General features: G+C 41.4%; 1 pseudogene; it reads left to right on the top strand.

Moving 5' to 3' along the window:
- Window positions 1-22,450: 22,450 nt before the first annotated feature.
- On the top strand, window positions 22,451-123,462 carry LOC118620720 (annotated as a pseudogene).
- Window positions 123,463-126,864: the final 3,402 nt, after the last annotated feature.

Here is a 126,864-nt window from a genome sequence, read left to right as displayed (position 1 = left end):
ACCTACTGGACTAAAAATGTGTCTCAGCTCACAGACTGCTGCTTGCCAGCGCCTTTGACTCCTCAGGGGTGGAGCAAACCATTTCCTTCCTGGACTGGGACAATCTGTGGTCAGTGCACTCGAGTTGCTGTAGCAACCCTGCAGCTGTGCTCTGCCTAGCAGAAACTGCAGGATATCGATTGTGTTCGCTTAAGTGGAAAACAGGTTTGCTTGTTTTTTATTTATCAGAATTGAGATAGTATAACTGGAACTTTCTAGCCAAGACAGGTCTCAACTTTGATGAAACTGTGAAACTAGAAGGTTCCAGGTGTTTAAACAGCAGGTGGAATGAGCATTCTAATCCTGGAAATAGGAGTTGGAATCTTGGATGTGTTTGGGTCATTGGCATCCCAGCCAATTTTATTAGGTTGTAGCTAAAGTTGGGAGAGTTGAAGGGAAATGCTCAGTTTTCAGCAGAGTAAGATTAAAGGAGGAAATAATATAGTGAGCTAGCTGGCTGGGATGGGGTAGTTCAAAATTATTTTTGAGCTTTTTGTATAACTTTTAGAAATACAATTTAAACTGTAAAGTATCCTATTTTTTATAAGACATGAAAAATTAAATACATTTGATTTGTGAGAAATCAAACTAAGAAGAAAAGGTTGATTGGTCATGCACCATGGAAGGAGTGTGCGCCATGGCCCAAACGCACCAGCTGCCATGGTTGGTGTAGAGTAAATAGTGAAACTCCTAATGGGTTTTCCTGGAACTCTGCTCAGGTGTAACTGACACTGTACCTACTGTGAACATATAACTATATATGAGGTTTAGATAAGTACAACTGACCCCCAGATGTACAACAAGACAAGCCTCTCTAAGACATAATAGCATCTGTGAGATTAAAAAAAAAACTCTTTATGGGTGCCATGGTACCTTTTAATTAAAGCAAAGTGAGGCTAAATAAAAATAATATTGACTGTCACTGATCTGAAAATAAATGTACTTCTTGGTAATTAAATAGGCCTTGCCCATGCCTCAGCGATTATCTTAGTAACCTATATACCTATTTTCGTGTACCTTTCCTCCTTTAATTTCTTTCTTGAGCTTTTTCTCTTTATGTAAAGTGAATTAAACATAAAATTATAAAGTTAGTTTTAAAATATTGTCTAGGCCAGAGGTTATTTCTATTATACCTATAAATTGTTTACTTAAAGAATTAGGTGGCCCTGGCCAGTGTTGCTCAGTGATTACAGTGTCAGCCCACACACTGGAGGGTCTTGGGTTTGATTCTCAGTCAAGGGCACATACCTGGCTTGCAGATTCGAACCTCCACCCTGTCAGGGCTCATGCAGGAGGCAACCAATTGATGGCTCTCTCACATTGATGTTTCTCTCTCTCTTCCTCTTTTTCTTTTCCTCTCAAAATCAATGGAAAATCTTTGGATGAGAATGAACAAAAATAAAAAATAAAAGAATTGGGTGGATTTTGTTTTCCTGGTGGGGTTTTAGGAGTGTTCTCCTTATCGGTATGGAGCCATTGAATTTTTATTTGGTGAAAGATCCTACTAGATGTCATAGGCAATCAGAATTATAAATGCACATACTCCCCCAACTGAAGAGGCTTATTTTTTACAATATGTGTATATTCCATTATATACCCATGTGTTGAGCAGTTTTAGTAGAAACCAGTAGAAAATCACATTTATCTCTTGTTACTTTATGCTCTGAGGCAGTTTTCTGACAACATAAGATTTGTTAAGACCAGTTCAACAGTATATAATGTTGGGAGGCTAGGTCTAGGGGTTGGCAGTTGGAGGAGGGATGTTAGACCTTACGAATTATCAAAGGAAGGTAAAAAGTTATATGAGTAATATAATCAGTTTGCTAGAATTATTTAAAATAAGGGTGAAGTTATGGATTATATTCTCTGCCTAGATTTTTTTCCCCTAGATTTTGCTCATCCAGCTTTTCCTCATTATTTAGATCTCCATGAGTTGCTTCCTCTAAGAAGCCCTCTTTAAGCCTCCCCTTCACAACCTTGCCTTCTCCCAAATCTGACTTAGCCGCTGCTTCTAAGTATTGCTACCGTCTTTGTTTAACAAGCTTTCTTGTTATTGTTTGTCTTCCCCATAGACTGACAGCTCCCTAAGAACAAGATTCTTTCTTGCTCACCACTGTAGCCCAGCACCTTGCACAATACCTGGCCCATAAGTAGCCTCGCCATAAGAATTTGGTAGTTTATTTAATGAAAATGTATTAACCTTATTTTGTGGTCTCCTCTAAGCGAGCATATTGGATCAGGTAGTGCTGTTTCAGGCACCAGTTCAACTACTGTTTCACCTTTCAAGGATATGTGGTCATATTTTACATAGCTCCTGGTTAAGATTGTGCCAGTATTTTACTGTTTGTTTATTTGGGGCACAAACAATGGGCACTCAAATGATGCTTTCTTTGATATCATCAAGAGGAAGAGGTTTGAAAGCCAAGGGAGTTATTAGTGATTTCTTTTTTTTTATCTTCACCCGAGGACATTTTTCGATATTTTGTTCAGATAGAGTGGGAGGGAGAGAGAGAGAAATATCGACGTGAAAGGGACACATTGAGTGGTTGCCACCCGCATGACCCAACCAGGGCTGGGGACAAACTGCAGCTGAGGTACATGCCCTTAGCGGGAACCGAACCCGGGTCTCTCCAGACCACAGGCCAACGTTCTAACCACTGAGCCAAATTGGCCAGGGCCCAAGGGAGTTATTTGTATGTTGGTGTGTTTGACTTGTTCATTCAACAAGTATTTGTCCATTGCTGATCAACTATTTGTTGTGCTAGATGCTACAGGAGATTCAAAGACAGATTATGCATGGATTCGGTCTTCCAGTTGCTTGTAATTTGATAGAGGAGATAAGACATATTTAAATATATACAAGGAAGAAAATATGTGACAGAGGTATAATGACTACTAGCATAGAGTATGTGCTCAACAAACATTTGCCTACTAAATCTTTGTTCTTACCTGTTGGTGAAGTTGGCTTGGTGGTATTTCTTCATTCTCTTTCTTGATATATACATATGTAACTTTCATCTGCTTTTTCAACTGGTGGCAATATTGATCTAGGATTCTTAATCTTCTGTAGGCTTGTTGATTGACAGACCCTATGTATCTGAGTATCAACCGTTAACAGCACTAAAAAAAACTAAAAACCTGATATACCACCAATGTGGCACCTTTTAAAAACATGTCATTTTATTGAGCAAGAGACCTGCTAGAACATTTTTTTAAATGAGTGAGCAAAGTATGTAAATATCTCACCTGAAAAACAGCTTCACTAAATAAAGTAACTACTAATTTAGAGGCTATATTTCTGCGACTTTTGATATCTTGTTCAACATTTTTTTTTATCCTCACCCAAGGTCATTTTTCCATTTTTTGTTCAGATAGAGTGGGAGGGAGAGAAAGAGAGAGACATTGACGTGAAAGGGACACATCGAGTGTTGCCACCCGCACAACCAACCAGGGCCGGGGACAAACTGCAACCGAGGCGGGAACATGCCACCAGCGGGAACCGAACCCGGGTCTCTCTGGACCGCAGGCCGACACTCTAACTCCTGAGCCAAACCGGCCAGGACTGTCAACATTTTTTGTGTGTTTGTATTATCTCTGAACTATGGTTAGAACAGAGGAAGAAATGCCATTAGAATGATGGTAATAATGGGCTTCTAACCACTTGTAGAAGTTTTCACCATTACAAATGATTAAAGTTACTTAATAGTTAAAGAAAGAGATTTCAGTCTCTACAAAAAGGATTGTTGAGTGAGTCAGACCTTCTAGTCATAGCTAAAATAACACACTTTTGAACTAATTCCACCTAATTGGATTAAGCCAATTTTGGGATAGCTTCTGAAAAACTTCGTAAGGTATTTTTTGGTTAGTTTTTCTTAAAATTAAATATACATTGACTTGTAGGGTATTTCTTAGAAAAATCTATTACTGAGCTAGCACAGAATGTGAAACGTTTCTTGCCTAAAATATAAGATTAATGTTTACAGGGCAGTTGTCCAGAATTTTCTTGCTGAATTTGAAAGCATTTCATTTCTCATCACTGTAGGGCCATTTTACTTTATAAAGGTGTTATTTAAAACATAAATCATATTGGTACACAGGAAACCCATTTAAAATTAAATTTAAAGACACTCTTGAGAATTCCATGAAACATTAATGATTTTATAGTTTATAGTTTCTAGCAAAAAAGTACCTTTAGTACCTTAAAAATATTTTTTAGGAGATAGCTAAATCCAAAATATGCAATACATTTGAAAGAATGCACTCTTAATATCTTAAATATTGAATGCTTGAACACAACATAAAGAGCATTATTACCTTCATTTTTCCAAAAACAAGCTATAAATTTAAAGCTGGGAAATTCAGTACCAGAGTTAAAAGAATTTAGTCCTAGGATATGAATTTCTACTTTTCTTTTAATCTCAAAAATAAGTGATCTTTTAACAACTTATTCTATGATTTTATGTATGTAACTTCTCTGTTTGATAAAGTTGAAATAATTTATATCAGTATTACGTACTCTCTCTCTCTTGCAGTATGGTTTAAATATTGAGCACCTAAGTTAAAATTTGGTTGAAGGTTTTTTTTACTCTTTACTCTTTTACAGTATAACTCTGAAGAAGAAGGAGGCGTGTGCCTTTGGTATTTAGGTAGGATATTTGCCTTTGATTTCTAATTTTCAGAGCTACTTCTGAGCATTCCTATGGATATGTAGAGTTTGATTCTTTCTCTCTTTTTTTTTTATCCTCACCTGAGGACATCTTTCTATTTTTTGTTCAGACAGAGTGGGAGGAAGAGTGAAACATCGACATAAAAGGGACACATTGAGTGGCTGCCTCCTGCACGACACAACCAGGGCCAGGGACAAATTGTGACCAAGGTACGTGCCCTTAGCGGGAACCGAACCCGGGTCTCTCTGGACCACAGACTGACGCTCTAACCACTGAGCAAAACCGGCCAGGGCAAGTTGATTTTCTTAACCAGTCTGCTAAAATGCTCTTGATTCAAACAACCACCTGCTGAAATAAAAAATAAACCACTCAGAGACTAAAGCATTTAGAAAAGAAAAGGTGTTTATATGCAAAGGAGATTTGCAAGAGAGTCCAAGCTTTAGAAGGACAGCCTTATCAAATTAAAAATAAAAAGTTTTTAAAGGGGAAAAAAAACCTACAAAATTACCAAAGTTGCCAACTTTAGAGTTAATCTCCTCAAGGTAGAAAATAGTAGTTTTCTCACATAATTGTCATATCCAAAAAGGTCATTACATAGCTTCAGACATTAGCTTTTTCAAAATCAGGAAAGTGTGTGTGTGTTTTAGAGAATAATTTACAAGAAAGACTCAAGGTTTCATTTACGTTAGGGAACAAGACCTAGACAGGGTGACTTTTAGCTGTTGTTACTTTATCTCAAGGTTGGAAAGTGTGTTTTCAGAGGTCCCCAAAGACCACTTTGGGTTCACAGATTCACTAAAATGACACATGGAACTCAGAGAAGCTGTTGTACGCAAGGTTATGGTTTATTACAGTCAAAGGATACAGATGTAAATCAGCAGCTGGAAAAGGGACATAGAGCAAAATTCAGGGAACACTCGGCATGAGGTTCCAATGGTCCTCTTCCAGTGAAGTCATGCAGACAGCATTTAATTTTCCCTGCGCTGACATGTGATGGTGTGCGAGGAGTACTGCCAACCAGGGAAGCTCCTCCAAGCTTTGATGTCCACGTTTTTTATTGTAGGCTGGTCACACAGGCATGGCTGACTGCCCATGTGTGACTTTTCATCTCCAGCCCCTCGAGAATTCAAGCTGGTACCTCATGGCCCAAGGCCCCTCACCATAAATCATGTTGTTAGCATAGGATGTCTGGCAGGGCCTAAATTTCCCGGGTAAACAAAAATATTCTTATCAGGCAGGATATTCCAAGGGTTTGTAGTTATCTCCCAGGAGCTGAGCAAGGGCCAAACCTTTCCTGGAATTTGAAAGGTTTATACAACCTAGACAAACCGTGTTAATCCTTCACTGCCCAGTATTGTTTTATTTTGTTTTCTGACTCTGGAATATGATGTGCATCGCTTACCTGTCTGGTTAAGATGTCAATTTTGCCTCCAATTCCCTCCTAACATGTGACTTTGACCATGTAAATTTGCTTAGTGATTATCTGATGCAGTATCACTACTTTGATGTTTTGTTTTATTTGGTCAGTTTTGTGTATGAGTGTGATAAAAAGTGATGCTTAGTTCACAAAGACCCTGTAATGTGGTTCATAAAGCTAGAGTCATGTGATACTAAAATTGAAGAGTTAACTTTGGAGGCTTTGTAAAGTTCATAAGGTTGTCATTACTTTTATATGTAAGATATTGTTCTTATCAGCCCATATCCCAAGATCAGGAACCAAGAACCATCTAATTCACTTTGACCAAGTTGCTTGGACCTGGCCTAACAACAGGACCTTGCCATTCCTAATTTAACAAGATTTGAGGCATGGCTGTGGTTACAGAAGCACTTTTTTTTATCACTGCCTGGTAGAAAGGGGAACAGATTTTACTGAACCTATGCAAAATAGCTACGTGGCGGTGAAAAGTAAAGGCATTTTGTGTACTATTTGACCATTTTTTACCATTTAGAGGTACTTTAGTATTTTTTGTCATTTTCTCCAGAATTATTATTTTATGTTTTTCTGATAATATGTTACTTACTTATAGGCTATGTTAAGAATTTTCATAGAAATTTTATCTGAATTACAAAGGGTCAGTTAGAACATGACATCACTTAAAAACTGTTTCATTCCAGTTTATACAAATGTAGCCAATAGAAAGTTCAAAATAAAAAGAAAGGAATTTTTCTTATATGTCCATTGGAAATAGAGCATTAGTCATAATTAGCTCATTTAGTCCTAGGTAATTAATTCTTATTTTTCTGATTTGGGGTAATGCAACCAATTTCACAGAGTCTTCTGCTTCTAGATTTAAAGTATCCTAGAAATCTAGCTTTTGGTAATCTGACAGGTGTCTGTTTGTTATGCTGATAACAGTTTATACTGAAACATCTGTTTCCATGAGTCTACTCCCTATAAAGTCAGCAGTTATGAGTACAGTAAAAATCTTAGCTGAGGCTTTCATTCTTTTCATGTTTCTTCCAGAAGACTTAGTTTCTGGTCTGTAGCTGATAGTAGGGACTTCAGGCAAATGTAAGATAAAAAGCAAAAACAGTCTGGATGAAAAGGTTCAATGGCTCAAGTTAATTTGTAAGAGCCAACGATACTAGAATAGTGGAAAGTGGAATCCTTTTTTTCTGAAATAGCACATATCATTTTATAAGGACTTAGTCAATAGTGACCCAGAGAGGAAAAACAAGTCTCCAGATTCTTTTAATTATCCCACAAAACATTTTGGGATTGTCAGCTGGAAACAAAATATTCCTTTAAAAATTAAAAATTTTAAAATAATTATTGTGCCAGTCTCTATAGATGGGGAGTATGCTTCTGTACAACCTGAAAGTTACGCAATAGCTAAAAATGCCTTTATTTTACATTTCTACTAATACACTTTACTTAAATGTGATTAACTTAGTTTAAACTCTTAGAGATTTCAAAGTCTTTTCATATTGAGGACTTGATTAACAGTATGACTTTTACGGTATTTTTGAGCTACTAAAGAATCTGAAGTATACCAAACATATCATTATTTTTAGCATCCCGCCTTTCATAGGATAAATGAGCAAACCTTTTGTGGCTATGTAGCAGCTGATCAGGAAAACCCCCAAAATAATTTTGGCATAAAAGACATACTAAGAGTTAATTATTTTGAATTAAGGGGCTGAATTTGGGAAATGCAATCTCAAAAAAAAAAAGGAGAAAAGATATGATTCAGGGACTAAATAAAAGAGGTTACAAGAAATATTTAAAATAAACTAAGCATCAAATAATGATATTGATTAGGAACTTTTTTAAAGATAAAGAACTTTTGTTTAAAAAGTAGTTCAAGCCCTGGCCAGTTTGGCTCAGCGGTTAGAGCGTCGGCCTGCGGTCCGGAGAGACCCGGGTTCGGTTCCCGCTAAGGGCACGTACTTCGGTTGCAGTTTGTCCCCGGCCCTGGTTGGTCGTGCGGGTGGCAGCCACTCGATGTGTCCCTTCACGTTGATGTTTCTCTCTCTCTCTGTTCCTCTCTCTCCCTCCCACTCTATCTGTACAAAAAATGGAAAAATATCCTCGGGTGAGGATAAAAAAATAAAAATAAATAAAAATAAGTAGTTCAAGGGCATAATAAAAATACAAAATGTTAGCCTCTTAAGAGTGTTCGATAATATTAAAAAATCTGCTATTAGGCTCAAATACCTTTGAAATGCTTTTTTGTTCAGAGAAGACATATACTCAAAAATCAGTTTGTCAATTTAACAGAAAGAAAATCCAAACTCTATTTTTACTATTTTGCACGCCATCCATATTTTATAGAATAGGATTCACATGTCATTTTCTTATGAATAAGTACATTTGCATCAGGCTATTTTTACAAAATAAGTTAATAACATTTTTATACTTATTTCAAATTTATTATTTGTAAGTATTATAAACCAAGACAAAGTCGATTCCTCTCATACCTTCTACAACCTATGTTCACCCTCAAATCTTAAAAGCAGCAGGAGAAAACAAGACATTACTTTCTAAAAGAGCAACGGTAAAACAGATGGCTGGTTTTCTGACTGAAATTATGGAAGCCAAAAGACAATTAAAAGACCTTTAAGGTGCTGAAAGAAAAAAAACAACTCAATTTTCTACCCTACAGTTAAAATATCCTTTAGAAAGCATGGTAAAATAAAATATTTAATCACACAAATAAAAGCTGAGAGAATTTATCAGCACCAGACCCACACTATAAACTATATTAAAGGAAGTTTTGGCCCTGGCCAATTTGGTTCAGCTGTTAGAGTGTCGGCCCATGGACCAATGAGTCACGGGTTCGATTTCGGCCAAGGGCACATACCTCGGTTGCAGTGTCCCCAGCCCTGGTCGGGTCGTGCAGGAGGCAACCAATCAGTGTGGCTCTATCACATCAATGTTTCTGTCTCTCTCTCCCTCTCTCCCACTCTATCTGATGATAAATAGAAAAATATCCTCAGGTGAGGAATAAAAACAAACAACATACAAGTTCAATTCAACCCTGGCCAGTTTGGCTCAGCAATTGGAGCATCTGATTGGAGTGTCTGCCCATGGACCAATTAGTCACAGGTTCAAGGACCAATGAGTTAAAGGCTTGATTCCAGTAAAGGGTGTGCATACCTCAGTTTCAGTTTGTCTCTGGCCCTAGTCAGGGTCGTACAGGAGGCAGCCAGTTGATATGTCTCTCTCACGTCAATGTTTCTCTCTCTCGCCTTCTCTCCCTCTCTTTCCCTCCTTCCTACTCTATCTGAAGATAAATAGAAAAATATCCTCGGGTGAAGATTAAAAAAAAAGTTCAATGAAAAACTACTTAACAATCCTGTTTGTATGCAGCCAATAATATAGCTTCAAACACATAAAACTAAAATGTCAGGGCTAAATGGAAAAATAAACAAATTCATAATCATTGTTGAAAATTTTAATATACCTATCTCAATATCTCATAAAAATCAGTAAAAATATAAAATATTTGACCAACATTATGAACCAACTCCATCTAATTGACCCATATAGAACATTATTTCCAACAACAAAATATATGTTCCCTTCAAGTGTATATGGAACAGTTACCAAAATAGGTCATATGTTGGGTCATAAAGCAAGCTTAAAATATTTTTAAAAATTGAAATTATGTAGAGTATGTTTCTCAGGCCACAGTGGAATCATACTAGAAACTAAGAAATAGAATCACTTGTAAATAAAGTATTGACTAAATATAGGTCAAAGAAATAATCCCAATGGAAATTTTAAAATATTTAAATGAGAAATAATAAAAACGTGACATCCAAAATTATGATGCAGATAAAAGAATTCATAGAAGAAAATGTATAACTTCAAATGCATACATTAGAAGAGATGTTAAAAATTATTGATCCATCCTGGCTGGTGTGGCTCAGTGGTTGAGCACTGACCCATGCACCAAGAGGTCGCCAGTTCAATTTCCAGTCAGGGCACATGCCCAGGTTGTGAGCCTGATCCCCAGTGGGGGCATGCAGGAGGCGGCCAATTGATGTTTCTGTCTGTCTCTCTCTCTCTCTCTCCCTTTCACTCTTTCTAAAATCAATGAAGAAAAAAATTTTTTTTTAAATAATAAAAAAATTATTGAGAGGAGGTGGGTCAAGATGGCAGTGTAGGTAAATGCAGTATCACCTCCTCCCACAACCACATCAAAATTACAACAAAACTACAGCACAACCATCATTCAGAACCGCCTGAAATCGAGCTGAATGGAAGTCCTACAACTACGGAATTAAAGCAGCAGCCACATCAAGAACGGTAGGAGGGGCGGAGGCGGATAAAAATCAGGAGGACACCTCGGCTGGGAAGGTCCTCCCTGAGGACTGAGGGGTCCCTGTCCCACACCAGGTGCCCAGCTCAGGGTCCCAGTGCCAGTAAGAAAAGTCCCCATCACTTCTGGCTGTAAAACCAGCGGGAACTGAGGCAGAGGGAGGCTGCGGCTGCGGAAGCCCCAGCAGTTCCTCTTAAAGGGCCCGCGCATAGACTTACTCAGACCCTCTCCCTCTGAGCTCCAAGGGGAGGCAGCTTGAGGGGCACCAGGGAACAGGGAAGAACTGAGCTGTTTGGCCTCTGGACGAGGGCTGGAGAGGCAGCTTTCTCCTGGACAGATGTGCTGGCGGAGGCTGTTTTTCCTTTGGTGAGCCCTTCCCCCACAGGGCAGGCAGACAGCCACCATATCTGGGACTCCAGCAACCTGGCTCACACTGTTGGCCCCACCCTGGTGATTCCCTGAGGCCCACCCAACTTTTGGCCCCACCCAAGCTGTTTCCAAAGGCTTTACCATAGGATTGGCCTGTCTTGGATCCTGCTTCAGAGTTTCCTAAAATCTCTCAAACAAGCAGCATCTGGTACCTGAACCCACCAGTGCACCTGGCACCATCGGACCAGTGGACACCCTGTGTCAACACAGACCAGTGCACAGTAGTGGAGCTGTCAAGGTGCCGGTTGTGGACACTGCAAACATCCAGGAGCCCAGCACCATCCTCCGCAGTAGCAGCCCCATCAGAGTCGAGATATACCCCCAGCAACAGAGGATGGGGAGCAGACATCCATCCCAGGCAACAGAAGCACAGACCAGCAGCAGAAAACTATCCCCTTCAAAAAAAAAACTACAGCAAAAGCTGAGCAGGAGCTGAGCCTCACTGGGCAGCAGCACTCCCCAGCCATCAGCGGTGGGACCAGGGGCTCACAAGAGCGGTGCGGAGCCAGGGCTCAAGAGGGGCCAGTCTCGGCGAGCCCCATATCTCTCGTTAAGTGGCCCCACGCCTGGCACTAGAAGCAGCTAGCCTTGGTTCACAACTTGGCTTTTCCTGGACACCTCCAAGCCCAGCACAAGTAGCAGCCATCTGCAGTTCTCTTTGTAGCTTATGCCAGGTGGCCCTGGATAGAGCACAGGCAGTGGCTGACCTTGCCCCAGAGCCAGCACACCTGGTGGACAGCTTTAGACCACATCAAAACACCACCACCCAACCACCTCCACAAGTGACACACTCAGTGAGTGGACTCAGTGGGTACCAGAGCCCTGCTGAAATAAGTCTTGCTCTGTGTGGTGTGCCCCTACACAGCTGATCCTTTAAGGTAGTGGCCAGTGGGCACAGCCAGTCCTTGCAGCTAACCAACCTGAGTGAACCCCTCCCACTGATGTGTCAACAGCAATCAAGACTCAATTACAAGAGAAGGGTGTACAGTCCATGCTAGGGGTGCACTGTGAAGGCCCAGCTGGGGTGATTAGGGAGACTGTGCCACTGGATCCTATAGGACACCTACAACAGTAGGCCACCCTATGAAGCCTAGGAGGCATAGCATCTCTGCCTAATACATGGAAACAATCACAGGGAAGCAGCCAAAATAAGGAGACAAAGAAACATATTTCAAATTAAAGAAAAAAACAAAACTCCAGGCAAAGAACTAAACAAAATGGAGACAAGCAATCTAACAGATGCAGAGTTCAGAACACAGGTTATATAAGGTTGTTCAGGGAACTTGGTGAGACATCCAAGGGACTTAGTGAGACCTTCAAGGAACTTAAGGAGACCTTTGAGGAACTTAGTGAGAACATCAACAACATAAAAAAAGGCCAGTTGGAAATTAGGGATGCACTAACTGAAATGAATAATTTACAGGGAATCAATAGTAGAGTAAATAAAGCCAAGAAGCAAACCATTGATTTGGAATATAAGGAAGCAGAAAACACCCAACTAAAACAGCAAAAAGAAAAAAAAAAAAAGAATAAAAAAAAATGAGGATAGTGTAAGGAGCCTCTGGGACAACTTCAAGCATGCCAACATTTGTATCATAGGGATGCCTGAAGGAGAAGAGAGAGAGCAAGAAATTGAAAAACTACTTGAAACAATAATGACAGAAAACTTCCCTAACTTAGTGAAGGAAACAGACATACAAGTCCCGGAAGCACAGAGAGTCCCAAACAAGTTGAACCCAAAGAGGTCCACACCAAGACACATCATCATCAAAATGCCAAAGGTAAATACAAAGAGAGAATCTTAAAAGCAGAGAGAGAAAAGCAGTCCGTTACCTACAAAGGAGCTCCCATAAGACTGTCAGCTGATTTCTCAAAAGAAACATTGCAGGCTAGAAAGGAGTGGCAAGAGATATTTAAGGTGATGAAAAGCAGTGACCTACAACCAAGATTACTCTATCCCTCAAAGCTACCATTTAGAATCGATGGCCATATCAAGAGTTTCCCAGACAAGAAAAAGTTAAAGGAATTCATCACCACCAAACCAGTATTATATGAAATGTTGAAGGGTCTTCTTGAAGGAGAAGAACAAAACTATGAACAATAAAATAGCAATTAATACATATCTATCAACAATTGAATCCACAAACAAAATGAGCAAGCAGAACAGAAACAGACTTATAGATACAGAGAACTTTTTGTTGCTTGCCAGATGGGTAGAGACTGGGGGGATGGGTGAAAAAGATAAAGGAATTAAGAAGTACAAATTGGTTGTTAGACTGATGAACCTCAAAGGGAAAGGAGGGTGGGATGAGATAAACCAAAAAAATTTTACGTATATATGCACAACCAATGGACACCTACAATAGTGTGGGGAAGGCAGGAGAGTGCGGGAGGGGGAGGTCAATGGGGAAAAAAGGGAGAAACATCTGTAATACATTCAACAATAAAGATGAGTCAAAAAAAAATTGTTGATCCAAACTTCCTTCTTAGTAGCTGACAAAAAAGAGCAAATTAAATAAAAAATACTAAAAGGAATAATAATATAAATGACTAGTAACTAATAATAAATATGTAAATAATAAATAAATGATAAATAATAAGTGAATATTGATTCAATACAATTGGTATATTTGAATTAATTGGTATAATAAGTGAATAAGTGAGCAGAAGTCAATGAAGAGAAGGCAGACAAATTAGAGTAAATACAATAAAACTAAATGTGGATCATTTGAAAAGATTAATAAAATTGTTAAATCCCTAATAAAACTGATCAAAATAAAATAGCAAGTACACAAATTATCAATATCAAGAATGTAAAAGGAGACATCAGTACACATCCCATAGACATAAAAGATAAAAGGCTTCAAAGGACAACATCAAGAAAGTGAAAAGACCCACAGAACAGGAGAAAATATTTGCAAATCATGTCTCATAAAGGACATGTATCTAGAAAATATTTTTAAAACTCTTACAATTCATCAATTAAAAAAAAAACAATTTTAAAATGGGCAAAGAGTCTGAATGAACATTTCTCCAATGAAGATATACAAATGACTGAATAAGCACATCAAAAAAATGTTCAGTGTCATTAGCTATTAGGAAAATTTAAATCAAAACCAATACGAGATACCACTTCATATCCACTAGGATGGCTAAAATAAAGAAGAACACATAAGTGCTGACAAGGATGTGGAGAAACCGAAACCCTCATACATTGCTGGTGGGAATGTGAAATGGCACAACTGCTTTGGAAAACAGTCTGGGAAAGAATTTTATATAACTGTTCATAACAGCATTATTCATAATAGCCAAAAAGTGGAAACAACCCCAATTCTCATTAAATGATGATCCAATAAACAAAATTTTGTATAGCTAGCCATACAATGAAATATAATTTAGCCATAAAAAGCAATGGTATACTGATACATGTTAAAACATGAATGAACCTTGAAAACATGAAAATTGAAGGCAATCACAAAACACCATATATAGTATGATTCTATTTATATAAAATTTTTAGAATGGAAAAATCTATACAGATAGAAAATAGATTAGTGGTTGCCTATTGCTGAGGGTGGGTGGCTTAGAGAAAGATGGGGAGTGACTGCTAATGGATATGGGTTTTCTTTGGGGGGTGATGATAATGTCCTAAAGTGGATTGTGGCAATGGTTGTACCATTCCATGAATACACTAAAAATCATTGAATTGTACACTGTTAGTGAATTAACTGTATCTCCACCAAGTTGTTAAAATAGTAAAGAATATTGTGAATAAGACCTTATATCAAAATAATGTCTACTTAGATGAAATGTTCTTTTAAACAATTTTAATTAAATGAACACAAAAAAGAAATAGAAAATGCGAATTATCACAATCTGTTAAGGTATTGAGTATATCATTAAAACCCTCTCATAAACTAAATTTCAGGCTGAGATGTTTCACAGGTGAATTAATTAAAATATTTAAGGAAGAAATAATACCCATCTTAAACTTCTTCAGAAAACAGAGAAGGGAGTATTTCACTGATTTTTAAAGAGGGCACATAATCTTGATACTAAAACCTGACAAGAGCATTATGAGAAAATACAGGCCAATTTCTCTCATGAACATAAATGCAAAAATTCTAAACAATATAGTAGCAAATTGAGTCCACTTGTCTTTTGAAAAAGATAAATCATGACCAAGTGGGGTTTATTCCAAGAAAGCATTTTTGGATTAACAGTAAAAAAAAATTCGTTAAATTAACCACATTAACAAATAAATGAGGAAAGTCACATCTCAATAGATGCAAAAAATTGATTTGATACAGGCCAGAAAGGAATGGCATGAAGTAATCAAGGTCATGAAAAACAAGGATCTGAATCCAAGACTACTCTACCCAGCAAGGCTATCATTCAAAATAGAAGGTCAAATAAAGAGCTTCCCAGACAAAAAAAAAAAAAAGGCTAAGGGAATACATTAGCACCAAACCAGCACTACAAGAAATGTTAAAAGGACTGCTGTAATTAGTAGAAGAAACAGGAAGAAAAATATAACCAAACTAAACAAAAATGGCAATAAATAAGTACATATCAATAATTACCTTAAATGTAAATGAACTGAATGCTCCGATATAAAAACACAGAGTAGCTGATTGGATAAGAAAGCATGACTGACTCATCTATATATTGTTTACAAGAGACCCACCTCACAACAAAAGACTCACATAGGTTGAAAGTGAAGGGATGGAAAAAATTTTCCAAGCAAACAGAAAACAAACAAACAAACAAAAGCTGGGGTAGCAATACTCATATTTGATAAAATAGATTTCGAAATGAAGACCATAACTAGAGACAAAGAAGGCCACTACATAATATTGAAAGGATCTATTCAACAGGAAGATATAATCTTGATAAACATATATGCACCCAATATAGGAGCACCAAAATATATTAAACATCTTCTGGAGGACTTCAAAGGAGAAATGGACATCAATACAATCATAGCAGGGGACTTCAACAACCCGTTGACAGCACTGGATAGATCCTCTAGACAAAAAATTAGTAAGGAAACAGAGACTCTAAATGAAGCACTAGATCAAATGGATGTAATAGATATCTACAGAGAATTACACCCCAAAACTACAGAATTTACATTCTTCTCAAGTGCACATGGGACATTCTCAAAGATAGACCATATGATAGGACACAAACTAAATCTGTACAAGTTCAAGAAGATTGAAATCATATCAAGCATCTTCTCAGATCACAATGGCACAAAACTAGAAATCAATTGCAATAAGAACATGCAAAGACATTTGAACACATGGAAGCTAAATAGCATGTCATTAAACAATGAATGAATTACCGAGAAGATCAAGGAAGAAATTAAAAACTTCCTGGAAACCAATGAAAATGAACACACAACAACACAAAATCTATGGGATTCAGCAAAAGCAGTTCTGAGAGAGAAGTTCATAGTACTACAGGCCTACCTCAAGAAACAAGAAAAATTTCTAATTGACTGTTTAACCTCACAACTTAAAGAACTAGAAAGCAAACAAAAAGAAAACCCCAGAGCAAGTAGAAGGAAGGAAATAGTAAAGATCAGAGCAGAAATAAATGACATGGAGACCAAAAAACCAATTGAAAGAATCAATGAAACAAAGAGCTGGTTTTTCGAAAAGATAAACAAGATTGATGGACCCCTAGCTAGACTCACCAAGAAACAAAGAGCGAGAACTCAAATATATGAAATCAGAAATGAAAGAGGAGAAGTAACAATTGACACCACAGAAATACAAAAGATTGTTAACAGCTACTATGAACAATTATATGGCAACAAATTTGACAATCTAAGCAAAATGGTCAAATTTCTAGAAACACACAGTCTCCCAAAACTGGACTGGGAAGAGATAGAAAACTTGAACAGACCAACAACAACTAAGGAAATTGAAGAGGTAATCAAGACTCTCCCAGCAAACAAAAGCCCAGGTTCAGATGGCTTCACGGGGGAGTTTTACCGAACATTCAAAAAAGAACTAACACCCATTCGACTCAAATTATTTCAAAAAATTCAAAAAGAAGGAAGACTTCCAAACTCGTTTTATGAAGCCAGCATAATTCTAATTCCAAAACCAGAAAAAAAACACTGCAAAGAAAGAAAACTACAGGCCAATATCCCTGATGAACATAGACGCCAAAATCCTGAACAAAATATTAGCAAATCGGATCCAGAAATACATCAAAAAAATTATTCACCATGACCAAGTGGGATTCATCCCAGGGATACAAGGCTGGTACAATATTCGCAAATCAATAAACATGATACACCACGTAAACAAAATGAAGAATAAAAACCACATGATCATATCAATAGACACTGAAAAAGCATTTGACAAAATCCAGCATCCATTTCTGATAAAAACGCTCAGCATGAGAATTACACCCCAAAACTACAGAATTTACATGTGGGAATAGAGGGATCATATCTCGACATAATAAAGGCCATATATGAAAGACCTACAGCCAACATCATACTCAATGGGCAGAAACTAAAAACATTTCCCTTAAGAACAGCAACAAGAAAGGAATGTGCACTTTTGCCACTCGTATTTAACATTTTACTGGAAGTCTTAGCCACAGCAATCAGACATGAAGAAAAAATAAAAGGGATCCAAATTGGAAAGGAGGAAGTGGAACTGTCATTATTCGCAGATGGCATGATACCATACATAGAAAACCCTAAGGACTCCATCAAAAATCTACTAGAGTTAATAAATGAATTTGGCCAAGTAGCAGGATACAAAATTAATGTCAAGAAATCAACGGCATTCTTATACACCAATGATGAACTCACAGAAAGAGAAACCGAAAAAACGATCCCATTTACCATCGTGGCAAAAAAATTAAGATACCTAGGATAAACTTAACCAAAGAAGTAAAGGACCTATTTGCAGAAAACTACAGGACATTGAGAAAAGAAATAGAGGAAGATATAAAAAAAGTGGAAGCACATATCTTGTTCATGGATTGGAAGAATTAACATCATTAAAATGTCCATACTACCCAAAGCAATCTATAGATTCAATGCAATCCCCATCAAAATACCAATGACATACTTTCCAGAACTAGAACAAATACTTCAAAAGTTCATATGGAACCAAAAAAGACCCCGAATAGCCACAGCAATCTTGAAAAAGAAGGACAAAGTAGGTGGGATCACAATACCAGATATCAGGTTATACTACAAAGTGACTGTAATCAAAACAGCCTGGTACTGGCACAAGAACAGGCATATAGACCAGTGGAACAGAACAGAGAACCCAGAAATGGATCCAAGGCATTATGCTCAATTAATATTTGACAAAAGTGGCAAGAGCATACAGTGGAGTAAGGACAGCCTCTTTAATAAATGGTGTTGGAAAAACTGGACAGCTACAGGCAAAAAAAAAAAGAAACTAGACCATCAACTTACACCATACATAAAAATAAACTCAAAATGGATAAAAGACTTAAATGTGACCCATGAATCCATAAAAATTCTAGAAGAAAATGTAGGCAACAAAATTTTGGACATCATACGCACCAGAATTTTCACTGATACATCACCTAAGGCAACAGAAACATAGGAGAAAATGAACACATAGGACTACATCAAACTAAAAAGCTTCTGCACAGTCAAAGAAACAACCATCAAAATGGAAAGGCAACCCACTGGATGGGAGAACATCATTGCCAATGATAGATAAGATAAGGGGTTAATTTCCAAAATATATGGAGTACTCATACAACTCAACAAAAGGAAGACAAAGAACCCAATTGAAAAATGGGCAGAGGAGCTGAATAGATACCTCTCCAAACAGGACATACAAATGGCTAAGAGATATATGAAGAAATGCTCAACATCACTAATCATCAGAGAGATGCAAATTAAAACAACAATGAGGTATCACCTCACACCTGTCAGAATGGCCGCCATCAACAAATCATCAAACAAGTGTTGGCAATGATGTGGAGAAAAGAGGACTCTAGTACATTGCTGGTGGGAATGTAGACTGGTGCAGCCACTATGGAAAACAAAATGGTGTTACCTCAAAAAAATTAAAAATTGAACTTCCATTTGACCCAGTGATCCCGCTTCTAGAAATATACCCTAAGAAGCCTGAAACACCAATCAGAAAGCATATATGTACCCCCATATTCATAGCAGCACTATTTACAATAGCTAAGATCTGGAAACAGCCCAAGTGTCCATCAGTAGACAAATGGATAAAAAAGCAGTGGTACATATACACAATGGAGTACCATGCAGCTGTAAGAAAGAAAGATCTCTTATCCTTTGAGATGACATGGAGGGACCTGGAAAGTATTATCCTAAGTGAAATAAGCCAAGCAGAAAAAGACAAATACCACATGATCTCAGTTATATATGGAATATAATGAATATAACAATCTGAGGAATAGGGTAGATCCAGAAATATGGAAGTAGGGTACAGACTGACAACCTTCAGAAGAGGGGGTGGTGTGAGGTGGGAAGAGATAAACCACAGAACTTATATGCATGTATGCATGACCAATGGACATGGACAACAAAGCCAGGACGGGGTGGAGGCGTTGGGGAGGAGGGTGTCAATGGGGTAGAAAAGAAGAAACATCTGTAACAAAAATAAAATTAAAAAATAAAAGGATTTGACACAATTTAATACCATTCAAGAAAACTAACCAAACAATGAGGTATCACCTCACACCTGTCAGAATGGCCGCCATCAACAAATCATCAAACAAGTGTTGGCAATGATGTGGAGAAAAGAGGACTCTAGTACATTGCTGGTGGGAATGTAGACTGGTGCACCCACTATGGAAAACAATATGGTGTTATCTCAAAAAATTAAAAATTGAACTTCCATTTGACCCAGTGACCTCACATCTAGGAATATACCCTAAGAAGCCTGAAACACCAATCAGAAAGAATATATGTACCCCCAGGTTCATAGCAGCACTATTTACAATAGCTAAGATCTGGAAACAGCCCAAGTGTCCATCAGTAGACGAATGGATAACAAAGCTGTGGTACATATACACAATGGAGTACTATGCAGCTGTAAGAAAGAAAGATCTCTTATCCTTTGAGACGACATGAAAAGACCTGGAAAGTATTATCCTAAGCGAAACAAGCCAAGCAGAGAAAGACAAGTATCATATGATTTCACTTATTTATGGAATATAATGAACATAGTAGTCTGAAGAACAGGGTAGTACCAGAGACGTGGAAGTAGGGTACAGACTGCCAATCCCCAGAAGAGGAGGTGGTGGGGGAGAGATAAACCACAGAACTTATATGCATGTATGCATAACTGACGGACATGGACAACAAAGCTGGGGACTGGGTGGGGAGGGAGGGGGAGGAAGGTGTCAATGGGGGGAAAAGGAGAAACATCTGTAACAAAAAATAAGTTAATAAAATAAAAATAAAAAAAATAAGAAAATAAACCAAAACTCTCAGTAAACTAGAAGTACAATCAGGTTATTGAATTCAGGCCATCAAATCTGTGTCATGTGTCCCCTCGCTCAACCAAAGGTCATGTTCCATAGCCACTCTGGAGAAAACACTGTGTTTGGCGGAACAATGCCTAGGGGATGGTGGGTTGATTTGGAAGGAACCCGGCTCTTTGAATGCCCAAGACGAGCAGAGCTGCTCTGCTCCCTGGGACCATTCACATCAGCATCATTACTTCAGACACAGTTAAACATTTTGTTCTTTAAGCCTCTGATGACTGTGCCTTTTTGTTAAAACAGCTTATCCTTACTCCTACTGATCCAGAAAACGGCATGTGATGTACAGTAGGAGAAATTTCATTTGTACACAGAAAGAACATTTGATGATCAAAGGTGACCAAGCATGAAACATGTTTACCCAGGAAGGTCATAGAGTATCTGTCCATGCAGATCTTCGGGAAGAAAATTGGTGATGTGGGCCCAGCTCGCTCATCAGTTTAAATTCTGGCATTTGCTAGAGTTCATTGTTTTATTTTGGTACACATCACATTACCAAATTTTAGGGGCTTTAAAAATGCTTGAAGCAGTGTTGATTTATGTTTTTGATAGATGGGCCTAATCTATTTACATTTATTACAATTACTTATATATTTGAACTTATTTCTACCATACTTCTTTTTGTTTGTGTTTTCTCTCTTTTCCGGCTTTCTGTTGGATTTAAAAGATGAATTCCTACCTCTTAATCCCACCTATCTGGAAAGTTCGAGGTTCGTTTCTATTCTTCTAGTAGTCACTTTGAAGTTTTTGACATGCATTATACATTTTTTTAGCTGAGTCTAAAGTTACTCAGTAAGTATTTCTCTCCTAAATATTCCTGCTTTAACCCCATCAAAACCCATTTTCACCACCCAATGAACACTCTCAACCGCTGCTCAAGCTAATCATACTATCTTTCTTTTAGAGCTTAGATTTTACCACTTTTTAAACACATAAAAAGGTGTTTTGTTTGTTTGCAATCAATATTTATTAAAAGTACTTATTTATTAAAAATACTATTAAGCAATTTTTGAGAATCTCTTTTCAAAGACTTTAAATGCCTGACAGAGTAGGTGCTCAATAAATGGAACCTACCCTACCCTCCCTTTCCAAAATAAACAATTGTTTGTCTCTTTAATGGGAGACAAGAGTGCCCAGCAGGCATGGATTTCTCTGGGTTGGATCCATTTCATGCACAGCTGTCAAAGACTGACCTGTCCGAATGTTAATTTTGTGAATACTGTGCTCACTGTGTAGCAAAGTAAATGGTGCAGGAGTCAATGTTCTCATTTCTGAGCTGTGAAGTGTTGAAACTGATCAGGAAATGAAGGTAGAACGTCCATCCTTTGGGAGAAGAGTCAGCCAGTCTACGTTGCTGCTGCTCTTGGCTGCCGGTTGGATTGCAGCTGTTAAGGCAGCTGTTCAACTGTTTGCCCAACTTGAAAGGACACTGCCAAGTAGCAAATATTTTTCATAACAACATTTCACTTTTGCTGAGAACAACAACCGTGCACTTTCCTGAGCTCCAGCAGTGTGCCAAGCACGACAGATTTATTACTCAGCAGGTTCACAACCTGTGCTGAACGTGGACGCTCATTTCCATGTGTAATATTTATTGCAAGAACGAACAGGCTCCCGAAGGAAGCCTCTACCAAAACATCTCCACAGCTCAATTTGTTGAAATAGCAGCAGATTAACTTGAGAAAATGAAATATCTCTGAAAGGAAACCAAAAATCCTAGAAATGTCAAAGGGGAAAAAGGAGGTTTAAATATTTTAAAGCTCTTGAACGTGGCCTGAGCGTGACTTCACCCCTGCTTGCCCAGGACAGGGTGGGGGGCAGCAGTAGCACGGAAAACACGCCGCCTACTGAGTCCCCTGCAATTCCGGGTCTCATTCTGGGTCATGCAGTTCATCTGCTGTTAATTAGAATGTTGACACTAGTACTTAGTGAACGATTATGTTGAATTTAACAGGCTGTGAAACTGGGTGGGGAGGGAGGTTCTCAACTATTTCACTTAATGGCAAAAGCGGTATGACGAATGTAAGCATTCACAAACATTCAAATGCATTTAAGTATGATTTTCTCCCAAACGCTAAAGCGCCTGGGTCATGATTGTGTTAGATAGCTCTCCACCCTCAGTATTCTCTCCCTAGTCCGAAGTTCATCCCTTCAGAAAGGCTTCTGGAGAGAAGCTCTAGGCATGTAGAGGGATCCCGTGTCCGCCTATGTACTGTTCCTGTGGAAGTGATATTAGAAGTCAGCAGTAACCGCCATGCGTAGCACTTAGTGTGTAATCCCCACTGCCTTTGTGAAGACTACAGGGGTTGGACCAGGGCATGCATTTTCATTTAATAAAACCCCACAGTGAAAGCTGGAGCAGAGAGGTTTCTGCAGGTAAACTGGGCTCAACAAAGCTATGGTCAATGGAGAGTCTAACCTACATTTTCACCACTGCTTACTAAATAGTAATTAAATTGTAAACAACAGTTCAGTCCAGCTATTGCTTCAAATTTCAAAAGCAAACATTTCCCTCGAGATTTCTTAGAGGTTGTGAAAGTCCCACACACTGGGTAATGGTCATGGAGGGAGGGAGCCGCAAGCCTTGTGCTCTTCTTTTTCAGGGATACAGAAGAACAGCAGGTGCAAAGCATGGATGCCATTTATAAGATCGCTTCCACGGGAAGGATCCAAGCACCGGAGACAGAACTGGCTGTGCAACTGACCGAACTGAAGTCTGAGACAGAAGAACAGGGACTCTACTGGAAACAGCCCCTCGAGCTGGCCGGTTCACAGTGCAGCAGGAAGTCATGGTGTTCAGGGCTTTAACCCCCACTATCACCTCACAATCTCCATTAGCCCCCCACTTTACCTGGACAATTGGCATTGTCTCAAGCTCAGACTTGCCTGCTGTCCTTAGGGTTTTCCTATATACTAGAATTGTCAAGGCGCTGAGAGGCAGCGTCCTACCAAAGAAAGTGGGAAAGTGCTCCTACGGTTTACAAATACTATTGTCTTAAAGTCCCAGGAGCTATTATGCAAATCATACTCTATGAAAAGAGGTCTCCTTTTCTCCAATGATATTTTCATTGAATTCGAACTTGATTTTAATGAGAAAGTTCAAAATTGAAATAATCTAAGTATTTAGTAATGAATTCTGCAAAATGATGTTCTATTATGAACTATTCTATAGGTAAGTGCTGCCAATAACAGCAATTTAATTCTTTTAGTTTAATTCTTTTAGAGAAACCAGGCAGCCAGATCAGCCCTTGAGTGGCAAGTCCCAGGGGCCCAGGACCTTCATATCCTTTTGCTTCTGTTGCTGCCACAATAGATCAAGAGGAACAATGAGAAGGACTCTGTTAGGCTGAATAGCTGAGTAACCACAACGTGGATGATTAAGGTTTGGGAGGGAAGATCAGGAGAAGAACCAATAAGTAGGTGCATTAGTATCTCATTCCAGAGATGATACTGAAGAACTGGTACTTAGTATGTTTTATACTTTGGTAGTTAAAGCCCTTGGTGTGGGAAGCAGATCAAGGATTGTGTGATGAAGTGGAAAGGTAATAAAACCATGGAAGTCATCATTTCTCTCAATTTTGGTTCCTTTATTTGAAAAAATGACGTTAAAATATGTACCTTGCCTACCTTATAAAGATCCATTGAGATAATGTGTGTTAAAGCATTTTGAAAATGAGAAAACACCACGCAAAGATCAAGTATTGATGTTGTTACAACTTAAATGTCAGAGGGTCAGGCAAGTGGCTCCCTGCTGTGCGTTGTGCTAGGAAAGGCTTCCTGAACAGTGGGGAACCTATGAACAGCTGTATTTCTCTCCAAATGATGCACCTAAAAGAATCTAACTGTTAATCCAGCAAATACCATCAAGTACCTTTTGTTTGCCAGTTGTCCTGCTAGGTTCTGGAGTAAAAAGAAAATGGAAAATGTGCGCTCCTGATAACCACTTAGCATGCTCTTTCCCATTAGACTGAAAAATTCATTGAAAACTGGAGGATAATTATATCTTAGACGTCTTTCTTCTGTTTTGGGGTGTGTGTGTGTGTTTCTATTCCTCATTTTAGCCCTCAACGCCCAGGCCATGGTAGTTGTTAAGTGCTTCACAGATGCGTGCTGAATGAATGAACGAATGAACGAATGTTGTAACAATGCTTGATGAACAAATGAATGAATCCCTTTGTGGTTTGGTGTACAGAGCACTTATGTTCACCAGTCTCCTTTAGGTCATTCACAGACACTTTAAAAGTAAGAGGAAACACATAATCTGGATAAAAAAGGGTTGGTGCAGCTAAACCCAGGATCCCACCCAATCTCTCAGTGTGTCCAAGAATAGAGGACAAGAGGGCAGGGAAGGGTGGATTTCTTCTGTTTCCCTCCTGGCCTGTTTAGTAGCTGGTCCCTGTCCTAGTTGGTTACTGCTTCTCCACCTCCATGAGGCTGCAGAGGATTCAGGTAGCCAGTAATCACAGAAATTAGATCTTTGACTTACTAATGCTTTTACTTCAAGGCCTTTTACAGCTTGACTTATTTTTTCATCAAAGCCAAGAGGTGAGGAGATAAGGGAAGCATTATGTTCCATTCAGCTGGAAATTCAACACCAACAGCTCAGTGGGTTGCTGAGGCTCACGTGGCTGAGGGGCCTCCTGACCATCAGCCTGGGGCTCTTTCCCAGGCCCACTGCCTCCCCTGGGGGAACTGCCGGCGGGTGCAGACTAACAGTTCCCGTCCATCTTCCTTAAGACGCTTCTGCGGGGACGGATGGATCGCATGCACAGCATCGCATGCACAGCATCGACCCAAACTGCACTGCCTCCACCCCTCAGGCCTCCAGGTGGTTCCCCACACGTGTTCTGGAACCACCTGTTGTGGCCGCCTTGCCAGTGGTGCAAAGTCCCATCCTAAGAAAGTGACAATGCGCCAGGGTTGCTGTCCCCTGATGTTCCCAAGGCCACCAAGCCTTGGGGTGAAATAGTGAGAGCCCCCCCGCCCCTGCCTCACTGCCCACTCCCCACTCCCACGGTGCAGTGCGGCTTGTGCCAGAGCCCACGGTGCAAACAGCCCCCTCGTGACCCGGCTTGGACAGCGTTCCCCAAGGCTGCTGAAGTAGGTGCTTCTGCTGCGTTTTTCATAGGGATAAATAATTTTTCTGAAGAAGAAAATTTGGTTAAAATAATTTCCAAAGTATTTCATGTTTGATACTTAAGGGCCATTTTCACTTCCAGATATTTGAGCAAGAATCTAAAGTTAAGAACATTTTGCCTGGCCAGTGTGGCTCAGTGGGTTGAGCATTGTCCCATGGACTGAGAGGACCCAGTCTGACTCCCAGTCAGGGCACCTGCCCGGGTTGCAGGCTCGAGCCCCAGTGGGGGGCATGCAGGAGGCAGCCGATTGATGATGTTTCTCTCTCACATCGCTGCTTCTGTCTCTCTTTTCCTCTCTCTCTAAAAAGTCAATAAAAACATATATTTTTTAAAAAGAACATTTTGTTTAAATTATAAGATACTGGTTTGATCCGTCAACCAGAGTGAGATATAGGTCTGATAAGCACAGGAGTTGTTAGGGATTAAGTTACAGGAAGGAACACGGAGGGAGAAAGAAGACTCCCCCCTCCACCCCCCCATCATGCCTCTCTCTGTACCCTGGAGCTGGAAACAGGGCGGTAGAGCAGGGGTAGAAGGAAAGACTGTGTGGGGGAAGAAGGAGAGAAAAACTGGCCTGGAGAAAGGTTTAGCAAACACGAGGTATACACAAGAGAGATTATGACTAACGCAGAAGCCGGTGCCTTGAAACGGCCCCAATAATCCAGTATGATACGATATACTTATTGAAAAGAATTGTTCAAAGTTACAGATTAATCAAGGCCTGCCTATAGCCTAATCTATTGCAGCTTCTCTAATTACAGCTTCTGTTGTATAAACCTTTCTGCAGCTCAGTTCGAACACCAAAGGACATTTCTTGCTACAGAAGAGAGAGAGAGCAGGCCCTGCAGAGAACCTTACAGGTGAGTAGGTGAGTGCCTATTTCAATACAATGCATCCGGTTTTGCTAAATTGTTGGAAAATCTTTTCAGGAAAAGTTTAGTTTTGCAAACAAAGAGTGGATGTCAATGACAGTGGTTCCGAGAACAGAACTCACTGCTGAATCAGATCGGGCCGCTACTTTTTTGGAGACATCTGATTTTTGTGATGGTTCCTTGATTTTTTTTTATTTTTTATCCTCACCTGAGGACATTTTTCCATTTTTTGTTCAGATAGAGTGGGAGGGAGAGAGAGGAAGAGAGAGAGAGAGAGAAACATCAATGTGAAGGGACACATCGAGTGGCTGCCACCCGTAAGACCAACCAGGGCCGGGGACAAACTGCAACCGAGGTACGTGCCCCTAGCGGGAACCGAACCCGGGTCTCTCTGGACCGCAGGCCGACGCTCTAACCGCTGAGCCAAACTGGCCAGGGCGGTTCCTAGATTTTTGATGTTAAAATTTGTTATTTAGAAACTTAGGCATAAGAGCAAAATGTGTTGTGTAAACACTTTTGGAAACTGAAAGTCATTTTCTGTCATAAACACTGATAGTTTTGTTTCCTTACTTTCCTTTGTTCGCGGCTCTGTTGCCCTGGGTTCAGGTGGCCAAGTCGAAGCCTCTTGCTATGCAAGCAAATGTCATGCAGAGGGAGCTAGAGAGCTGCCTAAGAAGAGAGTACACTCCTGAAAATTTACCTTTGCTTCTCTTGCAGGTAGGAGTCATTTTTGCAATTTCAAAGGGAGGTCTGGAATTTAGCTGAAATGCACGAACCTTTGTGACTTTCTGGTATATCCATGGGCCAGAGTAGGATTTTCTCTACGTGTGTGGTTTGCAGAACTTGGCTAGTTAAATGCTCCTCTTGTTATAGACCATGCCATAGTTAAGAGTCACTCAACAATTGACTAAGTTTCTACTAAGTACTCCTTGTGCTGGTATTATGAGGCAATACAACATTGACCAAGACAGTTTCAGTCCTCAGCAAGCTGTTAGCTGACCTGGGGAAGATGTTTCTGGAACTGTCTTAGAAAAATAACTCACAATATGGGGAAAACATTTTCCATGAATATTATTGTAACATTATGCCAATTAAAGTGGGAAAATGCCAAATGTCTAACAACCGGAGAAAGAGTTAAGAAGCAGTGTGGTACTTGATAGAATATTGTTCTGCCCTGACTGGGAATCAAACCTGCAACCTTTCAGTATGCAGGACGACACCCAAGCCACTGAGCCACAGTGGCCAGGGCATGACTGTTTTTTATATTTTTAACTTTCTCTTTATATTTACATTTTTCTTGCAATCTTTGAATATACTGTGCATATTAAAAATAGCTCTTTTAAAGTACTTTTTTGCTAATTTCATCACTGGTGCCATTTCTTGGTCTGTTTCGCTCCATTAATTTTTCTCCTGCTCATGAGTCATATTTTTCTATGCTTTTGCATGTCTAGTAATTTTTCTGGACACTAGATATTGCAATCTTACACTATAGAATGCTGATTATTTTTATTCCTTTAAAGAGTGTTGGACTTTGTTCTGGCAAACAATTAAGTTGTAGATCAGCTTTATACTTTCAAGGCTTGATTTTAAGCTTTGTCAGAACAGGTTTAGAGTACCTTTACTCAAGGGATAGTTTCTCCTTTGTATTAAGCTGTGACCACTCTGACGTCTGTCGGCATTGAATGCCTCACATGTTCCGTGAGGATTCTTCACTCTGTGTGATGCACTTGAACATTTCCTAGCCCAGGATGAACTCTGAAAACAGTTCAGCTTACAATTCCCTAATCAGTTATTCTTTGCACAGCCTCATGGAGTTTCACCCTCTGTACCCACCGCTTAATAGCAGAAAGCCGAAAGGGATCTCTACGCAGATTTCTGGAGCCCTTTCTCTGCATAACTTTCTCTTCTCCAGCACTCTGCCCTGCAAACTCTAGCTGACTTAGCTTCCCAGACGTTCCTTTTTTTCTTCTTAACTCAGAGAAACCGTTGTGCTGTGCTTAGGATTCCCTTTCCTTCTCCAAGGTTCAGAAAGTGGCTTCTTCAGCAGAAAACAAGGTTATTGTCGGGCTTATCTCATTTGTTTCTCTCAAGAACCACAGCCCTGCACTGCTGAGAGCAGTTGCCCTGTGCATTGTGTCCTATTTTCTAGTTGTTTCTGATAGAAGAGTAAGTCTGGTCCTACTTATTCCATCATAGCCAGTATTGTTTTATTATCAGAAATAAAACATTAAAAAAAAAAAAAAGTTGACTTATTTAACTATTTTGAGGTATAAATAAAATTTCTGGTCTAAAGTTAAAAGCTAATATCTTACTTGTAATGTGCTTTGTATTTTAGACTCGTAACTTCAGTTTTTAAGACATTTTAAGCTCGGCTGTAGACAAATTTGCAGGCTTTTGTGTGACTGCTAATTCACTAACTGATCCATGAAGCTACATTCTCTTGGCTTGGCAACAGGTCATGTAGATTTAGAAATGCCTACTTGCTTTATTTAAATTTGAATGGTATCTTGAGCTAGGTTTTTTTTTAATTTTATGGTCTTCGTGTAAAAAATTATATCTTTCCAAAATAATTTGAGACTGATTTTCCTACTGTTAGTGTTCTTAAAGTTTAATTCAGTGTTCCTATTATAATTGTATTCTGTGTTAATTTTTGTTGTTGTTGTTAAAGCATTATACAGAGAGAATTGGCCAGCTGGCCCTGAGTAAATATTTACACACGCTTAGGTGGAAGAGACTTTGCCAACACAGTAAGATCATGGAGCAGCTTTATCCTCTTTACAAGGTAGGAAGCCCATGAATAGAATCTGTGGGCTATTTTTCATATGAAACAAAATGGCTTGTCAATGCATTACTATTAAGTATAGTCACCATACCTGTACATTCGAGCTCTATTTTTATTTACCCTCTATGACTGCACATTCGTTCCCTTTGCCCAACATTTCCCCATTCTACCCAGCCCTCAACCCCTGATCACAACTGTTCTATTCTGCTTCTATGAGTTCAACATTTTTATTCCACGTATAAGTAAGATCGGACAGTATTTGTCTTTCTCTGTCTGACTTATTTTAGTTAGCATGATGGCCTCCATTTTCATCCATGTTGTTGAAAATATTAGGATTTCCTTTCTCATGGCTGAATAATATTATATATATATTTCTTTATCCATTCATCCATCAATGGACTCTTACATTGTTTCCATATCTCGGCTATTGCAAATAATGCTACAATGAGCATGGGAATACAGATATCTCTTTGAATAACTGACTTTGCTTCTTTCAGACACATACCCATATATTTTTGATTTTTTGAGGAATCTCCATACTGTTCTCCATAATAGCTGTACCAATTTACATTCTCAGCAACAATGTAACTTGTCAGTTTTTTAAAGTCATGGCTAAAGATGGGAGAGGAACGAGTGGATGCCTGTTCTGTCAGTGGCAGAAGATAATGGCACCTGTTTTTACTAATAAAATTTGAAGGAAGCTTTGTATGACAGAAAATGAATTTTTCTTCCTAGATGTATCCTCCTCTACTATAGGTAAAAAGCTAAGAAGCCAACTCCAGTTACGAAACATCCTTATGCACTCACTTTTTGCTGGAGTCTCTCTCCTTCAAAGTCCTAAGAATGTGATCACTGCCCTTGTGAGTCAAATTGAGAATAGTAAAGAATTTTGATATTCCAAGAACCTCTTCTTTGGCCTGTTGCCCTATGTTTGGAAGCAAATGACACAAGAGAATAAGCCTTGCAAATAACCAAGCTCCGTGTCTGTGTCTCTCTCAAACAGAAACAAGTTGCCTACATTATGCAAGAGCACAGTGATGCCCTTCAGAGAGCTGATAGATTGTCTGTTGCCCAAGAAAAGTTCCTTATGGGAAAAAACAATCCTCCTACCCTAGTGACGCAGGAAGACCTGACTATTTATACAAAGTGGCTAGTGTGTCACCTACACTCACTCAAGACTATTCACCACTACCTGCAGGCATGTGAGACATAGCTACGTGAGGACGTGGGCCTTCCCAGGATGGCCAGCACTGTCTGCTCACACCTGACATCTAACTTTGGATTGTCAGTTTTTGTATTCCACCCGCCCTGCAAATGTCAGGAAAATAATGGGTCACTAGCTCTTTTCTTTGAAATCTTTTTTTTTTTTTTGATCCATTAATTAAGCTTTCTCAAAGATGTCTCTGTTATACTGTTTCCCATTCACTCTGTAAGTTCTCGTTTTCGTCGTCTTGTTCAGGATTTATGCTCTTCTTTGTAGATCCACTCTTTATTCAGCAGTATCTAATGAGAGTCTAATATATGCCAGGTACATGTCCTGGGCCATGTAGGGAACATATAGTCTTTGCTGAAAAGTAACTGGGCCCCAGGACGTTAGAAAAATGGGCAAGTAAATAGCCAATTGAAACACAATGTGATTTTTTAAAAAGGCATAGAATAAGTATGAGTACAGGGTAAAGAGAGTCACAGAGAAGGGCCCTGACTAAGGCTAGAGGCATCAAAAAGGAGTGACGCGGTCACGCCACCAAGTCCCCTATACTTTATCTCAGTGATACCACCAACCACAGATTCCCAAACCAGAAACCTGACCATCACCTCGACGTTATCCCTTCCCAATCAGTCACAGTTGGGTCTTCTTCTGAATCATCTCTCCCCAGTTACATGATACAATAATGATCTGCTCATCGGTCAGGGTCACCCACTAAACTGTGACCTCTTTGAGTCTGGTCCATGCTTTATTCATTTTTGTGTCTCTACCACCTCCCACAGTACCTTCTCCTTTATGGGTGCTTGATCAACGTAGCCCTGCCTAGAGGTTAAGGTCACTTAGAGTTGATCATAGCACGGGCCTCCCAGCTCCAGATTTTGCCTCATGATTGGGCAGGTTACTGAGGCCCAACTCTACCTCCCTTTCCCCATCAGAGCAATGTGCTGCTTCTGAACAAAATCTGGAAGCTTCTGTGAGAATTGAGTTGGCGTGCAGTCTCTTGGCTGTGCCCTTCTGTAGACCCTCCAGTATTTGCCCATCTCCAGCGTGCTGACTGTGGCTGTTGATGGAGTCTCTGAGGTTGGTCAGGAAAATGAAAAGGTCCATGTCAATGACACCAGTCCTGACATCCAGGGCTCTGCATCTCCAGGCCATGTGGATGCCAACATTTCAGGTAAGAATTCATCTTTTTTCCCTAAAGCAGCGCTTCTCAACCTGTGGGTCGTGACCCCTTTGGGGGTCGAACGACCCTTTCACAGGGGTCGCCTAAGACATAACAGTAGCAAAATTACAGTTATGAAGTAGCAGCAAAAATAATTTTATGGTTGGGGGTCACCACAACATGAGGAACTGTATTAAAGGGTCACAGCATTAGGAAGGTTGAGAACCACTGCCCTAGAGTGATGTGGAGAAAAGGAGATTGTGACTTCCCACATGGGCATTTCATGGTTTTGTCGCATGATCTTGCTTGAAATTTTTCTATGTACCCAAAAGTTATATCTTCTTAATAAATAGGTGTTAACCTGATAATTTCTGATGGAAAGAAATAACAAACACTTATCTTAGACATCCTTATCTTTATTTTATTTTTAAATATGTTTTTATTGATTTTAGAGAGAGAGGAAGAGATAGAAACATCCATTAGCTGCTTCTTGCACGCCCCCTACTGGGGATTGAGCCTGCAACCTGGGCATGTGCCTTGACTGGGAATTGAACTGGGACCTTTTGGTGCACAAGATGATGCTAAACCAACTGAGCCACACTGGCCAGGCATTATCTCTATCTTTATAACTAGCCAATTAAGGGGGGAGGGGTGCAATGAACTTGAAGTTGAGAGTACTGAGCTCCAGACCTGTTTCTGCTGTGAGTTTAGGTCATTTCATCATCTTGGCCCTCAATTTACTCATTTCCAAAAGAAACCTTTCAGATTAAGTGATCGCTAAGATTTCTTTCATTTTTAATATTACATGATTTTGAAAGACTTTCGTTATCCGAATCAGTAGTCTTCCTGCCCTTACCTTGTGTTGCAGATGACTAAGAAACCTGATCAGATCTCTCAGAGACATATTTGCTTAGAGTAGGAGGCAGCCACCCCAGTGGGAGGTCAGAGATGGCGTCTCAGAGGAGGAGAGTCCAACCTGGGTACTTGTAGAGATGAGTAGGAGTGAGCAGGCGAAAGGAGGGAAAGCCTCCCACCTTTGTCTAACTTGTTGGTAAATTGATCAAGCATACCCTTGGTTTACCATGAAGGACCATAGATAGTTCTGCTCCCACTAAGTCATTCCCCAGAGGGTCTGTTCTGTCTCTCTGGCAGACTGAAAGGTGGGGAGAGGGTCCTGGCTACCTCACCCGGAAAGTCAGAACCAAGAGTGTGTCAGGCACGCCTGGCCCAGTGTGGTGCACTCCGTGAACTGTGGCAGAGAAGGTCGTGCAAGGAGCAGAACGGCCCTCCCCATCACAGGGGGCCCTGCCTCCAGTGACCTCGAAAGGCTCTCCCATTGCCCTTCCTGTCTGATGTCTGTCTGCCTTCCCGCTCCTGATTTTGGAATTCTTTCCAGAGTCGATGAGAACTGAAGCTGCTTTCGTTCTTCCCCAACACATGACAGAAACAGAACTGAAACCTCAGCTGAGGCTCCTGCTCCTCCGTTTTACTATCCTGTATGACGTGGAGGAGCTGAGGGCCGCTGCTAAGGAAATAGAACTGTTTGCCTTGGTACCTGATGGACTCTTTCTTAATACAAAGGTAGGCGTTCATGAAAGAAAACACTAGTAATTTCCAAAAAGTTAGCTGTTTATACTGCCACAATTGTTTTTAGAGTGAGAAAATAGAACAGTAATAACAGATTTAGATTAGCAGTTCAACTTGCTCTCTATAAGAGTAATGACACCCTTGACTATCCACCCCGGGGGCTTTGTAGGATTTATTTTTCTGCAGGATTTAAAGTAAAAGCTAGGTTATAGTCCACAATAGATTATATAGATAAGGCCAAGATTTGACACATTTGCTGGTGGAGTTATCTAGTGTCTAAAAGCCCTTCAATTCTCAGGATGTGTGGCAATAACTTTCCCATTGGCAAAATGCTTTATACTCACTAGAGCATACATTGTATCCTGATTTTTAAAAAACAGAGCATGATTATATTTTGATACACAACTTTTTTTTTTATTTATTTATTTATTTATTTATTTATTTATTTATTTATTTATTTTATCCTCACCTGAGGACATTTTTGCATTTATCTTCAAATAGAGCGGGAGGGAGAGAGGGGGGAAGGGAGAGAGAGAAACATTGATGTGAGAAAGACACATCGAGTGGCTGCCACCCACACGACCCCAACAAGGCCAGGGACAAACTGCAACCAAGGTAAGTGCCCTTAGCGGAAACCGAACCCGGGACTCTCTCTGGTCTGCAGGCTGACGCTCTAACCACTGAGCAACCGGCCAAGGCTGATACACAGCTTTTGTACAACCAAAAAAATAAAACACCATGGTAAATGATAACAAAGACCATGGTATTTCATCTGTGGTGTGGACAAATAACATCTTTAGTCATAAATGAACTCTCAGAAACCAGCAACAAAGACACTAATATTCCAAAAGAAATGGAAGAAAATGAAATAATACAAATGACTATAAAAGATTAAGAATATTAGGAAGATGGCTGAGCTGAACAGTGACAGAAAAGCAATTTCTCTGCAATACCACTGTCCAAGATTAAAACACTGGTATCCGAGGTTAGTAGTTTAGTGTATAGTGATTTTTAAAGTCGTGCAGTCTGCTCTGCTGTAACAGTGTTGCCCATCATTAAAAACTCACATTATCAGAAGCCATGTTAAAATTTGTTTCAGAGGGGATCTGTAGCTGTTTTTGAAATTGCAATCTGACATTTTTGTTTGTTTTTTTGTTTTTATTCTCTGCTTAGTCCTGTTTAGGTTTCCCAGAAATTTCAAAAGATCTTCATAGAACAACAGAGAATGCAAACATTTCCAAAGTATGATGCTGGGAAAGCTGAAGTGGAGAATGTGTGTTTGGCAGGACCTGGGACAGCCCTGGAAAAGAGCAAACTGGGTTTCCTTTACAAAGGCGAGAAGACCTTGGTGGCACCTACCCGTCCGTGACATCAACAGGGTCACAAAGAATCCTCCCAGCAGGCCAGGCACCTGGCAGCACCAGGTCCCTCAGGTCCCTGTTGTCCCCTCTGCTCATTCCCTCAGCACACTGTCCCCTTAGGACACAGGGTAGGTGCTCTCCCCTCAGGAGAGCAGGTCGGAGAATCTGGCCTTGTGCCAGGCTCTCCCAGCTCCTTCCTGCCTCGGGTCTGTGAAGTCAGCCACACTGTACCCGTCTCTGTCGGGTCAGAACTCCCGTCTTGTTGTTAGTGATCACTTCACAAGCACAACGATTAACACTTGCAGGTATAACTGATTTGTATAAATCCAGCTTTTTAGACCAAAATTATTTATTGACTACATTCTGTGGGTCAGGCATGGCCCTGGGTGCTGGAGATACAATTCCCAAACAATAAACATGTTAGCAGATTAAGTGAAATAATTTTTAGGTAGTGATAAGTACAGTTGATTCTTGTTATTTGGGGTAATTATGTTCTATAAATTTGCCATAAATACTGAATTAAAACTGAACCATTGCTGGTAGGGAAATACAGGGTTAGCTTCATCAACTGATCAATACGTAACCTTGTTTTATGTGGGTTTCTGTTTAAAGACACTATTTAATATGTGTTGTTGATTCATTAATATTGAACTCGTAGCCGACAATACTATAACTCACACCCCAGAATGAAACTTACCAAAATACATGTTTCTTCTGTAAGACATGGAAATTCCTAAATTCCTGTGCTTAGGAACACCAGGCAGAACTTTGGTGCTCTGCTCGGGGGCCATTTTAAAGGGTGAAATCGCCAACAAAAAGCACAAAAGTATAAAAACGGGGCTAAATAGACCACGAAAGGATGCTTGCTTATAGTATAAGGGTTGAAATAAGAAGGCAAAATATCGCCTTGCTTGCCCTCAGCTGGGAATTTGGAGGAGGGAGACTCCGATGCTCCCCGTTCTGTGCATGTCTCTGTGGATACTACTTTGGGGTTACAAATACATTTTTGTGAGTAGGCAACTTTGCAAATACAAAAATTCATAAATAATGAGGAGTTGATCCTCATTATTCATGTATTATGTATTCATATATTATATATTTGTGCGTTATGTATTCGTGTATTTTGAAGGAAAGGAAAGTCTTATGTGATAAAGATGAATGAAAGGAAAGGAGAGAAATAATTACTCCTAAGCCTGGGGCTTGAGCGAATAGGTGGTTGGTGTAGGGAAAGCCAGACCTTCTGTTTTACATTGTTAGACTTGCCAGCTAAGTATGGGTATCAGGGAGATAGTTGGATATAACAGGCTGGAGCTTAGAACTAGATATAAATTTAGAGAGTTATCCATATATTGATTGATTTATTTAACCATAGAACTAATTTTTGAAATATAGTTCATTAGTGTAAAAGGTGAAGTTTTACATGTGGCGTCACAAGAAGTTTTTGTGAGTGAACTTCTCTTCCCCATCAGTCAAGTGCAGTGCCCAACACTGATGGATCCAGGGTCCCTTCTGTTCATGGATAGTGCTGTGTCATCCCAGATGGAGCTACTGCATCTCAGAGACCAGGCACCAACAGTCTCCTTCCAAGGATCTGTGAACCCACAGACACTTTCCAAGGCTTCACATGCTCTAGTAAATTTCCAGCACTGAAGCCCGGTTCCTTTCCAGGAGGTCCTTGAATCTCTTTGCTTGCCAACTTTTATTGACAACCATCCTGTTACATTGTAACTTTATGTTAACATGTTTATCCACTAGATTAAGCCAAAATGTGATCCTTGGCAAAAGAAGCTTTTGATCAAACTAAAAGAACGAAGAATAGATCTATGAATGCAACTCCAAGCAAAGTTGTTGAAAGTAAGAAAATAACCATTTTCCTTTGTAGATTAAATTCTTACTAAAACTGTTCTCAGAAAATTGAATTTCTTTCCGTTTCAAAAATGTTGGCCATGAATTCACTATGAAGGCTTTGTTTGGAACTCTCTAATCTAACTACTAAACTTTTATAACCCTGTTAGCTTTCAGGAGAGAGTAACAATTGTCAAAAGAGTTGGATTTTAGTCCAGCTTTAGCATTAAGTTTCTGCGTGATATTGGTCTAGTCATATAGTCATAGTTCCTTCATCTGTGAAACAAAAATATTAGACTAAACTATCTCATTTTTATTGTGGTAAAAAACACTTAACATAAAATGTATCATCTTAACCATTCTAAGTGTACAGTTCAGTAGTGTTCAGTATATTCACGTTGTTGTGAAACAGATCTCCAGAATTTTTTAATTTTGTAAAACGGTAACTCTGTACCACCTGATTAGACTAACTGGTACATACATACCATGGAATAGCAGTCAGCTATAAAAAAGAACAAACTAATGACATACCCATGAATATGGATGAATCTCTAAAGAACTATGAGTAAAAAGAGTCAATCCTATAAAGACTGTATGAGTTCATTTATACAACAGTTACATTGTAACTTTATGTTAACATGTTTATCCACTAGATTAAGCCAAGATGTGATCCTTGGCAAAAGAAGCTTTTGATCAAACTAAAAGAACGAAGAATAGATGTATTAATGCAACTCCAAGCAAAGTTGTTGAAAGTAAGAAAATAACCATTTTCCCTTGTAGATTAAAGGAGAACAGATTTATGAATTCTAGGGGTTAAGGAGAGATGGTGGGAAGGAAAAGGAGTGTAGCTTCAAAAGAGTAACAGGAGGGATTCTTGTGGTGATGGATCTGTTCTATTTTGATTGTATCAATGTCAATATCCAGGTCGTGATATTGTACTGTAGTTTTGCAAGATGTTAACATTGAGGGAAGCAAAGTGAAGGTTACATTATATTATTATATAATTTTTCTTAAATTGTGGTAAAATACACATAACATGAAATTTACCATTTTAACCATTTGTGAGTGTACAGTTCAGTGGTACTAAGTACATCCATATTGTATAACCATCACCACCATCCATCTCCAGAACTCTTCATCTGGCAAAACTGAACATTAAACAATAACTCCTTGTTCCTCCCTCCCCCTAACCCCTGGAAATCACTATTCTATTTTATGTATCTGTGAGTTTTATTACTCTAGGTACTACAAATTAGTGGAATCATACAATATTTGTCTTTTTGTTTATTGACTGTTTTATTTTACCCACCATAACGTCCTCAAGTTCATCCATGTTGTTGGATATGTCAGAATTTCCTTCACTTTTAAGGCTGAATAATATTTCCTTGTATGTATCCACCATATTTGGTTATCTATTCATTTGTTAATGACCATTTGGTTGATTCCATCTCACTGCTATTGTGAATAATGCTGCTATGAACATGGGTACATGAATATGTCTTTGAGATCCTGCTGCCAACTCCAGTGGAATTCCTGGATCATAAGGTAATTCTACTTTTGATTGTTTGAGGAAGCTTCTTGGTATTTTCCACAGCACATGCAACATTCTACAAGCTCACCAACAGTGCACAAGCATTTCAATTTTTCTGCACCCTGACCAACACACATTATTTTTTTCTTTCCTTTTTTTAGTTTAGCCATCCCAATGGGTATGAAGTGATATCTCACTGTGGTTTTGTTTTACATTTCTCTGATGATCAGTAATTTTGAGCATATTTTCATATAGTTTTTTGGACTTTGCATATTATATTTAAAGAAGTGTCTATTTAAAATCTGTTGCCCATTTTTTAATTGGGTTATTTGCTTTTTTGTTGTTGAGTTGTAGGAGTTCTTTTCATGTTCTGGATATTAACCCAAGATATATTAACCAGATATATAATTTTTAAATATGTTCTCCCATTCCATTGGTTTCCTTTTTACTCTTTTAATTGTATGCTTTGATGCACAGAAGTGTATAAGTTTGATATAGTCACATTTGGCTACTTTTGCTCTTTTGGCCTGTGCTTTTGGTATCATATCCAAGTTTAATATCATGAAGTTTTCCCCTGTTTCCTACTAAGAGATTTATAGTTTTAGGTCTGTGTTAATATCTTTAATCCATGTTGAGTTAATTTATGTATATGGTGTAAGATAAGGGTTTAACTTCATTATTTTGCATGTTGTATCCAATTTTTCCAGCACCATTTGTTGAAGACACTAGTGCTCGATGCCAAATAAGTTGGGCGATTGTTAAATATTGTGTGTTTAGACAAAAAGTGGTCCCCACAATGTTGGTTCTATTGAGAACCTTTTCTATTGAATGGTCTTAGTACCCTTGTCCTAGATCATTGACCATATACTTTAGGGTTTATTTCTAAGTTCCGTATTCTATTCCACTGGTTTTTATGTCTAAATTATTACAATACTACACCATTTTGATTATTATAGCTTTGTAGTATGTTTTAAAATCAGGAAGTGTGAGTCATTCAATTTTTTTCTTTTTTTTCAAAATTATTTTGGCTGTTTGGGGTCTCTTGAGATTTCATATGAATTTTAGGATACATTTTTCTATTCGACAAGAAAAAAATGCCATTGAGATTTTGATAGGGGTTGGAATAAATAATCACTGAGGTTCCTTGTGATATTAAAATGATTAAAATATAGTAACATGTGTATCACTGAAGTAGCAGTTCAGCTCTGGAATTATTATTCAACTTTTTACCTCCAGAAGAGGAGACGGAACATTTATTCAGCACCTGCTACATGCCAGGCATTTTTGTAGTGATCTTGGGAAAGACATCATGAGTATTCTTGTTAGGTTGACTTGTCCTTCTCTGTGTTGAAAAGCCAGCATTTCTGCAGGGTACAAGCCTAGGTCTGTGTCCTTACAAGGCCTGTGCTTTCCTCCTGCTACCCTGCTGCCTCCTCCTCTACCTCCTGGAAGCTTCCTAACTGCAGACAACTTGTACTCCAGACTGATGGGTTTCCCTGGTACCTCAACACCTGTAGGGGTTCCACCTGCTCTTGTACTTAGGGAGTTGTAACAGAATTTTAAATGTGCTCTTATCTGCATTTGAATACTTACAGTGTTGAATGGATGAACCTGATTTAAATTTTATTTTTTTAATTGAATAAAGTCCCACCTGGGGCTTCTTTCTTATTTACGTTTGCATGACCAAATTCTTGCTGAGAAGATGGGAGTAACCCTTCTCCCAATCATTCCTTCTCCTCTCTGTTCCACTCGAGATCTCCAGCCCTGAGTGAGTAACACGAGGGCTCCGTGATCACGCTGCAAAGACGGTCATGCTGGCTCCATCTCAGCCAACTTTTGGGGCTTCCTAGGATTCTCAACAGTGCAACTCTGACCAAATCTGGGAGAATATTTACAGCAACACCAACCTCCACCAGGTACCACAGGGAGAAATAACCAGTGTTTCTGTCCATTCAACTCACCACCTGTGTGCAGATCTTAGAAATTTACTTTGTTTGCCTGATCAGAGTGGCTCCGTGGACTGAGCATTGTCCCATGGACTGAGAGGTCCTGGTCTGATTCCCAGTCGGGGCACATGCCCGGGTTGCAGGCTTGATCCCCAGTGGGGGCCGTGCAGGAGGCAACCGATTGATGTTTCTTTCTCACATCAATGTTGTATTTCTCTCTCTCAAAAGAAAAAAAAAATCAATAAAAATTTTTTTAAAAAAATATTGTAAAAAAAAAAAAAAAAGGGAAAGAAAAGAAATTTTCTTTGGTAGTTTTTCAGATCCCCTCTACCTCAAAGCTCTATTACTTAACCAGGTTTGTTTTCATTATAAAAATCAACAAAGGTGTCCTGGCCAGTTTTGCTCAGCGGTTAGCACGTCGGCCTGCGGTCCAGAGGGACCCGGGTTCGGTTCCCGCTAAGGGCACATACTTCGGTTACAGTTTGTCCCCGGCCCTGGTTGGGTCATGTGGGTGGCGGCCACTTGATGTGTCCCTTTCACGTCGATGTTTCTGTCTCTCTCTCTCTCTTTCTCTCCCTCTCACTCTATCTGAACAAAAAATATGGAAAAATGTCCTCGAGTGAGGATAAAAAAAAAAATCAACAAAGGCTAATTCAAAAGAGGGCTATGAAGAGGTATAATATAAGATATTGTTGCTGCCAGGACTATACTCCACCGATAAACACCAGTGCACAGCCGCACATCCTAGTGCTCAATGCCAAATAAGTTGGGCGATTGTTAAATATTGTGTGTTTAGACAAAAAGTGGTCCCCACAAGGTTGGTTCTATTGAGAAAAACTTTTTGAAGGAGCAGACAGGAGCCGGGCTTGAAGACAGCATAGGACTAAAGGAGACAGAAGTTGGAGCACTTTCTAGGAGAAAAGCGTGAACAGCATGCAGAGGAGAGACTGTGGTGGAGTGTTCAAGTGTGGTTGAGTGGAAGGCTCATGTGGACCTAACTGAAGAGAAGCTTTTACAGGAGGAGGAGAGAGCAGTTTGCAGATGCCCATAAACTCCAGACTAAGGAATTTGTACTTTATCCTGTAAGGCAAATGTTATAGGCAAAGCTGTATTTTTAAGGAAGATTAATGTGGCAGCGGGTGTTAGTTGGAGTGAAAGAGGGAGAAATTGAAGACAAAGAAGATAGTTAGGTAGCTACTTCATGGAATAGGCATAAAATTGGCAGTGAAAGGGAGTTTCTACCCAAAGCTAGTGGACATTTGTAATGGCACTATAGCTTTTTTCAAGCTATAATCTGCTATTGTTTGTTTGTTGTTCCAAGAGAAGCATGTCGTTTCATCCGCTTATGTAAGATGAGAACACTCAGTGTGTCCTGAGGGGAAGGAGCAGTGGAGAAGAGGAGATGGAAGACATGAAAGGGTAAATGTGAGAAACAGATGACCTTGGGGAAAGAGGAGAAGATGGGGTGGAAAATTTTGAGAAAGGGAGAATGGCATCACTGTCCACGAGGTGAGTGAGGCACATAGAACTTTCAGGAGCAAAGAGATGAAACGTGGGAGCTCGTGGCTGGCCGGGCTGTCTCAGAGGAGAGGAGGAGGAAGGTGTCTGTGTTGGTGAGGTAGAGGGTGAGCGTGGTGTGTGCGCAGGTGTCCCTGGGGGAAGTGATGATGGCCCTCAGGGAGGGGAGAATACAAGGGTGATCGTGGAGCTAAGAGGGCCCAGTTGACATGCGAGGGCATGAATTTGCAGGGAGCCCACTCCACGTGATTCTATTACTTTCACCCCTAAAGACAACTGTGCAGTGAATAAAAATTACACACAAAGTTGGAAGTATGGAGAAGTTTGGTAGACTTCTAGAAAGAGAAGCACTGTCATAATCCACCATCCCAGGCTGGTTGTGGGAGAGACAACAGATTATCCAGAAGCAAACATATAGGCACATGCGTGCGCACACACACACACACACCACCACCACCACCACCACCACCACCACCACTTCCACCACACACACCACACCTTCTATAACTTTCCAATCTTTTTAGACTAGGATCTATAAAGGCTAATGAAAAATGAGATGGCCACACTGACCAGGAGCAAAAGCCGCATATCATAGGCTGGGTCTCCCTGGCCCCTGAGCCCTGAGAGTGCGTGCACCTGCACGGGTGCTCTCTCCTCAGCGAGCATCCTGCCCAACTGAGAAAACAGCCAGATTTTTCCTGTTCTATTGTCATTTCACCATTCAAGGAGACCTGATACTAACAAGAGACATGTAAAAGATTCTGGCTCTTTTTTTTTCTTTATTGATTTTAGAAAGAGAGGGAGAGCTAGAAACATCGATGAGAGAGAACATCAATTGGCCGCCTCCTGCAGGCCCCCCACTGGGGATTTGGCCCACAACCTGGGCATGTGCCCTGACCGGGAATCAAACCGGCGACCTCTTGGTGCATGGGTCAATGCTCAACCAGTGAGCCACACTGACCTGGCTAGCTCTTCTACTTCTTAAACAAAACTGAGGGGGAAGACAGGTGGGAATAGGCAACGGGGGGCTTGTGGGGAGAGCAAAAGCAGAGTCAGCCCAGGTATCTGAACAAGGCCTCTGCTCCTGGCATCCTGGACAGTCTATTTCTTGAGGCCAATATCATCTTCCTTAATCTGGGAAGCTCTGGTATCCACATCTGAGGGCCATCACCCCAAATCCGTTTCCCTCCTTGGCTGAGAGGATAGGGAGAAGTAAACTCCGGGTGGCTAAGTGGGGGTGAAGGGAGGTGACTGTGAGTGAGGGAGAGGTAGGGAGCAAAGGAACATGAGCCAGAGATGAAGAGCTTCATGTTTGAAGTCATGGGGAAGCGATGAGGTCCAGGCTGTGGTCAGACCAGCAGGGGACAGAGTTGTCACAGTGCCCAGGGATACTCAGGGGACGAGGGAGGTCCCCTCTGTGGGACCCCTGTGTCAGTGCAAAGCAGAAGGTGCACGGTGCGAGGAGGTGCTGGCTCGGTAAGCACTGGGCGGCAGAAGGCACCCAGAGCAGCCGTGTGAGGAGCCCAGCGCACGGCGGAGAGAACTGGTCTCTGCAACTCTGCCCTCCCTTCGCGCAGAAGGGAGGTCGGGTGCTGACACAGTGCAGTCCGCTGTCACCAAATCTGTTTTGAATGCAATTGCCTAAATGTTAAAAAAAAAAAAAGGAGGAAGAAAACCACTTCCTCCGGCTATTTACTGACTTGTAAATGTTGTTCTTGGAATTGACCAAAGGGAGAAAAATGTGAGCACTGTATTTTAACTTGGTTCATGGTAACCTAGACCCTAAAGAGACTTAGAATACTTACAGATTCTAGAAGTAGAGCGTGAGGGGAGACATCACACATACACACACACACCTCCCACTCACACCCATACATAGACACAGACACACACAGACACACACCCACACTCCCCCACACACACTCACACCCATACACACACACAGACACACACACACACACTCACACCCATACACAGACACACACATACACACACCCCCACCCATACCCACACACACACACTCACACCCATACACAGACACAGACACACACATACACCCACACCCATACCCCCCACACACTCACACCCATACACAGACACACACATACACACACCCACACCCATACCCCACACACACACACTCACACCCATACACAGACACACACACACACTCACACCCATACACAGACACACACACACACCCATACCTACACACAGACACACACACTCACACCCATACACAGACACACACAGACACACACCCACACACACACACACGTTACCCTACATATTAGTGTCATGCAAGTTTTCCCCAATCATTCATTCAGTGATTATTACATACTGCTGCCTTTACTCCGGGAGTTGCATTGGGCTCGGGAAACGAAACGCAATAAATGAGTGAACAAAGAAGTAAATGTACATCGGACACGTGTGGGTGCCATGAAGGGAGCCATAGGAGCAGAGGGCAATGGGCAGAGAAGAGCACCCGCAGCAGGGAGACTGGCCGACTCCCCCAGGGCCGGGGCATCGGAGCTGAAATTCGAGGATGAGGAGTCGGCCGTGCAACGGGCTGGGGAAGAGCTCCCCGAGCAGGGAACAGAAAATAGCACAGGGTTTAAGGAAGGACATTCTAACGCAGTCATCGATAGTTTTCCACTTTCCTTCCCATTTCCCTCTGGGTGTTACTTGGTGACCCCCTGAAGTATTCCTTCCGCCTTGGTGCAGTCACTGTGCGCAGAGGAGGGCACAGCGGTGGCATGCTGCCGTTCTGAGTGTTCAACGCTAATCAGATGAGGCGAGCACTCAGCGAAAGGTGGCAGCTGGGAGGAGTCACAGGAACGTGGGCATGAATTTTAAAGCTCTGTTACTGTTTTGTAAGCACATTGCAGTCAAGTATGAATTTTAGCATCTGCATGCCGGAGAGCATCCTGACTCTGAAGCTGGCAAGTGACCACCGATTCCCCATGAAAGAGAACTTTTTAAAGGGCCTTCTGCATGAAAGAAAGCAGACCTCATAGGACTGTCCCTTTTGTCAGTTCTGTGTCCTGTGTGAGGGAACGTAAGCACTAATTGTAGTGCAACTTCAGAAGTTCCCGATCGATTCTCAGTGGATACTGTTCACCAGTAACCTTTCTTTAGGGAATAAAAAAATGTTTTATTTTAGAATAGTTTTAGATTTCAGAAAAGTTGCAAAGATAGTACAAAGAGTTCCCAGGTATTCCTTTACCCACTTTCTCCTATGGTTAACATCTTATATTACTGTGGTACATTTGCCACGCCTACGGAAGCTGCATTGGTACAGTGCTGTACACTAAACTAGACTTTATTTGGAATTCACTGGTTTTTCCATTAATGTCCTTTTTGTAGTCCAGGATCCTCTTCAGGGCACCACTCGGCACTTAATTGTCATGTGTCCCCAGTCTCCTCAGGTCTGAGCCAGTTTCTCTGTCTTTCCTGGTTTATCATGACCTTGGTAGACTTTAAGAGTATTGGTCAGGCGACCTGTAGGATGTTCCCTAACTTGAGTTTGTCTGATGTTTTTCTCATGGTTACACCGAGGTCATAGGTTTGAGGGAAGAGCACCCCAGTGCCCTTCTTGTCACATCATATCGGGGGCAGATGCTATCAACATGGCATCACTGGGGATGTTAATCCTGATCACATGGTTGCCAGTTTTCTCCACTGTAGAGTTACTATTTTCTCTTTAAAGAGTTTTTTTAATTAGCTCGGCCAGTGTCGCTCAGTGGGTTAAGCTTCGATCCATGCACCAAGAGGTTGCAGGTTCAATTCTCAGTCAGGGCACATACCTGGGTTTCGGACTCTGTCCCCAGTGGGGGGCGTGCAAGAGGCAGCTGATGGATGTTTCTCTCTCACGTTGATATTTCTCTCTCTCTTTTTCTCTCCCTTCCTCTCTCCAAAATCAATAAAAACATTATTTAAAAAGAGTTTTCTAGATCTCTTATCCTTTGAGACGACATGGAGGGACCTGGAAAGTATTATCCTAAGTGAAAGAAGCCAAGCAGAAAAAGACAAATACCACATGATCTCACTTATATACGGAATATAATGAACATAACAGTCTGAGGAATACAGTAGACCCAGAAACATGGAAGTAGGGCACAGACTGACATCCCTCAGAAGAGGGGGGGGTGGGGGGGTGGGAAGAGATAAACCACAGAACTTATATGCATGTGTGCATGATCAATGGACATGGACAACTAAGCCGGGGACGGGGCGGAGGTGGGGTGGGGTGGGGGGTGCCAATGGGGTAAAAAGGTAAAATATCTGTAACAAAAAAATAAATAAAAATTTTTTTTAAAAAAAGAGTTTTCTAAATTAATTTTAAACTACAGAAGTAATTAACACATGTCAAATTATTTTTCTCCTTATAAAAATTGAAACATCACTGAAAAGTTATTAACTTTAACAGGGCCTCTAATTCTGGTCCCTGTTCCACTTCCTCGGAGGTAAACACCGTCGTTGCTTCGAGCCTTTTCAATGCATTTATATCCATACGTTATATCCCCTAAAAAAATACATACAGTATAATTTAGTTTTCTATATTAAAAATACGTCATACCTTATGGATATCTTTCTGCAACTTGCTTTTTTCATCCAACAGAGTGTCTTAGAGATCTGTCTCTACTGTTCTCTTTAAAGGTTGCGGTATATATATGTATTTTTTCTTTATTGATTTTTAGAGAGAGAGGAAGGGAGAGAGAGATAGAAACATTGATGAGAGAGAACATCGATTGGCCGCCTCCAACATGCCTCCCACTAGGGATCGGGCCCACAGCCAGGACATGTGCCCTGACTGGGACTTGAACCAGCGACCTCTGGTGCATGGGTCGACGCTCAACCACTGAGCCACACCTGCAGGGCAAGGCTGTAGTATATTTTATTGCATGCTACAGACTGCAAAGCCAGCTCCCTGTGGATCCTTGTTGCTATTTCCCCCCCATTAGAAACCCTGCCTACTGAACTTCCTTGTTCACACCTCCTTGTGTGCATGTGTTTTGTGAGAGCAGATATTTAGAAATGGATTTTCTGATTCACAGAATGTGCACATTTAAAATTTTTTGTAGATCCTGTCAATGAGGTATACCATTTTTCCCAACCAGCAACTTTTGAGAGAACCTGTTTCTCCACATCCATTTGAACACAACGTATGTCTAAACATTAGTAATGTTTGTAATGTTTCTATCACAGTTTGAACTGGCCATTACCTACCATTTGCATGGAAGGCTGGCCACTCTTTCCTTTAACCACAGTTCTAATTCTAGACTCACTTAAGGATCTGGGTTTGGGTGTTCATTGATGATGATATGTAACTAACAAGAGAGAATTCTGCTCCAAATAAACTGCATTTTTTGAATACTCTTTTGAAAGAAAAAATACTTTAAAATAATTTACTTAGAAAAAGGAATGGACCAGCTAGCCCTGTGTGAATCTTTCCAAATCTGTAATTCTGTTATAACAAGTTACTTGTGTCCAACTCCATTCCCCAATAAAATACCTTTTCTTAAAATGTTTATTTAATGTATAAACATTAATTACTACTATGGACCATTGTATTTCTAAAGATATGGTTTAAATTGGTCACTTTTCTTTAACTTTATGGAGCAGTGAAGTGGCAGAAAATACTACACCCTTTGCCTTTTTTGCTTTTTCTCCCTGGCCACACCAAAAGAGCAGGGGACAGCCATTTACCCATCTTATTTATGTGCCCTCACCTGCAGAGATGAGGCTATACAGTGAGGACATAGCGAATGCTCACAGAAGTGGTGTTGTATACGGTAGCTCCAATGGGCAAGAAGTTCAGGGGAAAAACATTTTTTTTAATTTTATTATTTTATTATATTTGTTTTTTAATCCTCACCCGAGGATATTTTTCCATTGATTTTTTTTTTAGATAAGTTGGAGGGAGGGAGGGGGAGGGGGAGAGAGTGAGAGAGAGAAAAAAAGACATCAATTGGCCGCCTCCCAAAGGAGCTGGGGATCAAACCTGCAACCGAGGCACGCACCTGGGATGGGGTATCGAACCTGCTACTCTTCGGTCTGCCAGCCAATGCTCTAACCCCTGAGCCAAACCAGCCAGGGCTAACAGAACATTTTTAAAAAGAAACATTTTTTTTTATGACAATAGTGATATGTATTTATCGCAGTAAATTTGTGAGGTATAGAGAAGTTCAAGAAAGAAAATAAAAATCACCCATTATTTCACCACCCAATAAACAACAATATTAACATTTGGTGTGTGTCATTCCGGTCTTTTTATTCTGTGGATATACACACGTAAGCTGAGAGACATTGGGACAGGGTGGGGAACACATAACAGGATCCCATTTCCTCCGGTTATTCCTCCCACTCCGCTGCCACTGCCAATTCCCCCGAGAAAATGAGATTTGCAATCAGTGGCAATCTCGGAACTGTCCAAATATGTGAGCTCAGCCGTGCTGACAAAGACCCAGCCACGAGGCCGAGAGAATGTCGAAGGATTTGCCTTCCCAGGAAGACGGAATGAACACCGGGGGTGCTGGCATTCTGGTTTCCGATCTACCTTGCTGCCAGTCCGCACCGCAGCCCGGTTCTCTCAGGGGATAGGCTCCTGGGCTTGGCATTTCCTAGCAGTTTCCCGCTGTGGGCTGGGGTCGGTTCTCTTCCTGGAAGCTGCTGGGCTCCGCTCACCAGCCTGTTGCCACCTCTTCCTCTCTCCCTGGCAATCTGCTGGCCCAGCGGTACTTGTGTGGTCTGTTCAGTCCTTCCTTCTTTCACTATAATTGATGTCACTTTCTGATCCTTCCTGTGTAATTCTGAGTAATTTTAGGATAACTGAGAAAGTCACAGTGTCATCAGAGAAAGTCTGCGGCTCTGAGCTGGCCCCCCGGAGCCACGTTGGGCAATGCTGGACCGAGTGCCGCAGGCCTGGGAGGCAAAGAGCTTCCCTAGGGCGTCTCTGACCGGAAATGCTGGGTCAGACAGCAGCTGTCCAAGTTCAACTCCCTTCACGGAGTGTGTGCTTTCCTACAGAGTTTTTTTAAAAAAAATAATGGGCAGTCTCTTTATTTTGGGATAATGATCTTGTGTTTCTGTATTAAGGAACCACAGTGCCCCACGTCACCTTCCAAGGTCTTTTCCAGTCCTAGGGTTTGGGACATTTACACAGAAAGACACTAATGTGTACCCTAACCCGGAATAGACAGGACCTTCCCCGCAGGCAGAATGGGAAGACGCTTAATGATACTCAGTTGGACAACGTTCTCTCTCACCCACCCTGGCTAATACCCTGTCCAAACGTTTCTTCCCCGCTGCCCATCATAAGCACTGGTAGTCTATTTTTAGAGTCTTGGGAACTGTTTTTTTTTTAAGATTAGGTTTGGCTGTTGGTCATAAACGCAAAATAACAGAGGATTAAAGGAGATGGAAATTTCTCTTGCTCCCTCAAGTTGACATCTAGGAGAAGGAAGTACAGAGTTGGTGTGTTCCTCAGGGACCCGTGTTCCTTCTATCCAGGAGTCCCAACTGATGCACCCTCCATACCCGACATCAACCCCTGGTCTGAGCTGGAGCTCCAGCTGCACATTCACGTTCTAAGCAGCAGGATGGAGCATGGGGGCGGGAAAGCTGCCACTTCAGGGAAATGCCCAGAAGCCACCATGTGGCATTTTCCCATTCATTCCATTGGTCAGAACTTAGTCACAGGGTTATACCTCGCTGCAAGGGGGGCTTGGAAATGTCATCTTTATCTGGGTGGCCATGTGACAAGATAAATATTACCTTGCTGTGGGAAAATTAAAAATGATATTGGGGAACAACCTCTAATTTCTGCATTGTTGTAATTTTTTTTAAAAAAGTTAAAATGTGGCTGATTCCAAAGACTCTGTCACAGGGGTGTTCGAAATCAGACGCCGGCCGGCTAATAAACAGCTCTTATTTGGAAATAAATAAATAAATAAAAAGTTAAAATGTAAGTAACCCAAAGAAAGGGGCTTCCAACCTCAGCTATTGCCACACAGTGTTCTCAAGGGGATTTGGTGTCACTGTGAGAGCACAGCTTATGGGAATGGGGACAGGCAGAGAGGGCAACTAAGAAAGAGGCTGCCCAGAGGGCCAGGGCAGGACTATACATCAATATCACCTTCTACCCAGTTTTCCAAGAGGCCCTGAGTGCATGACCCCATCCTTCTTGACATCAGGGTAGATGAATGTGGAAATAAGTGTACACCATGAACTCTGTGATAGATCCTACAGGGCTGACTGACCACTGTAACCCATGACCAGGAGAGACCTATAAGGTGCCAGTCACTAAGCTTTCATTTATCCTGTCATTTAATTCTCATAGCAACTTATTTTCTATTATCATGCCATTTTCCAAATGCAAAGATAGGATGAAGAATTTAAATGATTTAATCATGTAGTTAAAAAGTAGAAAGAAGTGTTTAATCCACTGATCTCTCTCAGCCAGGAGCAAGACTAGATCAGAGGTCCAGGTTCCGAACATCCGCTAGAGAAGTGTGTGTATCAACTCTTCATAATCGTGAAAGTTTACATGAATCACGTAAAAGGTGTGTGTGTGTGTGGGGGGGGGTGATATTTAAAAGCTGAGAATAGTTTTGTAAAACAAAGACTAAATAATGGTGAAACAGTGACCCCTAATTTATTTTAGAAATAGATTTTCTTGTCGGGTTGAAATGGATCAAGGTGCTTTTCTACTTGTTCATCTAAATAGACTTTGGGTCATGAAATTTCATTTTGTGATGACCCAACGGTGAATTCGTTAATAATATTGCAAATGTTATTACAATCCAACCAATGCTACTTTTTGTTTGATAGAATAAAAATATGAAGGAAGATGACCTTTCGATGGAACAAAATGAAAATAATCCAGCACAAATAAGTCTTAGTAAACGTGCTGGAGGCCCCTTCCAGCAGAAAAAAGAGACAGGGTAAAATTAAATCATTTTATTGTTGACTCACGGAAATGGGTTAAACTGAGGGGACAACTGAGTGACTGATTAATGTAGAGGTTATATGTTAACTCTAAAATATTTGAAGCTGAAATAAAAACAAGACTGTTAAAGAAGGTCAGACAGCAAAATTAATGTTTCACTTCAGGACTGGGTTTTTAACGAGAGGTGATTGCTAAGAGGAATTTCTTTTTCTATTTATCATAGAGAGTAATTATTTTATCTTCAGTGCATTTCTTAAAGAATGGCTTTTATGAGACTCCCTTAGGTTAAATAAAATGACTTCAATTTGGTGTATATGAATTTTCTAAACCACTTTGAGGTGAAAGGCATTTACTACATTTCCTGCCTGTTACAGGTACAACTATGCAAGGGCCCTACAGCTGCTGGGCCTGGATGACGGGCCAGGGATGGGGATCCTGTCCTAATGAGAGGGACCTACCTGTCCTTTCTGTATCTGCGCCACCTGCCAGTCAGAGAGCTGCAGGTACGTGGATGGCCCGGCACACGGGTTTCAGGCATCTGATATGTTCGGTTGTCTAGAAAGGGGTCTTTCCTGCTGTTTCAGCAGCAACACATCTTTACACTTTGTTCTGATTTTTCCAGAAACCAGGCCTTTCTGGGGGTGGTATATTCCTTTTTCAGCAGTAGGATTGCCTGCCAAGCTCCAGGGCCCCATTGTAAGTGTCACTCTGGGTGTGGCTAGCAAAGGGCCAAGTCCTCAGCCTGTTCTTTCTTTCTCTCAGCGCATCAGCCTAGGAATTCTGAACTATTTCAGATCCGTTGAGCGAACGCTGACAATCAACACTTCAGGCCTTACCTTGGTTGCGGGGAGCCTGGTCCCCACCATTGAAGAGAGTTCCTGGGTAAATATGGCAAAAGGAGGCTTGGGCACCTTGCAAGGCCTGGGAGCTCACCACTATGTTCATGGGACACCTGCCGAGCACAAGGTAAGGAATTCTGCTACAGTGTTTCTTCCTCATTCATCCTGTCTCCCAAGCCACCTTCTCCCAGGCACCTGGAACCAGTTAACATGATGGAGTAACAGGTGGGGGTTTCTTAGGGAAATTGCTTTTTTAAAAATGTGGTGAAAAGAGAAATGGGCTTCATTCCATGGAAAGGAAGGAGAAGAGGGGAGACAAATCCTATCCTGCCCCACTGATTGTAGGAGGGGCTTCGCAAGGGTAATGCGGTATTTCTTTACTGCGCTCTCATAAATGATGGAAACAACAGCATCCTTAGAAGCAGCTATTACTTGAGCATGAGAAACTCACAGAAGTGACCTTCTTTACAGGGTCTTTAATAGGACCCTGTGGTTTAAGTTGCACTCCATGCGTGTGGCCTGTCAGCATTTTAACTAGAATGCCCAGTTCAAGCTCTGTGATTCTTCCCCCTGTGGGGAATGGGAGGCACAGATGCTAATTTGTTGGGTTGGTCTCACCAGGCCCTGGGCCGAGGCTATTGGAGAAAACTCACTGGGCTACCACCCGAGACGCTGACATGGGAAAAGCTCCCACATGGGGGACTCTTCTTGAACCCACTGTGTTTGATTCCGTGAGGCTAGTCTTGGACTGGTACTGACAAGTGTTCATTCAATGAGCACACCAGAAAGAAAAGCACCTACCTCCCATCATGGCCACTTTGCACTTTATGAGTCTTCTTTGGGCATGTGGCAAAGTAGAAGGAGCCCCAGGATGACAGGCAGTGGGCTTTTCCCAGCTGTTTGGCCTTGAGCGTGTCTCTTCGGGCACCAAGGCCTGACACCGCATGGCACCTTCGGGGTCTGCCTGGACTCGACATGCCAGTAGCAGAGGCTGTCGTGAGCACGTGGCAGGAGATGGGCTGCAGGGGAAAGCAGGCCAGACCCTGAAGGACTAGGCTCTCCTTAGGAGGGACTCATTCCAAGTGTGGTGGGGAACAGAGAGTTTTAGATTAGAGAATGGCTCTCCTCATTGCTTTGTGAATGTTACACATCTTGCCCAAATGTAATCACATTTATTCTCTTACTTGAAGTCCTTCGTGAGTTTCCAAGATAAAGGTAATGGCTCCTTGGTGACGTTTACAAGGCCAAGCACACTGTTGCCTTACCGACTCCCAATGGCTGTGAGCCTGCCATTCATTCATTCATTCATTCATTCCACAGATGTTCTGACCAATAAAAATACTAGGCACAGGAGCTACAGCAGTGAACAAAACTGGCACAGATCCCTGCCATTATGGGACTATTTAGTGAAAAGAGACAGGCATTAAATAAATAAGTTACATATATAGAATGTCAGGTTACTTGGCACCAAAGCTTCCCAGACTTCCTAGCCCCTTACAGTTGGGTGAGGCCCCATGGTGGGCTTTGGCCAGGGGGCTGTGAGCAGTAATGACATGTATCATTTCTAGTCCAAAGCATTTAGGAGCTGGTTTATGGCTCTCCAGTTCTATTCCCTGCTGCAGCCAGTGGAAGGCACGTCTCAGGCTATGGAATAGAAACATCTGGGGTCCTGAGTCACTGCTGAAAGATGCTTGTCTAGAAAGCAACTAGTCGCGCAGTAGGAACTACATGAGTGAGAACTTAATTTTAATTGTAGGCCATTGAACTTTGGGGTTGTCTACAACAGAGTAGCCTAGCCTTTGTGGACTAGCAAAGATGATGTTAGGTGCTACAGGAAAAAATTGAGAAGGGGGATAGAGAGTGGTGGAAGTTGGTGATGGGGTGTTCCAGTTGTAAGTAGGGTGATCATGGAAGGCTTTCCTGAGAAGGTATTATGTGAGTAAAGACCTGAAGGAAATCAGGAAGCAAGCCATGTGACTGACCAGGAGAAAAGTGCCAGGTGGCGGGGAGAGCCAGTGCAAAGGCCCTGAGGCAGAACCACAAGGCATTCAAAGCAGCCAGAGTGAATGAGGGGGAAATTGGCAGGAAACAGGGCTAGAGAGATTGGAAGAGTGGGGAGCAAGTTATGTAGAGTCTTGTAGACCACTGTGAGGACTTCGACTTTAACTCTGAGTGAGAAGGGGAGCCTTAGTGAGCAGAAGAATGATGTGGTCTGACTTACATTTTAACATTCATGCTGCTGTATTGGGAATCGACTGACAATACTTTAGGGCAGAAGCAGAGACTAGTTAGGAGGTTATTACAATGATCACACTGGAGACAATGTGCCTGAGAAGACGGCACGGTGAGAAATAGTGAGAGTCTGGATATATTTGAAGGTACAGCCAGTCTGATTTCCAGGAAGAAGGGGTGTGGAATGTGAGAGAAAAAGAGAAGTCAAAATTGAATCCAAAGTTTTGGCCTGAACATCTGGAGTTTGGAGTTGCCACCATCTGAGAAATAGTTGGAGCAGGTTTGTTGGATTTGATCTTTCCAACAAATTTTCAGTTTAGGACAGGAAAATTCTGAGATACTTCCTAGATGTTCAAGTGGCAAAAGGAAGTACAGTAAGTCCTCGCTTATCATTAGGTTCTGTGACTTTAAGTAAAATGAGGTAAAACAAAACTAATTTACCACAGGCTAATTGATATAAACAAGAGTTAAGTTCCTACAGCATCTCATCAATGTTATGATGAAATGACGTTACTTGAAGACCTGCAATCTATCCATCTGTCTATCTGTCTATCTGTCTATCTGTCTATCTATCTATCTATCTATCTATCTATCTATCTATCTAATCTTTCATATATTGGGTATTTGATAAATGTTTGTTGGATAAAGAAGGGCTCTGTCCATAACAGACTGGTTGTGAGATCACAAAAAGCCAATGCACATAAAAGCATTTTGCCAAGTATATCATGCAGTTCAAATGAAAAACAATTAGCTATGATAATAATATTATACTCTGCAGGTAAGGCAGATAATAAAATATATATTTTACTTTTTAAAAGATATTTGAGATTATAGCCAATGGATTGAGTCATTCATCTAACAATTTTTAATGAAATTCCTAGACTCTTATTAGCTGAAATTAATGCAAAGATGGTTTAGAAAAAGATAAGCTAGTCAGAGAGATAGTGTCTGAAAATCTAAAATTCATATTAACAAATAATGACAGCAACCAATAGAGGGAAAAGAATAAATGATGGACCACCAATTTTCCTATAGTTACTGTACTCAAATAGTTATCTTGGCCTCAGTTATTTTGTAGACTTAAAAAACACATGAATCATTTCAAAGATCAGATTACTTCGTGCCCAAACAGGTAATTATTGTCTTCCCCTTCCTGCCACTCCTCTAAGCATAATACTGAAGACTCGATTCTCTAGACCACAAAAAGTTTAGAAGGAAAGTCTTTCACATGGCCAAGGAAGAAATTAAAATCAAAAGGAAATAGTATAACAACTGAGTCATAACCTTGTTTGAAATAATTTGGCCATCTGGTCTTCAAGGTTCCTCTCCACCGGACATAAACATACATTTAAGAGACAGGAACTAGGGGGAAGGAGAAGGAATGTGCGTGTCTATAAAGGGCTTGAACAATGGGATGGGGTGGGGAGAGTGGAAAAGGAGACCATTTAAATAGGTGATGATATCAGTCAGCGTTTTAACACTTTTTGCTTTCCATCAGCCTCAGAATTTAATACAGTAGTCATTTCTTTACATCTTATAAAATTCCCCTGCACAAGAATTTGGGAAAGGTCTTTTCTGGTAAGGCGGGTAAAGCATACACTAAGTCGCCCCTTTTCCTCAAAAGAGAGCTCATTTCGCATAACAGTTGATAGGTGCCAAATGCCAGCAGTAGCCAACATGCTCATTTATAAATCTAAGCAAGCTGTGTGATTTTTGTATGTGGCATGTCATTTCTCAGCATCTTTTCTGTTTTTCACTGGTGCCTGTCATTTTATAAGAAACAATACTTTGACTTGTGAAGCTCCTAGCCAAAGTAAGCTCCTAATTTTTTTTTTTTTTTAATTCTCACCCGAGAATATTTTTCCATTTTTCAGATAGAGTGGGAGGCAAGGATGGAGGGAAAGAGAGAAAGAGAAAGAAAGAAACATCTATGTGAGAGAGACACATCGATTGGTTGCCTCCCACATCACCCCAACCAGGCCAGGAATCCAACTGCAAGTGAGGTACGTGCCCTTGACCGGAATCAAATCCGAAACTTTTTGGTCCTTCAGCCAATGCTCTAACCCCTGAGCTGGGTCAATAAGCTCCTAATTTTTCAAAAGTTTTATATCTAAAGAATAGCCAAAAGCAAAATAAACAAAAATAAAAACCTACTAGAGGAATACTTAACTATGAAATATCCTTTTAATAGAATATTATGAACCACAGCTATTATGTAGAAATGCTCATACTTGTACTTATTAGAAGACTTCTAAGTTTCTGCTTGAATAATTAAGAACCTATAATTGAATGAGCAGTTCATTAAAGAGTCATCTCTTCAGGGAAATTAAGTATGTCATTATCTGGTATATTTATAGCAGTACATTAAATCTAATTATAGTAGCATGGAACTGAAAGGACCCATAGACTAGCCCTCATCCACCTTCTGACATTGACGATTCACCATCAAAGCTGATGGTATACTGCCCTTTTGTGAAGGTTGCAGAGGGGTTCCTGTAGTTATGCAATAGGCAACGCCACACACACAAACCTACTGACAAGTCCACTGAGAGACAGGATAGGACTGCTTAATAAAATCTGTAAATTAATGGATGCTACCCAACAACTGATCATTTAACTTAGTTATCTTTTCTATTATAAGAATGAATAAATGGGGGATAAAATATTAGGAGCTATTGGTTCCATAGTTTAAATGACTCATAAATAACAACTTAGAAAATCATATACATACACAAACACACACACACACACACACACACACGTGTTGGAGAGGATGTGGTGAAATTGGAACCCTTGTGTACCATTGGTGGGAATGTAAAATGGTGCAGCCATTTATGTAAAAGAATATGGTGAATCCTCAAAAACTTAAAAATAGAATTACCTATGATCCAGCAACTTCACTTCTGGGTATATGTCCAAAAGAATTGAAAGTAGGAAATATTTGTACACCTATGTTTATAATAGCATTATTCACAACAGCCAAAGGGTGGAAGCAACCCAAGTGTTCACTAAGGGGTGAACAAATATGATATATATACTACAATGGAATGTTATTCAACCTTAAAAAGAAAGGAAAATCTGACACATGCTACAACATGGATGAACCTTGAGAACATTATGCTAAGTGAAATAAGCCAGTCATAAAATGACAAATACTGTTTGATCCCACTTGTATGTGGTATTTAGAGTAGCCCAATTAATTGAGACAATAGTAGAATGGTAGTTCCAGGGGTTGGGGGAAAGCTAATGGGGAGTTATTGTTTAAGGGGTAAAGAGCTAGCTTTGCTCTGGCCAGTGCGGCACAGTTGGTTGGGTGGCATTGCCCCATGCACCAGGAGGTTGCCAGTTCGATTCCTGGCCAAGGGCACATGCCCAGGTTGTGAGCTTGATCCCCATTAGGGGACATGCAGGAGGCAGTCAATTGATGTTGTACTTTCACATCAATGTTTCTCTCTTTCTCTCACTCTCCCTTTCCCTTCCTCTCTCTCTAAAAATCAATAAACAATTCTTTTTAAAAAATGGGGATACAGAGCTTCAGCTTTGCAAGATGAAAAGAGTTCTGGAGATCAGTGGTGGTGATGGGTGCTCAACAGTGTGGATGAACTTAATGCCACCCTAACTGTACACCTAAAAGTGGCTCAGATGGTAAATTTGTTGTGTATTTTATTATTTAAAAATATATATAATATGAAGAACTAGGCCAGTGTTTCTTAACCTTTTTTCTGTTATTACTCCCTCCAAAAGAACTCTTTTTAGACACTTTTCCTTGATGGGCCTTCTCCAAAGAAATGTCAATACCAAGATATGCTGTATATCATATAGTATGTATGTCTGTGCTTCACATATTCAAAGAGTAAGACTATTTTGCCCCCTCTCCAAGAACTACATTCCACCCTCACTGAGAATGCAGGTATTAGGGTGTAATGACATGAGATGAGAATCTATAAGGATAAAATGCTATTTCTGACTGGTGCATGTTAAAAGTACAGGAAGAGATCATGAGATGATAGACTGAAAGAAATCTATATGCAAAAAAAATATCAAAAATCATTCATCTATTCATCTAGTCTTTTATTTAAATATTTTCTAAGTATCCATTATGTGTTAGGCCCTATGCTAAACACTAAGGATACAATAATAAACAAAAATAGATATGTTCCTTACCCTCATAGTACTTATAATTCAGTGGATGAGACAAGTATTAGTCAATAATCACAGAAGTAAATGTTAAACAACAACCTCAGTAAGTGGCTCAGTAGAGAGATAACTTGGCACTATAGGGAGGCCAGGAGTTCCCTGTGACAGTGATGACCTGAGGTTGGACGATGAAGAGGCTTTACCTAGGCAAATGGAGAGGGGCGCCTGTGGAAAGGACCCGTGGCCAGGGGGATCGTGGCACCCAATAGAAACCAAAAGAAGACATGAGTGGCTGGGATACTGCGATCCACATGGAAAGTAAAGCAAAATGAAACTAGCCCGAGATTCCTCAACCTCGTCACTATTGGCATCTGGGGCTTGGTATTTCGTTGTAATGAGAGGCTATCCTGTGTATTCCAGGATATTTGGCAGTATTCCTGGTCTCTAACCCCTAGATGCCAGTAGCACTTCCCCACAAGTGTGACAAGCGAACGTGTCTCCAGACATAGTCTAAAGTCCTCTGGGGAATGAAATCACATTTGGCTGAGAACCACCAGAGAGAAAGAGGCAGAGGCCAGACTGTGTAGGCCCTGTTTTGCTTTATTCTGTGAGCAGTGGGATGCATTGTAGGGATATTAAAGGGGAGGAGGAAGGACAATTAAAACTGCTTTCTCAAAGATGTTCTGCCAGCAGTGAGTAAGAGGGAGGGGAGGGAAAGCCAGAGGGAATGTGGATAGGACAATTAGAGGCTAAACCAGTTTAGAAGCTCCTACAGTTACCCTGGTGAAAGGTAATAACAGCTTGGACTTGGGTGGTGGGTGGTGGGATTGAGAGAAGTAGATGGATTCGAGAGATAGGAAATAAAATCAACAGAACTCGGCACTAAATTGGACATGTAGGGTGAGGCAGAAAGAGACATCAGGAATGATTCATGCTAGAGGAAGTGGATGGGTGGTGGTGCCACTTAAAACAGTGAGGAAGCTGGAGATGGCCTAGGTTTGTGGGGGAAGATCGTACAATGTGATCATGTTCTATTTGAGGGGCCTTTGAGATGCCCAGGAACAGAAGCTGAATAGGTCATTGGAGATGTGGGTCTGGAGCTTTCGGAAGTCTGGGTTGGAGATATAAATTGGGGAGCAAAAGGTCTAGAGAAGGTAATCTCAGCTTGTGAAAGTGTAAATGTCTCCTAAGGAAGGAATATAGGAGGAAAAGATGAGGTCCTAGGGCTAGGGCTTGGGTGTGGCCACCACTTAATCACCTGATAGAGGATAACACATCTCAAGCATCAGAGAAGGATGCCTGCAAAGTTGGCAAGATCACGGAAAATGTGGAGTCCTGGGAGGCCAGGAAAGTGAGTCAAGAAGCAGGGAGAGATCGTGAGATGTGTCAGATTGTGTCAGATGCTCCCGAGAGGTTATGTAAATGAAAAAGAAAATCTGCTGGGTATGGAGAAAAGGTCATTGTTGGTCACAGTAAAACTTGTTTGGGTGACTTGATGGAGACAGGCACCTGCTGGGAATGGGTGAGGAGCAGGAGGTGAGGGAGTGAGACAGTGAATATAGGTGACATCGGAAGAGGTTGGGCCATGAGGATGAGAGACATAGGTGGAGCCTGAGGAAGGGGGTGAGGTTTTCAAAAGAGAGGGGCACGAGCACGTTTCAGTGTCATTCGGGGGAGCTATGGTTAAGAGGAGTTGGGTAGCCAAGAAGGAGAAGGGATGCTTCTGCGATGGAAGGGGGTTGGATCCCAGCACAGGGAGGGAATGGCCTTGGGAAAGGGGGGGAATCACCCCCTGCAGTGCGGGAGGAAGCAGAAGAGGAGGGCTGTGAGTGCACTGGGTGTGTGCGTGGAGAAGTGGGGGCCTTCTGTTGAGATTTAGGGAGGCTGGGCATGGGGGAGAGGAGCGGGCAGTGAATTCAGAGTCCTGAGAAACATGGAGAAGTTACGAGAATTGTCATTAGAATGATTCTCAGAAAGCAACAGGTCCTCAGTCATCTGAGAAAAATAAAATTGCGATTCGAATACTGAAATTACTTACAGTACAGTCGGCCCTCGGTTATCACGGTTAATCAGTTCCAGACTCTACCGCGATAAATGAATTTCCACGAAGTAGGAGTCTTTATTCATACACAGTCGTCCCTCGCCACTTCACGCTTCGACTTCCGTGGCTTCACCCTATCGCGATTTTTTTCAAATACTATACTATACTATACTGTACTATACTATACTATACTATACTATGTTATACTATACTATACTATACTATGTTATACTATACTATACTATGTTATACTATACTATACTATACTAAATTATACTATACTATACTAAACTATACTATACTATGTTATACTATACTATACTAAACTATACTATACTATACTATGTTATACTATACTATACTATACTATGTTATACTATACTATACTATGTTATACTATATTATACTATACTAAATTATACTATACTATACTAAACTATACTATACTATGTTATACTATACTATACTAAACTATACTATACTATACTATGTTATACTATACTATACTATGTTATACTATATTATACTATACTAAATTATACTATACTATACTAAACTATACTATACTATGTTATACTATACTATACTAAACTATACTATACTATACTATGTTATACTATACTATACTATGTTATACTATACTATACTATGTTATACTATATTATACTATACTAAATTATACTATACTATACTAAACTATACTATACTATGTTATACTATACTATACTATACTATACTATACTATACTATACTATACTATGTCATACTATACTATATTTGGAAAAACCATGATAGAGTGAAGCCACGAAAGTCGAAGCGCGAAGTGGCGAGGGACGACTGTATTAGTTTCTTAGGGTGGCTCGCGACAACTGGGAAAGTATTCTCTCACAGTTCTAGAGGCTACAAGTGTGAAGGTGTTGGCAGGGCCATGTTTCTGTGAAGGCTCCCGGAGAAGATCCTTCCTTGCCTCCTCTAGCTTCTAGGGGTTGCCAGCAATCCTGGTGCCCCTTGGCATTCCATGGCTGGAAGGGACATCACTACAACCTCTGCCTCTGCCTTCATGTGGCCTTCTCCCCTGAGCAGCTGTCTCCAAAGTTTCGTCCTTTTATAAGAACACCAGTCCTTGGAGGAGGGCTCATTCTAATGCACTATGACCTCATCTTACTTTGTGAACATCTGCAAAGACTCTGTTTCCAAAAAGGTAACATTCACGGGTTTCAGGTAGATGTGCATTTTTTGGGGACACTATCCAATGCAGTATTATTACTAAGTTTTGAGATTATATTTGGAAGTATTTAGAAGATTAAGACAAAAATATCTTTAGCTGCTCACATTTCTAGGTCTCAGATGTCTCCTTTGCACAATGTCACATACTCCCTACAATAACTGTTGTGATGTCCCTACTGTCCCCATTTACAGATGAGGAAACAAAGGCTAGGGTAGCTGAGTGACTTGCCCAAGGTGAGATCCTGGCAGAGGCGGGACCTGAACGCAGGCATTGTCACCTCAGAGACCACCTTTAACACTCAGTTGGCTCTGTTGCCTGCCTTTTTCCAGGTAATCCTCAGTCAATCAGAAAAAACTTAATCAGCTAGTTATCTACTTCAGAAACAACCCTTTCCTGCCAACACTCTTTGCTAATATCTTTTTCTCTACATGCAGCTCTTCATACATTCAGCATGTCGACAGCTCTGTGCATGGAGAAGAAGCCTACTGGTTGCCATTTGGGCAAAATGCAGCTCTCCCTTTGCTGGGAACTTCCAGGCTCGGCTTTGTTTCCCCAGGTCCGCAGCACCCAGTTCACGGAATTCTCCACACTGGAGGACCAGGATGACTACTACAGCATGGATGGTGGCTGCGTCCACACCCAGGACCAGCAGGGAGTGCGCGTCATGTATGACGGAGCCCTGAGTGACCTGGAGGATCTGGAGGCAGAGCTGCAGCTTGTGGCCAGCCATTACATCGAGAAAGAAAAAGGTCAGAAGTCAGATTTCAACCAATTACCCAACCAAACAAAAAACACTAAGGCCTCGATTTAACACCTCCCATCTCAAAATATAAACATGTATCCAATAGTTCCTGAAAATTCAATAGGCACGTACAACTCCAGGACACGCCGCATTAGAAAAGATATGGTTCTGTTTCCAGCCTAAGTGCTTCTTTCGTTAGAGACGACTCCTGTCTCAGGGATTGGTTACAATTCTTACTGTTGTTTAGACTCGTTGTCCAGTGACATTTCTGCATCATCCACTGGGTGCAGGGAGTGTCATGCAGGACCCTGAGGAAAGCAAAATAAGCAAGTGAAATCAATGATTTTTTTTTTCCCAAGTGACAAAAAAAAAGTGATTGACCTTGGGAAACAGCAGTTAGAAGCAGGGACATCCCTGGGTTCCCAACAGAAAACCACCAGATGCAAGAAGATCTGGCTAGGAAAATGCCAGACAAGCCCCAGAGGGAGAAATCATTACTCAGGGTAATCAAATAACTCATAATCTGTATTTGATCTTCCTTCTGGAATACTCAAAGGTATCCAATTTTAGAAATAGGTGAGGTAAGAATATTTCTTTTGAAATAATATGACAGCATTACCATTACATTTGAAAAGAGTTTAGAGTTTCTAGATACATTGTAACACCTAAAGGGAAGTGTGGCAAGGGTTTATGCTATTTTGCAATATATTAGACCATAATTAAGGATGATTCATATTCATATTGTTAAAAAATCCTGCTTGAAGACTGTTTGACAATTACCCTTTCAGATCCTGGACAGACTTAATTTAATATTGGGTTGAACTCTGTCCTGTCTTTGCCACAGTCCACCTGGGACCTGACTTCTGGCAAACAGTGGTGGCATCCAACATTCCAGAGCATTTGATTTCAGCTCTTAGCTTTTATCTTTTCTGGTTATCCTACATATACGTGCATCATTTTTGTTGATAATAATCTATAATACAGCTGCTACATGAGCATCTTTAGCTGAGCTAGTAGGTATATAGTCATTCATTGTGAAACTATTTCCCAACTGCTGCTAGAAACATTCCTGATCAAAGTCTTTTTCTTGTGCTCAGTAGCCATCAGATTATCCTTGATAATTATTGAATTCAAACTTCAGCCCCTGCAAAGCTCTTACTTTTTAATATTTCATTTTGAAATAGAGCACTTAAAAATTTTAAACAACAGCCCTGGCCGGTTTGGCTCAGCGGTTAGAGCGTCGGCCTGCAGTCCGGAGAGACCCGGGTTCGGTTCCCGCTAAGGGCACGTACCTCGGTTGCAGTTTGTCCCTGGCCCTGGTTGGTCGTGCGGGTGGCAGCCACTCGATGTGTCCCTTCACATCGATGTTTCTCTCTCTCCCTTCCTCTCTCTCTCCCTCCAACTCTATCTGTACAAAAAAAATGGAAAATATCCTCGGGTGAGGATAAAAAAAAAAAAAAAATTTTAAACAACAATAATACTAATAGAGCCCTGGCTGATTTGATTCAAAGGTTAGAGCGTCAGCCCATGGACTGAAGGGTCTTGGGTTCAATTCCCAGTAAAGAACACATACCTGGGTTGCAGGTTTGATCCCTGGCCCTATTCAGGGTTGTGTGGGAGGCAACTGGTCAATGAGACTCTCCCACATTGATGTTTCCTTCTCTCTCTTTCTCTCCCTCTCTCCCTTCCACTCTATCTAAAAATCAATGGAGAAATATCCTCAGGTGAGGATTAATAACAACAACAACAAAAATGATAATACTGATAAGTAAAAACTGACATTCATATAGTGAAAAATATTTTACCTGAATAATAACAATGATTATATTTATTTATTTAGGTTAGTGATTAACATAATTAAAGAATATCTTAGAAACTTCTCTGATCATGGTTGACTTGGCTAGCATCAACTGAAATAGCAGATTGAACTATTGGTTTGGTTTGGTTTATTTATCTTTGTTGTTGAAAGTATTACAGATGTCCCTCCTTCCCCCATCCCTGTTGACCCTCCCCCTTCACCACACTATTGTTTGTGTCATTGGCTGTGCATATATTCATATAACTTCTTTGATTTATCTCTTCCCGCCCTTCTTCTCCCCTTCCTTCATCAGGGACCTGGTTTTAGGGAAGAAAAAAAATGTATATTTTGCCCTTAAATTACAAGTTTGAGAACATTTTAATAAAGACTTTATGTTAACTGAATTTGGTTATATTTCTAAAATTAGTCTTTAAAACTATAATTGTAAAGTAAAACAAAAGCCCTGTTGATCTAAGTCAGTCAGGATGAACTCAGGGCCCTGCTTCGCTGACGGCTCTTTAGCTGATGCGGGAGCCCATCGCTCTTCAGCGCGTTCGTCCCTGAGATGGACCCTCACTCCGAGGCACATGTCGAACTGGACGAGCTTCCGGAGAGGCCTGGCTCTGCTCACTGCCCTCGCTTCTCCTCCAGGTCACCAAGAGGGCAGCGAGTCCAGTCCTGGCCGGGTCTGGGAATGGGCCCACGCAGGAGTGGACAGATTTGCGGTGCCGTATGACGTGGACTTGGGAAGCAGCACGTGAGAAAACAAACGCCAGGTATTCTTGCCTAGGAAACAAAACTTCAGTTAAACCTTCTTGTAAAACTCAGTATTTTTTAAACAAAACTCAGTGTGTCTTTCAGGGCAGCTCCCTTTTGAGTAAGAAGAAAAGATGAGTCCCTTCCCTGTCAGGACAGCCCTCAGTCTACTGAACACAGAAACGCTGATGACCTCGTGTGGCCTTGAGAAGTGTAGGCCACACGTGGTGGCGGAGAGCAGTTGGGCAAGGGGTGCTTGACGCAATAAGTTACAAAGGTAAATTTAAAGCAATAAAACAGGGAGTTACCACATTATCCTGTCGTTAATGGTTCATATCCCAGTAATAAATGAAAAACTACTCTTCATTTGTGTCCTCAGCATGGGATTATTGCCCTTCTGATAATCACTAACTGTTGGATGTTTATTCATCAAACACTAAGTATTTACTCTGTACCAGGTACTGTTCTAGACACTGGGATCATATAGCTATATGAGAATATCTTTAAGGAATGTCTAGCCTGGAAACACTGATCTGGTCTTGACTTATAGATAGAAAGCAGTCAGACAGCACTGGTGGTTGGGTGGAGATGGGGTATTGGGGGGCAGGGTGGAGGGATTTAGCAAAAAAGAAAAAAAAGGGAGAACTCAGGGACAATAGTGTGGTAATTTCGAGGGTGGGAGGGGAGTGGGTGAAGGTGGAAGAGGGCAGAGAGGAATAAATGGTGATGGAAAAAATTAAATTTAATTAAAAAAAATCAATCTGATCTCTAAGCGAAAATTATAACCCAGTGGCACAGGCAAGAACCATGGGGGTCCCAGTAGAGGGAGGGATTTGCCCTGTGGGGGGCTGCCAGAGTAAAGGAAACGTTTGCAAGTCTTCCCAGAGAAATAGGTATTTAATCTTGTTGCTAAAAGATGGTAAGATATTATCTGTCAGAGAAGGAAAGGTTCTTAAGCAGAGGAAACAGCATTAGCAATGTCGGGGAGGTATGAAACGGGGTGCTGAGTCTGGAGAATGGCAAGAGGACCGCCACAGCTCGGGTGTGAAGGCGTGCTGGGGAACAAGGCGAAGGTGTGTTTTGGTGCAGCCTGCGAAGAGCCTGCTAATTCATGCTGCATCTAGAGTTTATCTTACAAGCAAAGAAAAGCCATTGGTGAGTTTGAGCAGGGGAGAAGTTCAATCATAGCTTTGTTTTCGTATGGTAGCTGCGTGGGTGTTAGTGTGGAGGATGGACTGGAATAGAAAGCTCACACAGAAAAGAAGTGCAGTGATCACAACAGGTCCCCAAAGAGTTAGGAGGAACACCCCCTCCCCCCCCCTGCAAGGATGTAATAGTGGGAACAGAAGGGAGGGGCAGGCTTGAGAGCACTTTTCGGAGGAGGAAATGGCAGGATTTGAAGACTGGATGTTCTAGTGAGAGAATAAGGGTGGAATTCAAATGACTTTCTCAGGATCGGGGAGGAGGCTACTAACTGAAACAGAAAGCAGGTGGGTCACTTCAGCGGGGGAATGACCCTGAGTCTCAGATCCACGCCTGTGACAGAGTTTTCTGAAGCCCAGGTGTGAATGTTTGGCGGCTGCGTAGCTCTGAAACTCCGGGCAGGTATGAGCTGAGGTATGAATGTGGAAGATGAACCACAGGAATGAGTTAAAGTGACTAGAAAGAGCCAGAGAAGTCTGAGATGGGCCCCTGGGTAACACTTCCATTTATGAGTAAGGTCATGGAACAAGAATCCGTGAGAGGAACAAGGAGACTGGAGAAAAAAAGCAAGAAATAGTGTTATGAAAGCCAATGGAAAAAAAAAAAGTTTTAATCAGAAGATAGTTACTAGTGTAGTGAAACATCCAGAAAGATGCCCCCTAAAAGCCAGGCAGTGGGGTCGGCCATCGGGTGGTCACGGCCAGTCCTGCAGGGCACTCCGAGTCCTGGGGCTGGCAGCCAGGTCACAGTGCGCTGTGGGGTGGTCAGGAGGCAGGGAAGTGAAAATGTCTTCTTGGAATTGTTTTTCTAGCAATAGTTTACCATTTCATCTACTCTCTGGTGTGTTACTCATGGAGATGTAGGTTACCCGATTTTTAAAACAGCTGGCTGGGTGCAAGGCCTGGCTTTGAAAGCAGTTCCTCTTTTCGAAGAGAACTGGCCCTTCCAGAGTCTGCAGCTGCAGCCTTGATCTGCCAGTTAGAACTGTGAGGTCAACTGAGTAAACGAGAGATTCAGACTCAGTGCAGTGCTTGGGGAGGCTGAATTAATCGTAAATAGGACAGAATCCTCAGACTTGAAAAGTCTGGAAAACTCGTCCAGGCATGCGTTTAAGAGAGCCCCTCTTCTTCCTCTCTCTCCCCACCTTTCTTCTTAGTGCTTCTAGGCCTCCTATGAACCCAGCTGGGCCCACTGGCAGAGAAGAATAGAAGTGCAGTGGATGAAAAACAAACCAATCTCTGCCTCTTCAGCCTCAGGCTCATTCTGTGCTAAGCTACCAGGGCTGTCCACTAGTTTCTTCTATGGTACATGAAATTATTTTTAAAAAATGTTTTAACTACTCACTGGAGGATATTTTTCCATTGATTTTCAGATAGAGTGGAGGGAGAGAGAGAGAGAGAAACATTGATTGGTTGCCTCCCGCACAACCAGGGCCGGGGACTGAACTGCAACCAAGTTACGTGCCCTGGATTGGAATCGAACCCGCACCTCTTTGGTCTGTGGGTCGACGCTCTAACCACTGAGCAAAACTGGCCAGGGCGCATAAAGTTATTTTAACTTAAAATAATCATTGGAAAGATCTCCTTCCTTTTACCTCGAGAATAAGTTCCCCATAGAAACCGAGCTGTATGTGCCCAAACTGTAAAAATGTGGCCTTCTAAGTCAGAAATTCTGTCAAAATGGCCTATTTTTAATGCATAAAGCAGACTTTTATCTAGAGTGCAGTTGATTTCCCCCAGCGCTGGTTCTGCTGCCAAGTTTCCTCAGCTGTTTTTGATTATTAAATATATTGGAATTGCTAGAGTGTTAAGAATTGCTCAAACACATTGGGTTGTCTTAAATCCTTAAAGTAACCATATTATGTATAAGCGCTCATAAAAGTAGAGCTGGTGTGAATTCGGTAGGTTAAGGGGCTCAGAGAAGCCAGGTATCAGCTGCCTCAGCCTCTAAGTGATAATTGTACCAGCTGCTAATTCTTTCTCTCCACAGCTGCCAGAGGACACATTTTCAGTTGAATTTGTATTTGGAGCAGTAAAAAAAAAAAAAAAAATCTATTGACGGGTTGTTCTAGCATTGATTTTCTGTTTTGCACCTTCATTTGACCTGAACTACTATCTCTAAATCTTTTTTTTTTTTTAGCCCTGCCCAATTTGGCTGAGCAGTTAGAGCATCGGCCTGCAGACCAAAGAGTCTCGGATTCAATTCTGGTCAAGGGCACGTACCTTTGTTTCGGTTCGGTCCCTGCCCTGGTCGGGTCGAGTGGGAGGCAACCAGTCAATGTTTCTCTCTCACATCAATGTTTTTCTTCTCTCTCTCCCCCCACCCCCTCCCACTCTCTCTGAAGATAAAAATGGAAAAATATCCTTGGGTGAGAATTTTTTTAAGTTGTTCTTTTTTTTTTTTTTAATCTCAGAAACTTTTTTAAAGGTTTGAAACAAAAATATTATAAACAAAGTAAGTTTTTGAGATTATTCATTTTGGTGATTTTATTTTCTCTAACATTCTGTGCCTACCATCAGTGCGTAGCACATATTATTTTGCCTGAGAGTTGGCCCTTGACACACACAGGTGACATTTGACAGACCAGGAAGACTTGTTAGACAAACACCAGACCAGAGTTTAAATGGAAATGGGCCAGTTAGCAAACAGATAATAAATAGAACCTGCGAGGTGGAAAGATCACAGTCCTACCCCTGTGGGGAAGGAATTGATGCTAAAATTTTGCGAGCGTCCATCTGAGAGCTTCTTCAGATGGAGGCCGAAGCTGGAAAGGGACTTACCAATCTCAAGAGAGAACCACGTTTTTCTCTCAACAACTAGGTTTGCCAGGTAAAATATGACACTGTTTGGGACATAGTTATGCTAAAAAAAAAAGTATTTGTTGTTTATCAGAAATTAAAATTTAACTAGGTGACCTGTATCTTTATTTGCTAAATCTGTCAATCCCACAACAAAAGTGAGTGTGGCGATTTGGCACCAGCCTCTGCAACCTGGGAGCATCAGATTGGAATCACCAGCAAGGAGGAGAGAGGCAAAGGTGTGTGTGTTGGGGGGGGGGGGGAGCATCTGTAGTAGAGTCAACAATAAAAATAAAAAGAGAACCCTCCCCTCAAACTTCTGCCAAATAACCAAACAATAGGGCTCTTTGTACAAAAACAGGTCAAGGTAATACACATGCAACAAACCAACTCCTGGGATTGCCCAGCAAAAACGGTTCAAATTAGTCCAGAATGATTTAGGGAAGTAATTGTTTCTTTCCTAATCTCCCCCTAGGCTATACCAAGTGACACCCTTCTTACCCCAACTAGTCACTCCTTCATTTCTGCTTTGTCTTCTGCTATTTCATAATTGAATGTTATTCTAGAATAGAGCTCTGTGGACAGAGAAGATCACTTAACTCACCCGGCAAGGCAAGGGGATCGCCACCTTCCTTGTTTCACACTCTGAGATGCTGGAGTGTCTAGCCTGTGGAGCGCATTCAGTTCTGAGCTTTCAGCCTCTTTCGGTTGATCCAGAGTCACCTAGACCAATGTTTCCCAAAGGAGATCCTGCAAAACCCGATGCTAAATAAAGTGCCCCAGGCTCTCCCTCCTTTAGCCTTAGCATTGAAACCCTCGGGTACCGGATTCCATTGATAAGGCATTGACTCCTACTCTGCTATGAATTCGCAAGTGCTCACCGTCCTTGGGAGCCTCGGAAACTATGATTGGCAAAATGGAGACACTCGTGGCTTTTCCTGCACTGTGGTTCCTGGACCCCACTTGGCCTTCCGTGCTGTTGCCCTCCATGTTCAGGTGGTGCCCACCCCTTCTCTGTTCTTTCTGGTTTTGCATTCTCAGCTATGGACACCACAGTGAGAGGGGCTCTTTATCTCCTTTTAGGACATTCCTTAGTTTTTAAAGAAGAGGGCTGACTTTCTGTCTCAAACCACCAGGAAAACCAACACCCAAGGAAACAAAACATACTCTTTCTGTAAAGCACTCAAAGTGTGCTAGGTTGTCAGGTTGGTAGAAATTGCAATCTCAACAATTCACTCCTCGCTGCCCACTACGCATGCACTGGGCAGGCCTTGGGCCACAGGAGCTGCGGCCTTTCAGAAGAGTCGAGCCTCCAGGAGAGGAGCTAGTCAAAGGAGACTTCCGAAAGGGGCAGCTTGAGCTAAACCGGAGGGAGGACATGTTGGACTAGTTTGGCAGAGGAAAGGAATCTATTCCACGGGAAGACCAGTAGGAATGACAGTCCAGAAGCTTCCAGTCAGAGCCAACTTATCTATCGGGCCACATAGACTGGGAGTTTAGGATCTAATTGCTTTTCAGGGACCATTGAAAATGTTTGAGATCTGAGGGGGAGAAAAAAAAAACACATGCAGCCCTGGCCAGTTTGGCTCAGCGGTTGAGCGTCGGCCTGCAGGCCAGAGAGTCCCGGGTTCGGTTCCCGCTAGGGGTACGTACCACAAACAAACAAACAAACAAACCAAACAAACAAAAAAATACATGCATTACTCCAAAGTGAGAAAAGAAAATACACAATAGCTGTCAATAAATGCTTAATTACAAGTCTGTAAAATGTAAAAACTTGGTTAACTGAGCATTTATAAACTTCTCATTATATCTGAAAACAACTGATGGATCAGATTTTCTCACTTTGTAAGAATCCCTAGGTACATACTGCCCAGAAATCATGGCCAATCATTAACTAAATGTGTTGCTCATAGCCAAATAATTTGAAAAGCAAAACAATACCTATCATTTAACATTTTTACAGAAAAAATTTGATGGGGATGTGAGGAAATTTTAATGTATTTGCTATAATGTGGGACAGGGTCTCCAAAAGTAAGAGTGTCTGAGGCCAATGAAGGTCTTAAAACAACTCTAAAATGGTCATTACATTGTTCAGAACTACTTACTCACCTTGCCCTGGGGTTCCTGTTTGGGATTCCAGCCCAGTGATCTCTGAAGAGCTTTTTCTGATTAGCACCGTGACTAATTGCACACAGAACAGACATTCCTTTAGCTCACAGACAAATGGAAATGCAAAATCAAGAGCATCTCTTTCTGAATTCCCCCACTAAGAGCCCTCTTCAGCCACTGTGCCTGTGAACTCTCCAGGGGAGGAGTCCCGGAGGGCCCTGAGAGTTCTGTGCCCGAGGCCCCCCCTGGTGGAGCCCGGTCTGGGAGAAATGCCTTTGAATTTGGGGGACTTCCACCCTCAGCCTTCCTTTCTACCCCCTCTTCATTACTACATAGGTGAAATTTGGGCAGACTATTAAAGAGAAGGGGTCAGAGCCCTGGCCGGTTTGGCTCAGCGGTTAGAGCGTCGGCCTGCGGTCCTGAGAGACCCGGGTTCGGTTCCCACTAAGGGCACGTACCTCGGTTGCAGTTTGTCCCTGGCCCTGGTTGGTCGTGCGGGTGGCAGCCACTCGATGTGTCCCTTCACGTCGATGTTTCTCTCTCTCTCTCTCTGTTCCTCTCTCTCCCTCCCACTCTACCTGAACAAAAAATGGAAAAATGTCCTCCGGTGAGGATAAAAAATAAAAGAGAGAGCAGGGGTCAGAAATGGAGCTGAGGACGTGGAACAGGGGAGAGGCCGCCTGCCCACATTTGGTGATGGAGTGAAAGGGGGCGAGCAATGGGTCTGTGAAGAAAGGTCTGGAAGATAGACGTATTTGACGACGTGATATTGACTGCACTGTGATTGGAGCTTTAATGATTAGATGTGATATTATTCATTATAGAACCCCCTTTTATCTGGGGAGACCAGGGAAAGAGAGGACAGAGGCAAAACCACGTTCTTTTCTCTGCCCTCCATACCTGCCTGTGGGTTCGCTGTCTGGGAGCTGCACCGGTGCCCAGCTGCGCACACCAGGCCTGTACCCACGGGTTCAGCACTGTCTCTCTCCTGCTGGTGCCCAAGGTCTTCCAAAATAGGGAGTGGGTGGTGCCTCGCCTCTGTTTGCTGGTCCTGGGACTGCCTTCCACTGTTCCCTGCCTCTCATCCTCATCTGCAGCTTCTTGACTGTTACTTTGCAGCCTACCAGCACATGCTGGACCCTGAGGAGGGGTTTGCCGTAGCACAGGTGATCACTGACATCACGCACAGGTGCCCAAGTTTTGATCTCAGCCACCCTCACTTCCTTAAGTCCTACCAAGATGAATGCGCCGCCTGCGGCTTCACCAGCAGCTCGTGAGGGGCGTCCTCAGCCAGCACGTGAGAACATTGGCCTTAAAGATATTACACGCGAGAAGAGGGTGGAAATCGTGGCCAGAACTAAAAATAGTGTCTCCCTTTTATTGCAGGTCCAGAGTCTGGGTTTTCTAGGGCAGCATGTGCAACATGTTTGTTTGTAAGCTCATTCGTGTTGTTGAATTCCAAGCATAGCTACTGTCTTCAAGGGAGGTTTCCACCCTAATTATATTACTAGTCCACAAAGAATGGAAAACCTGTTTCATTAGCTTGTAGAGTTTTTGGTCATGGAAGAAGGACTCAACACACCCCTGTACAAGGCACTGATGGATACAACTGTGCTTATTTTTCTAGTGTGGTGACTATTTTTAGGACACTGAAGGGGATGATCTCAGTGTGTCCCCTCTGGGGAAAGCTAGTGGCCGGAAGTAAAAGGAGACCAAGGTTTGTCCAGTGCACTTACCCTAGGCCTCGTTAGAATTTCCCCCTTGTAGTCAATTATTTGACAAAAAGAAGTTTTCTTGTGCTTCTAAAGATGGTTGGAAGTTGGTTGCCTTTGCTTTTCTTGGATGACATCTAGGCTCAGACTGAGAGACCAGCATGTTCTTGTATGAGTGGATCTTCAAAATCATGTCTGAGTGAAAATGATCAAATAACGAAGAAATGCGAAGGGCTGATGTTTTTCTCGTGCCAAGGCGCCTAACTCCCATCCATGGGAAAGTTTAACTTTTCTCATTTTAACTCCTATGCTACATTTCTAGATAGAGCATGTCCAGAGGCTTCGGCAAGAAGGCTGTCTATACGAGAGCAATAACTTTGGACTTCTCCTTAACGTAATTTGCGAACATGTTATTTCCATCAACAATAGCTGGTAAGCTGGTGTCATCTTTAGACATTTGACATTTAATCTCCTAGATAAGTTAAGGGTGTGATGCTAAGTCTGGATACCTCTCAAGTATTCGGAGAGATGAGAGAAGTGGACATAAAAGCCACAGAAGAGGGATTCCCATGCGCGCACGATAGAGGTGCTTTGTAAGTAATAAAGAATAGGAGGCGCAAATGTAAACTTAAGCCACTGGGTACAGAACCTTCACTTCCTTGAGAAGTCCTGGAAAAAGCAGATGCTCTTGAAATGCCATCAGAGAATTCAATCAGAGGCTGCATGTAGCAACATGTATGAAACTGGACGTCCTTAAAAGCTTCTTAAATAGGAATTTCTTTTTCCTAGCAAGTGTCACCAAAAAGGTTTCTGCAGATTCACCTTGTGATCTCCCACCTCTTGAAGGAGCAAATTAAATTCCCTGAGACCACCCAGAGAGGGTATATACTTTAAAACCCCCTTGATATGTAGTATGACCCCCTCCCCCCATTCCCTGTCAGCCTTTGAGAGGAGAGAAGGAACCGAGAAGTGTGTGACAGGCCCCAGGTTGGTCTGGCTCAAGATCACAGTTCCTCTATTGCCTTCAAACGAGTGCAGACATTGTCCAGCTCCTTTCCACACCCCACAAATATGTGTTGAGCTCCTACACATACTGGGCAGCGTGCGCTGGTGGCCTCACAGACCCGAACAGCAGAGCATGGCCCTGTGCCCCGTGAGGTGGACAGTGCAGCAGAACAGGCAGACTTTCGGGGGGAGTTGCTACATGACTGTGGTGTCATCTTGGGGACCAGCAGGGTGCCATGGGATTGCATAGCTGAGTTTCAGCCATGGGGTTCCCAGCACAAGGCTACATTTCCTCCACAGACATTTCTCAGAACTGATTTCTTCACTGTAATAAGCTCCAGACAGCAGCTGTGCCTATGGAACTTGCTGTGGTAGGATCTACTGTCTAGGAGACGGGGTTTGGCAGAATGTGCGAGGCCTGTATGGATACTAAGTCTTGTCAGACGAGTCTCAAAAGCAAGGGTTATTTGCTTGATAAGATTCCTTTCCAGCCGAGGGTTGTGTTTTTTTTTTGTTTTTGTTTTTTTATCCTCACCCGAGGACATTTTTCCATTTTTTGTTCAGGTAGAGTGGGAGGGAGAGAGAGGAACAGAGAGAGAGAGAGAAACATCGATGTGAAAGGAACACATCAAGTGGCTGCCACCCGCACAACCCAACCAGGGCCGGGGACAAACTGCAACCGAGGTACGTGCCCTTAGCGGGAACCGAACCCGGGTCTCTCAGGACCGCAGGCCGACGCTCTAACCGCTGAGCCAAACCGGCCAGGGCGAGGGTTGTGTTTTTAAAGATCTAAGACTAAGGAATCCCATCGCATAGTTTTAAGAAGTATTTATACTCTAGTTCCACATAGGTATACACAAGCCCTTGACTAGTGCTGCGTTGTGTTTCCAAAAGAATACCCACAGACAGCATTTTGTCACAACTCGCCTCGTTCATTCATAAAGCATAACATCCTTATGGCAAAGAGGAAGGAGTGCAGTTGAATACAAAATTTAAAAATTTTTTTTGTCCATTAACATGTTGGGGGAGCCTGGCTGGTGTGGTTCAGCAGTTGAGCATCGACCCATGTACCAAGAGGTCGCCGGTTTGATCCCCAGTTAGGGCACGTGCCCAGGTTGTGGGCCCATCCCCAGTGGGGGGCATGCAGGAGGCAGCTGATGGATGTTCTCTCGCATCAATGTTTCTACCTGTCTCCCTCTCCCTTCCTCTCTCTCTAAAATCAATTAAAAAAAAGAAAACATGTTGGGAGGAAAAGGGGATAAAAGCACAGGTAAAAAATAGAAACTAACCATGAAAATTATTTGTTTAATATTTAGTCACTTTTATTTTATTTTTTTCAAATATTTGACTAAATATTGACAACTGCAATGTTGACAGGTTTACTGTATGCATTTTAAGAATCTTACTCTCATTGCACATTTAGAATAAACTCCTATGTCTTCCCATTTTTAAAGGGTTCACATGAAAACAAAGAGCACGTTATATAATCTGATGGGTTCCCTGGACAGCCTATGAGACCCTGCCAGTTTCCCGTTTTAGTTTTTTAAAAAAAATAATGCCCTAGTTTAAAGGAGCTGTTTTATTGATCTTTAAAAATATAGAATTCAAATATCTTTGGAAAGAAATTAAGTTCTTCCTTGTGTAAAATTGTCATTAGTTGCCCCTCTTCTTAAGCCCAGCACTGAAAAGCATTTATCTGCTGGAGTTCCACCCTTCCCTGCACCGGCCTCGCTCATCCCCAGAGCCCTTGAGCATCTCTTCCAGGAGGCCCGCCACACCCACAGGCCGGCCCGTCCAGCAGCCTCGCCTTGCTGGAGAGACGCGTGCTGCAGCTGGCCCTGGACGTATGGCTCACGCTGGCCAAGCCCGAGTCCTGGCGCAGCGCACGGCTCCAGAAAGATGTAGGTTCTCTGAGAGGGGAGGTGGGGCCTTGGAAAAGAGGAGGTTTCCTCCCAGATGTTACTACTTAGCTTTGTTTTTTTGTTTGGCTCTATTCCTCCCCTGTTTGGCCAGAGACAGATCATAGTCCTAGGCCTTGCCAACATTTTTATGTGATATATATATATATATCACATAAACTTATATATAAAAAAAAATATATAAAATATGTATATTTTTTGGTCAAAGTTTCTAGCTTATCAGGATGCTGCTAGAATGAACATTAAAAGGGAGCTGTACATAGGTATGTGGGAAGTGTTTTCTGATTTACGATTTATATTTTAACAATATACAGTTCATACATTATAAATTTTCTTTCCACTAAGACTTTTTCTAAAATTCACTTCTTTTGTCCTGAGCTGAGATTTGGTAGAGAGAGAGGACTGAATGTGAAGTCAGGAACCTGGACTCAGCCCTGCCATTAACTTGCTGTGTGACTCTGAGCAGGTGTCTTAGCCTGTCTGAGCCTCACTTTCCTATTTTGAAACATTATTTTTGTGTATTTGAAGGGAAGTAATGATAGGTGAGCTTGATGATCTCTAAAGGCCCTTCCAGCTCTAGTGAGCTATGCTTCAAACTGTGGCCTGGTGATTTACATGGTGTTTGTAGTTGAATTTTAATTATTTTATTTTTCAGTTAAGGCTATTACAATTGAGCCTAGGTTTTCAATTTGACCTTACTCTGTATGGGCACTTGCTGCATATGAGGAATTTTCAAGGGCCCCAGATGCCAAAGATATCTGTTTCATGTGTCTAGCTCAGACTTCTGTCTCCTCCTGCCCAAACTAAAATTTTATTTTATTTTAAATTAATTTTAAGTTGACCAAAATAATACAATAGCAAAGGAGGAAAGCAAAAATATTATCCTAAATATGTCCACTCATATGCATTCATAATTAGTTTTCTGAATTCAAGTATTCTCCATGTGCATGTTGTTATAATCATACACTTCATTCAGTGCTATCTCCCGTCTTTCTCAGTTAACCTCATATTATGTATTTTTCTATGTTAATAACCAGTCTGTATACTCACTTTTATAACTGCATAATTCTTTTAAGTGGTGAATTATAACTTACCTAACTATTTCCCTCTTCATGGGCATTCAAGTGAGTTTCCATTTTTTCATTATTATTAAAAATGCTATAAGGTACATCTCTATGCTTACAGATTTTTCCATATTTTGAATCAATTCTTTTTGATAAATTTTTGGAAGTGAAATTGTTTTAACAAAATTTAAGTCTTTAGATAATATGTTGGCAGGTTGCTTCTTAAGAGTTGTGCCAATTGAAGTGGTGAACACACAATACAATATACAAATGATGTATTGTAGAATCATACACCTGAAATCTATATAATTGCATTAACTAATATCACTTCAATAAATCCAATTAATTTTTTTAAAAAGAGTTATGCCAACTTATGCCATCAATAATATTTAAGAGCACCGCTATATCAGGTGTAAGCATAGAACATCTATACCAGTACATACATATATAGAAAAGGTGGGATTATATTGTTAATTTTTACTTTCCTGCTGTTTGTTGAGATTAAATATTCTTCTAAATGTCTTGTTACAAGCTGTATTTTTTTTGTGAATTTTCTGTTCTTTCCCTTTGTTTATTTAGCTCTTAGAATCCTAATGTTATTCTTATCCACTCATATGAACTCTTCTTAAATAAAAACTTTAATCCTTTTATCCATTATATTTTCTGCAAATATTTTCCCCAATTTGTCTTTTTATTTTTAACAGAAACTTATTTTCATACAGTAAAATCTGTTCATCTTTTCTTTTGTGATTTTTTCTATTTTCCTAAATCCAGAAAGCAAATCTTCCCCTAGATGTTCCTATTTCTTATTTTATTCTAATTTCTTAAGATTTTTACTTTATTTTTAAAAGATTTAACTCCTTTAGTATTTCACCTGAAGTGTGTGTGTGTGTGTGTGTGTGTGTGAGGTATGGCTCAAAATTGAATTTCTCCCCAAATTACCAGTCATGTATCCTACTACAATTTATTGAGAATTCTTTTCATTTTGTATTATGGTACCAGATTTGTTTAATGTATTTTAAATTCTCTTATAAATCAAAGTAAATATCTGAGACACCTATCTAGGTTCCCATTGATACCACACAGTTTTAATGATTATTATTTTTGAAAAGTGTTTTGGATCTAGAAATGACAAATATTCAAATTAAACTTTTTTATATTAGGCCAGAAAGGGGGGCACGTATTACCCTCAGAAGACAGGTAGGAGTTAGTTTAATACATGTCTTTATCACTTTGGAAGACTTCAAGAGTGTAGAAATTGCATCCTTGAGTGGACAAGGCTTCTAGTAGGTGGATGGACAGATACGGGAGTGTGTGCATGCCTAGGGAGCCAGGCCAGGAAGGCAGGTGAGGGCCCAGCCTGGGGCCTTGCTGGGAGTGGTATATTAGAGGGTAGCAGAGATGTCAGCGCAGAGGAGCTGACCTGGCAGGAGGGCATGGAGAGCAACGTGGTTGTTTCACAAGTTGCCCAGGGCTGGCTCTGTGTGGAGGCGCACTGTAAGGGCAGTTTAGTTTGCTGTAAAACAACTGAACTTGGCGTTAGGAAGCCTAAATTCACTCTTGGGATCGCTGTGTGACACTTAGAAGGTTTCAGTGTTGCTTCAGATCCCTCACTGATCAAATGGAAATCATGGTATCGATGATGCTGTGAAAACAAATGAGTTACTGTATGTGAGAAACTTCGAATTTTTGAAAGAACAATCAGAGGGGCTTATAAGAAATGATTTATTATTATTGACCATAGATTAGTTGACAAATATCAGGGACTTCTATTTCTATTTAGGTCATCTTTGTCATTTCTATTTATTTTGGCTTAAAACATTTATAATAATGATAACAGATACTATGTACTAGGCATGTTTGCTGCTATTAACTCACTTAACCCTCTTAACAACCCTACTAGGTAACTATTTTCTATTAGTGCTTCTTATGTACTGTTATTATCCCTGCTTCACAGATGAGGAAACTAAAAGACAGCAAACTTGAGTAAATTGCCCCAAATCCCACAGCTTGTAAGCGGCAGAGCCAGGATTTGAGCCCAGAAAATCTGGATCCAGAGACTATGCCACTAATAGTATTTTTCTTAATATGTGATATTTCTTTTTTTTAAAAAAAATATATATATACATTTTAAAATACTTTGTTTTCTTTCAGCTGCTTTCAGCGAAAGCGATGGGGGACCCCTTTCTCGTGGGGGAGATAGGACTACTTGCACTCAAGGCTGCAGCAGCTGAAGGGACAGAACCAGGGCCAAGACTCTCAGGTGCTGCTCCTGGAGACATTTTCCAAACTTCTGGACCTTCTGACCCTCTGCCACCAGCTGACAGAAATGAGTCTGGAGAGCGTGCTCTTAGCTCGGTCAGTAGGGGGACTGAGGATCTGGAGGGGAGATAACAAATAGTAGGTCTTCTTGCCTACAAGCCTTGCCCCCTTGTGTCCCCGGAACAGCCAGAGGAAACTTTCTAAATTGCTGAAATGATCGCCTGGCTCCCTCCTTTGCTCCTTGTCTCACCATGCGCCTCTCTGACTTCTGAGCTAGGCTAGATCCTAGCACCTGGCCTATCTCCATTCAGCACACTACCTTGCAATAAAATGCTTGATATTGGTTTATTGGGTTTCCTGCTAGTGGAAGCTCCCTGAATGCAAAACTACTGCGCATGTTGTTTTCCACGGTATCCCATCACCCGGGGTCAGGCCTGACCCACGTGAGGCACTCGGTGAATGCTGACTGGATTTTCTCTTGAACACAGTGACATTGAATAGCAGAGCAGAAGCAGTGGAGGACTAGACAGAGGAGAGACGGAGGCAGTGACAGCATTCAGGCCTGACAGAGGTGTGGAAGGTTTAGCTGGTAGAGGGAGGGAATGATTAATGAGTTAGGTTTCAGGTAGGAGGGCAAGGTGATAATAAGACGTCCAAGTGGACATGTTTCACAAGCAGGGAACACATGGAACTAGAGGATATGTTGCCAACATGTATAAGTTCTGTTGTGTTCTGATCCCCATGAGAGGCCCTATAGACACAAAGGGTCCAATCATCTATCACCAACCATTTTTGAGGGCCTGTTGTGTCCTGGGTCTGTACTGGGGACTCTATGTGTATTAGTTCAATTAATTCTCAGAACATCCTTATGAGATAGCTTGCAAACATTTACCAGTAAGGAAGTAGAGGCTCAGGAAAGTTAAGTAATTTGCCTAAGACTATATAACTGGAAAGTTTATTCAAAGAATATACAAATTTAAACCATGAGTCAAGATATGCATTAGCCTCTATGATACTACCTCCCCTTAATTTCCAATCCTTGATCTTAGGGAGCTCACAATGTAAAAGTTATCTCTAAAACAGTTTGAAATGGTATTTTAGTCACGTGAACTATATACTATAGGAGCACAGAAAATGGAGCATTTCATTCTTTTTAAGTAGATCAGGGAAAGCGTCATAGAAGAGGGACTGTTATGGGATGAATTGTGCCCCCCCCCCCAAATTCATATGTTTAAGTCCTAACCCTAGTACCTCAGAATGTGACCTTATTTGGAGATAGGGTTTTTACAGAGATAATTAAGTTAAAATGAAGTTTTTGAGGTGGGCCCTAATCCAAAATGACTGGTATCCTTATTAGAAGAAATGTGGACACAAATACACAGAGGAGAGACAATGTGAAAACATGAGAAGAAGGCCGACCATAAGCCAAGGAGAGAGGCCAGGAAGGGATCCTTCCCCGTAGCCCTCAGCAGGAACCAAGCCTGCTGCCACCTCGATCTCAGGCTTCCGACCTCCAGGACTGTGAGACAGATTTCTGTTATGTGACCACCCAGTGTTCGGTACTCTGTTGCAGCAGCCCAGCAAACGAACACAGGTGCCATTTGAAGTCAGCCTCAAAGGCAAGATGGAGAAATGTGTTAGGATGGGGGTGAGGGAGGAGGAGGAGGCATCCTAGACACATAAGGCTGACATGCCAGAGGGACGCCTGAATGGAGCCTTGCTGCGAACTGTGGAAACGTGGGAGCAGAGCTCAGCACTCAGGCAGGAGAGACATGGGGGTCACAGATTTTTATACTAGAGGGGATCACTAGGGTATGGGGTTGGAAGGTGGGCGCCCCAAGGAAGGGATAGAGAAAATGCAAAGAGGACTGGGTTTGGAACCTCAAGAAACACCAGGATTTAAAAATAAAGAGAAGGAGAAGCCAAGGAAGACAGAGAGAGTGGTCACAAGGTAGGAGCTTGGACATCCTGAATCCAGGATAACAAAGATGTTCCTTAAGGAGAGGACAGACGCCAACCATGAAGAGTTACCAGGGAAGATGATGAACCTTGTATTGAGGGTAATATTGGTGACCTGATGAGGACTCTGGAGACAGAAGCCAGCTTGCAGGAAATGAGAATTCAAGAAGTGACCAAGCACATCTCCTCCAACTTGACTTCTGTTTTCAACTGTCATAGCAAAAGGCAGACACAAGACCTTATGACTCATTCACTTCCTGCCCTACTTGGCTTACTCTTGTTTTGTCTTTGCTTTTGTGTTTATTCTAATATTATGGTTTTCTTACCACTTACTTTCCTTATAGGGGAAAATAATAGTAAATGTTGTTGCCCCCCTCTCCCCACCTTTAGTCACTATAAGGAACTGGCATGGGCGATGGGTTTTGAAGAGTTCCATTTGTGTCTGAGGCCTGTTCACTTTGAATTTGCATCACAAAAGGACAAAGTGGATCATCCACCTCCTATCTTTTACCTCTCTGTTGGAGAACAGTGATCGTGTAGACAGGTGAGCCTTAAGAGGGTCAAAGTAAAATAATGTAACGGTAGAATGAGTGACCAGTGAAAAATAATCTCAGCCACCCCTGGACATGCAAATGCAGTTGTATTTCTAGATTCATTCCTTTATATTCTATCTGTCATAATGCCATTTCTTTTTTATTTTCTTTCTTTTTTTAATAAGGGGTAAATAAGGTCTCAATCAAGGGAAATTAGATTTCCAAATATCAAGTAACTGAGAAATGGAAGAATCAGATCAAAGAGTTTAAATGAGATGGAATCATAGGGTCAGGCAGCTACCTGGGTTTACTATGTTGCTTCTGGGTACAAAGGGGAGTGAGGGTTGGTCTCATGGGGCAAGAACTATGGATCAGAAGTCCAGCTCTCTCCTCTCACTTTCCCTGGGACCAGGAAGAAATCAGTCAACTTTTTGAGCAGTTTCCTCAAAATTCTAATACAATGTACAAATCTAACATGTGGCAATATCTTAGATAGGTTCTTTTGTTGGTCAACAACAGAAGCTGACTCAAACCAGTGAAACCTCTTTTTCATGCCCTGTAAGTTTTGATGCCCTTTGGCAGAAAGAAGACACTCTTACCAGTAATAGATCAGGCGTCTATCCAGTCAGAGAAAGGAATCTTTTTCCCCCTCACAGAGTCAGCCTTTGATGTGTGCTGAGAAGAAACTTCTATCTCCCTCTTCTTTCCTTCCCTCCCAGTCTGCTCTTCCCCTGAGGGCCCTAGCTTTACCCTTTCTGGCCCTGGCCTCACCTGCCCCCAGGAAGACAAATATGACTCCAAGGCGGGAAAGTCACCCTTGTTTTGCTGAAGTGGATCCCTGCTCAAAATATAACTTGGATATGTTAACATAGTAAAGGACTCATCTTCCTCTGAGAGAGCCTGGGTTAAATGGAGGAGTTAAGAAGATGGAATACAGTATCCCATAATTTCTCAATCTTGACACTACTGAAATTTGGGGCTGGGTGACTCTTTCTTGTAGGAGGCTGTGTATCAGAAGGTATTTAGCAGCACCCCTGACCACTACCTACCAGATGCTGGGAGTACCCCTTCTCCCCATTTGTGACAACGAAAAATGTCTCCAGACATTGCCAGATGTCCTCTGAAGGCAAAATATCCCCTGCTCTATCCTGTCTCACTAGCTAAACCAAAAAGAGAATTGACTGTTAAGATATAGAGGTATCTCACAGAAGCTGAAGGCAGGAGGTGTAACTGGGCTCAGTCAAGGCTAAGTCTCCAATCTAGAGCCAAGCTATTCTTTGTCTCTTCAAGGGGCTCGTCCTACAGCGGGTATTTAACACTGTTCCGTTGGAATCAACCAGATAGCACACATTGCCCAAGTGCTCTGTGGCCTGGCCAAGCAGTGACTGGTCCTTCCAGTGATAACCCAGAGAGCTGCAAGATCTGGGGGGCCTCCTGAATTACTAGAGGGAGGTTTATGCATCTGAGGAATTTGTATCTTGAGTTTGCGTTCATTTTATGTATGTTAACTTCTTACTGTTGCCACTTTGGAGTTTCACTATAACAACAACAAATATATCAAACATAAGCACGATGACTTGTAAAGGACAAACACATGCTATGTGAATGTACAGTAAGATTTTTTCCCATTAGGCAGAACTTACCCCCTGGATTTTAAGAGAATGGCAAGAACTAGCTGCTAATAGATAACCACTGCATTGTATAGATAACCATTGCTTTGTGTACACCAAAATGGCTTGCTCCCTCAGGCATAACGGTTAACTGCAAATATCTGCTTCTGTACGTGCTTGCTTGCAAACCCTTAACCCAAATTCCTTAACAGGGGCTAAGACAACTATATAAGCAACCCCACCCCTGAGCTCGGGGCTGCTCTCTCCTCTGTGTAGGATGGGACAGCCCCCGCGCGGCTAATAAAGCTCTCTTAATTTGAACCCAGTTCGGAGTCTGAGTCTGGTCTGTCTCATTGGTCTACAACAGACTTACATTTTAAAAAGCACATTCATGCATATGATTTCACTTAATATTTGTCATAGCCATACATGAAAAAGGTGATATTCCATTTACAGATGGAAAAAAACAAAATTCATAGATGATAAATTACTCAACAGAGTCTCATAGTATTGGACAAAGGACCATGTCCCAGTGCAGAAACATGGTTACAAAGAGTATTTAGATGATGACTAGGGCAATGGGAGAAAGTTCGAACTGGACAACTTTTAGGGCGTGGACAAAGGGACCTGAGTCACTGAGGAGCCTGAGTAGATGAGGTTGTGGGAAGGAAGAAACTTTCCTCTATCTCCCCTTCTAGGTTCTTTCAGCTAGTCTAATAATCAAATAGACATGAGACACATTAACAAGAGAAAATGACCAAATTTAATTATATACATACATATGGGAACCCCACATACGTGAGAGATTCAGAGAAAAAGAGGAAAAATTAGGTAATAACTTTCTGAGCTAAGGATGAGGTAAGGCACCTGGGGCTTCAGAGGGGAGGACAATCATTTGCAGGAAGATAAGAAGCGATAAGAATCCAGATGGTGATAACTCCTGTTATGGACCAGGCCCTTAATTTAAATTCTTTAAGAGAGAGGTAAAAGTTTCTGTGAGCCCACAGCGTCTTAATGGCCTTCAGCTCAAAGCAATCCACATGCTAAAGTGCGGAGGTCAAGAAGGCAAAGGGAAAAACAGGAGAAAACAGAGCAATGGTGATCAAGAGAAAAGAATTTCAAATACTCCGGGGTGGATGGTCACACAATGAAACTACAGGGAGAGCACATCTAATCAGGATTGAAAAGACCCCAGAGCCCTTCAGTCTTTGGGTGGAAATATCAACTCTTGCATAATGTCTGCTGTTACTACTGATGTCAGAGAGCAGATCAAATGCCATTCTGTCCCATCGGAGTGGGCATCTCTTGACTAATGGCATGGCACACTGAAACCATGTTTCTTCTTGTAGATACTCTCCTACTACTCGTGTCTTGGCCATCTCTGAGGTGGATGATAACCAAGTTGGCAAATTTAGTTTTTATACAAAGGAAGCCATCCTTAAGGTAAATTATTTTAATTATTTTTTTTAAAAAAAGAAACAAAAGTATAATTAAGCAATTTGCTCATTTATTTCTTTAAAAATCATAATGTCTAATTCATATGAGGTTGGCTCTCATATATAAGAAGAGCTTCCCACTTCATAAGTAATGATGATGGCCTTGCCTTATTTGATGTGCACATTGGCCTGGTTTGAATTATAGAGAGTGCAACACCCATTGCAATAACTTCTGTTAGATATTAAAAAGAAGCACTTGTAGTGAACCATCTTTGTATAAAGCTTTTAAAATATACATTTGTTATTGGAGCTTTTATCTGACCTTTTAAAAACTGGTGCTCTTTTTTCCTGCCATTCAGATTTCTTTGCTTCCACGTATATATGCGTGGGTTTGTATTTGTGTGTAGTAATTTAAAAACATAAATCTAATCTTGGCAGTTTCACGAGAACCTACCCCTGAGCATGTTTGCTTGTTCATCAGAGCCTGCTCATCCTTTTCTAATATTTGGGAAATTTGGTAGTGTCCAGCTGCAGAGAAAATTGAGCTTGGGAGCTGCCTTCATGGATGAAATGCTGCTTAGGAGAGACCGAGTCAGTCTTGTAACCGAGGAACAAGGACCTCAGCTTATCCTGCAGTTTGATTTATATATACAAGTTGAATAAGTGGTGACCTCAACCCTCCACTTTACCTTTTTCTTTAGGAGAGAAATTCCTAATACCTTTCATATTTTATTTTTGTAGCTCTCGTTCCATTCTGGAGTGGAAAATATGCAAGTGACCCTTGCATGTCAAGCTGCTCAGAAAAATGCTGTGATGGTGTCTGTCCAGTATGCATTCTTCTACCACACACCCTGAGAGACCGGCCCTGCTGATGTCAGGGTCAGCCTATAAGACAGAGGAGCCTGAGTCGTGCTCCCACCACCCCAGCTGACACCAGGCTGCCCCTTCCTTTCACACTTCCCTCTACCTCTGCCTCCCCTTCTCTTTCCTCCCTCTTTCCCTTCCTTCCCTTTCCCTTCTTCTCTTTCTCCCCTTTTTCCTTCTTTCCTATCTTTTTATCTTCTTTTCTCCTCTCCTTCCTGTTCTTTCTTCTTTCCTAAAGTGAATCAACGCATGACCAAATCTTTACTGGGTCTTTTAACTTTTAGTAATTTGCTAATCATTTTTTCTCTGTATGTAACTCCACAATGTTGACTAGCTAGAATAAAATAACCGTATTTCACCCCTGCCCTTTGTAGATAAATGGTTCCATTGTTTTATGTATTTCTTTTTGCAAAAGTAAGCAGACATATTTGTTTCCTTTCTTTTTTCACAAAAGTTGACACCCAATATATACTCTTTCTGGCTTTGTTGTTGTTGTTATTGAGATATAATTTACATTACATGAAACTTACCTCTTTACAGTGTATAATTTACAAGATTATGCAACCATCACCACTATCTAATTCCAGGACATTTTCATCATTCTTAAAAGAAATCCTGTGCCCATTAGCAGTCACCCCCATTGCCCCCTTCCCTCACCCCTAGAAACCAGAAGTCTGCTTTGTGTCTCTATAGACTGGCCTATTCCAGACACTTTATATGAATGAAGTCATAAAGCATGTCCCTTTATATCTGGATTTCTTTTTACTTAGCATTATGTTTTTAAGTTTCATCCATGTTTGAACATGTATCAGTACTTCATTCCCTTTTACTGATGAGTTATATCCTATAGATGTACCACATTTTGTTTATCCATTTATCAGTTGACAGACATTGGGTTGTGTTTACTTTTTGGCTATTATGAATAATGTTGCTATGAATTTTCATCTACTGGTTTTTGTAAGGATGTATGTTATGAGTTTTGCTAACACTTGATATTGTCTCTCTTTTTTATTTTAGCCATCCTAGTAGGAATAGAATGGTATCCCATTGTGGTTTTGATTTGCATTTTTCTAATTACTAATGATATTGAGAATCTTCTCATGTGCTTATTGGCCATGTGTATGTCTTTGTTAGAGAAATGTCTATTCAAATCCTTTGCCTTTTTATAAATTTGGATTTTTTGGATCTTTTTATTATTGAATTGTAAGAGTTCTTTATATATTCTGAATACAAGTCCATCTCAAATATATAATTTGAAAATATTTTCTGAGGACCATTGTCTCACTTTTTTTTATCATGTCCTTTGAAACAGAAGTTTTTTTCATTTTGATGAGTTCAATTTACCTATTCTTTCTTTTGTCATATGTTCTTTTGATATCATATTTAAGCAACCACTGCCTAATCCAAAGTCATAAAGTCTTACTCCTATGTTTTCTTCTAAGATTTTTGTAGTTTTGACTCTTTTATTTGGGTCTATAATCCATTTATGGCTGGTATTTGTATGTAGTATGAGATAGAGGTCCAACTTCATTCTTTTGCATGTGATTATCCAGCTGTCCCAGCACTATTTGTTGAAAAGGCTCATCTTTCTCCCATTAAATTGTCCTAGTAGCCTTGTCAAAAATCAATTGACTATAAATGTAAGAGTGTATTTCTGTACTCAAAATTGTATTCCATTGATTTATATGTCTACTTTTATGCAAATACCACTATGCTTTGATTAGTGTAGAGTTGTGATAAGTTTTGAAATTAAGAAGTGTGAGTCCTTCAGCTTTCTTTTTTTTAAAGATTGCTTTAGCTATTTTGGGCTCCTTTCATTTTTATATGAATTTTAAGATCAGCTAGTCAATTTCTGCAACAACAACAATAAAAATAAGCCATTTAGAATTTTGAGAAGGATTACATTGAATCTGTAGATTAATTTGGGTACTATTTCCATCTTGACAGTATTAAATCTTATGATCCATGAACATGGGCTATTTTTATATTTATTTAGGTCTTCTTTAATTTCTTTTAACAGTATTTTGTAGTTTTCAAGGTACAAGTTCTACACTTCTTTTGTCAAATTCAAAAGTATTTTATTCTTTTTGATATTATTGTCAATGAAATTGTTTCTTAACTTGATTTTCAGAGTGTTTATTACTGGTCTATAGAAATACAGTTGAATTTTGTATATTTATCTTATATCTAGCAATTTTTACTAAGTTCACTTATTACTTCCAATAGTTACTTGTGTCTATATGTATATATTCCTTAGGATTTTCTATATACAAGATCATTTGCAAAAACAGATAATTTTACACTTTCCTTTCCGATCTGATTATCTTCTTTTCTTATGTAATTGCCCTAGCTAGACCTTCCAATACAAAGTTAAATAGAAATGGTGAGTGTGGATATTTTATTCTTTGTTTTTATCCTCGTTCAAGGATATGTTAATTGATTTTAGAGAGAGAGGAAGAAAAAGAAAGAGAGAGATGAAACAGAAACATCAATCAGTTGCCTCCTATACACGTCCCAACTAGGGACCAAACCCACAACCTAGGTATGTGCCCTGACTAGGAATTGAACCTGCAACCTTTTTTATTTACTGGATGATGCTTCAACCAACTGAGCCACCAGGCCAGGATTATTCTTGTATTATTATTTATTGCATTATTTTTTATATGAAAAACTGTAAACCTACTTTGCACCACCCTGTATATACTCTTTTGTACTTCACTTTCTCACTTAACAATATATCCTAGAAATCACTCCAAATCAGTTCACACATATTTCCCCCATCTCTAAAACAACTGTATAGTTCTTTCTTGTGTGTATATACTGGTGAATACAACTTAAGTATAAAATTAAGTATTTTATAATTAAACATTCTTTAAGCCTTATGGATTCTATACAGCTCACCACATTTACCTCTTATCATATTTATCTGCCTCTATTTATCTATTTCTACTCTTCACATTAATAGGAGAATACACATTTAAGAGTATGACAGGAATACTCAATCCCCACTTCTGCCAAATACAAATTCCCATAGAAATCAGATACTGAAGTAGAAAACAGGGATAGAGTGAGTTATTTTTCAAAAAAATTCAACCCTCAAAATCTTAATTTAGTACCTGTTGTAAGTTGGGCTCATCAGGTACTGAGGTACAGTTCATGCTCCTGAGGTACTGACAGGCCAATGTGGATAAGAAGAATAGGCCATCAGGTAGTTCAAATATAAGCTACAGGAGTTTCAACAAGCTACTGAAGGAATTTAAAGAAAGAAGAGGTTATATCTGGGAACCCAGAAGGGTAGCACAAAGAGAGGGCATTTGGGAAAACCTGAAGGATGAGCTTTTTGACAGGCAGAGATGGCCATGTGATCATTCTGAGTAGAGAGGAGACCCTTCAGATGCTCGGGCATGGAAGTGAGAAAGGGCCTAGGGAAAAATGAGCCCAGCTTGACTACCACTTACAGTTTTAACACAAAGTTGACATATAGATTCCTTTATTTAATTAATTTAATCTTCTGAGGAATACCAATGATTAAACAGATACAAGTGGGGTTGTTTAGGTTGCAATGAAGGTTGGGAGGCTTATGAGTTACTTCCTGAGATCCACCCAGGAAGCAAATATTGAAAGTCAATAGATAAGGAGTACAGGAAAGGTGAGGGAAGGCATTAAGAATAATAGCCTATCCCGGCCAGTGTAGCTCAGTGATTGAGCATCGACTCATGCACTAAGAGGTTGCCAGTTTTATTCCTGGTCAGGGCAGATGTCCAGGTTGTGGGCCTAATCCCCAGTGGGGGGCATGCAGGAGGCGGCCAATCGATGTTCCCTCTCATCTCTCTCTCTCTCTCTCTCTCTCTCTCTCTCTCCCCCCCTTCCTCTCTCTCTAAAATCAATAAAGAAAAGAAATTATTTTTAAAAAGAAGACTAGCCTGGAAAGACTTGCAATACTGGAAGGGATAAGGAAGCTTTAGGGTAAAAAATTAATATAAATATGAATATACAAATATATATGAATATATATGTGTATCTATATGATTTCCTACAAGTGTGGGACAGGAAAAGGACTAATGATATAATGAGGAATAAATGATGAAGACAGTGAAAGGGAACAAGAGGAAGGGAGGGAAGGGAGGTAAAAAAGGAAAGAGACAGAGACAGCATAAAACTGTGCACTGTTGCCAAAGCCAAAGGAAGGGAGTCATTTAAGATGTACAGCCCGGCTGGTGTGGCTCAGCGAACTGTGCACTGTTCCATGGACCGAGGGGTCCCTATTCGATTCCCAGTCAGCACATGCCCGGGTTGCAGGCTCAGTCCCCAGTGCAGGGCATGCAAGAGACAGCCAATCGATGTTTCTCTCTCACATTGATGTTTCTATCTCTCTCTCCCTTTCTCTCACTCTAAAAAAAATAAAGTAAAAGATGTACAGATGACAAATAAGCACATAAAAAGGTGTTCAAGCCCATTAGTCATTCAAGAAATACAAATTAAAACCCCAGTGAGAAACGACTGCACACCCATTTGATTGGTTAAAATTTAAATGATTGATCATTCCTAGAGCTGGTGATCTAGAATGCTCATACACTGCTCATGGGAATGCAAAATGGTCAATCATCCTGGAAAATAGTTTTGGCACTTTCTTAAATAGTTAAATATACACTTACTAGATGATCCAGCTGTTCCACTACTATGTATTTACTCGAGAGAAAGCACATGTCCATATAAATACATACATAAATGTGTATAGCAGTTTTATTTAAAATAGCCAAGAACTGGACTTATGGTCAAGATGGCAGCATAGGTAAACATGGTATTGTGTCCTCCTACAACCACATCAAAGTTACAACTAAACTACAGAACAACCAGCATTCAAAACTGCCTGAAATCAAGCTGAATGAAAGACCTACAACTATGAAATTAAAGCAGCCACAACGAGACTGGTAGGAGGGGTGGAGGCGCAACAGGCTGGTCCCACACCCACGTGTGGCAGATAAAAATTAGAAGGATACTTCAGCTGGGAAGGTCCTCCCTGAGGACTGAGGGGTCCCTGTTCCACACCAGGCACCCAGCTCAGGGTTCCAGTGCCAGGAAAAGAAGTCCCCATAACTTCTGGTTGGAAAAACCAGCGGGAACTGAGGCTCAGGGAGGCTGAGGCAGCTGGAGCCCCAGGCAGCTCCTCTTAAAGGGCCCATGCATGGACCTACTCGGACTCACACCCTCCAGGCTCCAGCATGGGGGAGGGAGCTTGAAAGGCACCAGAGACATATGGGGAAGAACTGAGTTGTTTGGCATTGGAGCAAGGGCCGGGGAAGGGGCTTTCTCTGTGACAGACGTGTTGTCAGAGGCCTTTGTTCATTTGGTGAGCCCTTCCCTGGGGCAGCAGAGGGCCACCATATCTGGGACTCCAGCAACCTGGCTCACACTGGTAGCCCCGCCCTGGTGAGTCCCTGAGGCCCCGCCCCACCCAACATTCAGGCCCACCCAAGCTATTGCCAGTTGCTTTACCATAGGATTGGCCTGTCTTGGATCCTGCTTCAGGTTTTTCCTAAATTCTTTCAAACGAGCAGCATCTGGTCTCAGCTAGCCCCATACCTCTCATTAAGTAATACATGAAGCAAACACAGGAGGCAGCCAAAATGAGGAGACAAAGAAACAGGTTCCTAATGAAAGAACAGAACAAACTCCAGGAAATGAACTCAGTGAAATGGAGATAAGCAACCTAACAGATGCTGAGTTCAAAACACTAATTATAAGGATGCTCAGTGGACTTAGTGAGAACCTCAATGAACTTAATGAGGGCCTCAAGAGCATAAAAAAGGACCAGTCAGAAATGAAGGAAGCACTAACTAAATAAAGAATAATCTACACAGATTCAATAGTAGAGTAGGTAAAGCCAAGAAGTAAACCATCAATTTGGAATATAAGCAAAAAACACCCAATCAGAACAGCAAAAGAAAAAAGAACCCCAAAAAATGAGGATAGTGTAAGGAGCCTCTGGGACAACTTCTAGCATACCAACATTCGCATCTTGGAGATTCCAGAAGGAGAAGAGAGAGAACGAGAAATCGAAAACCCATTTGAAACAATAATGGCAGAAACTTCCCTAACTTGGTGAAGGAAACAGACATACAAGTCCAGGAAGCACAGAGATGCTTCCCCAAGCAAGATGAACCCCAAGAGGCCCACACCAAGACACATCATCATCAAAATGCAAAAGGTTCAAGACAAAGAGAGAATCTTAAAAGCAGCAAGAGAAAAGCAGTGAGTTACCTACAAGGGAGTTCCCATAAGACGGTCAGCTGATTTCTCAAAAGAAACTTTGCAGGCCAGAAGGGAGTGGCAAGAAATATTCAGAGTGATGAAAAGCAAGAACCTACAACCAAGAGTACTCTATCCTGCAAAGCTGTCATTTAGAATCGATAAAGAGTTTCCCAGACAAGAAAAAGCTAAAGGAGTTCATCACCACCAAACCATTATTATATGAAATGTTGAAGGGTCTTCTTGAAGAAAAAGATAAAATATATGAACAAAAAAAAAAAAAATGACAATGAATACATATCTATCAACAACTGAACCCACAAACAAAATGAACAGGCAGAACAGAAGCATCCTCATAGATACAGAGAACATTTTATTGGTTGCCAGATGGGAGGAGGGTTGAGGGAATGAATGAAAAAGGTGAAGGTATTAAGAAGTACACATTAGTTGCTAGACTGACAAACCTGAAAGGGAAGGAGGGCGGTGGGGGATGGGAAGAGATAAACCAAAGAACTTATATGTATACATACATAACCAATGGACACAGACAACAGTGTGGGGAAAGGCAAGAGGGGGGGCGGGAGTGGGGAAGAGGGGGTTAATAGGGGGGAGATGAGGAACATCTATAATACATTCAACAATAAAGATAAATTTAAAATAAATAAATAAATTAATTAATTAATTAATTAATTAATTAAAATGGCCAAGAACTGGAAAGAACCCAAATAGCCATCACCAGCTGCAATGATAAACAAATGTGGTTATATTTGTACAATGGAATACTATTCGGCAACACAAAGACATGAATTATTGATACACACAACAATATGGATGAAAACAGACAAAAAAGAGTACATACTGCATGGCTCCCTTTATATAAAGTTCTAGGAAATGCATTCTAATCTATAGTTGCAGAAAACAGAGCAATGGTTACTTGAGGGTGGGAGAGAATCTTAAAAGCAGCAAGAGAAAAGCAGTTACCTACAAGGGAGTTCCCCATAAGACTGGCGATGGTCATTATTTTTTTTGCAGTGACATATACATACACTAAAACTTATCTAATTGTACACTTTAATTTTTTTTTATTGATTGATTTTAGAGAGAGAGTAAGTGAAAAGGAGAGAGAGACAGAAATATTGATGAGAGAGAACATCGACTGGCTGCCTCCTGCATACCCCCCACTGGGGATTGGGCTCACAACCGAGGCATGTGTCCCAACTGGGAATCAAACCAGCGACCTCTTGGTGCATGGTCAACGCTTAACCACTGCGCCACACCGGCTGGACTAGTTGTACATTTTAAATATGTGCTGTTAATTAAATGTCAATTGTACCTTGATAAAGCTATTATTTTTTTAAAAGAAGAAGTTGAAAATTGATAAAGTTAACTCTAGATGAAAGAACAGAGAGTAGGGATTAAAATGAGGCCATTTGAACTTTCCCAGAGTTCACTGCTGACTGACCGAGCAAGTAATGGTGTGGGAGTGGAAGCTAGACTGCCGGAGTTACGGAGTGAGAAGGTAATAGACACAAAAGTGGTGTATCCTTACTGCTCCTGTGTTAGTCGGCTCAGGTTGCCATACAAAATGCCATAGCCTGAGTAGCTTCAACAACAGAAGTTTATTTTCTCGTAGTTCTGGAGGCTAGAAATCCAAGATCAACATCCCCGCATGGTCAGTGTCTGGTGAGAGTTCTCTTCCTTGCTCGCAGATGGCTGTGCTCTCCCTGTGGCCTCATGTGGCAAAGAGAGAGAACTCTGTCTTTCTCCTCTTATAAGGGTACCAGCCCTATCGGATTAGGTCCAACCATTATGAACTTCCTTATCTAACCCTAATTACCTTCCAAAGGCCCTGTCTTCAAATACCATCATGTTGGGGGTTGGGGCTTCAACATAAGAAATTAGGGGGAGACACATGTGGTCCATAGCAGTTCTTTAAGAAGGTTAGTCGGAATTGAAGAAGAAGTTTGAGGGGGCAGGATAATTAAGAATAAAATAGATATGGACATATTTGTAGGAAGGGGCTAGAAAAGAGGAAGTAACTGGGGACAGAGATGAAGGATGGGCATGACTGCAATGTTGAAGGCAGGTGAGGGAGTCAGAGAGTTAACGCTTCCATTCAGCAGCGTCTGTGGTCCAGGCAAGGCAGTGGGCTAAGTGGTGGTTATACATGGGCTCGTGGAATCTTCTCAACAGCCCCATGAGATGGCAGACAGCATCCCCTTTTCCTGGTGAGGAAACAGGTTCGGAAAGTTAAGGAACAGAACCAAGATCACCAGCTGAGTGTCAGCACTGGGACCTGATTGCAGAGCTTGTGTTTTTGTTCCTGTCAGCTCACTCACAGCCTCTCTAAGACCTCTGGAGTCTTCTGAACTGGTATAGTCTACCATTTCCAGGAGACCAGAATAACACAAGGGTCTTCAGAAAAAGTCAGGATGGAAACATTAAATATTTACCCAGGATTTTATTTTTATTTTTTGGTACTTGCCCCTGGCAGGAACCAAACCCCGTACTCTCTGGTCTGCAGGCCAATGCTCCAACCGCTGAGCCAAAGAGGCCAGGGCCCCAGGATTTTTTATTTTGCCTCATTCTCCTTTCAGATAAGGAGAACTTTTCTTTGGGAAAAAAAAGTGGTCTTTCCTTTGAAGACTTGATTTTTTCTTTTAGATAGCATTTTAGAAAAATGTAAAAGAATTCCATCTATCATGCCCATAACCAATAGGAGTATTGGGAACTATGGGTTTCACTTTATTTCTTCTCCAGCTTCCTTTTCCTCTCCCCACCCTCCCTCCCTCCACCTGCCCCCTTCAGTTGGGTTGTGCATGGCAGCATGTGTAGCCCACCTCCATCTGCTCGGGCTGTACCACCCTCAGACATGTTTTCAGACCTTGCAGCTATGAAGTCTATCAAGAGAATTTCTTGAGAGGACACTCTGTTGAAGCACTCCAAACTAGCCACCTTGTGGAAGGAAGAATTTTGTCAGAGCACTTTAGACGGTTGCACTATATTGTGGAAATAGTTACACTTAGTACCTCACCCTTCATTGTGCAAAATGGTAGCTCTCTTCCCTTCTCTCCCTTACTCTGTACTCTCCTCTCCACCCCCAACCCCGCTTCTCTCCACCCCCACCCCCACCCCCACCCCCACGTATCCAGTCATTTGTGTGTGCTTGTGGTCAGTTGTGGTGGTGAGATAATTTTATAGCCAGTACCACAGGACTTATAAATCCAACAAATTAAACTTACTTTGGTTTGAAATATTTTAGGAAATAAGTTCAGGTCTAAGAAATTACGATGGAACGGGTCCATTCAGAACTTCCCGCGTTGTGAATGGCATAGAGAGATGCTGTTAGCCCCACCTGCAGAGGTTCCAGACACCTTTGTTCTTCCCTACGAAAGATCCCGGGCTACCAAGAGGTACTGTACCGGGGAAGTGGGCTTAAAATAAAAGTGCCTTCTTTTAAGCCAGTTCAGAACAGAGTGTGATGAGACTGAAGGATGACTCCCAGAGTGACCGGCATGTGTGTCATTTTGCACCTTTTATGAACACTGAGAAGGCTCAACGCTTTCCAATACACTCCAGTCTATGAAGGAGAGTTAACGGTTTCTAATTGTAACCTCTTTACTCTTGTCTTCTACTCTCTCCTCTCTTCTCTTGCTTTTCTCTCCCTCCCCTTTTTCTTCCCTTTTGCTGTATTTTTCAAAATTCAAAGAGTCTAGAACACAAGAATAAAGAATACTGGCCTCTCAAAATTTTCCATGTCGATATTAAAGAGAAGCACAGAACTACCCTCGCTATTCTAACAAGGGTTTGGCCATTGCTTAGACTAACAGGAGGATGTGTTGTCAGAGAGACACGCCTCTAAAGAGATGTATCTATAAAGCAGGGATGCCCTATGATGTCTTGATTTCTTCTCACCACGACAGGGACAGAGAGAGATTTGCATTCTGCAACAATTATGAATACTCTGAGTATTTTACTGGAGCATAACAAGGACATTCTGGTTTAATTCTGGCAAATTAAAAAAAAAAAAAAACAGACAAAGCTACTCTACTACTCAAGCTGCCATCAATCTGACATATGACCAGAGCTAAATACACATTCCAAATGTGTGGATGGAAGATTGAAGACCAATGTGTCCGGTCCAGCCAACCCTTGGGAGGCCACTGAAGTCCAGGTGTCCCTATAGATCAGGCCAGGAAGACACAAAGGGACCTGGATAGTACAAACACCGGGCCAGACTGTGAAGTTTGGGACTCCCCATACAGCCTTAGGCACATGGGGTCTCCAGAGAGGATGGTGACACTTCAGCATCCCCAGTGAATAATCAGAAACACCAGAATCAGCTGGGAACCTCGGAGACAGAGCCACCCCCCCCCCCCCCCCCCCAGTGCCCAGTAGGCAGCCTCCGGTGTCCCTGCCCTTCAGACAGTTCTGGGGTTGTTTTCTTGTCATGTGCCCACTTGCGTTGGGCTCAGATGACTGTTCACTTGTCAGGGCTCCAGAGACTTTCGTGTCTATTCAACTAGAGAAGGTGGGACTGCGGGACCTGACGCCGAATGCCTTCCTCTGCAGGAAACAAACCGGGGCCGACATGACAAAGAGCCTCGTCAATGCAGTAACACGGGCTCCTTAGAGCTCTCGCGTCATCTTTTACTTCTGAGCAAATAAAAATTCTTACCTTGAATTTGTTGTGTTCAGTCTATTTGGATAGGACCATTGAAAATATATTATAGCCCTGGCCGGTTTGGCTCAGCGGTTAGAGAGTCAGCCTGCGGTCCAGAGAGACCCAGGTTCGGTTCCCACTAAGGGCATGTACCTCGGTTGCAGTTTGTCTCCGGCCCTGGTTGGTCGTGCAGGTGGCAGCCACTCGATGTGTCCCTTTCACGTCGATGTTTCTCTCTCTCTCTCTCTCTCTCTCTCTCTCTCCCTCCCACTCTATCTGAACAAAAAATGGAAAAATGTCCTCGGGTGGGGATTAACAAACAAACAAACAAAAAAAACCCCGAAAATATATTATAAAGAACTAAAAAGGGGAGTTCAATAAGAAATAGACAGGAAGCAATTCAAGCTAATTGAAGTCCAGTTTTAAAAACATGTGCTTTTGTCACATGTTGTTTTGTCACTTTCTAAATAGAACTAGTGTTAGCATTTGCTCTGGAACATCTGACCATTCCTGAGTGACCCACTTGTGGTAGGGTGTTTAGACAAGAGGAACAAAGGCTCCTGCCATCTAATTCACCTGTTATCTTGGTTTTTCAGGCACTGTCGCCATGCTCCTGTTTAAGGGTTTTATACTAGCCCAATCTGTTGAAAAATATTTCTAAAACTCAAGTTTTTATTTATTTATATGTTTGGTGTTATTAAACACGTTTTATATTGAAAATTATTTTATTTATTTATTTATTTATTTATTTATTTATTTATTTATTTTTGTAATAGATGTTTCTTCTTTTTCCCCCAATGACAGCCTCCTTCCTCTCCTTTTCCGCCCTGTCCCCAGCTTTATTGTCCATGTCCATTGGTTACATGTACATGCATATAAGTTCTGTGGTTTATCTATCCCCCCCAACCCCTTCTTCTGGGGATTGTCAGTCTGTACCCCACTTCCACATCACTGGGACTATCCTGTTCTTCAGACTGTTATGTTCATTATATTCCACAAATAAGTGAGATCATGTGATATTTGTCTTTCTCTGCTTGGCTTGTTTTGCTTAGGATAATACTCTCCAGGTCCTTTCATGTTGTCTCAAAGGATGAGAAATCTTTCTTTCTTACAGCTGCATAGTACTCCATTGTGTATATGTACCACTGATTTTTTATCCATCCGTCTACTGATGGACACTTGGGCTGTTTCCAGATCTTAGCTATTGTAAATCGCTGCTATGAACATGGGGGTACATATATTCTTTCTGATTGGTGTTTCAGGCTTCTTAGGTTATATTCCTAGAAGTGGGATCACTGGGTCAAATGGCAATTCAATTTTTAATTTTTTGAGGTAACACCATATTGTTTTCCATAGTGGCTGCACCAGTCTGCATTCCCACCAGCAGTGTATTAGAGTCCCCTTTTCTCCACACCCTCGCCAATACTTGTTGTTTGATGATTTGTTGATGGCGGCCATTCTGACAGGTGTGAGGTGACACCTCATTGTTGTTTTAATTTGCATTTCTCTGATGATGAGTGATGTTGAGCATTTCTTCATATGTCTCTTGGACATTTGTATGTCCTATTTGGAGAGGTCTCTATTTAGTTCCTCTGCCCATTTGTTAATAGGATTCTTTGTCTTCCTTTTGTTGAGTTGCATGAGCACTCTATATATTTTGGAAATTAACCCCTTATCTGATGTATCCTTGGCAATTATGGTCTCCCATACAGTGGGTCGCCTTTCCATTTTGATGGTTGTTTCTTTTGCTGTGCAGAAGCTTTTGAGTTTGATGTAGTCCCATGTGTTCATTTTCTCCTATGTTTCTGTTGCCTTAGGTGATGTATCAGTGAAAATTCTGCTGTGTATGATGTCTGAAATTTTGTTGCCTGAAGTTTCTTCTAGGATTTTTATGGATTCACAAGTCACATTTAAGTCTTTATGCTTTTTTTTTTTTTATCCTCACCCGAGGATATTTTTTTCCCATTTTTTATTCAGATAGAGTGGGAGGGAGAGAGAGAGAAACATCGACGTGAAAGGGACACATTGAGTGGTTGCCACCCCCACAACCCAACCAGGGCCGGGGACAAACTGCAACCGAGCTACGTGCCCTTAGTGGGAACCGAAGCCGGGTCTCTCTGGACCACAGGCCGACGCTCTAACCGCTGAGCCAAACTGGCCAGGGCAAGTCTTTATTCTTGTGTATGGTGTTAAGCTGATGGTCTAGTTTCATTTTTTTGCATATAGCTGTCCAATTTTCCCAGCACCATTTATTAAAGAGGCTGTCTTTACTCCATTGTATGCTCTTGCCTCCTTTGTCAAATATTATTTGAGCATAATATCTTGGGCCCATTTCGGGGTTCTCTGTTCTAGTCCATTGATCTATGTGCCTGTTCTTGTGTCAGTACCAGGCTGTCTTGATTACAGTAGCTTTGTAGTATATCCTGATATCCGGTATTGTGATCCTGCCTACTTTGTCCTTCTTTTTCAAGATTGCTGTGGCTATTAGGGGGTCTTTTTTGGTCTATATGAACTTTTGAAGTATTTGTTCTAGTTCTGTAAAGTATGTCGTTGGTATTTTGATGGGGATTTCATTGAATCTATAGATTGCTTTGGGTAGTATGGACATTTTAATGATGTTAATTCTTCCAATCCATGAACAAGGTATATGCTTCCACTGTTTTATATCTTCCTCTATTTCTTTTTTCAATGTCCTGTAGTTTTCTGCAACTAGGTCCTTTATTTCTTTCATTAAGCTTATTTCTAAGCATCTTAATTTTTTTTGCTGCGATAATAAATGAAATTTTTTTTTAGTTTCTCTTTGTGTGACTTCATCGTTGGTGTATAAGAATGCTGTAGATATCTTGACATTAATTTTGTATCCTGCTACTTTACCAAATTCATTTATTAAGTCTAGTAGATTTTTGATGGAGTCTTTAGATTTTTCTATGTATAATATCATGTCATCTGCAAATAATGACAGTTCCACTTCCTCCTTTCCAATTTGGATCCCTTTTATTTTTTCTTCATGTCTGATTGCTGTGGCTAAGACTTCCAGTACTATGTTAAATAAGAGTGGCGAAAGTGGGCATCCTTGTCTTGTTTCTGTTCTTACAGGAAATGCTTTTAGTTTTTGTCCATTGAGTAGGATGTTGGCTGTAGGTCTTTTATATATGGCTTTTATTATGTCGAGATATGATTCCTCTATTCCCAGATTGCTGAGCATTTTTATCAGAAATGGGTGCTGGATTTTGTCGAATGCTTTTTCAGCATCTATTGATATGATCATATGATTTTTATCTTTCATTTTGTTTATGTGGTGTATCACATTCATTGATTTGTGAATATTGTACCAGCCTTGCATTCCTGGGATGAATCCCACTTGGTCATGGTGAATACTTTTTTTGATGTATTGCTGGATATGATTTGCTAGTATTTTGTTCAGGATTTTCACATCTATGTTCAACAGGGATATTGGCCTGTAGTTTTCTTTCTTTGTAGTATCTTTTTCTGGTTTTGAAATTAGAATTATGCTGGCTTCATAAAACAAGTTTGGAAGTCTTCCTTCTTCTTAAATTTTTTGGAATAGTTTGAGGAGAATGGGTGTTAGTTCCTCTTTGAATGCTCGGTAAAACTCTCCAGTGAAGTCGTCCAGGCCTGGGCTTTTCTTTGCTGGGAGAGTCTTGATTACATCTTCAATTTTCTTTGTTGTTATTGGTCTGTTCAAGTTTTCTATCTCTTCTTGGTCCAGTTTTGGGAGACTATGTTTTTAGAAATTTGTCTATTTCAAATAGATTGTCCAATTTGTTGCCATATAATTGTTCATAATATTTGTTAATGATCCTTTGTATTTCTGTGGTGTCAGTTATTATTTATCCTCTTTCATTTCTGATTTTGTGTATTTGGGTTCTCTCTCTTTGTTTCTTGGTGAGTCTAGCTAAAGGTCCATCAATCTTGTTTATCTTTTCAAAAAAAGAGTTCTTTGTTTCATTGATCTTTTGAATTATGTTTTTGATCTCCACGTCATTTATTTCTGCTTTGATCTTTACTATTTCCTTCCTTCTACTTGCTCTTGGGTGTTCTTTTTGTTTGCTGTCTAGTTCTTTAAGTTGTGAGGTTAGGTAGTCAATTAGAAAATTTTCTTGTTTCTTGAGGTGGGCTTGTAGTGCTATGAACTTCCCTCTGAGAACTGCTTTTACTACATCCCATTGACTTTGTTTTGTTGTGTGTTCATTTTCATTGGTTTCCAGGAAGTTTTTAATTTCTTCCTTGATCTCCTTGGTAACCCATTCATTGCTTAATAACATGCTATTTAGCCTCCATGTGTTCAAATGTCTTTGCATGTTCTTGATGTAATTGATTTCTAGTTTCATGCCATTGTGATCTGAGAAGATGCTTGATATGATTTCAACCTTCTTGAACTTGTAGAGACTTAGTTTGTGCCTCAACATGTGGTCTATCTTTGAGAATGTCCCATGTGCACTTGAGAAGAATGTGAATTCTGCAGTTTTGGGGTGTAATTTTCTGTAGATATCTATTAAATCCATTTGATCTAGCGCTTCATTTAAAATCTGTGTTTTCTTGTTATTTTTTTGTCTAGATGATCTATCTAGTGATGTCAGGCAGGGTGCTGAAGTTCCCTGCTATGATTGTATTGCTGTCAATTTCTCTTTTGAAGTCCTCCAGAAGATTTTAAATATATTTTGGTGCTCCTATATTGGGTGCATATATATTTACCAAGGTTATATCTTCCTGTTGGATAGATCCTTTCAATATTATGTAATGGCCTTCTTTGCCTCTATTTATGGCCTTCGTTTTGAAATCTAATTTATATGATATGAGTATTGCTATCCCAGCTCTTTTTTCCTTTTCGTTTGCTGGGAAGATTTTTTTTTTCGTCCCTTCACTTTCAACCTATGTGAGTATTTTGTTGTGAGGTGGGTCTCTTGTAAACAACATATATGAGTTATGCTTTCTTGTCCAGTCAGCTACTCTGTGTCTTTTTATCAGAGCATTCAAACCATTTACATTTAAGGTGATAATTGATATGTACTTATTTATTGCCATTTTTGTTTAGTGTTGTTATGTTTTTCTTCCTATTTCTTCTACTAATTACAACAGTCCTTTTAACATTTATTGCATTTCTGGTTTTGTGCTAATGTATTCCCTTAGCCTTTTTTTTTGTCTGGGAAGCACTTTATTTGACCTTCTATTTTGAATGATAGCATTACTGGATAAAGTAGTCTTGGATTCCAATCCTTGTTTTTTATGACCTTGATTACTTCATGCCATTCCCTTCTGTCCTGTAGTGTTACTGTTGAGAAGTCAGCTGAGAGCCTTATGGGGGTTTCTTTGTAGGTAACCTGTTGTTTATCTTTTGCTGCCTTTAGGATTCTCTGTTTGTCTTTAATTTTTGGCATTTTAATTACTATGTGTCTTGGGTTCTTCTTACTTGGGGCTCTCTGTGCTTCTTGAACTTGAATGCCTTCTTCCTTTATCAAGTTAGGGAAGTTTTCTGTCACTATTTCTTCAAATATATTCTCTAACCCTTGCTCATTTTCTTATTCTTCAGAGACTCCTATGATGTGAATGTTACTGTGTTTCCAGTTGTCCCACAGTTCTCTTAAGCTGTTTTCCTGTTTTTTAATTGTTTTTTCCTTTTGGTTTGCTGACTGGTTGATTTTTCCTACCCTGTCTTCTAATTCACTGATCCAGTCCTCAGCTTCCTCTACTCTGCTGGTTAGTCCTTCCAATGTGTTCTTTATTTCTGCTATGTCATTCTTCATTTTCACTTGGTTGGTTTTCAGTGTTTCTATATCTTTACTCATGGTGCTGATGTCCTTACTCATGCTGTTGAGCTTCCTCAAGATCATGGTTCTGAACTCTACCTCTAATAACTTGCTTAACTGCATTTCATTTATCTCATCTTCAATAGAGTTCTCTTGTTCTTTCATTTGGGATTTGTTTTTTTGTGTCACCATTTTGACGATCTCAGTTTTGTTTTGGAACCTGCCAATTTTTTCTGTCAGTTCTGCTGTTTGTGGCTCCCTCTACTGGGTTTGGATGAGCATGGGTGGGCCCACATTAAACACCACTGTCAAGTCTTACTTTCCTGGGTAGATTTGTAAGCCCAGGCAAGGTTCAGTTATCCTCTAACTTTTTGCCTGGAGGCTTTTAGCCTCAGTTATTCAGGGCCTTGGAATGTTGCCCTGGTGTTCTTCGTAAGTGGATTTCCAGAGGGTGGGACAGATGATGGTTGCTAATGAGCCTCAATTTGAATTTCTTTGCCTCACCTGGAAGGGGCTGAATCTCTGAGGGAGAGGCTGCTGCTTTTCCCCATAGCTCTGGGAAGGAGAAAGCTGGCTACCATCCTTTGTGGCCGCAACTCAGCAAAAACTCTGAACACTCTCCAAATCCCAGCTGTCCCCAGAGTTCCAGTCCAGTCTGCTGTCTCTCTGCTGGAGCCCCAGGTGAGTGGCTGTAGCCAATTCAGTGCTCTGTTCTGGCCCTTTGCACTGTGGAGCAGGCTTGGTATTTTAACCCTGAGGACACTCACATGCTAAGACCACTGCTGTCTGTGGGCTCCCAGCCCGCCACCCTCTTGTGCCTCCACATATCCTACCAGTGTCCCTGGTTATATGGTCCTGTCCCACTGCTTTTCTGTTGCTTTTTTTCAACAATTTGTCTTTATTTTAGTTGTAATTCCAGTTTGGTCCTGGCAGATCATCTGTGTAGCTTCCATTCACTCCACCACCATTTTTTCTTTCTAAAACTCAAGTCTTTAAACAGTTAATACTATTGATTAACTTTGTGAATACTATTTTATTATTTATTAAAATTTTAAGGAGGAAATCATTAGGCAAATGCATTGATATATGGGAGAGAAATGGCAGATTTACAATCTCTTGGCTTTTTCTCTACCTATGACTGAAAAGGAAAGACTTAAATTGACCTAATTCAGTTCTGAAAATGGGCTGTGAGGGAGACCAGACTTCAAGATTACTGCTGAGCAATGATGGAGACAAAAGATTCCTTTTAATAAGTCATTGAGATATTAAATTACTTTTTTTTAACTGCAATGTTTAAAAAATATTGACCAAGTGGAAAACATAATAACCCATTAACTGCTCTTAGGATTATCCAATGCAAACCAGATTAGAAAGGGCTCAGGCAATGTAATTATCAGTTTTATCAAGGTCTGGGATTTTAGCCTACTTACGAGTTCATAAATTAGCCTATGACTGTTCTGTGGATGCTGGCAGAAGACACGAGACTCCTAGTTCAGAGTCAAAAGAACTTTATTACTCACAGCAGAGCAGGCAACATCAGCTTTATGTTTTCATCTTTTCCCTCGGCCTCCCAAGTCCCAAGGGGGCAACATGAAGGAGGTTGAATGTATGCAGTGAAGTTTGTCACAGCTAAGTAATGCTGAACTTGGGGGAACCTACCTCTTTTATAGCAAGCCTGTTCTTTTTCCTGGAGGGAGACATTGCCTTATCCCTTAAGATTGCTTTCTGAAGCCTGGCTGGTTTGGGTCAGTGGTTAGAGCGTTGGCCTGTGGACCAAAGAGTCATGGGTTCTATTCCAGTCAAGGGCACGTACCTCAGTTGCAGTTTGGTCCCAGGCCCTGGTCTCTCTCTCTCTCCCCTTCTCTCCTTCCCTCCTACTCTATCTGAAGAGAAATGGGAAAATATCCTTGGGTGAGGATTTGAAAAAAAAATAAAAATAAAAAGGTTCCTTTCTGCAAACATAACCCTGAGAAAGGTCCCAGGTAAAGAGTAGTTGGGCCCTGGCCAGTTTGGCTCAGCGGTTAGAGCGTCAGCCTGCGGTCCACAGAGACCCGGGTTCGGTTCCCGCTAAGGGCATGTACCTTGGCTGCAGTTTGTCCCCGGCCCTGGTTGGGACGTGTGGGTGGTGGCTACTCGATGTGTCCCTTTCACATCGATGTTTCTCTCTCTTTCTCTCTCTCCTTCCCGCTCTATCTGAATAAAAAAAAAAAGAGAGTAGTTGGGGCCTTACATTCTTCTTTTTTTTTTTTAATTTTTTTTCTTTATTGATTTTTTAGAGAGAGAGGAAGGGAGAAGGAGAAAGAGAAATATCGATGAGAGAGAACATTGATTGGCCACCTCCTGCGTGTCCCCCACTTGGGATTTGGCCCACAACCTGGGCATGTGCTCTGACCGGGAATCGAACCAGCAACCTCTTGGTACATGGGTCGATGCTCAACCACTGAGCCACACTGGCTGGGCAGGGCCTTGCATTCTTGACTCAGCAAAATGTACAGCAGTGTGAGAGACCCATGGAGGAGTATTTCCCACAAGTTAACCTTCAGAAAGAGTATCTCAACAGTCTGACCTTTTTCTGCTATAAGTTGCTGTCAGTTTGTACATACATACTCACTTGGGGAGTTTCTATAACCAAATGCTAATAGAAGAACTATCATCTTCTTTTATTCCAGGATGAAACTGAGAAAACTAAGAGAGATGTTATAGTTGAATATTGTCAGAAGTTAAGTATAGTATCTGTAATATATGTGAACTACACATGCTGATTTCTTTGACTCTGAATTCACTAAACAGCCATATTACGTAGAAATCCTACAAGGTATCAGGTGGTTTCTTTTATATGAGCCACAATCCTATTAGACAAAACCAAATTAAACTGTCCCCTGACATACAGAAGGAGCATCAGAAGGACAGGAGCTGCTTTGAAGGGGCCCATGCAGTGCCTTCATGCAGTAGAACCTGACCCAGACAGAGGTCTCTTCATGACAGAGGTTCTCTATTCTCTTTGAAAGAGCTTCCAGGGAAGTAGATCCTGGAACTTCTGTGAGAGATGGAACAACGTGGACTCACCTTCTGGACATCATCTCTCATGACTTTTCAGGTTTAACCGCCACATGTCTCACTACGCTCTTCGGGGTCAGATCATGGCATACTGCGATAGCCTGAGGGCCCTGCTGGAAGATTTCCCTGCCGTCAGGGATACCTTCTTTGTGATGGAGCAACCACAAGAAAAAAAGGAGTTGAGAGACTCCAAGGAGGGCCTCCCGGCTGACCTCAGGTGTGTAATTTCTTTTGGAGCGTATTACTCTTTCTCTCCACCCTGCCCCTCCCAGGGAAGAGGCATGTTAAGTTTGGTATGGAAATCTTGCTCCCATTATTGCATTCGACCTTGATCTTCTGGTCCAGAAGGGCAAAAGAAAGAATTAACACTTCAAAAATAAGAGTATCTTAGTATTTGAACCCAGAAGGAGTTCTTTGTTTATAGGCTATTTGATTGCTTTTTCAATCTGTGCAGTTTTGCTTTTACCCTGGAGAGCCCTAAGATTTTCATCCATCACACCCTTTTAAGCCAGCCTCTAAAATAAGCAAAAGATAAGTAGACTTGATCTTGAGCTGTCCTGGCTTCAAATATTTTACTCAATGGAGTAGAAGATAAATATATATATATATATATATATATATATATATATATATATATATGTAGTAATATTAAGTGGTAAGAGCAGAACTACTTCCATACATTCTTATCATGCTTTATTTAGTTTTCCAAATGTTTAAAAAAAATTTTTTTTTTCTTTATTGATTTGAGAGAGAGAGGAAGAGGGAGAGAGAGAGAGAAACATCGATGAGAGAGAACATCAATTGGCCAACTCTTGCATGTCCCCCACCGGGGATCTGGCCCACAACCTGGGTATGTGTACCGACCAGGAATCAAACTGGCAACCTCCTGGTGCATGGGTCGATGCTCAACCACTGAGCCACACCAGCCAGACCAGTTTTCCAAATGTTCTTAACTCAGCCTACCTAGAGTTCACTCACCTGAATGAGGAATTAGCATACCTGTGCAGTCAGTGACCACATTTTTAAAAAAAGGGGGGAGGTGTTATACAGTTATGCAGTCTCCAAGAGGGAGAAAAAAACATCCTGTAGGATAAGCTTACCTTCCTCCTTACTCCTTCCTTACTGCACAAAGCTGAGTGCAGGTAATAATAACACGATCATAGAGCAGATAAATAAGAGGGATTGAAACACCATTTGCATCAGACCACTGTTTCACTCACTTATTCATTCCTGCATCATTCAAACATGAATTATTAGTGCTTACTTAGCACCAGGCACCTTGCTATGGGTTGGAGTTACAGAGGTGACTAAACCATTGACTCTGGCAATAAATCCAGTCCAGTGGGGGAAAGTTCTAGAAACAAAGAAGCAACTGCAAAGATTTCAAAGATAACATGTTACAGTTACATAAAAAGTTGCATGACAGCATCAAAGAAGGAGTGTTTAACCCAGGGCCTCAGGGAGAAATTCAAAAAGAGGAGGTGACAGGTAAGCTGGAGTTCACTGAGAAAATGGGGATGATAGAGCAGGCTAGAGGATGCTAGAGGATGGGAAGTTGAGTCCTTAAGCCCTTCTTTTACTGATAACTGGCTATTAAAATAGTAGCCACTCCTACCTTGATACTGATAAGGTGCCCAGTTTGGATACCAGAGTTTTGTCTCAGGAGCTCAGCCAGTACATTCACTTGGGTAGACTTCAGGATTTACCTAATGAAAGAATGCATTTGAGAGAGGAGTAAGGCAGCGACACCTCAGTATACTGACTATTATGTAAAGAGTTTGACCTGTTGCCCAATGAGGCTAAAGTGCATCTTTCTCTCATGTGAAACATCACAGGATAATCCTCTAAGATTTCTCAGTTCCATTCTCTCATCCATCCACTAACCATGTCAACCATTTATAAACACAATCTAAAAATTTGTGATCAAATTTTAAAAATAGTTTCCAGTAGTCTAACCATAAGATCACTACATTTGTGTTTAGGACAAAATGTATTCAAGAAGTCTGTTTATGTTTCTGATCTGTTTTATTTACAGCAGCCAAATAAGAAGGTTAGGAAGGAGAGGAGGGGGGAAAATCCCTCTAACTTGCAGGTCTTACTCTATTCCTTTATTGTTTCTTGTGGATGACTGTGTGTCTCCTAAAATTTAAGGGAAACAGTCCCTTGAGAAGGATAGCCTAGAGCCCTAAATCATTTGGTCAGTTCACGTGTAAGAATTCCAGGGCAAGAAGGAGAAAAAAAAATGGCGGCGGAGTGAATGGAGCTACACAGACCATCTCCCAGGACCAGACTGGAATTACAACGAAAATAAAGACAAATCGTCAGGAAAAGGCAACCAAAGGTCAGCTTGGAGGACCACATAACCAGGGACACTGACTCAATCCTGGTAGGCTTGCAGAGATGCGAGAGGAGTCTGGGAGCCCACGGTCTGCAGCAGCCTCGGCTGGGACCTGCTGCGGCCTCGGCTGGGTCCTGTGACCTTGGCTGGGAGCTGAGGCAGCCTCGGCCGCCCTTGGCTGGGAGTGGTGCTCTCGGGTTAAAGGCCCAGGTGGCTTCACACGCAGAGCCCAGACAGAGGCTAAATTGGCAGCAGCCACTCACCTTGGGCTCCGGCAGAGGGAGGGCAGACTGGACTGGAACTGTGTGGGGACACTCGGGATTTGGAGGGTGCTCAGAACTTTTGCTGAGTGCAGCCACCCAGGACTGTGGTCATCTTACTCCTTCCCAGGGCCCGGGGGAGAGGCGGCAGCCCCTCCCTCGGAGATTCAACCCCACCCGGTGACCATTGAAATGCTAATTGAGGCCCATTAACAACCAGCATCTTCCCACCCTCGGGAAATCCTCTTAGACTGAGCACCTGAGGGAGTTTTTCAGTCAACTCAGAAACCAAGGTTCTTCAGGTGACCTCTACTAATAGCCTCCAGGCAAAAAAGCTAGAGGATAACTCCCATTTCCTGGGCTAGCAACTCTAACCAGAAAAGTTACGACTTGACAGTGGTGTTTAAAGTGGGTCCTCCCTGCCTCATCCAAACCCAGGAGAGGGAGCCACAAACAGCAGAACACCAACACCCACAGGGAAAATTTGGCAGGCTCGAAAGCCCACTCTGATAGCCAAAATGGTGAAAAACAGAAACAAAAGCCAAATGAAAGAGCAAGAGACCTCTACTGAAGATGAGATAAATGAGGTGCAGTTAAGCAAGTTAACAGTACTAAAATTCAGAGCCATGATCCTGAGGAAGCTCAACAGCACGTGTAAGGACATGAGCACCATGAGTAAAGACATTGAAATGTTGAAAATCAAACAGTCGGAAATTAAAAACCACAAAGAAGAAATTAAGAATGACATATCAGAAATAAAAAACACATTGGAAAGTCTAAATAGCAGAGTAGAGGAAGCTGAGGACCAGATCAGTGAATTAGAAGATAGGGTAGAAAAAATCAACCAATCAGAAAACCAAAAGGAAAAAATAATTAAAAAACAGGAAAACAGCTAAAGAGAACTGTGGGACAACTGGAAACGTAATAACATTCACATCACAGGAGTCCCCGAAGAAGAAGAAAATGAGCAAGGGTTGGAGAATATATTTGAAGAAATAGTGACAGAAAACTTCCCTAATTTAGTGAAGGAAGAAGGCATTCAAGTTCAAGAAGCACAGAGAGCCCCAAGTAAGAAGAACCCAAACAGGCCCACAAGACACATAGTAATCAAAGTGCCAAAAATTCAAGACAAAGAGAGAATTCTAAAAGTAGCAAGAGAGAAGCAACAGGTTACCTACAAAGGAAACCCTATAAGGCTCTCAGCTGACTTCTCAACAGAAACACCACAGGCCAGAAGGGAATGGCATGAGGTAATAAAGGTCATGAAAAGCAAGGATCTGAATCCAAGACTACTCTACCCAGCAAGGCTATCATTCAAAATAGAAGGTCAAATAAAGAGCTTCTCAGACAAAAAAAGGCTAAGGGAATACATTAGCACCAAATCAGCACTACAAGAAATGTTAAAAGGACTGCCGTAATTAGCAGAAGAAATAGGAAGAAAAACATAACCACACTAAACAAAAATGGCAATAAATAAGTACATATCAATAATCACCTTAAATGTAAATGGTTTGAATGCTCCCATAAAAAGACACAGAGTAGCTGATTGGATAAGAAGGCATGACTCATCTATATGTTGTTTACAAGATACCCACCTCACAACACAAGACTCACATAGGTTGAAAGTGAAGGGATGGTCCCTCAGAAGAGGGGGGTGGGTTGGGAGGAGCTAAAGCACAGAACTTATATGCATGTATGCATGACCAATGGACATGGACAACAAAGCTGGGGACAGGGCAGGGGTTTGGTGAGGGGGGTGCCAATGGGGTAAAAAAGGAGAAACATCTCTAACAAAAAAATCAATTAAAAAAAAAAAAAAAAAAAAAACTTTTTAGAAATTTAAAAAAAAAAGTGAAGGGATGAAAAAAAATCTTCTAAGTAAAAGGAAAGGAAAAAAAAGCTGGGGTACAATACTCATATCTGATAAAATAGATTTCAAAGTGAAGGCCATAACTAGACACAAAGAAGGTCACTACATAATATTGAAAGGATCTATCGAATAGGAAGATATAACCTTGATAAACATATATGCACCCAATATAGGAGCACCAAAATATATTAAAAATCTTCTGGGGGATTTCAAAAGAGAAATCGATAGCAATACAATCATAGCAGGGGACTTTAACACCCCGCTGACATCACTGGATAGATCCTCTAGACAAAATATTAGCAAGGAAACAGAGATTCTAAATGAAGAACTATAACAAATGGATTTAATAGATATCTACAGAGAATTACACCCCACAATTACAGAATTCACATTCTTCTCAAGTGCACATGGGACACTCTCAAAGATAGACCACATGTTAGGACACAAACTAAATCTCTACAAGTTCAAGAAGACTGAAATCATATCAAGCATCTTCTCAGATCACAATGGCATGAAACTAGAAATTAATTGCAACAAGAACATGCAAAGACATTTGAACACATGGAGGCTAAATAGCATGTTATTGAACAATGAATGGGTTACCAAGGAGATCAAGGAAGAAATTAACAACTTCCTGGACACCAATGAAAATGAAGACACACAATACAAAATCTATGGGATGCAGCAAAAGCAGTTCTGAGAGGGAAGTTCATAGCACTACAGGCCTACCTCAAAAAAACAAGAAAAATGTCTAATAGACTATCTAACCTCACAACTTAAAGAACTAGATAGCAAACAAAAAGAAAACCCGAGAGCAAGTAGAAGAAAGGAAATAGTAAAGATCAGAGCAGAAATAAATGACATTGAGACCAAGAAAACAATTCAAAGTATCAATGAAACAAAGAGCTGGTTTTTTGAAAAGATAAACAAGATTGATGGACCTTTAGCTAGACTCACCAAGAAACAAAGGGAAAGAACCCAAATACACAAAATCAGAAATGAAAGAGGAGAAGTAACAACTGACACCACAGAAATAGAAAGGATCATTAACAACTACTATGAACAATTATATGGCAACAAATTCGACAATCTAAGCAAAATGATCAAATTTCTAGAAACACACAGTCTCCCAAAACTGGACCGGGAAGAGATAGAAAACTGGAACAGACCAATAACAACAAAGAAAATTGAAGAGGTAATCAAGACTCTCCCAGCAAACAAAAGCCCAGGCCCGGATGGCTTCACGGGGGAGTTTTACCAAACATTCAAAGAAGAACTAACACCCATTCTCCTCAAACTATTTCAAAAAATTCAAGAAGAAGGAAGACTTCCAAACTTGTTTTATGAGGCCAACATAATTCTAATTTCAAAACCAGAAAAAGACACTACAAAGAAAGAAAACTACAGGCCACTATCCCTGATGAACTTAGATGCCAAAATCCTGAACAAAATACTAGCAAATTGGATCCAGCAGTACATAAAAAAAAATTATCCACCATGACCAAGTGGGATTCATCCCAGGGATGCAAGGCTGGTACAATATTCACAAATCAATAAACATGATACACCACATAAATAAAATGAAGAATAAAAACCACATGATCATATCAATAGATGCCGAAAAAGCCTTTGACAAAATCCAGCATCCATTTCTGATAAAAACGCTCAGCAATCTGGGAATAGAGGGATCATATCTAGACATAATAAAGGCCATATATGAAAGATCTACAGCCAACATCATACTCAATGGGCAAAAACTAAAAGCATTTCCCTTAAGAACAGGAACAAGGCAAGGATGCCCACTTTCGCCACTCTTATTTAACATAGTACTGGAAGTCTTAGCCACAGCAATCAGACAGGAAGAAAAAAATAAAAGGGATCCAAATTGGAAAGGAGGAAGTGAAACTGTCATTATTTGCAGATGACATGATACTGTACGTAGAAAACCCTAAAGACTCCATCAAAAATTTACTAGACTTAATAAATGAATTTGGAAAAGTAGCAGGATACAAAATTAACGTCAAGAAATCGATGGCATTCTTATACACCAATGATGAACTCACAGAAAGAGAAACTAAGAAAACAATCCCATTTACCATTGCGGCAAAAAAATTAAGATACCTAGGAATAAACTTAACCAAAGAAGTAACGAACCTATTTGCAGAAAACTACAAGACATTGAAAAAAGAAATATAGAAAGATATAAAAAAGTGGAAGCACAGACCCTGTTCATGGATTGGAAGAATTAACATCATTAGAATGTCCATACTACCCAAAGCAATCTATAGATTCAATGCAATCCCCATCAAAATACCAATGGCATACTGTATAGAATTAGAACAAGTACTTCAAAATTTCATATAGAACCAAAAAAGACCTCGAATAGCCACAGCAATCTTGAAGAAGAAAAACAAAGTTGGAGGGATCACATTACCAGATTTCAGGTTATACTACAAAGCAACTGTAATCAGAAGAGCCTGGTACTGACACAAGAACAGGCATATAGACCAGTGGAACAGAACAGAGAACCCAGAAATAGACCCAAGGTAATATGCTCAATTAATATTTGACAAAGGAACAGGTCCCAAATGAAGGAACAGAACAAAACCCCAAGAAAAGAACTAAGCAAAATGGAGATAAGCAACCTAACAGATACTGAGTTCAAAATACTACTTATAAGGATGCTCAATGAACTTAGTGAGAACCTCGGTGAACTTAGTGAGGGCCTCAAGAGCATAAAAAAGGACCAGTCAGAAATCATGGATTCACAGTTAGAATTGAAGGAGGCACTAACTGAAATAAAGAATAATTTACAGAGCTTCATTAATAGAGTACGTAAATCCAAGGAGCAAACCATCGATTTGGAATATAAGGAAGCAAAAAACACCCAATCAGAACAGCAAAAAGAAAGAAGAATCCAAAAAAATGAGGATAGTGTAAGGAGCCTCCGGGACAACTTCAAGTGTGCCAACATTCGCATCTTGGGGGTGCCAGAAGGAGAAGAGTGAGAACAAGAAATCGAAAACCTGTTTGAAACAATAATGGCAGAAAACTTCCCTAACTTGGTGAAGGAAACAGACATACAAGTCCAGGAAGCACAGAGAGTTCCAAACAATATGAACCCCAAGAGGCCCACACCAAGACACATCATCATCAAAATGCAAAAGGTTCAAGACAAAGAGAGAATCTTAAAAGCAGCAAGAGAAAGGCAGCTAGTTACCTACAAGGGAGTTTCCATAAGGCTGTCAGCTGATTTCTCAAAAGAAACTTTGCAGGCCAGAAGGGAGTGGCAAGAAATATTCAGAGTGATGAAAAGCAAGAACCTACAACCAAGATTACTCTATCCTGCAAAGCTGTCATTTAGAATCGATGGCCATATAAAGACTTTCCCAGACAAGAAAAAGAAAAGTTAAAGGAGTTCATCACCACCAAACCGTTATTATATGAAATGATGAAGGGTCTTTTTGAAGGAAAAGATAAAATATATGAACAAATAAAATGGCAATGAATACATATCTATCAACAATGGAATCTACAAACAAAATGAACAGGTAGAACAGAAACATTCTCATAGATACAGAGAATATTTTTTTGGTTGCCAGTTGGGAGGGGGGTTGGGGGAATGGTTGAAAAAGGTGAAGAGATTAAGAAGTACAAATTCATTGCTAGACTGACAAACCTCAAAGGGAAAGGGGTTGGGGGGGGGGGGTGCGAAGAAATAAACCAAAGAACTTATATGCATAACCAATGGACACAGACAATAGTGTGGGAAAAAGGCGGGAGGGGGGCGGGAGTGTGGAGGAAGGGGTCAATGGGGGAAAACTGTGGAACATCTGTAATACATTTTACATCCAACAATAAAGATTTTAAAAAAGGGGACTCTAGTGCACTGCTGGTGGGAATGCAGACTGGTGCAGCCACTATGGGAAACAATATGGTGTTACCTCAAAAAATTAGAAATTGAACTTCCATTTGACCCAGTGATTCCACTTCTAGGAATATACCCTAAGAAGCCTGAAACACCAATCAGAAAGAATATATGTACCCCCATGTTTATAACAGCACTATTTACAATAGCTAAGATCTGGAAACAGCCCAAGTGTCCATCAGTAGATGAATGGATAAAAAAGCTGTGGTACATATACACAATGGAGTACTATGCAGCTGTAAGAAAGAAAGATCTCTTATCCTTTGAGACTACATGGAGGGACCTGGAAAGTATCATCCTAAGTGAAACAAGCCAAACAGAGAAAGACAAGTTTCATAAGATCTCATTTATTTGTGGAATATAATGAACATAACAGTCTGAGGAATGGGGTAGTCCAAGAGACGTGGAAGTGGGGTACAGACTGACAATCCCGTAAAGAGGGGGGTGGTGGGGGAGAGATAAACCACAGAACTTATATGCATGTATGCATGAACAGTGGACATGGACAACAAACTGGGGAAAGGGCAGGGAGGGAGAGGGAGGGGGGAATCAGTGGGGAAAAAAGGAGAAACATCTGTAACAAAATTAATTAATAAAAAAAAAGAAAAAAAAAGATTTAAAAAAAATAAAAAAGAACAAAATAAAAGGATCATGAAAGCACCCACCAGGAAATGCTCAGTATTATCTGAAGGACTGGGAAAGTGGGGGTTGTGAGCACGACAGGATTCAGGGAAGATTTTTCTCTGCACTTTCATTAACATCCATTCCATCACGCTGCCATCCTAGAGTCGCGTTTGCATGTCCAGCTGCTCTGGAATGTAAGCTCCTTGAGGGCAGAGGCTGTCTGCATTGCACATCCTGAGTGTGTACTTCTGCCTCCGACCATGGTTGAAAGGGAGGATGGGAAGGGGGAAGTGGACCCACAGGAAGTGGAGGGAGTTCCAGCCAGTCAGTGGCTTTTAATTCAATTATGAAATAACAGAACATGTCATCATCTGCTGGCAGGAATTTGGTTTGAGGCTTAAAGAAGACTTGGAATTATTGAAAAGGAAATGGTCATGAAAGCTGATCACGGGAGGGAGAACAGAGTGTCCCAGGGTGACACAGCTAGGCTGGAAACCATTTACTTGTTATGGCATCAATATAATTAGGGGTGTGATTTCCTCCAGCTGTGTGTGACGAGCAGCAGAAAGCAGAATAGCTGGAGGGACCCAGAGCTGGGGTTTGGCTAGGTAGGTGGGTAGTGAGTACAAAGAAGCAGAGCCGAAGGTGCTGCTGAGACAGCGGTTCCTGTGCTTGACGTGAGCCCCAGGCTGGGGAGGAGGGAGAGGGCTCAGAATGGAACTGACAGATGGCAGGGGGGACGGAGGGCTGATGATGTCAAGGAGCATATTTTGTAGGGATGAAGGGAGTTTCCCGGGAGTGAATGAGTGAGAACACTGGAAGAATAAAAGGCTGAGCTGGGAAAGTAGGATATTGGAGTTGAGGACTTCGGAGGTGACCTGGTCCCAGGCGATGATGAGGTCTGCAGTGATGCTCCAGAACTGGTGGCCGAAGGGAAATTAAATGAAGGGGGATGATGCTGAACAGGTCAAGGGACTGTCAGGCCACGGAGCCGATGGGGAGCCCTCCAATGGGGCGGAGAGCTGGGCTACAGCCTTGCCCTGAGCACCCAGAGCTTTCTGCTTCCCTCTCTGCCCCTCCTCAGCCAGATGGCTGCTCCCTGCAGGCAGGAGTGGAAATAGCAGGGGAAAACAAAGATGAATAAGGAATAAGGGACACCACCTGGTAGAGGGTCCTGTGGCTCCAGGGCCACAAGTGCTTCTCAGAGGCCAATGACTGGTTCAGCCACGCTGCTGCCAGGCCCATGGCCCACAGCCCGTGGCTCAGACACAGGCTCGTGACTTTATCGTTGATATTCGGTGTTTCTTTGAGACACCTTTATACACTGTGAACTGCATAACAGAGCTAAAACTGGAATGAGCTAGCTTTGATCTGCTCCAGAGCAGATAGTCTGGCTCTGTGGTTGGTGAAATAAAGGAAAATCTCCAAACTAACTCCACACTTTGTTCCTGAGCTTCCAATGGTCTAATTAAAACCCAAGACTTGAAAGTAGGTTTAAGGCCAGTGATTCACTCTATTCACAGTTGAGTTTTCGTGATTAAAAAAGTCTCATTTTCAGAATGTTTGATATTGAAAACATTCAGTCCTCAGTTAAAATGAATTGCATTTTGCCCTGGCTGGTTTGGCTCAGCGGTTGGAGCATCAGCCCAAGAACCAAAAGGTCACGGGTTCGATTCCAGTCAAAGGCATGTATTTGGGTTGCAGGTTTGATCCCCAGCCCCAGCTGGGGTCATGAGATAGGCAGCCAATCAATGTGTCTCTCTTGCTTCAATGTTTCTTTCTCCCTCCCTCCTTCCCTTTTGCTCTCTCTAAGAAAAAAAAACCCGGCCAGTGTGGCTCACTGGTTGAGCATCGACCCATGCACCAAGAGGTCGCCGGTTCGATTCCTGGTCAGGACACATGCCCAGGTTGTGGGCCAAATCCCCAGTGGGGGCATGCAGGAGGCAGCAATGTTCCATTGATATCTCTGTCTCTCTCTCTCCCTCTCCCTTTCTCTCTCTCTCTAAAATCAATAAAGACAAAAAATTTTTTTAATTAAAAAAAATTTTTAAAACTCAATGGAAAAATATCCTCAGGTGAGGATTAACCAAAAAAAGAATCATATTTTGCAATTTCACTTTGACAAGTGGAAAGAATCATCTGACTCTCTTCTAGAGACCCAGAAATAATGACAACAGTCAAGAAATACCCCCATGACACCCAAAATGCCCCCAAGAGGGTAAGACCCTCCCATCAAAATCCCTTGCTATAGGCAGCGAAAGTGGGTACAAATGGGAGAGGGTGCTGGAATCAGTAGGGCCCAAGGAGTCAAGAAGGGAGGGTCTCAAAATGACTCTCTGGTTGCTGGTTTTGGGGACTGAGGGGTTGTGGTTCTTTGAACACAGGAAGAGGCACAGGATTGGGATGGAGGGAGGTGAGCAGTTCAGTTGTTGCCTGAGGTGGGCTAAGGCGCCAACCAAGATGAAGCAAGGTGGAACACGGGAGGACTCCAGAGTCCCTGGCGAAGAGGTGGCAGTTGCAGCCAGAAGAGTGAACACGATTGCCCAGGACCTGGGGAGAGGGGGAGAGCAGAGCAGTGGGCTGAATGGACCCCAGGCACACCGGGCATGGCACCGTATGGGCTGGGGACTCTGAATCCACTGCATACCTTCTGTTGTTTGTCTGTCTGTCCAGACGGCCTGATCTAGCATAACCGAGACAGCCCGAGGCGGTGCTGGCCTCTGGCCTTCCCCCATCACCCTCCTTCCCCCTTCACCCTCAGTCCTCGGACATCTTCTCATCAGCCTGTTCAGGGCCTCACTTCTTAACGAATTACTCTGACGGTTTCTACAGCCTCACAACGTATAAAATATTTTTCAAATGCTTGATACTTTTAAAAAAATCATTCCTTACACCAGTCCTGTGAGTTAGGAATCTGTATCCCCATTTGGTGGATGAAAAGACTCAGAGGATGATCTGTCTAAGGTCACAGCCGTGGGTGGTAGATGTTGGTCTCAAAATCCGATCCTCTGAGGCCAGGTTCCACTTCCGATCACTGCACACGGCACCATCTTCCACACCAGATGCACACAGTTAGAGACTCGAAGGCACTGACTCCATTCAAGGGCAACAGCCCCACCCTCACGTCTGCCACAGGGGGCTGCCTGGCCCCTGAGACGATACAGCCGCTAGGTCAGGATGCCACTAACCAGTAAGTGCAGCAGAAAGATCACGAGCTTCCAATTGTATGAAGGTCACAAACGGGCAAAACCCAACACATTCTCTTAATGGTGTGTCCGTTTGTGGTAGAACTACAAAGAAAATCTAGCACCGATTAGTGTAAAATTCAGGACGGTTGTTCCTCTGGGGCCACCAGGGAGGTGCACATCCAGCTCCAACGGAACTGGTGCCAGGTGGTGGGTACCTGGGCTTGTGCAAGCCCTTGACAGACATGTATGGATTGTGTCTGCGTACAGACTCACAACAAAGGAACGGCTATGCTGCTGCCTATGAAATGACAAGGCATTGGGAAGTGGAGGAGAGCAGAGAGGAGGAAGAAGAGAAAGGGGGCCAGCGGGGTAGCCTGCGCCGAAACATGGCGGGGAGGGAAGGAAAACAGAGTCCGCTCCCTGGGGCCTGGGTTCCAGAGCTGGACAGACCTGCACTGAAATCTCAACTTCATCTCCCAGGAGCTCGGGAGGCAAGAGCTAGGTCACAGCACAGGACCTCAGTGTTCTCATCTGTAAAACAGGAACGAAATAGGTACATCCAAAGGTTGTTGTGAGAATATATGTGTGGGGGAGGAAGAAACTTTCCTCTACTGTTTTAGGTTCTCCCAGCTGGTGTAATACTCAAACTGAGTTAAGACAGATTCACAAGAGAAAATAACCCAAATCAATTATATACGCACTTATAGGAACCCCACATACAGGAGAGGTTCAGAGACAGAAAGGGAAACGAGGTGCAGAGTATGGCCTTCTGAGCTAGGGGTGAGGCAAGACGCCTGGGCGGCAGAGGGGAGGAAGGTTTCCCAGGAAGATAAGAATCGCAGATATTCAGTAATTAGAAGTTTGCTCTGCTCTGTGAGGAGGTCATAAAAGTTGTCCCTGGTGGTAACCCCTGTTATGGACAAGGCTCTTAAATTCTTTAAGGGAGAGGTAAAAGCTTCTGTGAACCTGAAGGGTCTCAATTGCCTTCAGCTTAAAATAATCTACGGGCCAAAGCGGCCCCTCGAGGGGAGGCCTGTTCTGAAGCCCTCATATGTAACATCCCACATGGTGCCAGCCACCTAATTCAGGCCTTCCTTTCCTGTCTTCCCACACCTTCCCTCCCTCCAAGCCCACTCCTTCCTCAGCACAGCTCAGGCTAAAATCAGCCCACTGGCCCTTTGCCCGGGGAGTTATTTATAACTGTGGCCACCTGAGAACGGCCTGCAAAGGAGGCCTGCCCGCCTCGGGCCTGGATCCGCGCTCCTGTGCCACAGCCTGGCCGGTATAAATAGCTCACGCCCAGACGCCTCTTTGGAGAGACGTTGTGCTGCCCCAGCTTCTCCTCTGCGCAGGACTCAGCCCGGCCGGTCTGCTGTCCGCTGACGGGCAAGTCCTCCCCAGCGTGCCGGTCACTCCTCACCCTGCGGACCTGCTGGCTACGTTCAAAACTCGCACAGAACAGGTTTGTATTTGTGTGTGTGTCCCGGAGTGTCAACTGGCTGGTTTTCATGTCTCATGGTTAAACATACCAATTTCGGAGAACTTCTCTTGTTTCTTCCAGGGACATTTAATAGCTCCTAATATTATCATATTATATATTATAATCATATTACATTATTTATATTATATTAATAATTTTTTCTAATAATATAATTTTGGGGAGACCGCATTATTTCATAGTTCTGTTTCTCCCTGGTCATTAATGAATAGTAATTCAAATTTATGACATTCTTTATTATTCCTCAATTTCCTCCCAAACCCTTAAAAAAAAATCCTGATCCCCTGAAGCTCATGAGAGGTTGAGATCACATTTAAGCACAGTAATCAGCTAATTCCTGCTTCTTGAGAGACTGCTCTGTGTAGAAAGTACCTAACTTACTGATAGAGTAAAAAAAAAGTGGGTATAGTAATACATAACACACTCAAATAAGTATTTGCTAAATAAAGGACAATGTTAAAATTAACAGTTTGAGAACATTCTGATTTTTGTTTTAAAATGAAAACCTATGTAAAAACCTTTCTCACACTTTCTTTTTCCAAGATTTATTTTTAATATATATATATATATTTTTAATCCTCACATGAGGATATTTTTCCATATATCTTCAGATAGAGGGGGAGGTAGGGAGAGAGAGAGAAACATCGACGTGAGAGAGAAACATCAATTGATTGCCTCTTGCACTACCCGGACCAGGGCTGGGAACCGAACCACAACCCAGGCACATACCCCTGACTGGAATCAAACCCAAGACTCTCTGGTCTGCAGGCTGATGCTCTAACCACTGAGCCAAACTGGCCAGGGCTTTCCCCCAGATTTATTGAGGTATAATTAACAAATAAAATTGTACAACATGATAATTTAATATACAGTGATACCTCGGTTCTCGAACATAATTCGTTCCAGGAGGACGGTCGAGAACCAAATTGTTCGAGAACCGAAGCAATGAAACCCAATAGGAAATAATGGAAACTGGATTAATTCGTTCCAAGCCCCAGAAAATGCCTATTTACTGGCCTAATTTGTATATAATATGTAGAAAAACATAAGTCTCAACAAGAAATAAAAGTGTACAGTATGTCTAAGGGTTAAATTCAGTGTAAAGCGTGACTCTCTCCACAAAGCGTGACTCTCTCCACAAAGCGTGACTCTCTCTCTGCACTCACACTGATGCCGCAAGCAAGGCGCGCTGGGCCGAATGAACGCCATTCGGCTCAACTCGGCTCATCTCGGAAGTTCGAGTTCCAAATATTTGTTCGGATTCCGAGACAAAAGTTTCTCGAATCTCCTGGTTGAATACCGATTTGGTCGAAATCCGAGGCGTTCGAGAACCGAGGTATCACTGTACTTATGCATTGTGAAAGGATCACCACAATTACGTTAACACATCTATCACCTCACATAGTAACCATTTTTGTGTGTGTGGTATGAACAATTATCTACTTTCCTAGAAAATTTCCAGTATTATGTGAAAAATAATATAAATAGAAGCACTTCAGTATGGAATTAGAGCTTCCATCCTTTGTACATCGTATTCCTCCAACCTTTGGGATATTTAAACTGGGCAAAATAATCTTTGGACTGGGCCTAAAGCAATATTGTAGTCTAAACAACCATTTGCAAAGCTAACAGGAATGCAGACATTCCTACCACTGGACTAAAAATTAAAGACTTTCTTAGAATTAGCACCACCATGTATAGCTAAAGAATAACTTAGTTTATTTGCACCTATGGAAAACCATCCTTGATTTATTAACACCAATAGAAATTTCTTCCTTCTCTTCATGTAATTATTCTTCTTCCCTTTCCTATGAAAACTCCTTGCCTTCGCCCCACATCAGAACGTTCTTTGGGTTTCTGCTTGAATCAGTGCTTCACAAATAGCTATTCTTTCAGATTTCAAATAAATATTTGTTGCCTCTCATTTGGGCCTTTTTTTAGGTTACCATATACAATACAGTGTGATAAACTATGGGCACCATGCTGTACATTAGATCCCCAGAACTTATTCACCTTATAACTGAAAGTCTGTATCCTTTGACCGACATCTCCTCATTTCCCCCACCGTGTGGCAACCACCATTTTATAAGTTGGACTTTTATTTTTTAGATTACTGTATGAGATCATACAGTATATGTCTTTCTTTGGCTGCCTTATTTCACCTAAAATAATGTCCTCCACATTCATTTATGCTGTTGCAAATGGCCAGATTTCCTTTTTTTCATACCTAATATTCCAGTGTGTATGTCACATTTTTAAAATTTATTTAGCCATCCACTGAACTCTTAGGTTGTGTCCTTAGCTTGGCTTTTGTGAGTAATGATAGAATGAATGCAGGAGTGTAGATAATCTCTTCAAGATACTGATTTTGTTTCCTTTGGATGTATATCCAGAAGTGGGATTGCTGGGTCATATGGTAGTTCTACATGCAAAAGAATAAAACTGCACCCCTATCTTACACCTCTTGCAAAAATTAACTTGAAATGAAATAAAGACTTACATGTAAGACCAGAAACTATAAAATTCTTAGACAAAAACGGGAAAAGCCCCTTGACATTGGTCTTGGTGATGATTTTTTAGATATAACCCAAAAGCGCAGTCAACAAATGTAAAATGAACAAGTGAGACTACATCAAACTAAAAAGCCTCTGCACAGCAAAGGAAACCATCAACAAAATGAATAGACAAGTGATAGAATGAGAGGATATTAACAAACCATATATCTTATATGGGGATAATACCTAAAATATGTCAGAAACTCATAGAACTCAATAGCAAAACAAACAAACAAAAACTGATTTTTAAATGGGCAAAGGACCTGAACAGACATTCTCCCAAAAAAAGACATGCAAATGGCCATCAGGTAAATGAAAATGTGCTCAACACCACTAATCATCAGAGAAACGCAAATTGAAATCACAATGAGATATCATCTCACATCTGTTAGGATGGTTATTATTAAAAAGACAAGACACAAGGCCCTGGACAGGTAGCCCAGTTGGTTAGAGAGTCATCCAGATATGCCAAGGTTGTGTGTTCAATCTCTGGTCGGGGTACATGCAAGAATCAATGAATGAATGAATGCATAAATAAGTGAAAAAACAAATCAATGTTTCTCATTCTCTCTCTCCCTCTCTCTTCCTTCTCTCTCTCTCATTAAAATCAATAAATTGAAAAGAAAAAAGACAAGGGACAGGTGTTGGCAAGAATGTGAAGAAAAGTAGATGGGAATGTATTGTTCACTGTAGATGGGACTGTATTGGTATAGCCATTAGGGAAAACAGTATCGAGATACCTCAAAAAATTAAAAATAGAACTAGCCTTTTTTTTCATTGAAGAATTTTCAGGTGTTTATTTTATATATATATAAACATACACATACATACATACATATATATACACACACACACATATATATACCTTCTTTTTTTTTTTTATCCTCACCCGAGGATATTTTTCCATTTTTTGTACAGATAGAATGGGAGGGAGAGAGAGGAAGGGAGAGAGAGTGAGAAACATCGACGTGAAGGGACACATCGAGTGGCTGCCGCCCGCACGACCAACCAGGGCCGGGGACAAACTGCAACCGAAGTACGTGCCCTTAGCGGGAACCGAACCCTGGTCTCTCCGGACCGCAGGCTGACGCTCTAACCGCTGAGCCAAACTGGCCAGGGCTATATATACCTTCTTTAGTTAGATCATATTTTTTCACTTTTCTTTCACTTGAACATTAATATTTAAGATCTAGTGTTTTTCTTAGTGGTATGTTTAAACTGTGTTAATAAATATCTATGCTTTGCTTATAGGTATTCCCTCAAAGCAATGTTGTCTGGATACGGGTCCTCCTAGGAGTTTATTTGTGACCCCTGTAATTTATCAGTGCTCATACAAACATTTTTTGATGTATTTTTGGCCACTAATGGCTTTAAACAAAGAAACACATTGCTTTCAACCCTCACCTCGTCCAAAGGCACATAACCCATTTATAAATGTTTGTTGTTCTGTTTTTCAGATGTTATCCTATAATTATTATTCTGTATTATGCTATGAAAATGTTTATCTAAATATTTGTGTTTACGTATGTTATCTTTCATTGTTCGAATATTTTATATGCCTCTTAGACATTTTTTACAACTTAGTTCCTTGTATTGATTTTACTCGCAGGCTGCATTTCAAGCCGTAGAGCTGACTCTACAGCTGACCGCTTCTCTCCATGACATTGTGGCCTGCCTTTTCAGTGTCGCTAAACTTGGGGATTGTCCAGCATGTTTTGAATTTCCTCTAAGTCATAACCCTTTGAGAGGTGACTGGGGAGGAACGGAGGGCATTGGTAAGTGATTAAAGGCAGTTAAATCACCTTCAGTATTCAGCGAGAATTCTATGAAGCTTTCCCCCCCCCCACCAGCTTTATTGAGGTGTAATTGACAAATAAAATTGTTTAAAATATTTAAAGTGTACAACATGATGACTTGATACACACACACACTGCAAAATGATTCCCTCATCTAGTAATTACTATGAAGCTCTTAATGCTTAGAAAGACAAAACTAAAATAGTTTGTCATAAATGACAGTGATAAGAAGGGCGAAGGGAAAATCCCGCTATATACTGTCACCAAACTGATCAATTCCCCTTTTACCGGTTAAGCCACCAAGTACACCAAGCCAGGAGTGAGAAGGCCTGGGTTTTACTCTGCCTCTGCCACTTGGTCACTAGAAGCCAGACACTTTACTCTCTGGGTCTGTTTGTGCATCTGTAAATCGGGATGTTAATACCTGTCTCATAGAGGTGCTCTGCAAATTAAAATCTAAGTAGAGAAGAATGTATAAGCCCCCACTACACATTAGTGTTCTTTTATCCCCTTTCCCTTCCTGGCCTTCGTGAGCTAACATGGCAAGGTGAGAGCCAAGCACTCGCCCCCAGGAAGCTTATAGACAGCTAACAGTGGCTCGAGGGTCCTGTAATAAGAACGACCGAGGCTTTGGTTGTGTCTGCCCAGTGCTGATGCATGAACTCGAGCTCAGCACTGAAGTTCTAAGATAAATGCACGAAGTAAATTAAAGATGCTGAAATGCTTAGTAAGCTGGGTCTATCAGAGGCAGGGAAACTGATCTTGGTATTTTAATAATTTGATTCCTATTTCAATTATGTCACTAGTCATGCAAATATTAATGAATAGCAATATATTATAGCATAGCAGCTAACAATTTTAAAAGATGAGAAGCACCAACAAAATGAGGTAATAAGCCTACGGAAACCTGGTGGTCTTACATGTAATAGAATCTGAGTCTTTCCTCTCTGGTGGGTGCACAAAAGGAAATACGTGTGTGGAGACCCTGCCGGGGCTGCCAGGAGATTTGCACTGTGCTCAGGAGCACGGAAGGAACCTGTAAACATTCCGGTGGGAGGCACAGGGAAGGGGACAGGCGGTGACCCCTGAGAAAGATCATGCCTGTGTGCGTGCACAGGCACTGTGAAAGCACAGCATTGTTGCAGAGTCATGAGCTTCCAAAACTACTGGCAACTCTTCAATACAAGCATCAAGAGATGAAAGAAGTTCCAAAGCACTCTCAGAGCCTTCCCTTTCACTAATTCAGAGACTGTTGTACTCAGAATATAAGCTAAGACGCTCTTTGGGGAGCTGCGAGATGTTTCGAGAGTGTGGGGGCTGGGCTTCAGATGAAGGACGGGGGTTGGGGGGGGGGGGAGGATGGGCCAGGAGAAGTGCCATCCTGCCTCATGCTGGGGAGACAGGTGTTATATGGAGATGAGATAGAAGCCGAGACAGAGACAGAGCCGTGTTTCCAAAGGAAGTCACTGCACAGGAAGTCCTGTGGCTGCTGGGAGTGCAGGCCTGCAGGGGAGGTGATCTGGGAAGACTTGTCCTCACTCGAATCAATGGAGGAAAATAGGAAGGATGGTCCTGGCCAGACAAGCAAAGGGCGCTGGCGAAGACAACAGACAGGACTGCATATGGCCAGTCCGAAGAGCGGTGAACCCACCAGTGAGGCCCTGAGGAACAGTGGGAAATGAGGCCAAATCATTAAGGACCTAGAATTCAGACGGAAGGAAATTGGTTTCTTCCTATTTATATGCTTATGAACCAGAGTCATTGAATTACGTAGGGCCCAGGCTTTCCAAGGTGTGGGATTAGAGACACCTTGTGTCGCCAGTCAAAACATTTGTGCTCCAAGAGGATGTGCAAACTTTTGCATACTCTGCTTTGCTGAAAATAGATAAAGAGAAAACTGAACTAAAAAAAAAAGTCCCACTCTAAAATATCTTTTTAAAAAGCCCAGGCTGTTCCGTTCCTGGCCTGCTTCCCAGAGGAGGCAAGGAGAACGAAGGTGAAAAGACGAGATGGGTCTGTTCTATACTCACCCAGCTCCTTTCGGCCATCTCAGAGCTATTTGGCATTAGGTGAAATGACTTTGGTGGACCTGTATGCTGTAAAATATTTTTAAAGGGACACTCTGCATTTTAACATCGGCCCTCCCACTTGACCGAGGAGGCAACTCGTAGACAGAGTCCCAAGAGGACAAGCTCTGTGACCCCTGCGAGATTCTCTCCTTCCTTGAAGGCCAGCAACTCCCCTTGGAGTTAGCGTGAAGCAGAGGATGTGATCAGAATGTGGGAGTTTACACTGTGATTCCTCGTCGAGGATTAGGAGGCCAGTTAAAGCCCAGATACTACACACTGAACACAGTGTTTCAGGAACTCAAAGCAAACTAGGAACACAGTGTCCTGGCTCTGAGTACTCACGTGAAGACAGGGCCACCGATTCCTCTCTCTCTCATTTCCCTCACTGGCCCCTCCTGGGGGACGGCAGGAGAAAAGGCCCATTTGTTTCCTGGAGTTTCCTGGTGCAGGTCTACCCGCAACCCCACCACCACAACCAAAGGGCCACCCACCCTCCCCCCATTCTCGCAGACAGGCTGCCTTGGCTGCCAGCCCCTGCCACCTCCCCGCCCACCGGCAGGGTGACCTCACAAAGAAAGGGAAGCCTGAATGAGGATGTCAAATCAATAAATAGCAAAGAAAGGGTAGTCCCCACCTCCACATCTGGGTTTTCATGAAAATGCACCAATCACAGAGAACAGTTTTGCTGGGACATGGTCAGGTAACAGAGCACACACAACACTATATAAACAACAATGGCAATAAGATAAAGAGAAAAATCACCCATAATCCAGTCACTCTAACAAGTGGAATATTATTTATCTTGACTCCCTTTTACCCCCCACCCAAATACACTTTGCACTTACATTTTACAGAGCTTTAACCTCAGGGCATATGCAGCATTATATATTGTTTTCATTGTCATTGCAGAGGATTATAAACCTTTTCCCCTGGCTACTGCTTGGACAGAGCGTATTGCTTATAGAACAAACACCAGGCCTTGAACAAATAAGGCTCATTGACCTCCCCTCCTCCCACCCACCACTCAAGTTCTACAATTCCTCTAACTTGATTCCTCTTCTGGTGGAAATTTCTTTTCAGCCAAATATGACCATCAGATTTATAAGAGTCATAAAAAGCATGATGATTAAACAGAATTCATTTGGAGCTGGAAAAATACTCAAAAAACATTTTTCTGTTGTGTGTAAAACATCAGATGGGTAGGAAACCTGGGCTGCTCATTTTTTCCTAAAGCCAAGAGCATATAATTACAAGTATCTGCAACCATCCTCAGTCCTGGTTCCGCTCTGACCAGGCTCTGGAGAAGCTTCCCCGCTCCCTCAGTTCCTTCGACTTCATGCCGGAGATACGGGAAGAGGTCCATCCTGTAACAGGCCAGGCGGGGCAGGCGCTGCTCAAGTCTGGACTAACCCAAAATGCCTGTGGGTCTTCTGTCTCACTTCTGCCTTGAGCTACATATTGGGCACAGTGATCAATGTCCACGATCCTTCTCTCCCCACGGCAGGGATGTCCTCTCAAGTAGGACAGAGGACAAAGCTACCTCTGTCCTCACAGAAAGTTTTTGAGCACTTCGGATAAGCTGGCAGGCTGGTATCCCTGCAAGTGTGGGTCCCACGCCTGCCCCGTCATTCTCCCATTCTGACCAGCTCCCTTCCTGGACCATAACAGAGATGCCAGTATAGCATCCAGACCCAGGCTAGTTTCCTCAGCCCAGCCTTGAGTTCTCCAAAAGGCCCTAACTTGAATTTCCATCCAAAACACATATAAATCTATTTATATGCAGCCTATTTGCAGTCTGAGTCCAAGAAATAAGCCAATTTAGGATCTCCTACAGCTACTCCTTAAATGACAAGAATCTCCTAGAAGGGTGTGTGTGTGTGTGTGCATGTACACATATATGCGTGCATATTTTTTGCTTGCTTTGGATGGCCTTGAGTTTTCTTTAATCCGCAAGCCAGCAGCAGGAGGAGCCAGTGCCAGAGAAGGCTGCCTTGGATGGCATGGCTATGAGAAATCAGTGCTGGCTTATAATCTGCAATAATTTCCAGCCCCTAACAGGTCTACTGAGCCCTGTATTTTCCTATTTTTTGTAATTTGTCTTTTTTCAATCTATTTAGAGACCATAGCCTTATAAGTTTTAAAGCTTTCTTTCAAAAGTATTTTTTTTATTCTGCTGAAAAGCAAAGCAAGTTTTTTATCTTTCTAAGGAAGGAAGGAAAGCTACATCAGACACTGGGTTCTAAAACGTAAGGCTTTGCTGGTCTTGCAAAATATATAATTAGTATACTCACAAACAAAGAGAAGTCCATTTAGGTAAAAAGTTAACCTTGGAGCCCTGGCTGGTTTGGCTCAGCAGTTAGAGCATCGGCCCGTGGACCTAAGGGTTTCGGGTTCTATTCCGGTCAAGGGCACGTA

Source organism: Molossus molossus, unplaced genomic scaffold (genome assembly GCF_014108415.1).
Source record: "Molossus molossus isolate mMolMol1 unplaced genomic scaffold, mMolMol1.p scaffold_m16_p_8, whole genome shotgun sequence".
Classification (NCBI taxonomy): domain Eukaryota; kingdom Metazoa; phylum Chordata; class Mammalia; order Chiroptera; family Molossidae; genus Molossus; species Molossus molossus.
This window is presented reverse-complemented; position numbering and strand designations above follow the sequence as displayed.